The sequence below is a fragment of the Chlamydotis macqueenii genome, chromosome W (genome assembly GCF_036417535.1).
Source record: "Chlamydotis macqueenii isolate bChlMac1 chromosome W, bChlMac1.mat, whole genome shotgun sequence".
In the NCBI taxonomy this organism is placed as follows: Eukaryota; Metazoa; Chordata; class Aves; order Otidiformes; family Otididae; genus Chlamydotis; species Chlamydotis macqueenii.
Genome location: NC_141592.1, coordinates 15,764,350 through 15,901,168, shown reverse-complemented (window position 1 = coordinate 15,901,168; position 136,819 = coordinate 15,764,350).

The following is a 136,819-nucleotide window of genomic DNA, read 5'->3' as shown; positions in this document are numbered from 1 at the left end:
GTGAGGAGCAGCAAGAGCTTGACTGGCTGGCACTTTCGGTGTGGGAGCAATCGTCCGACGTCAGTGATTTTTCGGAGATTTTTTTTAAGTGGGCGCCCAGGTGCAGCTGGTGGTAAACGTCTAAGCCCTGTTGGTCAGGGAAAGCCCGGAGCCCCGATGTCTGTGGTGCTGTAGATGCGCTGCCAATGGCCGCTGAGGAGCAGCAAGAGCTTGACTGGCTGGCACTTTCGGTGTGGGAGCAATCGTCCGACGTTGGTGATTTTTCAGGGTTTTTTTTCAGTGGGCGCCCAGGTGCAGCTGGTGGTAAACGTTGAAGCCCTGTTGGTCAGGGAAAGCCCGGAGCCCCGATGTCTGTGGTGCTGTACATGCGCTGCCAATGGCCGCTGAGAAGCAGCAAGAGCTTGACTGGCCTGCACTTTCGGTGTGGGAGTAATCGTCCGACGTCCGTGATTTTTCAAGGTTTTTCTTCAGTGGGCGCTCAGGTGCAGCTGGTGGTAAACGTCGAAGCCCTGTTGGTCAGGGAAAGCCCGGAGCCCCGATGTCTGTGGTGCTGTACATGCGCTGCCAATGGCTGCTGAGGAGCAGCAAGAGCTTGACTGGCCTGCACTTTCGGTGTCGGAGTAATCGTCCGACGTCCGTAATTTTTCGAGGTTTTTTTCCAGTGGGCTCCCAGGTGCAGCTGGTGGTAAACGTCGAAGCCCTATTGGTCAGGGAAAGCCCGGAGCCCCAATGTCTGTGGTGCTGTAGATGCGCTGCCAATGGCCGCTGAGGAGCAGCAAGAGCTTGACTGGCTGGCACTTTCGCTGTGGGAGCAATCGTCCGACGTTCGTCATTTTTCAGGTTTTTTTTTTTCAGTAGGCACCCAGGTGCAGCTGGTGGTAAACGTCTAAGCCCTGTTGGTCAGGGAAAGCCCGGAGCCCCGTTGTCTGTGGTGCTGTAGATGCGCTGCCAGTGGACGCTGAGGAGCAGCAAGAGCTTGACTGGCTGGCACTTTCGGTGTGGGAGCAATCGTCCAACGTTCGTGATTTTTCGGGGTTTTTTTTCAGTTGGCGCCCAGGTGCAGCTGGTTGTAAACGTCGAAGCCCTGTTGGTCAGGGAAAGCCCGGAGCCCCGATGTCTGTGGTGCTGTACATGCGCTGCCAATGGCCGCTGAGGAGCAGCAAGAGCTTGACTGGCCTGCACTTTCGGTGTGGGAGTAATCGTCCGACGTCCGTGATTTTTCAAGGTTTTTCTTCAGTGGGCGCTCAGGTGCAGCTGGTGGTAAATGTCGAAGCCCTGTTCGTCAGGGAAAGCCCGGAGCCCCAATGTCTGTGGTGCTGTAGATGCGCTGCCAATGGCCGCTGAGGAGCAGCCAGAGCTTGACTGGCTGGCAATTTCGGTGTGGGAGCAATCATCCGACGTTCGTGATTTTTCGGGGTTTTTTTTCAGTGGGCGTCCAGGTGCAGCTGGTGGTAAACGTCGAAGCCCTGTTGGTCAGGGAAAGCCCGGAGCCCCGATGTCTGTGGTGCTGTAGATGCGCTGCCAATGGCCGCTGAGGAGCAGCAAGATCTTGACTGGCTGGCACTTTCGGTGTGGGAGCAATCGTACGATATTCGTGATTTTTCGTTTTTTTTTTCAGTGGGCGCCCAGGTTCAGCAGGTGGTAAACGTCGAAGCCCTGTTCGTCAGGGAAAGCCCGGAGCCCCGATGTCTGTGGTGCTGTAGATGCGCTGCCAATGGCCGGTGAGGAGCAGCAAGAGCTTGACTGGCTGGCACATTCGGTGTAGGAGCAATTGTCCGACGTTCGTGATTTCTCAGGTTTTTTTTTTCAGTAGGCACCCAGGTGCAGCTGGTGGTAACCGTCGAAGCCCTGTTGGTCAGGGAAAGCCCGGAGCCCCGATGTCTGTGGTGCTGTAGATGCGCTGCCAATGGACGCTGAGGAGCAGCCAGAGCTTGACTGGCTGGCACTTTCGGTGTGGGAGCAATCATCCGACGTTCGTGATTTTTCGGGGTTTTTTTTCAGTGGGCGTCCAGGTGCAGCTGGTGGTAAACGTCGAAGCCCTGTTGGTCAGGGAAAGCCCGGAGCCCCGATGTCTGTGGTGCTGTAGATGCGCTGCCAATGGCCGCTGAGGAGCAGCAAGATCTTGACTGGCTGGCACTTTCGGTGTGGGAGCAATCGTACGATATTCGTGATTTTTCGTTTTTTTTTCCAGTGGGCGCCCAGGTGCAGCTGGTGATAAACGTCGAGACCCTGTTGGTCAGGGAAAGCCCGGAGCCCCGATGTCTGTGGTGCTGTAGATGCGCTGCCAATGGCCGCTGAGGAGCAGCAAGAGCTTGACTGGCTGGCACTTTCGGTGTTGGAGCAATCGTCTGACATTCGTGATTTTTCAGGGTTTTTTTTTAGTAGGCACCCAGGTGCAGCTGGTGGTAAATGTTGAAGCCCTGTTGGTCAGGGAAAGCCCGGAGCCCCGATGTCTGTGGTGCTGTAGATGCGCTGCCAATGGCCGCTGAGGAGCAGCAAGAGCTTGACAGGCTGGCACTTTTGGTGTGGGAGCAATCGTCCGACGTTCGTCATTTTTCAGGTTTTTTTTTTTCAGTAGGCACCCAGGTGCAGCTGGTGGTAACCGTCGAAGCCCTGTTGGTCAGGGAAAGCCCGGAGCCCCGATGTCTGTGGTGCTGTAGATGCGCTGCCAATGGACGCTGAGGAGCAGCCAGAGCTTGACTGGCTGGCACTTTCGGTGTGGGAGCAATCATCCGACGTTCGTGATTTTTCGGGGTTTTTTTTCAGTGGGCGTCCAGGTGCAGCTGGTGGTAAACGTCGAAGCCCTGTTGGTCAGGGAAAGCCCGGAGCCCCGATGTCTGTGGTGCTGTAGATGCGCTGCCAATGGCCGCTGAGGAGCAGCAAGATCTTGACTGGCTGGCACTTTCGGTGTGGGAGCAATCTTACGATATTCGTGATTTTTCGTTTTTTTTTTCAGTGGGCGCCCAGGTTCAGCAGGTGGTAAACGTCGAAGCCCTGTTCGTCAGGGAAAGCCCGGAGCCCCGATGTCTGTGGTGCTGTAGATGCGCTGCCAATGGCCGGTGAGGAGCAGCAAGAGCTTGACTGGCTGGCACATTCGGTGTAGGAGCAATTGTCCGACGTTCGTGATTTCTCAGGTTTTTTTTTTCAGTAGGCACCCAGGTGCAGCTGGTGGTAACCGTCGAAGCCCTGTTGGTCAGGGAAAGCCCGGAGCCCCGATGTCTGTGGTGCTGTAGATGCGCTGCCAATGGACGCTGAGGAGCAGCCAGAGCTTGACTGGCTGGCACTTTCGGTGTGGGAGCAATCATCCGACGTTCGTGATTTTTCGGGGTTTTTTTTCAGTGGGCGTCCAGGTGCAGCTGGTGGTAAACGTCGAAGCCCTGTTGGTCAGGGAAAGCCCGGAGCCCCGATGTCTGTGGTGCTGTAGATGCGCTGCCAATGGCCGCTGAGGAGCAGCAAGATCTTGACTGGCTGGCACTTTCGGTGTGGGAGCAATCGTACGATATTCGTGATTTTTCGTTTTTTTTTTCAGTGGGCGCCCAGGTTCAGCAGGTGGTAAACGTCGAAGCCCTGTTCGTCAGGGAAAGCCCGGAGCCCCGATGTCTGTGGTGCTGTAGATGCGCTGCCAATGGCCGGTGAGGAGCAGCAAGAGCTTGACTGGCTGGCACATTCGGTGTAGGAGCAATTGTCCGACGTTCGTGATTTCTCAGGTTTTTTTTTTCAGTAGGCACCCAGGTGCAGCTGGTGGTAACCGTCGAAGCCCTGTTGGTCAGGGAAAGCCCGGAGCCCCGATGTCTGTGGTGCTGTAGATGCGCTGCCAATGGACGCTGAGGAGCAGCCAGAGCTTGACTGGCTGGCACTTTCGGTGTGGGAGCAATCATCCGACGTTCGTGATTTTTCGGGGTTTTTTTTCAGTGGGCGTCCAGGTGCAGCTGGTGGTAAACGTCGAAGCCCTGTTGGTCAGGGAAAGCCCGGAGCCCCGATGTCTGTGGTGCTGTAGATGCGCTGCCAATGGCCGCTGAGGAGCAGCAAGATCTTGACTGGCTGGCACTTTCGGTGTGGGAGCAATCGTACGATATTCGTGATTTTTCGTTTTTTTTCCAGTGGGCGCCCAGGTGCAGCTGGTGATAAACGTCGAGACCCTGTTGGTCAGGGAAAGCCCGGAGCCCCGATGTCTGTGGTGCTGTAGATGCGCTGCCAATGGCCGCTGAGGAGCAGCAAGAGCTTGACTGGCTGGCACTTTCGGTGTTGGAGCAATCGTCTGACATTCGTGATTTTTCAGGGTTTTTTTTTAGTAGGCACCCAGGTGCAGCTGGTGGTAAATGTTGAAGCCCTGTTCGTCAGGGAAAGCCCGGAGCCCCGATGTCTGTGGTGCTGTAGATGCGCTGCCAATGGCCGCTGAGGAGCAGCAAGAGCTTGACAGGCTGGCACTTTTGGTGTGGGAGCAATCGTCCGACGTTCGTCATTTTTCAGGTTTTTTTTTTTCAGTAGACACCCAGGTGCAGCTGGTGGTAAACGTCTAAGCCCTGTTGGTCAGGGAAAGCCCGGAGCCCCGATGTCTGTGGTGCTGTAGATGCGCTGCCAGTGGACGCTGAGGAGCAGCAAGAGCTTGACTGGCTGGCACTTTCGGTGTGGGAGCAATCGTCCGACGTTCGTGATTTTTCGGGGGTTTTTTTCAGTGGGCGCCCAGGTGCAGCTGGTGGTAAACGTCGAAGCCCTGTTGGTCAGGGAAAGCCCGGAGCCCCGATGTCTGTGGTGCTGTACATGCGCTGCCAATGGCCGCTGAGAAGCAGCAAGAGCTTGACTGGCCTGCACTTTCGGTGTGGGAGTAATCGTCCGACGTCCGTGATTTTTCAAGGTTTTTCTTCAGTGGGCGCTCAGATGCAGCTGGTGGTAAACGTCGAAGCCCTGTTGGTCAGGGAAAGCCCGGAGCCCCGATGTCTGTGGTGCTGTACATGCGCTGCCAATGGCCGCTGAGGAGCAGCAAGAGCTTGACTGGCTGGCACTTTCGCTGTGGGAGCAATCGTCCGACGTTCGTGATTTTTCGGGGTTTTTTTTTCAGTGGGCGCCCAGGTGCAGCTGGTGGTAAACGTCGAAACCCTGTTGGTCAGGGAAAGCCCGGAGCCCCGATGTCTGTGGTGCTGTAGATGCGCTCCCAATGGACACTGAGGAGCAGCAAGAGCTTGACTGGCTGGCACTTTCGGTGTGGGAGCAATCGTCCGACGTTCGAGATTTCTCAGGTTTTTTTTTTCAGTAGGCACCCAGGTGCAGCTGGTGGTAAACGTCGAAGCCCTGTTGGTCAGGGAAAGCCCGGAGCCCCGATGTCTGTGGTGCTGTAGATGCGCTGCCAATGGCCGCTGAGGAGCAGCAGGAGCTTGACTGGCTGGCACTTTCGGTGTGGGAGCAATCATCCGACGTTCGTGATTTTTCGGGGTTTTTTTTCAGTGGGCGCCCAGGTGCAGCTGGTGGTAAACGTTGAAGCCCTGTTGGTCAGGGAATGCCCGGAGCCCCGATGTCTGTGGTGCTGTAGATGCGCTGCCAATGGCCGCTGAGGAGCAGCAAGAGCTTGACTGGCTGGCACTTTCGGTGTGGGAGCAATCATCCGACATCCGTGATTTTTCGGGTTTTTTTTTTTCAGTAGGCACCCAGGTGCAGCTGGTGGTAAACGTCGAAGCCCTGTTGGTCAGGGAAAGCCCGGAGCCCCGATGTCTCTGGTGCTGTACATGCGCTGCCAATGGCCGCTGAGGAGCCGCAAGAGCTTGACTGGCTGGCACTTTCGGTGTGGGAGCAATCGTCCGACGTGCGTGATTTTTCGAGGTTTTTTTTCAGTGGGCGCCCAGGTGCAGCTGGTGGTAAACGTTGAAGCCCTGTTCGTCAGGGAAAGCCCGGAGCCCTGATGTCTGTGGTGCTGTAGATGCGCTGCCAATGGCCGCTGAGGAGCAGCAAGAGCTTGACTGGCTGGCACTTTCGGTGTGGGAGCAATCGTCCGACGTCAGTGATTTTTCGGAGATTTTTTTTAAGTGGGCGCCCAGGTGCAGCTGGTGGTAAACGTCTAAGCCCTGTTGGTCAGGGAAAGCCCGGAGCCCCGATGTCTGTGGTGCTGTAGATGCGCTGCCAATGGCCGCTGAGGAGCAGCAAGAGCTTGACTGGCTGGCACTTTCGGTGTGGGAGCAATCGTCCGACGTTGGTGATTTTTCAGGGTTTTTTTTCAGTGGGCGCCCAGGTGCAGCTGGTGGTAAACGTTGAAGCCCTGTTGGTCAGGGAAAGCCCGGAGCCCCGATGTCTGTGGTGCTGTACATGCGCTGCCAATGGCCGCTGAGAAGCAGCAAGAGCTTGACTGGCCTGCACTTTCGGTGTGGGAGTAATCGTCCGACGTCCGTGATTTTTCAAGGTTTTTCTTCAGTGGGCGCTCAGGTGCAGCTGGTGGTAAACGTCGAAGCCCTGTTGGTCAGGGAAAGCCCGGAGCCCCGATGTCTGTGGTGCTGTACATGCGCTGCCAATGGCCGCTGAGGAGCAGCAAGAGCTTGACTGGCCTGCACTTTCGGTGTCGGAGTAATCGTCCGACGTCCGTAATTTTTCGAGGTTTTTTTCCAGTGGGCTCCCAGGTGCAGCTGGTGGTAAACGTTGAAGCCCTATTGGTCAGGGAAAGCCCGGAGCCCCGTTGTCTGTGGTGCTGTAGATGCGCTGCCAATGGCCGCTGAGGAGCAGCAAGAGCTTGACTGGCTGGCACTTTCGCTGTGGGAGCAATCGTCCGACGTTCGTCATTTTTCAGGTTTTTTTTTTTCAGTAGGCACCCAGGTGCAGCTGGTGGTAAACGTCTAAGCCCTGTTGGTCAGGGAAAGCCCGGAGCCCCGTTGTCTGTGGTGCTGTAGATGCGCTGCCAGTGGACGCTGAGGAGCAGCAAGAGCTTGACTGGCTGGCACTTTCGGTGTGGGAGCAATCGTCCAACGTTCGTGATTTTTCGGGGTTTTTTTTCAGTTGGCGCCCAGGTGCAGCTGGTTGTAAACGTCGAAGCCCTGTTGGTCAGGGAAAGCCCGGAGCCCCGATGTCTGTGGTGCTGTACATGCGCTGCCAATGGCCGCTGAGGAGCAGCAAGAGCTTGACTGGCCTGCACTTTCGGTGTGGGAGTAATCGTCCGACGTCCGTGATTTTTCAAGGTTTTTCTTCAGTGGGCGCTCAGGTGCAGCTGGTGGTAAATGTCGAAGCCCTGTTGGTCAGGGAAAGCCCGGAGCCCCAATGTCTGTGGTGCCGTAGATGCGCTGCCAATGGCCGCTGAGGAGCAGCAAGAGCTTGACTGTCCTGCACTTTCGGTGTGGATGCAATCGTCCGACGTTCGTGATTTTTCGGGGTTTATTTTCAGTGGGCGCCCAGGTGCAGCTGGTGGTAAACGTCGAAGCCCTGTTGGTCAGGGAAAGCCCGGAGCCCCGATGTCTGTGGTGCTGTAGATGCGCTGCCAATGGCCGCTGAGGAGCAGCAAGAGCTTGACTGTCCTGCACTTTCGGTGTGGATGCAATCGTCCGACGTTCGTGATTTTTCAGGGTTTTTCTTGAGTGGACGCCCAGGTGCAGCTGGTGGTAAACGTCGAATCCCTGTTGGTCAGGGAAAGCCCGGAGCCCTGATGTCTGTGGTGCTGTAGATGCGCTGCCAATGGCCGGTGAGGAGCAGCAAGATCTTGACTGGCTGGCACTTTTGGTGTGGGCGCAATCGTCTGACATTCGTTTTTTTTCCTTTTTTTTTTTCAGTGGGCGCCCAGGTTCAGCTGGTGGTAACCGTCGAAGCCCTGTTCGTCAGGGAAAGCCCGGAGCCCCGATGTCTGTGGTGCTGTAGATGCGCTGCCAATGGCCGGTGAGGAGCAGCAAGAGCTTGACTGGCTGGCACATTCGGTGTAGGAGCAATTGTCCGACGTTCGTGATTTCTCAGGTTTTTTTTTTCAGTAGGCACCCAGGTGCAGCTGGTGGTAACCGTCGAAGCCCTGTTGGTCAGGGAAAGCCCGGAGCCCCGATGTCTGTGGTGCTGTAGATGCGCTGCCAATGGACGCTGAGGAGCAGCCAGAGCTTGACTGGCTGGCACTTTCGGTGTGGGAGCAATCATCCGACGTTCGTGATTTTTCGGGTTTTTTTTTCAGTGGGCGTCCAGGTGCAGCTGGTGGTAAACGTCGAAGCCCTGTTGGTCAGGGAAAGCCCGGAGCCCCGATGTCTGTGGTGCTGTAGATGCGCTGCCAATGGCCGCTGAGGAGCAGCAAGATCTTGACTGGCTGGCACTTTCGGTGTGGGAGCAATCGTACGATATTCGTGATTTTTCGTTTTTTTTTTCAGTGGGCGCCCAGGTTCAGCAGGTGGTAAACGTCGAAGCCCTGTTCGTCAGGGAAAGCCCAGAGCCCCGATGTCTGTGGTGCTGTAGATGCGCTGCCAATGGCCGCTGAGGAGCAGCAAGAGCTTGACTGGCTGGCACTTTCGGTGTGGGAGCAATCGTCCGACGTTCGTGATTTTTCAGGTTTTTTTTTTCAGTAGGCACCCAGGTGCAGCTGGTGGTAAACTTCGAAGCCCTGTTCGTCAGGGAAAGCCCGGAGCCCCGATGTCTGTGGTGCTGTAGATGCGCTGCCAATGGCCGCTGAGGAGCAGCAAGAGCTTGACTGGCTAGCACTTTCGGTGTGGGAGTAATCGTCCGACGTTCGTGATTTTTCAGGGTTTTTCTTGAGTGGACGCCCAGGTGCAGCTGGTGGTAAACGTCGAAGCCCTGTTGGTCAGGGAAAGCCCGGAGCCCCGATGTCTGTGGTGCTGTACATGCGCTGCCAATGGCCGCTGAGGAGCAGCAAGATCTTGACTGGCTGGCACTTTCGGTGTGGGAGCAATCATCCGACATTCGTGATTTTTCAGGGTTTTTCTTGAGTGGACGCCCAGGTGCAGCTGGTGGTAAACGTCGAAGCCCTGTTGGTCAGGGAAAGCCCAGAGCCCCGATGTCTGTGGTGCTGTAGATGCGCTGCCAATGGCCGCTGAGGAGCAGCAAGAGCTTGACTGGCTGGCACTTTCGGTGTGGGAGCAATCGTCCGACGTTTGTGATTTTTCAGGTTTTTTTTTTCCAGTGGGCGCCCAGGTGCAGCTGGTGATAAACGTCGAGACCCTGTTGGTCAGGGAAAGCCCGGAGCCCCGATGTCTGTGGTGCTGTAGATGCGCTGCCAATGGCCGCTGAGGAGCAGCAAGAGCTTGACTGGCTGGCACTTTTGGTGTGGGAGCAATCATCCGACGTCCATGATTTTTCGGGTTTTTTTTTTTCAGTAGGCACCCAGGTGCAGCTGGTGGTAAACGTCGAAGCCCTGTTGGTCAGGGAAAGCCCGGAGCCCCGATGTCTCTGGTGCTGTACATGCGCTGCCAATGGCCGCTGAGGAGCCGCAAGAGCTTGACTGGCTGGCACTTTCGGTGTGGGAGCAATCATCCGACGTTCGTGATTTTTCGGGGTTTGTTTGCAGTGGGGGCCCAGGTGCAGCTGGTGGTAACCGTCGAAGCCCTGTTCGTCAGGGAAAGCCCGGAGCCCCGATGTCTGTGGTGCTGTAGATGCGCTGCCAATGGCCGCTGAGGAGCAGCCAGAGCTTGACTGTCCTGCACTTTCGGTGTAGAAGCAATCGTCCGACGTTCGTGATTTTTCAGGGTTTTTCTTGAATGGACGCCCAGGTGCAGCTGGTAGTAAACGTCGAAGCCCTGTTCGTCAGGGAAAGCCTGGAGCCCCGATGTCTGTGGTGCTGTATATGCGCTGCCAATGGCCGCTGAGGAGCCGCAAGAGCTTGACTGGCTGGCACTTTCGGTGTGGGAGCAATCGTCTGACATGCGTGATTTTTCAGGGTTTTTTTTCAGTGGGCTACCAGGTTCAGCTGGTAGTAACCGTCGAAGCCCTGTTGGTCAGGGAATGCCCGGAGCCCCGATGTCTGTGGTGCTGTAGATGCGCTGCCAATGGCCGCTGAGCAGCAGCAAGAGCTTGACTGTCTGGCACTTTCGGTGTGGGAGCAATCGTCCGACGTTCGTGATTTTTCGGGGTTTTTTTTTAGTGGGCGCCCAGGTGCAGCTGGTGGTAAACGTCGAAACCCTGTTGGTCAGGGAAAGCCCGGAGCCCCGATGTCTGTGGTGCTGTAGATGCGCTGCCAATGGCCGCTGAGGAGCAGCAAGAGCTTGACTGGCTGGCACTTACGGTGTGGGAGCAACCGTCCGACGTTCGTGATTTTTCAGGTTTTTTTTTTTCAGTAGGCACCCATGTGCAGCTGGTGGTAAATGTTGAAGCCCTGTTCATCAGGGAAAGCCCGGAGCCCCGATGTCTGTGGTGCTGTACATGCGCTGCCAATGGCCGCTGAGGAGCAGCAAGAGCTTGACTGTCCTGCACTTTCGGTGTGGGAGCAATCGTCCAACGTTAGTGAATTTTCAGGGTTTTTTTTCAGTGGGCGCCCATGTGCAGCTGGTGGTAAACGTCGAAGCCCTGTTCGTCAGGGAAAGCCCAGAGCCACAATGTCTGTGGTGCTGTAGATGCGCTGCCAATGGCCGCTGAGGAGCCGCAAGAGCTTGACTGGCTGGCACTTACGGTGTGGGAGCAACCGTCCGACGTTCGTGATTTTTCAGGTTTTTTTTTTTCAGTAGGCACCCATGTACAGCTGGTGGTAAATGTTGAAGCCCTGTTCGTCAGGGAAAGCCCGGAGCCCCGATGTCTGTTGTGCTGTAGATGCGTTGCCAATGGAGGCTGAGGAGCAGCAAGGGCTTGACTGGCTGGCACTTTCGGTGTGGGAGCAATCGTCCGACGTTGGTGATTTTTCGGGGTTTTTTTTCAGTGGGCGCCCAGGTGCAGCTGGTGGTAAACGTCGAAGCCCTGTTGGTCAGGGAAACCCCGGAGCCCCGATGTCTGTGGTGCTGTAGATGCGCTGCTAATGGCCGCTGAGGAGCAGCAAGAGCTTGACTGGCTAGAACTTTCGGTGTGGGAGTAATCGTCCGACGTCCGTGATTTTTCGAGGTTTTTCTTCAGTGGGCGCCGAGGTGCAGCTGGTGATAAACGTCAAAGCCCTGTTGGTTAGGGAAAGCCCGGAGCCCTGATGTCTGTGGTGCTGTAGATGCGCTGCCAATGGCTGCCTAGGAGCAGCAAGAGCTTGACTGGCTGGCACTTTCAGTGTGGGAGCAATCGTCCGACGTTCATGATTTTTCGGGGTTTTTTTTCAGTGGGCGCCCAGGTGCAGCTGGTGGTAAACGTCGAAGCCCTGTTCGTCAGGGAAAGCCCGGAGCCACAATGTCTGTGGTGCTGTACATGCGCTGCCAATGGCCACTGAGGAGCAGCAAGAGCTTGACTGTCCTGCAATTTCGGTGCGGGAGCAATCGTCCGACGTTCGTGATTTTTCAGGGTTTTTTTTGAGTGGACGCCCAGGTGCAGCTGGTGGTAAACGTCGAAGCCCTGTTGGTCAGGGAAAGCCCGGAGCCCCGATGTCTGTGGTGCTGTAGATGCGCTGACAATGGCCGCTGAGGAGCAGCAAGAGCTTCACTGGCTGGCACTTTCGGTGTGGGAGCAATCGTCCGACGTTCGTGATTTTTCGTTTTTTTTTTCAGTGGGCACCCAGGTTCAGCTGGTGGTAACCGTCGAAGCCCTGTTCGTCAGGGAAAGCCCAGAGCCACAATGTCTGTGGTGCTGTAGATGCGGTGCCAATGGCCGCTGAGGAGCCGCAAGAGCTTGACTGGCTGGCACATTTGGTGTGGGAGCAATCGTCCGACGTTCATGATTTTTCAGTTTTTTTTTTTCGGTAGGCACCCAGGTGCAGCTGGTGGTAAAGGTCGACGCCCTGTTGGTCAGAGAAAGCACGGAGCCCCGATGTCTGTGGTGCTGTAGATGCGCTGCCAATGGCCGCTGAGGAGCAGCAAGAGCTTGACTGGCTGGCACTTTCGGTGTGGGAGTAATCGTCCGACGTCCGTAATTATTCGAGGTGTTTTTCCAGTGGGCGCCCAGGTGCAGCTGGTGGTAAACGTCGAAGCCCTGTTGGTCAGGGAAAGCCCGGAGCCCCTATGTCTGTGGTGCTGTAGATGCGCTGCCAATGGCCGGTGAGGAGCAGCAAGAGCTTGACTGGCTGGCACTTTCGGTGTGGGAGCAATCGTCTGACGTTCCTCATTTTTCAGGTTTTTTTTTTTCAGTAGGTACCCAGGTGCAGGTGGTGGTAAACGTCAAAGCCCTGTTCGTCAGGGAAAGCCCGGAGCCCCGATGTCTGTGGTGCTGTAGATGCGCTGCCAGTGGACGCTGAGGAGCAGCAAGAGCTTGACTGGCTGGCACTTTCGGTGTGGGAGCAATCGTCCGACATTCGTGATTTTTCGGGTTTTTTTTTCAGTGGGCGCCCAGGTGCAGCTGGTGGTAAACGTCGAAGCCCTGTTGGTCAGGGAAAGCCCGGAGCCCTGATGTCTGTGGTGCTGTAGATGCGCTGCCAATGGCCGCTGAGGAGCAGCCAGAGCTTGACTGTCCTGCACTTTTGGTGTGGGAGCAATCGTCCGACGTTCGTGAATTTTCAGGGTTTTTCTTGAGTGGACGCCCAGGTACAGCTGGTGGTAAACGTTGAAGCCCTGTTGGTCAGGGAAAGCCCAGAGCCACAATGTCTGTGGTGCTGTAGATACGCTGCCAATGGCCGCTGAGGAGCAGCAAGAGCTTGACTGGCTGGCACTTTTGGTGTGGGAGCAATCGTCCGACGTTCGTGATTTTTCAGGTTATTTTTTTTACAGTAGGCGCCCAGGTGCAGCTGGTGGTAAACGTCGAAGCCCTGTTGGTCAGGGAAAGCCCGGAGCCCCGATGTCTGTGGTGCTGTAGATGCGCTGCCAATGGCCGCTGAGGAGCAGCAAGATCTTGACTGGCTGGCACTTTCGGTGTGGGAGCAATCGTCCGACGTTCGTGATTTTTCGGGGTTCTTTTTCAGTGGGCGCCCTGGTGCAGCTGGTGGTAAACGTCGAAGCCCTGCTGGTAAGGGAAAGCCCGGAGCCCCGATGTCTGTGGTGCTGTACATGCGCTGCCAATGGCCGCTGAGAAGCAGCAAGAGCTTGACTGGCTGGCACTTTCAGTGTGGGAGCAATCATCCGACGTTCGTGATTTTTCGGGGTTTTTTTTCAGTGGGCGCCCAGGTGCAGCTGGTGGTAAACGTCGAAGCCCTGTTGATCAGGGAAAGCCCGGAGCCTCGATGTCTGTGGTGCTGTACATGCGCTGCCAATGGACGCTGAGGAGCAGCAAGAGCTTGACTGGCTGGCAATTTCGGTGTGGGAGCAATCGTCCGACGTTCATCATTTTTCGGGGTTTTTTATCAGTGGGCGCCCAGATGCAGCTGGTGGTAAACTTTGAAGCCCTGTAGGTCAGGGAAAGCCCGGAGCCCCGATGTCTGTGGTGCTGTAGATGCACTGCCAATGGCCGCTGAGGAGCAGCAAGAGCTTGACTGGCTGGTACTTTCGGTGTGGGAGCAATCGTCCAACGTTCTTGATTTTTCGGGGTTTTTTTTCAGTGGGCGCCCAGGTGCAGCTGGTGGTAAACGTCGAAGCCCTGTTCGTCAGGGAAAGCCCGGAGCCCCGATGTCTGTGGTGCTGTAGATGTGCTGCCAATGGCCACTGAGGAGCAGCAAGAGCTTGAGTTGCTGGCAATGTCGGTGTGGGAGCAATCATCCGACGTTCGTGATTTTTCAGGGTTTTTTTTCAGTGGGCGCCCAGGTGCAGCTGGTGGTAAACGTCGAAGCCCTGTTGGTCAGGGAAAGCCCGGAGCCCCGATGTCTGTGGTGCTGTAGATGCGCTGCCAATGGCCGCTGAGGAGCAGCAAGATCTTGACTGGCTGGCACTTTCAGTGTGGGAGCAATCGTACGACATTCGTGATTTTTCGTTTTTTTTTTCAGTGGGCGCCCAGGTGCAGCTGGTGGTAAACGTCGAAGCCCTGTTCGTCAGGGAAAGCCCGGAGCCCCGATGTCTGTGGTGCTGTAGATGCGCTGGCAATGGCCGCTGAGGAGCAGCAAGAGCTTGACTGGCTGGCACTTTCGGTGTGGAAGCAATCGTCCGACGTTCGTGATTTTTCAGAGTTTTTTTTCAGTGGGCGCCCAGGTGCAGCTGGTGGTAAAGGTCGACGCCCTGTTAGTCAGGGAAAGCCCGGAGCCCCGATGTCTGTGGTGCTGTAGAAGCGCTGCCAATGGCCGCTGAGGAGCAGCAAGAGCTTGTCAGGCTGGCACGTTCGGTGTGGGAGCAATCGTCCGACGTTCGGGATTTCTCAGGTTTTTTTTTTCAGTGGACACCCAGGTGCAGCTGGTGGTAACCGTCGAAGCCCTGTTCGTCAGGGAAAGCCCGGAGCCCCTATGTCTGTGGTGCTGTAGATGCGCTGCCAGTGGACGCTGAGGAGCAGCAAGAGCTTGACTGGCTGGCACATTCGGTGTGGGAGCAATCGTCCGACGTTCGTGATTTTACGGGGTTTTTTTTCAGTGGGCGCCCAGGTGCAGCTGGTGGTAAACGTCGAAGCCCTGTTCGTCAGGGAAAGCCCAGAGCCCCGATGTCTGTCGTGCTGTAGATGCGCTGCCAATGGCCGCTGAGGAGCAGCCAGAGCTTGACTGTCCTGCACTTTCGGTGTGGGAGCAATCGTCCGACGTTCGTGAATTTTCAGGGTTTTTTTTCAGTGGGCGCCCATGTGCAGCTGGTGGTAAACGTCGAAGCCCTGTTCGTCAGGGAAAGCCCAGAGCCACAATGTCTGTGGTGCTGTAGATGCGCTGCCAATGGCCGCTGAGGAGCCGCAAGAGCTTGACTGGCTGGCACTTACGGTGTGGGAGCAACCGTCCGACGTGCGTGATTTTTCAGGTTTTTTTTTTTCAGTAGGCACCCAGGTGCAGCTGGTGGTAAATGTTGAAGCCCTGTTCGTCAGGGAAAGCTCGGAGCCCCGATGTCTGTGGTGCTGTAGATGCGTTGCCAATGGAGGCTGAGGAGCAGCAAGGGCTTGACTGGCTGGCACTTTCGGTGTGGGAGCAATCGTCCGACGTTGGTGATTTTTCGGGGTTTTTTTTCAGTGGGCGCCCATGTGCAGCTGGTGGTAAACGTCGAAGCCCTGTTGGTCAGGGAAAGCCCGGAGCCCCAATGTCTGTGGTGCTGTAGATGCGCTGCCAATGGCCGCTGAGGAGCAGCAAGAGCTTGACTGGCTGGCAATTTCGGTGTGGGAGCAATCGTCCGACGTTCATCATTTTTCGGGGTTTTTTATCAGTGGGCGCCCAGATGAAGCTGGTGGTAAACTTTGAAGCCCTGTTGGTCAGGGAAAGCCCGGAGCCCCGATGTCTGTGGTGCTGTAGATGCACTGCCAATGGCCGCTGAGGAGCAGCAAGAGCTTGACTGGCTGGTACTTTCGGTGTGGGAGCAATCGTCCAACGTTCTTGATTTTTCGGGGTTTTTTTTCAGTGGGCGCCCAGGTGCAGCTGGTGGTAAACGTCGAAGCCCTGTTCGTCAGGGAAAGCCCGGAGCCCCGATGTCTGTGGTGCTGTAGATGTGCTGCCAATGGCCACTGAGGAGCAGCAAGAGCTTGAGTTGCTGGCAATGTCGGTGTGGGAGCAATCATCCGACGTTCGTGATTTTTCAGGGTTTTTTTTCAGTGGGCGCCCAGGTGCAGCTGGTGGTAAACGTCGAAGCCCTGTTCGTCAGGGAAAGCCCGGAGCCCCGATGTCTGTGGTGCTGTAGATGCGCTGCCAATGGCCGCTGAGGAGCAGCAAGATCTTGACTGGCTGGCACTTTCGGTGTGGGAGCAATCGTACGACATTCGTGATTTTTCGTTTTTTTTTTCAGTGGGCGCCCAGGTGCAGCTGGTGGTAAACGTCGAAGCCCTGTTCGTCAGGGAAAGCCCGGAGCCCCGATGTCTGTGGTGCTGTAGATGCGCTGGCAATGGCCGCTGAGGAGCAGCAAGAGCTTGACTGGCTGGCACTTTCGGTGTGGGAGCAATCGTCCGACGTTCGTGATTTTTCAGAGTTTTTTTTCAGTGGGCGCCCAGGTGCAGCTGGTGGTAAAGGTCGACGCCCTGTTAGTCAGGGAAAGCCCGGAGCCCCGATGTCTGTGGTGCTGTAGAAGCGCTGCCAATGGCCGCTGAGGAGCAGCAAGAGCTTGACAGGCTGGCACGTTCGGTGTGGGAGCAATCGTCCGACGTTCGGGATTTCTCAGATTTTTTTTTTCAGTAGGCACCCAGGTGCAGCTGGTGGTAACCATCGAAGCCCTGTTCGTCAGGGAAAGCCCGGAGCCCCTATGTCTGTGGTGCTGTAGATGCGCTGCCAGTGGACGCTGAGGAGCAGCAAGAGCTTGACTGGCTGGCACATTCGGTGTGGGAGCAATCGTCCGACGTTCGTGATTTTACGTGGTTTTTTTTCAGTGGGCGCCCAGGTGCAGCTGGTGGTAAACGTCGAAGCCCTGTTCGTCAGGGAAAGCCCAGAGCCCCGATGTCTGTCGTGCTGTAGATGCGCTGCCAATGGCCGCTGAGGAGCAGCCAGAGCTTGACTGTCCTGCACTTTCGGTGTGGGAGCAATCGTCCGACGTTCGTGAATTTTCAGGGTTTTTTTTTCAGTAGACGCCCATGTGCAGCTGGTGGTAAACGTCGAAGCCCTGTTCGTCAGGGAAAGCCCAGAGCCACAATGTCTGTGGTGCTGTAGATGCGCTGCCAATGGCCGCTGAGGAGCCGCAAGAGCTTGACTGGCTGGCACTTACGGTGTGGGAGCAACCGTCCGACGTTCGTGATTTTTCAGGTTTTTTTTTTTTCAGTAGGCACCCAGGTGCAGCTGGTGGTAAATGTTGAAGCCCTGTTCGTCAGGGAAAGCTCGGAGCCCCGATGTCTGTGGTGCTGTAGATGCGTTGCCAATGGAGGCTGAGGAGCAGCAAGGGCTTGACTGGCTGGCACTTTCGGTGTGGGAGCAATCGTTCGACGTTGGTGATTTTTCGGGTTTTTTTTTCAGTGGGCGCCCAGGTTCAGCAGGTGGTAAACGTCGAAGCCCTGTTCGTCAGGGAAAGCCCAGAGCCCCGATGTCTGTGGTGCTGTAGATGCGCTGCCAATGGCCGCTGAGGAGCAGCAAGAGCTTGACTGTCTGGCACTTTCGGTGTGGGAGCAATCGTCCGACGTTCGTGATTTTTCGGGGTTTTTTTTTAGTGGGCGCCCAGGTGCAGCTGGTGGTAAACGTCGAAACCCTGTTGGTCAGGGAAAGCCCGGAGCCCCGATGTCTGTGGTGCTGTAGATGCGCTGCCAATGGCCGCTGAGGAGCAGTCGAGCTTGACTGGCTAGCACTTTCGGTGTGGGAGTAATCGTCCGACGTTCATGATTTTTCGGGGTTTTTTTTCAGTGGGCGCCCAGGTGCAGCTGGTGGTAAACGTCGAAGCCCTGTTGATCAGGGAAAGCTAGGAGCCCTGATGTCTGTGGTGCTGTAGATGCGCTGCCAATGGCCGCTGAGGAGCAGCCAGAGCTTGACTGTCCTGCACTTTTTGTGTGGGAGCAATCGTCCGACGTTCATGATTTTTCGGGGTTTTTCTTCAGTGGGCGCCCAGGTGCAGCTGGTGGTAAACGTCGAAGCCCTGTTCGTCAGGGAAAGCCCAGAGCCACAATGTCTGTGGTGCTGTAGATGCGCTACCAATGGCCGCTGAGGAGCAGCAAGAGCTTGACTGGCTGGCACTTACGGTGTGGGAGCAACCGTCCGACGTTCGTGATTTTTCAGGTTTTTTTTTTTCAGTAGGCACCCAGGTGCAGCTGGTGGTAAATGTTGAAGCCCTGTTCGTCAGGGAAAGCCCGGAGCCCCGATGTCTGTGGTGCTGTAGATGCGTTGCCAATGGAGGATGAGGAGCAGCAAGGGCTTGACTGGCTAGCACTTTCGGTGTGGGAGCAATCGTCCGACGTTCGTGATTTTTCGGGGTTTTTTTTCAGTGGGCGCCCAGGTGCAGCTGGTGGTAAACGTCAAAGGCCTGTTGGTCAGGGAAAGCCCGGAGCCCTGATGTCTGTGGTGCTGTAGATGCGCTGCCAATGGCTGCCTAGGAGCAGCAGGAGCTTGACTGGCTGGCACTTTCAGTGTGGGAGCAATCGTCCGACGTTCATGATTTTTCAGGGTTTTTTTTTTCAGTAGGCACCCAGGTGCAGCTGGTGGTAAACGTCGAAGCCCTGTTCGTCAGGGAAAGCCCGGAGCCCCGATGTCTGTGGTGCTGTAGATGCGCTGCCAATGGCCGCTGAGGAGCAGCCAGAGCTTGACTGTCCTGCACTTTCGGTGTGGGAGCAATCGTCCAACGTTAGTGAATTTTCAGGGTTTTTTTTCAGTCGGCGCCCATGTGCAGCTGGTGGTAAACGTCGAAGCCCTGTTCGTCAGGGAAAGCCCAGAGCCACAATGTCTGTGGTGCTGTAGATGCGCTGCCAATGGCCGCTGAGGAGCCGCAAGAGCTTGACTGGCTGGCACTTACGGTGTGGGAGCAACCGTCCGACGTTCGTGATTTTTCAGGTTTTTTTTTTTCAGTAGGCACCCAGGTGCAGCTGGTGGTAAATGTTGAAGCCCTGTTCGTCAGGGAAAGCCCGGAGCCCCGATGTCTGTGGTGCTGTACATGCGCTGCCAATGGCCGCTGAGGAGCAGCAAGAGCTTGACTGTCCTGCACTTTCGGTGTGGATGCAATCGTCCGACGTTCGTGATTTTTCGGGGTTTATTTTCAGTGGGCGCCCAGGTGCAGCTGGTGGTAAACGTCGAAGCCCTGTTGGTCAGGGAAAGCCCGGAGCCCCGATGTCTGTGGTGCTGTACATGCGCTGCCAATGGCCGCTGAGGAGCAGCAAGATCTTGACTGGCTGGCACTTTCGGTGTGGGAGCAATCATCCGACATTCGTGATTTTTCAGGGTTTTTCTTGAGTGGACGCCCAGGTGCAGCTGGTGGTAAACGTCGAAGCCCTGTTGGTCAGGGAAAGCCCAGAGCCCCGATGTCTGTGGTGCTGTAGATGCGCTGCCAATGGCCGCTGAGGAGCAGCAAGAGCTTGACTGGCTGGCACTTTCGGTGTGGGAGCAATCGTCCGACGTTTGTGATTTTTCAGGTTTTTTTTTTCCAGTGGGCGCCCAGGTGCAGCTGGTGATAAACGTCGAGACCCTGTTGGTCAGGGAAAGCCCGGAGCCCCGATGTCTGTGGTGCTGTAGATGCGCTGCCAATGGCCGCTGAGGAGCAGCAAGAGCTTGACTGGCTGGCACTTTCGGTGTGGGAGCAATCATCCGACGTCCATGATTTTTCGGGTTTTTTTTTTTCAGTAGGCACCCAGGTGCAGCTGGTGGTAAACGTCGAAGCCCTGTTGGTCAGGGAAAGCCCGGAGCCCCGATGTCTCTGGTGCTGTACATGCGCTGCCAATGGCCGCTGAGGAGCCGCAAGAGCTTGACTGGCTGGCACTTTCGGTGTGGGAGCAATCATCCGACGTTCGTGATTTTTCGGGGTTTGTTTGCAGTGGGGGCCCAGGTGCAGCTGGTGGTAAACGTCGAAGCCCTGTTCGTCAGGGAAAGCCCGGAGCCCCGATGTCTGTGGTGCTGTAGATGTGCTGCCAATGGCCGCTGAGGAGCAGCAAGAGCTTGACTGGCCTGCACTTTCGGTGTGGGAGCAATCGTCCGACGTTCGTGATTTTTCGAGGTTTTTTTGAGTGAGCACCCAGGTGCAGCTGGTGGTAAACGTCGAAGCCCTGTTCATCAGGGAAAGCCCGGAGCCCTGATGTCTTTGGTGCTGTAGATGCGCTGCCAATGGCCGCTGAGGAGCAGCAAGAGCTTGAGTTGCTGGCACTTTCGGTGTGGGAGCAATCGTCCGACGTTTGTGATTTCTCAGGTTTTTTTTTTCAGTAGGCACCCAGGTGCAGCTGGTGGTAACCGTCGAAGCCCTGTTCGTCAGGGAAAGCCCGGAGCCCCGATGTCTGTGGTGCTGTAGATGCGCTGCCAATGGCCGCTGAGGAGCAGCCAGAGCTTGACTGTCCTGCACTTTCGGTGTAGAAGCAATCGTCCGACGTTCGTGATTTTTCAGGGTTTTTCTTGAATGGACGCCCAGGTGCAGCTGGTAGTAAACGTCGAAGCCCTGTTCGTCAGGGAAAGCCTGGAGCCCCGATGTCTGTGGTGCTGTATATGCGCTGCCAATGGCCGCTGAGGAGCCGCAAGAGCTTGACTGGCTGGCACTTTCGGTGTGGGAGCAATCGTCTGACATGCGTGATTTTTCAGGGTTTTTTTTCAGTGGGCTACCAGGTTCAGCTGGTAGTAACCGTCGAAGCCCTGTTGGTCAGGGAATGCCCGGAGCCCCGATGTCTGTGGTGCTGTAGATGCGCTGCCAATGGCCGCTGAGCAGCAGCAAGAGCTTGACTGTCTGGCACTTTCGGTGTGGGAGCAATCGTCCGACGTTCGTGATTTTTCGGGGTTTTTTTTTAGTGGGCGCCCAGGTGCAGCTGGTGGTAAACGTCGAAACCCTGTTGGTCAGGGAAAGCCCGGAGCCCCGATGTCTGTGGTGCTGTAGATGCGCTGCCAATGGCCGCTGAGGAGCAGCAAGAGCTTGACTGGCTAGCACTTTCGGTGTGGGAGTAATCGTCCGACGTTCATGATTTTTCGGGGTTTTTTTTCAGTGGGCGCCCAGGTGCAGCTGGTGGTAAACGTCGAAGCCCTGTTGATCAGGGAAACCTAGGAGCCCTGATGTCTGTGGTGCTGTAGATGCGCTGCCAATGGCCGCTGAGGAGCAGCCAGAGCTTGACTGTCCTGCACTTTTTGTGTGGGAGCAATCGTCCGACGTTCATGATTTTTCGGGGTTTTTCTTCAGTGGGCGCCCAGGTGCAGCTGGTGGTAAACGTCGAAGCCCTGTTCGTCAGGGAAAGCCCAGAGCCACAATGTCTGTGGTGCTGTAGATGCGCTACCAATGGCCGCTGAGGAGCCGCAAGAGCTTGACTGGCTGGCACTTACGGTGTGGGAGCAACCGTCCGACGTTCGTGATTTTTCAGGTTTTTTTTTTTCAGTAGGCACCCATGTGCAGCTGGTGGTAAATGTTGAAGCCCTGTTCGTCAGGGAAAGCCCGGAGCCCCGATGTCTGTGGTGCTGTACATGCGCTGCCAATGGCCGCTGAGGAGCAGCCAGAGCTTGACTGTCCTGCACTTTCGGTGTGGGAGCAATCGTCCAACGTTAGTGAATTTTCAGGGTTTTTTTTCAGTGGGCGCCCATGTGCAGCTGGTGGTAAACGTCGAAGCCCTGTTCGTCAGGGAAAGCCCAGAGCCACAATGTCTGTGGTGCTGTAGATGCGCTGCCAATGGCCGCTGAGGAGCCGCAAGAGCTTGACTGGCTGGCACTTACGGTGTGGGAGCAACCGTCCGACGTTCGTGATTTTTCAGGTTTTTTTTTTTCAGTAGGCACCCATGTACAGCTGGTGGTAAATGTTGAAGCCCTGTTCGTCAGGGAAAGCCCGGAGCCCCGATGTCTGTGGTGCTGTAGATGCGTTGCCAATGGAGGCTGAGGAGCAGCAAGGGCTTGACTGGCTGGCACTTTCGGTGTGGGAGCAATCGTCCGACGTTGGTGATTTTTCGGGGTTTTTTTTCAGTGGGCGCCCAGGTGCAGCTGGTGGTAAACGTCGAAGCCCTGTTGGTCAGGGAAACCCCGGAGCCCCGATGTCTGTGGTGCTGTAGATGCGCTGCTAATGGCCGCTGAGGAGCAGCAAGAGCTTGACTGGCTAGAACTTTCGGTGTGGGAGTAATCGTCCGACGTCCGTGATTTTTCGAGGTTTTTCTTCAGTGGGCGCCGAGGTGCAGCTGGTGATAAACGTCAAAGCCCTGTTGGTTAGGGAAAGCCCGGAGCCCTGATGTCTGTGGTGCTGTAGATGCGCTGCCAATGGCTGCCTAGGAGCAGCAAGAGCTTGACTGGCTGGCACTTTCAGTGTGGGAGCAATCGTCCGACGTTCATGATTTTTCGGGGTTTTTTTTCAGTGGGCGCCCAGGTGCAGCTGGTGGTAAACGTCGAAGCCCTGTTCGTCAGGGAAAGCCCGGAGCCACAATGTCTGTGGTGCTGTACATGCGCTGCCAATGGCCACTGAGGAGCAGCAAGAGCTTGACTGTCCTGCAATTTCGGTGCGGGAGCAATCGTCCGACGTTCGTGATTTTTCAGGGTTTTTTTTGAGTGGACGCCCAGGTGCAGCTGGTGGTAAACGTCGAAGCCCTGTTGGTCAGGGAAAGCCCGGAGCCCCGATGTCTGTGGTGCTGTAGATGCGCTGACAATGGCCGCTGAGGAGCAGCAAGAGCTTCACTGGCTGGCACTTTCGGTGTGGGAGCAATCGTCCGACGTTCGTGATTTTTCGTTTTTTTTTTCAGTGGGCACCCAGGTTCAGCTGGTGGTAACCGTCGAAGCCCTGTTCGTCAGGGAAAGCCCAGAGCCACAATGTCTGTGGTGCTGTAGATGCGGTGCCAATGGCCGCTGAGGAGCCGCAAGAGCTTGACTGGCTGGCACATTTGGTGTGGGAGCAATCGTCCGACGTTCATGATTTTTCAGTTTTTTTTTTTCGGTAGGCACCCAGGTGCAGCTGGTGGTAAAGGTCGACGCCCTGTTGGTCAGAGAAAGCACGGAGCCCCGATGTCTGTGGTGCTGTAGATGCGCTGCCAATGGCCGCTGAGGAGCAGCAAGAGCTTGACTGGCTGGCACTTTCGGTGTGGGAGTAATCGTCCGACGTCCGTAATTATTCGAGGTGTTTTTCCAGTGGGCGCCCAGGTGCAGCTGGTGGTAAACGTCGAAGCCCTGTTGGTCAGGGAAAGCCCGGAGCCCCTATGTCTGTGGTGCTGTAGATGCGCTGCCAATGGCCGGTGAGGAGCAGCAAGAGCTTGACTGGCTGGCACTTTCGGTGTGGGAGCAATCGTCTGACGTTCGTCATTTTTCAGGTTTTTTTTTTTCAGTAGGTACCCAGGTGCAGGTGGTGGTAAACGTCAAAGCCCTGTTCGTCAGGGAAAGCCCGGAGCCCCGATGTCTGTGGTGCTGTAGATGCGCTGCCAGTGGACGCTGAGGAGCAGCAAGAGCTTGACTGGCTGGCACTTTCGGTGTGGGAGCAATCGTCCGACATTCGTGATTTTTCGGGTTTTTTTTTCAGTGGGCGCCCAGGTGCAGCTGGTGGTAAACGTCAAAGCCCTGTTGGTCAGGGAAAGCCCGGAGCCCTGATGTCTGTGGTGCTGTAGATGCGCTGCCAATGGCCGCTGAGGAGCAGCCAGAGCTTGACTGTCCTGCACTTTTGGTGTGGGAGCAATCGTCCGACGTTCGTGAATTTTCAGGGTTTTTCTTGAGTGGACGCCCAGGTACAGCTGGTGGTAAACGTTGAAGCCCTGTTGGTCAGGGAAAGCCCAGAGCCACAATGTCTGTGGTGCTGTAGATACGCTGCCAATGGCCGCTGAGGAGCAGCAAGAGCTTGACTGGCTGGCACTTTTGGTGTGGGAGCAATCGTCCGACGTTCGTGATTTTTCAGGTTATTTTTTTTACAGTAGGCGCCCAGGTGCAGCTGGTGGTAAACGTCGAAGCCCTGTTGGTCAGGGAAAGCCCGGAGCCCCGATGTCTGTGGTGCTGTAGATGCGCTGCCAATGGCCGCTGAGGAGCAGCAAGATCTTGACTGGCTGGCACTTTCGGTGTGGGAGCAATCGTCCGACGTTCGTGATTTTTCGGGGTTCTTTTTCAGTGGGCGCCCTGGTGCAGCTGGTGGTAAACGTTGAAGCCCTGCTGGTAAGGGAAAGCCCGGAGCCCCGATGTCTGTGGTGCTGTACATGCGCTGCCAATGGCCGCTGAGAAGCAGCAAGAGCTTGACTGGCTGGCACTTTCAGTGTGGGAGCAATCATCCGACGTTCGTGATTTTTCGGGGTTTTTTTTCAGTGGGCGCCCAGGTGCAGCTGGTGGTAAACGTCGAAGCCCTGTTGATCAGGGAAAGCCCGGAGCCTCGATGTCTGTGGTGCTGTACATGCGCTGCCAATGGACGCTGAGGAGCAGCAAGAGCTTGACTGGCTGGCACTTTCAGTATGGGAGCAATCATCCGACGTTCGTGATTTTTCGGGGTTTTTTTTCAGTGGGCGCCCAGGTGCAGCTGGTGGTAAACATCGAAGCCCTGTTGGTCAGGGAAAGCCCGGAGCCCTGATGTCTGTGGTGCTGTAGATGCGCTGCCAATGGCGGCCTAGGAGCAGCAAGAGCTTGACTGGCTGGCAATTTCGGTGTGGGAGCAATCGTCCGACGTTCATCATTTTTCGGGGTTTTTTATCAGTGGGCGCCCAGATGCAGCTGGTGGTAAACTTTGAAGCCCTGTAGGTCAGGGAAAGCCCGGAGCCCCGATGTCTGTGGTGCTGTAGATGCACTGCCAATGGCCGCTGAGGAGCAGCAAGAGCTTGACTGGCTGGTACTTTCGGTGTGGGAGCAATCGTCCAACGTTCTTGATTTTTCGGGGTTTTTTTTCAGTGGGCGCCCAGGTGCAGCTGGTGGTAAACGTCGAAGCCCTGTTGGTCAGGGAAAGCCCGGAGCCCCGATGTCTGTGGTGCTGTAGATGTGCTGCCAATGGCCACTGAGGAGCAGCAAGAGCTTGAGTTGCTGGCAATGTCGGTGTGGGAGCAATCATCCGACGTTCGTGATTTTTCAGGGTTTTTTTTCAGTGGGCGCCCAGGTGCAGCTGGTGGTAAACGTCGAAGCCCTGTTGGTCAGGGAAAGCCCGGAGCCCCGATGTCTGTGGTGCTGTAGATGCGCTGCCAATGGCCGCTGAGGAGCAGCAAGATCTTGACTGGCTGGCACTTTCAGTGTGGGAGCAATCGTACGACATTCGTGATTTTTCGTTTTTTTTTTCAGTGGGCGCCCAGGTGCAGCTGGTGGTAAACGTCGAAGCCCTGTTCGTCAGGGAAAGCCCGGAGCCCCGATGTCTGTGGTGCTGTAGATGCGCTGGCAATGGCCGCTGAGGAGCAGCAAGAGCTTGACTGGCTGGCACTTTCGGTGTGGAAGCAATCGTCCGACGTTCGTGATTTTTCAGAGTTTTTTTTCAGTGGGCGCCCAGGTGCAGCTGGTGGTAAAGGTCGACGCCCTGTTAGTCAGGGAAAGCCCGGAGCCCCGATGTCTGTGGTGCTGTAGAAGCGCTGCCAATGGCCGCTGAGGAGCAGCAAGAGCTTGTCAGGCTGGCACGTTCGGTGTGGGAGCAATCGTCCGACGTTCGGGATTTCTCAGGTTTTTTTTTTCAGTGGACACCCAGGTGCAGCTGGTGGTAACCGTCGAAGCCCTGTTCGTCAGGGAAAGCCCGGAGCCCCTATGTCTGTGGTGCTGTAGATGCGCTGCCAGTGGACGCTGAGGAGCAGCAAGAGCTTGACTGGCTGGCACATTCGGTGTGGGAGCAATCGTCCGACGTTCGTGATTTTACGGGGTTTTTTTTCAGTGGGCGCCCAGGTGCAGCTGGTGGTAAACGTCGAAGCCCTGTTCGTCAGGGAAAGCCCAGAGCCCCGATGTCTGTCGTGCTGTAGATGCGCTGCCAATGGCCGCTGAGGAGCAGCCAGAGCTTGACTGTCCTGCACTTTCGGTGTGGGAGCAATCGTCCGACGTTCGTGAATTTTCAGGGTTTTTTTTCAGTGGGCGCCCATGTGCAGCTGGTGGTAAACGTCGAAGCCCTGTTCGTCAGGGAAAGCCCAGAGCCACAATGTCTGTGGTGCTGTAGATGCGCTGCCAATGGCCGCTGAGGAGCCGCAAGAGCTTGACTGGCTGGCACTTACGGTGTGGGAGCAACCGTCCGACGTGCGTGATTTTTCAGGTTTTTTTTTTTCAGTAGGCACCCAGGTGCAGCTGGTGGTAAATGTTGAAGCCCTGTTCGTCAGGGAAAGCTCGGAGCCCCGATGTCTGTGGTGCTGTAGATGCGTTGCCAATGGAGGCTGAGGAGCAGCAAGGGCTTGACTGGCTGGCACTTTCGGTGTGGGAGCAATCGTCCGACGTTGGTGATTTTTCGGGGTTTTTTTTCAGTGGGCGCCCATGTGCAGCTGGTGGTAAACGTCGAAGCCCTGTTGGTCAGGGAAAGCCCGGAGCCCCAATGTCTGTGGTGCTGTAGATGCGCTGCCAATGGCGGCCTAGGAGCAGCAAGAGCTTGACTGGCTGGCAATTTCGGTGTGGGAGCAATCGTCCGACGTTCATCATTTTTCGGGGTTTTTTATCAGTGGGCGCCCAGATGAAGCTGGTGGTAAACTTTGAAGCCCTGTTGGTCAGGGAAAGCCCGGAGCCCCGATGTCTGTGGTGCTGTAGATGCACTGCCAATGGCCGCTGAGGAGCAGCAAGAGCTTGACTGGCTGGTACTTTCGGTGTGGGAGCAATCGTCCAACGTTCTTGATTTTTCGGGGTTTATTTTCAGTGGGCGCCAAGGTGCAGCTGGTGGTAAACGTCGAAGCCCTGTTCGTCAGGGAAAGCCCGGAGCCCCGATGTCTGTGGTGCTGTAGATGTGCTGCCAATGGCCACTGAGGAGCAGCAAGAGCTTGAGTTGCTGGCAATGTCGGTGTGGGAGCAATCATCCGACGTTCGTGATTTTTCAGGGTTTTTTTTCAGTGGGCGCCCAGGTGCAGCTGGTGGTAAACGTCGAAGCCCTGTTCGTCAGGGAAAGCCCGGAGCCCCGATGTCTGTGGTGCTGTAGATGCGCTGCCAATGGCCGCTGAGGAGCAGCAAGATCTTGACTGGCTGGCACTTTCGGTGTGGGAGCAATCGTACGACATTCGTGATTTTTCGTTTTTTTTTTCAGTGGGCGCCCAGGTGCAGCTGGTGGTAAACGTCGAAGCCCTGTTCGTCAGGGAAAGCCCGGAGCCCCGATGTCTGTGGTGCTGTAGATGCGCTGGCAATGGCCGCTGAGGAGCAGCAAGAGCTTGACTGGCTGGCACTTTCGGTGTGGGAGCAATCGTCCGACGTTCGTGATTTTTCAGAGTTTTTTTTCAGTGGGCGCCCAGGTGCAGCTGGTGGTAAAGGTCGACGCCCTGTTAGTCAGGGAAAGCCCGGAGCCCCGATGTCTGTGGTGCTGTAGAAGCGCTGCCAATGGCCGCTGAGGAGCAGCAAGAGCTTGACAGGCTGGCACGTTCGGTGTGGGAGCAATCGTCCGACGTTCGGGATTTCTCAGGTTTTTTTTTTCAGTAGGCACCCAGGTGCAGCTGGTGGTAACCATCGAAGCCCTGTTCGTCAGGGAAAGCCCGGAGCCCCTATGTCTGTGGTGCTGTAGATGCGCTGCCAGTGGACGCTGAGGAGCAGCAAGAGCTTGACTGGCTGGCACATTCGGTGTGGGAGCAATCGTCCGACGTTCGTGATTTTACGGGGTTTTTTTTCAGTGGGCGCCCAGGTGCAGCTGGTGGTAAACGTCGAAGCCCTGTTCGTCAGGGAAAGCCCAGAGCCCCGATGTCTGTCGTGCTGTAGATGCGCTGCCAATGGCCGCTGAGGAGCAGCCAGAGCTTGACTGTCCTGCACTTTCGGTGTGGGAGCAATCGTCCGACGTTCGTGAATTTTCAGGGTTTTTTTTTCAGTAGACGCCCATGTGCAGCTGGTGGTAAACGTCGAAGCCCTGTTCGTCAGGGAAAGCCCAGAGCCACAATGTCTGTGGTGCTGTAGATGCGCTGCCAATGGCCGCTGAGGAGCCGCAAGAGCTTGACTGGCTGGCACTTACGGTGTGGGAGCAACCGTCCGACGTTCGTGATTTTTCAGGTTTTTTTTTTTCAGTAGGCACCCAGGTGCAGCTGGTGGTAAATGTTGAAGCCCTGTTCGTCAGGGAAAGCTCGGAGCCCCGATGTCTGTGGTGCTGTAGATGCGTTGCCAATGGAGGCTGAGGAGCAGCAAGGGCTTGACTGGCTGGCACTTTCGGTGTGGGAGCAATCGTTCGACGTTGGTGATTTTTCGGGTTTTTTTTTCAGTGGGCGCCCAGGTTCAGCAGGTGGTAAACGTCGAAGCCCTGTTCGTCAGGGAAAGCCCAGAGCCCCGATGTCTGTGGTGCTGTAGATGCGCTGCCAATGGCCGCTGAGGAGCAGCAAGAGCTTGACTGTCTGGCACTTTCGGTGTGGGAGCAATCGTCCGACGTTCGTGATTTTTCGGGGTTTTTTTTTAGTGGGCGCCCAGGTGCAGCTGGTGGTAAACGTCGAAACCCTGTTGGTCAGGGAAAGCCCGGAGCCCCGATGTCTGTGGTGCTGTAGATGCGCTGCCAATGGCCGCTGAGGAGCAGTCGAGCTTGACTGGCTAGCACTTTCGGTGTGGGAGTAATCGTCCGACGTTCATGATTTTTCGGGGTTTTTTTTCAGTGGGCGCCCAGGTGCAGCTGGTGGTAAACGTCGAAGCCCTGTTGATCAGGGAAAGCTAGGAGCCCTGATGTCTGTGGTGCTGTAGATGCGCTGCCAATGGCCGCTGAGGAGCAGCCAGAGCTTGACTGTCCTGCACTTTTTGTGTGGGAGCAATCGTCCGACGTTCATGATTTTTCGGGGTTTTTCTTCAGTGGGCGCCCAGGTGCAGCTGGTGGTAAAGGTCGAAGCCCTGTTCGTCAGGGAAAGCCCAGAGCCACAATGTCTGTGGTGCTGTAGATGCGCTACCAATGGCCGCTGAGGAGCAGCAAGAGCTTGACTGGCTGGCACTTACGGTGTGGGAGCAACCGTCCGACGTTCGTGATTTTTCAGGTTTTTTTTTTTCAGTAGGCACCCAGGTGCAGCTGGTGGTAAATGTTGAAGCCCTGTTGGTCAGGGAAAGCCCGGAGCCCCGATGTCTGTGGTGCTGTAGATGCGTTGCCAATGGAGGATGAGGAGCAGCAAGGGCTTGACTGGCTAGCACTTTCGGTGTGGGAGCAATCGTCCGACGTTCGTGATTTTTCGGGGTTTTTTTTCAGTGGGCGCCCAGGTGCAGCTGGTGGTAAACGTCAAAGGCCTGTTGGTCAGGGAAAGCCCGGAGCCCTGATGTCTGTGGTGCTGTAGATGCGCTGCCAATGGCTGCCTAGGAGCAGCAGGAGCTTGACTGGCTGGCACTTTCAGTGTGGGAGCAATCGTCCGACGTTCATGATTTTTCAGGGTTTTTTTTTTCAGTAGGCACCCAGGTGCAGCTGGTGGTAAACGTCGAAGCCCTGTTCGTCAGGGAAAGCCCAGAGCCACAATGTCTGTGGTGCTGTAGATGCGCTGCCAATGGCCGCTGAGGAGCCGCAAGAGCTTGACTGGCTGGCACTTACGGTGTGGGAGCAACCGTCCGACGTTCGTGATTTTTCAGGTTTTTTTTTTTCAGTAGGCACCCAGGTGCAGCTGGTGGTAAATGTTGAAGCCCTGTTCGTCAGGGAAAGCCCGGAGCCCCGATGTCTGTGGTGCTGTAGATGCGTTGCCAATGGAGGCTGAGGAGCAGCAAGGGCTTGACTGGCTGGCACTTTCGGTGTGGGAGCAATCGTCCGACGTTCGTGATTTTTCGGGGTTTTTTTTCAGTGGGCGCCCAGGTGCAGCTGGTGGTAAACGTCGAAGCCCTGTTGGTCAGGGAAAGCCCGGAGCCCCGATGTCTGTGGTGCTGTAGATGCGCTGCTAATGGCCGCTGAGGAGCAGCAAGAGCTTGACTGGCTAGCACTTTCGGTGTGGGAGTAATCGTCCGACGTCCGTGATTTTTCGAGGTTTTTCTTCAGTGGGCGCCGAGGTGCAGCTGGTGATAAACGTCAAAGCCCTGTTGGTTAGGGAAAGCCCGGAGCCCTGATGTCTGTGGTGCTGTAGATGCGCTGCCAATGGCTGCCTAGGAGCAGCAAGAGCTTGACTGGCTGGCACTTTCAGTGTGGGAGCAATCGTCCGACGTTCATGATTTTTCGGGGTTTTTTTTCAGTGGGCGCCCAGGTGCAGCTGGTGGTAAACGTCGAAGCCCTGTTCGTCAGGGAAAGCCCGGAGCCACAATGTCTGTGGTGCTGTACATGCGCTGCCAATGGCCACTGAGGAGCAGCAAGAGCTTGACTGTCCTGCAATTTCGGTGCGGGAGCAATCGTCCGACGTTCGTGATTTTTCGGGGTTTTTTTTTCAGTGGGCGCCCAGGTGCAGCTGGTGGTAAACGTCGAAGCCCTGTTGGTCAGGGAAAGCCCGGAGCCCCGATGTCTGTGGTGCTGTAGATGCGCTGCCAATGGCCGCTGAGGAGCAGCAAGAGCTTCACTGGCTGGCACTTTCGGTGTGGGAGCAATCGTCCGACGTTCGTGATTTTTCGTTTTTTTTTTCAGTGGGCGCCCAGGTTCAGCTGGTGGTAACCGTCGAAGCCCTGTTCGTCAGGGAAAGCCCAGAGCCACAATGTCTGTGGTGCTGTAGATGCGGTGCCAATGGCCGCTGAGGAGCCGCAAGAGCTTGACTGGCTGGCACTTTTGGTGTGGGAGCAATCGTCCGACGTTCGTGATTTTTCAGTTTTTTTTTTTTCGGTAGGCACCCAGGTGCAGCTGGTGGTAAAGGTCGACGCCCTGTTGGTCAGAGAAAGCACGGAGCCCCGATGTCTCTGGTGCTGTAGATGCGCTGCCAATGGCCGCTGAGGAGCAGCAAGAGCTTGACTGGCTGGCACTTTCGGTGTGGGAGTAATCGTCCGACGTCCGTAATTTTTCGAGGTTTTTTTCCAGTGGGCGCCCAGGTGCAGCTGGTGGTAAACGTCGAAGCCCTGTTGGTCAGGGAAAGCCCGGAGCCCCAATGTCTGTGGTGCTGTAGATGCGCTGCCAATGGCCGGTGAGGAGCAGCAAGAGCTTGACTGGCTGGCACTTTCGGTGTGGGAGCAATCGTCTGACGTTCGTCATTTTTCAGGTTTTTTTTTTTCAGTAGGCACCCAGGTGCAGGTGGTGGTAAACGTCAAAGCCCTGTTCGTCAGGGAAAGCCCGGAGCCCCGATGTCTGTGGTGCTGTAGATGCGCTGCCAGTGGACGCTGAGGAGCAGCAAGAGCTTGACTGGCTGGCACTTTCGGTGTGGGAGCAATCGTCCGACATTCGTGATTTTTCGGGTTTTTTTTTCAGTGGGCGCCCAGGTGCAGATGGTGGTAAACGTCGAAGCCCTGTTGGTCAGGGAAAGCCCGGAGCCCCGATGTCTGTGGTGCTGTAGATGCACTGCCAATGGCCGCTGAGGAGCAGCCAGAGCTTGACTGTCCTGCACTTTTGGTGTGGGAGCAATCGTCCGACGTTCGTGAATTTTCAGGGTTTTTCTTGAGTGGACGCCCAGGTGCAGCTGGTGGTAAACGTTGAAGCCCTGTTCATCAGGGAAAGCCCAGAGCCACAATGTCTGTGGTGCTGTAGATACGCTGCCAATGGCCGCTGAGGAGCAGCAAGAGCTTGACTGGCTGGCACTTTTGGTGTGGGAGCAATCGTCCGACGTTCGCGATTTTTCAGGTTATTTTTTTTACAGTAGGCGCCCAGGTGCAGCTGGTGGTAAACGTCGAAGCCCTGTTGGTCAGGGAAAGCCCGGAGCCCCGATGTCTGTGGTGCTGTAGATGCGCTGCCAATGGCCGCTGAGGAGCAGCAAGATCTTGACTGGCTGGCACTTTCGGTGTGGGAGCAATCGTCCGACGTTCGTGATTTTTCGGGGTTCTTTTTCAGTGGGCGCCCTGGTGCAGCTGGTGGTAAATGTTGAAGCCCTGCTGGTCAGGGAAAGCCCGGAGCCCCGATGTCTGTGGTGCTGTACATGCGCTGCCAATGGCCGCTGAGAAGCAGCAAGAGCTTGACTGGCTGGCACTTTCCGTGTGGGAGCAATCATCCGACGTTCGTGATTTTTCGGGGTTTTTTTTCAGTGGGCGCCCAGGTGCAGCTGGTGGTAAACGTCGAAGCCCTGTTGGTCAGGGAAAGCCCGGAGCCCCGATGTCTGTGGTGCTGTACATGCGCTGCCAATGGACGCTGAGGAGCAGCAAGAGCTTGACTGGCTGGCACTTTCAGTATGGGAGCAATCATCCGACGTTCGTGATTTTTCGGGGTTTTTTTTCAGTGGGCGCCCAGGTGCAGCTGGTGGTAAACGTCGAAGCCCTGTTCGTCAGGGAAAGCCCGGAGCCACAATGTCTGTGGTGCTGTACATGCGCTGCCAATGGCCACTGAGGAGCAGCAAGAGCTTGACTGTCCTGCAATTTCGGTGCGGGAGCAATCGTCCGACGTCCGTGATTTTTCAGGGTTTTTTTTGAGTGGACGCCCAGGTGCAGCTGGTGGTAAACGTCGAAGCCCTGTTGGTCAGGGAAAGCCCGGAGCCCCGATGTCTGTGGTGCTGTAGATGCGCTGCCAATGGCCGCTGAGGAGCAGCAAGAGCTTCACTGGCTGGCACTTTCGGTGTGGGAGCAATCGTCCGACGTTCGTGATTTTTCGTTTTTTTTTTCAGTGGGCGCCCAGGTTCAGCTGGTGGTAACCGTCGAAGCCCTGTTCGTCAGGGAAAGCCCAGAGCCACAATGTCTGTGGTGCTGTAGATGCGGTGCCAATGGCCGCTGAGGAGCCGCAAGAGCTTGACTGGCTGGCACTTTTGGTGTGGGAGCAATCGTCCGACGTTCGTGATTTTTCAGTTTTTTTTTTTTCGGTAGGCACCCAGGTGCAGCTGGTGGTAAAGGTCGACGCCCTGTTGGTCAGAGAAAGCACGGAGCCCCGATGTCTCTGGTGCTGTAGATGCGCTGCCAATGGCCGCTGAGGAGCAGCAAGAGCTTGACTGGCTGGCACTTTCGGTGTGGGAGTAATCGTCCGACGTCCGTAATTTTTCGAGGTTTTTTTCCAGTGGGCGCCCAGGTGCAGCTGGTGGTAAACGTCGAAGCCCTGTTGGTCAGGGAAAGCCCGGAGCCCCAATGTCTGTGGTGCTGTAGATGCGCTGCCAATGGCCGGTGAGGAGCAGCAAGAGCTTGACTGGCTGGCACTTTCGGTGTGGGAGCAATCGTCTGACGTTCGTCATTTTTCAGGTTTTTTTTTTTCAGTAGGCACCCAGGTGCAGGTGGTGGTAAACGTCAAAGCCCTGTTCGTCAGGGAAAGCCCGGAGCCCCGATGTCTGTGGTGCTGTAGATGCGCTGCCAGTGGACGCTGAGGAGCAGCAAGAGCTTGACTGGCTGGCACTTTCGGTGTGGGAGCAATCGTCCGACATTCGTGATTTTTCAGGTTTTTTTTTCAGTGGGCGCCCAGGTGCAGCTGGTGGTAAACGTCGAAGCCCTGTTGGTCAGGGAAAGCCCGGAGCCCCGATGTCTGTGGTGCTGTAGATGCACTGCCAATGGCCACTGAGGAGCAGCCAGAGCTTGACTGTCCTGCACTTTCGGTGTGGGAGCAATCGTCCGACGTTCGCGATTTTTCAGGTTATTTTTTTTACAGTAGGCGCCCAGGTGCAGCTGGTGGTAAACGTCGAAGCCCTGTTGGTCAGGGAAAGCCCGGAGCCCCGATGTCTGTGGTGCTGTAGATGCGCTGCCAATGGCCGCTGAGGAGCAGCAAGATCTTGACTGGCTGGCACTTTCGGTGTGGGAGCAATCGTCCGACGTTCGTGATTTTTCGGGGTTCTTTTTCAGTGGGCGCCCTGGTGCAGCTGGTGGTAAACGTTGAAGCCCTGCTGGTCAGGGAAAGCCCGGAGCCCCGATGTCTGTGGTGCTGTACATGCGCTGCCAATGGCCGCTGAGAAGCAGCAAGAGCTTGACTGGCTGGCACTTTCAGTGTGGGAGCAATCATCCGACGTTCGTGATTTTTCGGGGTTTTTTTTCAGTGGGCGCCCAGGTGCAGCTGGTGGTAAACGTCGAAGCCCTGTTGGTCAGGGAAAGCCCGGAGCCCCGATGTCTGTGGTGCTGTACATGCGCTGCCAATGGCCGCTGAGGAGCAGCAAGACTTGACTGGCTGGCACTTTCAGTATGGGAGCAATCATCCGACGTTCGTGATTTTTCGGGGTTTTTTTTCAGTGGGCGCCCAGGTGCAGCTGGTGGTAAACATCGAAGCCCTGTTGGTCAGGGAAAGCCCGGAGCCCTGATGTCTGTGGTGCTGTAGATGCGCTGCCAATGGCCGCTGAGGAGCAGCAAGAGCTTGACTGGCTGGCACTTTTGGTGTGAAAGCAATCGTCCGACGTTCGTGATTTTTCAGGGTTTTTCTTGAGTGGACGCCCAGGTGCAGCTGGTGGTAAATGTCGAAGCCCTGTTGGTCAGGGAAAGCCCGGAGCCCCAATGTCTGTGGTGCTGTAGATGCGCTGCCAATGGCCGGTGAGGAGCAGCAAGAGCTTGACTGGCTGGCACTTTCGGTGTGGGAGCAATCGTCCGACATTCGTCATTTTTCAGGTTTTTTTTTTTCAGTAGGCACCCAGGTGCAGCTGGTGGTAAATGTTGAAGCCCTGTTCGTCAGGGAAAGCCCGGAGCCCCGATGTCTGTGGTGATGTAGATGCGTTGCCAATGGAGGCTGAGGAGCAGCAAGGGCTTGACTGTCTGGCACTTTCGGTGTGGGAGCAATCGTCCGACGTTCGTGATTTTTCGGGGTTTTTTTTCAGTGGGCGCCCAGGTGCAGCTGGTGGTAAACGTCGAAGCCCTGTTGGTCAGGGAAAGCCCGGAGCCCCGATGTCTGTGGTGCTGTAGATGCGCTGCCAGTGGACGCTGAGGAGCAGCAAGAGCTTGACTGGCTGGCACTTTCGGTGTGGGAGCAATCGTCTGACGTTCGTGATTTTTCGGGGTTTTTTTTCAGTGGGCGCCCAGGTGCAGCTGGTGGTAAACGTCGAAGCCCTGTTGGTCAGGGAAAGCCCGGAGCCCCGATGTCTGTGGTGCTGTAGATGCGCTGCCAATGGCCGCTGAGGAGCAGCAAGAGCTTGACTGGCCTGCACTTTCGGTGTGGGAGTAATCGTCCGACGTCCGTGATTTTTCAAGGTTTTTCCTCAGTGGGCGCCCAGGTGCAGCTGGTGGTAAATGTCGAAGCCCTGTTGGTCAGGGAAAGCCCGGAGCCCCAATGTCTGTGGTGCTGTAGATGCGCTGCCAATGGCGGCCTAGGAGCAGCAAGAGCTTGACTGGCTGGCAATTTCGGTGTGGGAGCAATCGTCCGACGTTCATCATTTTTCGGGGTTTTTTATCAGTGGGCGCCCAGATGAAGCTGGTGGTAAACTTTGAAGCCCTGTTGGTCAGGGAAAGCCCGGAGCCCCTATGTCTGTGGTGCTGTAGATGCACTGCCAATGGCCGCTGAGAAGCAGCAAGAGCTTGACTGGCTGGTACTTTCGGTGTGGGAGCAATCGTCCAACGTTCTTGATTTTTCGGGGTTTATTTTCAGTGGGCGCCAAGGTGCAGCTGGTGGTAAACGTCGAAGCCCTGTTCGTCAGGGAAAGCCCGGAGCCCCGATGTCTGTGGTGCTGTAGATGTGCTGCCAATGGCCACTGAGGAGCAGCAAGAGCTTGAGTTGCTGGCAATGTCGGTGTGGGAGCAATCATCCGACGTTCGTGATTTTTCAGGGTTTTTTTTCAGTGGGCGCCCAGGTGCAGGTGGTGGTAAACGTCGAAGCCCTGTTCGTCAGGGAAAGCCCGGAGCCCCGATGTCTGTGGTGCTGTAGATGCGCTGCCAATGGCCGCTGAGGAGCAGCAAGATCTTGACTGGCTGGCACTTTCGGTGTGGGAGCAATCGTACGACATTCGTGATTTTTCGTTTTTTTTTTCAGTGGGCGCCCAGGTGCAGCTGGTGGTAAACGTCGAAGCCCTGTTCGTCAGGGAAAGCCCGGAGCCCCGATGTCTGTGGTGCTGTAGATGCGCTGGCAATGGCCGCTGAGGAGCAGCAAGAGCTTGACTGGCTGGCACTTTCGGTGTGGGAGCAATCGTCCGACGTTCGTGATTTTTCAGAGTTTTTTTTCAGTGGGCGCCCAGGTGCAGCTGGTGGTAAAGGTCGACGCCCTGTTAGTCAGGGAAAGCCCGGAGCCCCGATGTCTGTGGTGCTGTAGAAGCGCTGCCAATGGCCGCTGAGGAGCAGCAAGAGCTTGACAGGCTGGCACGTTCGGTGTGGGAGCAATCGTCCGACGTTCGGGATTTCTCAGGTTTTTTTTTTCACTAGGCACCCAGGTGCAGCTGGTGGTAACCGTCGAAGCCCTGTTCGTCAGGGAAAGCCCGGAGCCCCTATGTCTGTGGTGCTGTAGATGCGCTGCCAGTGGACGCTGAGGAGCAGCAAGAGCTTGACTGGCTGGCACATTCGGTGTGGGAGCAATCGTCCGACGTTCGTGATTTTACGGGGTTTTTTTTCAGTGGGCGCCCAGGTGCAGCTGGTGGTAAACGTCGAAGCCCTGTTCGTCAGGGAAAGCCCAGAGCCCCGATGTCTGTCGTGCTGTAGATGCGCTGCCAATGGCCGCTGAGGAGCAGCCAGAGCTTGACTGTCCTGCACTTTCGGTGTGGGAGCAATCGTCCGACGTTCGTGAATTTTCAGGGTTTTTTTTCAGTAGATGCCCATGTGCAGCTGGTGGTAAACGTCGAAGCCCTGTTCGTCAGGGAAAGCCCAGAGCCACAATGTCTGTGGTGCTGTAGATGCGCTGCCAATGGCCGCTGAGGAGCCGCAAGAGCTTGACTGGCTGGCACTTACGGTGTGGGAGCAACCGTCCGACGTTCGTGATTTTTCAGGTTTTTTTTTTTCAGTAGGCACCCAGGTGCAGCTGGTGGTAAATGTTGAAGCCCTGTTCGTCAGGGAAAGCTCGGAGCCCCGATGTCTGTGGTGCTGTAGATGCGTTGCCAATGGAGGCTGAGGAGCAGCAAGGGCTTGACTGGCTGGCACTTTCGGTGTGGGAGCAATCGTCCGACGTTGGTGATTTTTCGGGTTTTTTTTTCAGTGGGCGCCAAGGTGCAGCTGGTGGTAAACGTCGAAGCCCTGTTCGTCAGGGAAAGCCCGGAGCCCCGATGTCTGTGGTGCTGTAGATGCGTTGCCAATGGAGGCTGAGTAGCAGCATGAGCTTGACTGGCTAGCACTTTCGGTGTGGGAGTAATCGTCCGACGTCCGTGATTTTTCGAGGTTTTTCTTCAGTGGGCGCCGAGGTGCAGCTGGTGATAAACGTCAAAGCCCTGTTGGTCAGGGAAAGCCCGGAGCCCTGATGTCTGTGGTGCTGTAGATGCGCTGCCAATGGCCGCTGAGGAGCAGCAAGAGCTTGACTGGCTGGTACTTTCGGTGTGGGAGCAATCGTCCGACGTTCATGATTTTTCAGGGTTTTTTTTCAGTGGGCGCCCAGGTGCAGCTGGTGGTAAACGTCGAAGCCCTGTTGGTCAGGGAAAGCCCGGAGCCCCGATGTCTGTGGTGCTGTAGATGCGCTGCCAATGGCCGCTGAGGAGCAGCAAGATCTTGACTGGCTGGCACTTTCGGTGTGGGAGCAATCGTACGATATTCGTGATTTTTCGTTTTTTTTTTCAGTGGGCGCCCACGTTCAGCAGGTGGTAAACGTCGAAGCCCTGTTCGTCAGGGAAAGCCCAGAGCCCCGATGTCTGTGGTGCTGTAGATGCGCTGCCAATGGCCGCTGAGGAGCAGCAAGAGCTTGACTGTCTGGCACTTTCGGTGTGGGAGCAATCGTCCGACGTTCGTGATTTTTCGGGGTTTTTTTTTAGTGGGCGCCCAGGTGCAGCTGGTGGTAAACGTCGAAACCCTGTTGGTCAGGGAAAGCCCGGAGCCCCGATGTCTGTGGTGCTGTAGATGCGCTGCCAATGGCCGCTGAGGAGCAGTCGAGCTTGACTGGCTAGCACTTTCGGTGTGGGAGTAATCGTCCGACGTTCATGATTTATCGGGGTTTTTTTTCAGTGGGCGCCCAGGTGCAGCTGGTGGTAAACGTCGAAGCCCTGTTGATCAGGGAAAGCTAGGAGCCCTGATGTCTGTGGTGCTGTAGATGCGCTGCCAATGGCCGCTGAGGAGCAGCCAGAGCTTGACTGTCCTGCACTTTTTGTGTGGGAGCAATCGTCCGACGTTCATGATTTTTCGGGGTTTTTCTTCAGTGGGCGCCCAGGTGCAGCTGGTGGTAAACGTCGAAGCCCTGTTCGTCAGGGAAAGCCCAGAGCCACAATGTCTGTGGTGCTGTAGATGCGCTACCAATGGCCGCTGAGGAGCAGCAAGAGCTTGACTGGCTGGCACTTACGGTGTGGGAGCAACCGTCCGACGTTCGTGATTTTTCAGGTTTTTTTTTTTCAGTAGGCACCCAGGTGCAGCTGGTGGTAAATGTTGAAGCCCTGTTCGTCAGGGAAAGCCCGGAGCCCCGATGTCTGTGGTGCTGTAGATGCGTTGCCAATGGAGGATGAGGAGCAGCAAGGGCTTGACTGGCTAGCACTTTCGGTGTGGGAGCAATCGTCCGACGTTCGTGATTTTTCGGGGTTTTTTTTCAGTGGGCGCCCAGGTGCAGCTGGTGGTAAACGTCGAAGCCCTGTTGGTCAGGGAAAGCCCGGAGCCCCGATGTCTGTGGTGCTGTAGATGCGCTGCCAATGGCCGGTGAGGAGCAGCAAGAGCTTGACTGGCTGGCACTTTCAGTGTGGGAGCAATCGTCTGACGTTCGTCATTTTTCAGGTTTTTTTTTTTCAGTAGGCACCCAGGTGCAGGTGGTGGTAAACGTCAAAGCCCTGTTCGTCAGGGAAAGCCCGGAGCCCCGATGTCTGTGGTGCTGTAGATGCGCTGCCAGTGGACGCTGAGGAGCAGCAAGAGCTTGACTGGCTGGCACTTTCGGTGTGGGAGCAATCGTCCGACATTCGTGATTTTTCGGGTTTTTTTTTCAGTGGGCGCCCAGGTGCAGCTGGTGGTAAACGTCGAAGCCCTGTTGGTCAGGGAAAGCCCGGAGCCCCGATGTCTGTGGTGCTGTAGATGCACTGCCAATGGCCGCTGAGGAGCAGCCAGAGCTTGACTGTCCTGCACTTTTGGTGTGGGAGCAATCGTCCGACGTTCGTGAATTTTCAGGGTTTTTCTTGAGTGGACGCCCAGGTACAGCTGGTGGTAAACGTTGAAGCCCTGTTCATCAGGGAAAGCCCAGAGCCACAATGTCTGTGGTGCTGTAGATACGCTGCCAATGGCCGCTGAGGAGCAGCAAGAGCTTGACTGGCTGGCACTTTTGGTGTGGGAGCAATCGTCCGACGTTCGCGATTTTTCAGGTTATTTTTTTTACAGTAGGCGCCCAGGTGCAGCTGGTGGTAAACGTCGAAGCCCTGTTCGTCAGGGAAAGCCCGGAGCCCCGATGTCTGTGGTGCTGTAGATGCGGTGCCAATGGCCGCTGAGGAGCAGCAAGATCTTGACTGGCTGGCACTTTCGGTGTGGGAGCAATCGGCCGACGTTCGTGATTTTTCGGGGTTCTTTTTCAGTGGGCGCCCTGGTGCAGCTGGTGGTAAACGTTGAAGCCCTGCTGGTCAGGGAAAGCCCGGAGCCCCGATGTCTGTGGTGCTGTACATGCGCTGCCAATGGCCGCTGAGAAGCAGCAAGAGCTTGACTGGCTGGCACTTTCAGTGTGGGAGCAATCATCCGACGTTCGTGATTTTTCGGGGTTTTTTTTCAGTGGGCGCCCAGGTGCAGCTGGTGGTAAACGTCGAAGCCCTGTTGGTCAGGGAAAGCCCGGAGCCCCGATGTCTGTGGTGCTGTACATGCGCTGCCAATGGACGCTGAGGAGCAGCAAGAGCTTGACTGGCTGGCACTTTCAGTATGGGAGCAATCATCCGACGTTCGTGATTTTTCGGGGTTTTTTTTCAGTGGGCGCCCAGGTGCAGCTGGTGGTAAACGTCGAAGCCCTGTTGGTCAGGGAAAGCCCGGAGCCACAATGTCTGTGGTGCTGTACATGCGCTGCCAATGGCCACTGAGGAGCAGCAAGAGCTTGACTGTCCTGCAATTTCGGTGCGGGAGCAATCGTCCGACGTTCGTGATTTTTCAGGGTTTTTTTTGAGTGGACGCCCAGGTGCAGCTGGTGGTAAACGTCGAAGCCCTGTTGGTCAGGGAAAGCCCAGAGCCACAATGTCTGTGGTGCTGTAGATGCGCTGCCAATGGCCGCTGAGGAGCAGCAAGAGCTTCACTGGCTGGCACTTTCGGTGTGGGAGCAATCGTCCGACGTTCGTGATTTTTCGTTTTTTTTTTCAGTGGGCGCCCAGGTTCAGCTGGTGGTAACCGTCGAAGCCCTGTTCGTCAGGGAATGCCCAGAGCCACAATGTCTGTGGTGCTGTAGATGCGGTGCCAATGGCCGCTGAGGAGCCGCAAGAGCTTGACTGGCTGGCACTTTTGGTGTGGGAGCAATCGTCCGACGTTCGTGATTTTTCAGTTTTTTTTTTTTCGGTAGGCACCCAGGTGCAGCTGGTGGTAAAGGTCGACGCCCTGTTGGTCAGAGAAAGCACGGAGCCCCGATGTCTCTGGTGCTGTAGATGCGCTGCCAATGGCCGCTGAGGAGCAGCAAGAGCTTGACTGGCTGGCACTTTCGGTGTGGGAGTAATCGTCTGACGTCCGTAATTTTTCGAGGTTTTTTTCCAGTGGGCGCCCAGGTGCAGCTGGTGGTAAACGTCGAAGCCCTGTTGGTCAGGGAAAGCCCGGAGCCCCAATGTCTGTGGTGCTGTAGATGCGCTGCCAATGGCCGGTGAGGAGCAGCAAGAGCTTGACTGGCTGGCACTTTCGGTGTGGGAGCAATCGTCTGACGTTCGTCATTTTTCAGGTTTTTTTTTTTCAGTAGGCACCCAGGTGCAGGTGGTGGTAAACGTCAAAGCCCTGTTGGTCAGGGAAAGCCCGGAGCCCCGATGTCTGTGGTGCTGTAGATGCGCTGCCAGTGGACGCTGAGGAGCAGCAAGAGCTTGACTGGCTGGCACTTTCGGTGTGGGAGCAATCGTCCGACATTCGTGATTTTTCGGGTTTTTTTTTCAGTGGGCGCCCAGGTGCAGCTGGTGGTAAACGTCGAAGCCCTGTTGGTCAGGGAAAGCCCGGAGCCCCGATGTCTGTGGTGCTGTAGATGCACTGCCAATGGCCACTGAGGAGCAGCCAGAGCTTGACTGTCCTGCACTTTTGGTGTGGGAGCAATCGTCCGACGTTCGTGAATTTTCAGGGTTTTTCTTGAGTGGACGCCCAGGTACAGCTGGTGGTAAACGTTGAAGCCCTGTTCATCAGGGAAAGCCCAGAGCCACAATGTCTGTGGTGCTGTAGATACGCTGCCAATGGCCGCTGAGGAGCAGCAAGAGCTTGACTGGCTGGCACTTTTGGTGTGGGAGCAATCGTCCGACGTTCGCGATTTTTCAGGTTATTTTTTTTACAGTAGGCGCCCAGGTGCAGCTGGTGGTAAACGTCGAAGCCCTGTTGGTCAGGGAAAGCCCGGAGCCCCGATGTCCGTGGTGCTGTAGATGCGCTGCCAATGGCCGCTGAGGAGCAGCAAGATCTTGACTGGCTGGCACTTTCGGTGTGGGAGCAATCGTCCGACGTTCGTGATTTTTCGGGGTTCTTTTTCAGTGGGCGCCCTGGTGCAGCTGGTGGTAAACGTTGAAGCCCTGCTGGTCAGGGAAAGCCCGGAGCCCCGATGTCTGTGGTGCTGTACATGCGCTGCCAATGGCCGCTGAGAAGCAGCAAGAGCTTGACTGGCTGGCACTTTCAGTGTGGGAGCAATCATCCGACGTTCGTGATTTTTCGGGGTTTTTTTTCAGTGGGCGCCCAGGTGCAGCTGGTGGTAAACGTCGAAGCCCTGTTGGTCAGGGAAAGCCCGGAGCCCCGATGTCTGTGGTGCTGTACATGCGCTGCCAATGGACGCTGAGGAGCAGCAAGAGCTTGACTGGCTGGCACTTTCAGTATGGGAGCAATCATCCGACGTTCGTGATTTTTCGGGGTTTTTTTTCAGTGGGCGCCCAGGTGCAGCTGGTGGTAAACATCGAAGCCCTGTTGGTCAGGGAAAGCCCGGAGCCCCGATGTCTGTGGTGCTGTAGATGCGCTGCCAATGGCCGCTGAGGAGCAGCAAGAGCTTGACTGGCTGGTACTTTCGGTGTGGGAGCAATCGTCCGACGTTCATGATTTTTCAGGGTTTTTTTTCAGTGGGCGCCCAGGTGCAGCTGGTGGTAAACGTCGAAGCCCTGTTGGTCAGGGAAAGCCCGGAGCCACAATGTCTGTGGTGCTGTACATGCGCTGCCAATGGCCACTGAGGAGCAGCAAGAGCTTGACTGTCCTGCAATTTCGGTGCGGGAGCAATCGTCCGACGTTCGTGATTTTTCAGGGTTTTTTTTGAGTGGACGCCCAGGTGCAGCTGGTGGTAAACGTCGAAGCCCTGTTGGTCAGGGAAAGCCCGGAGCCCCGATGTCTGTGGTGCTGTAGATGCGCTGCCAATGGCCGCTGAGGAGCAGCAAGATCTTGACTGGCTGGCACTTTCGGTGTGGGAGCAATCGTACGATATTCGTGATTTTTCGTTTTTTTTTTCAGTGGGCGCCCACGTTCAGCAGGTGGTAAACGTCGAAGCCCTGTTCGTCAGGGAAAGCCCAGAGCCCCGATGTCTGTGGTGCTGTAGATGCGCTGCCAATGGCCGCTGAGGAGCAGCAAGAGCTTGACTGTCTGGCACTTTCGGTGTGGGAGCAATCGTCCGACGTTCGTGATTTTTCGGGGTTTTTTTTTAGTGGGCGCCCAGGTGCAGCTGGTGGTAAACGTCGAAACCCTGTTGGTCAGGGAAAGCCCGGAGCCCCGATGTCTGTGGTGCTGTAGATGCGCTGCCAATGGCCGCTGAGGAGCAGTCGAGCTTGACTGGCTAGCACTTTCGGTGTGGGAGTAATCGTCCGACGTTCATGATTTATCGGGGTTTTTTTTCAGTGGGCGCCCAGGTGCAGCTGGTGGTAAACGTCGAAGCCCTGTTGATCAGGGAAAGCTAGGAGCCCTGATGTCTGTGGTGCTGTAGATGCGCTGCCAATGGCCGCTGAGGAGCAGCCAGAGCTTGACTGTCCTGCACTTTTTGTGTGGGAGCAATCGTCCGACGTTCATGATTTTTCGGGGTTTTTCTTCAGTGGGCGCCCAGGTGCAGCTGGTGGTAAACGTCGAAGCCCTGTTCGTCAGGGAAAGCCCAGAGCCACAATGTCTGTGGTGCTGTAGATGCGCTACCAATGGCCGCTGAGGAGCAGCAAGAGCTTGACTGGCTGGCACTTACGGTGTGGGAGCAACCGTCCGACGTTCGTGATTTTTCAGGTTTTTTTTTTTCAGTAGGCACCCAGGTGCAGCTGGTGGTAAATGTTGAAGCCCTGTTCGTCAGGGAAAGCCCGGAGCCCCGATGTCTGTGGTGCTGTAGATGCGTTGCCAATGGAGGATGAGGAGCAGCAAGGGCTTGACTGGCTAGCACTTTCGGTGTGGGAGCAATCGTCCGACGTTCGTGATTTTTCGGGGTTTTTTTTCAGTGGGCGCCCAGGTGCAGCTGGTGGTAAACGTCGAAGCCCTGTTGGTCAGGGAAAGCCCGGAGCCCCGATGTCTGTGGTGCTGTAGATGCGCTGCCAATGGCCGGTGAGGAGCAGCAAGAGCTTGACTGGCTGGCACTTTCGGTGTGGGAGCAATCGTCTGACGTTCGTCATTTTTCAGGTTTTTTTTTTTCAGTAGGCACCCAGGTGCAGGTGGTGGTAAACGTCAAAGCCCTGTTCGTCAGGGAAAGCCCGGAGCCCCGATGTCTGTGGTGCTGTAGATGCGCTGCCAGTGGACGCTGAGGAGCAGCAAGAGCTTGACTGGCTGGCACTTTCGGTGTGGGAGCAATCGTCCGACATTCGTGATTTTTCGGGTTTTTTTTTCAGTGGGCGCCCAGGTGCAGCTGGTGGTAAACGTCGAAGCCCTGTTGGTCAGGGAAAGCCCGGAGCCCCGATGTCTGTGGTGCTGTAGATGCACTGCCAATGGCCGCTGAGGAGCAGCCAGAGCTTGAATGTCCTGCACTTTTGGTGTGGGAGCAATCGTCCGACGTTCGTGAATTTTCAGGGTTTTTCTTGAGTGGACGCCCAGGTACAGCTGGTGGTAAACGTTGAAGCCCTGTTCATCAGGGAAAGCCCAGAGCCACAATGTCTGTGGTGCTGTAGATACGCTGCCAATGGCCGCTGAGGAGCAGCAAGAGCTTGACTGGCTGGCACTTTTGGTGTGGGAGCAATCGTCCGACGTTCGCGATTTTTCAGGTTATTTTTTTTACAGTAGGCGCCCAGGTGCAGCTGGTGGTAAACGTCGAAGCCCTGTTCGTCAGGGAAAGCCCGGAGCCCCGATGTCTGTGGTGCTGTAGATGCGCTGCCAATGGCCGCTGAGGAGCAGCAAGATCTTGACTGGCTGGCACTTTCGGTGTGGGAGCAATCGGCCGACGTTCGTGATTTTTCGGGGTTCTTTTTCAGTGGGCGCCCTGGTGCAGCTGGTGGTAAACGTTGAAGCCCTGCTGGTCAGGGAAAGCCCGGAGCCCCGATGTCTGTGGTGCTGTACATGCGCTGCCAATGGCCGCTGAGAAGCAGCAAGAGCTTGACTGGCTGGCACTTTCAGTGTGGGAGCAATCATCCGACGTTCGTGATTTTTCGGGGTTTTTTTTCAGTGGGCGCCCAGGTGCAGCTGGTGGTAAACGTCGAAGCCCTGTTGGTCAGGGAAAGCCCGGAGCCCCGATGTCTGTGGTGCTGTACATGCGCTGCCAATGGACGCTGAGGAGCAGCAAGAGCTTGACTGGCTGGCACTTTCAGTATGGGAGCAATCATCCGACGTTCGTGATTTTTCGGGGTTTTTTTTCAGTGGGCGCCCAGGTGCAGCTGGTGGTAAACGTCGAAGCCCTGTTCGTCAGGGAAAGCCCGGAGCCACAATGTCTGTGGTGCTGTACATGCGCTGCCAATGGCCACTGAGGAGCAGCAAGAGCTTGACTGTCCTGCAATTTCGGTGCGGGAGCAATCGTCCGACGTTCGTGATTTTTCAGGGTTTTTTTTGAGTGGACGCCCAGGTGCAGCTGGTGGTAAACGTCGAAGCCCTGTTGGTCAGGGAAAGCCCAGAGCCACAATGTCTGTGGTGCTGTAGATGCGCTGCCAATGGCCGCTGAGGAGCAGCAAGAGCTTCACTGGCTGGCACTTTCGGTGTGGGAGCAATCGTCCGACGTTCGTGATTTTTCGTTTTTTTTTTCAGTGGGCGCCCAGGTTCAGCTGGTGGTAACCGTCGAAGCCCTGTTCGTCAGGGAATGCCCAGAGCCACAATGTCTGTGGTGCTGTAGATGCGGTGCCAATGGCCGCTGAGGAGCCGCAAGAGCTTGACTGGCTGGCACTTTTGGTGTGGGAGCAATCGTCCGACGTTCGTGATTTTTCAGTTTTTTTTTTTTCGGTAGGCACCCAGGTGCAGCTGGTGGTAAAGGTCGACGCCCTGTTGGTCAGAGAAAGCACGGAGCCCCGATGTCTCTGGTGCTGTAGATGCGCTGCCAATGGCCGCTGAGGAGCAGCAAGAGCTTGACTGGCTGGCACTTTCGGTGTGGGAGTAATCGTCTGACGTCCGTAATTTTTCGAGGTTTTTTTCCAGTGGGCGCCCAGGTGCAGCTGGTGGTAAACGTCGAAGCCCTGTTGGTCAGGGAAAGCCCGGAGCCCCAATGTCTGTGGTGCTGTAGATGCGCTGCCAATGGCCGGTGAGGAGCAGCAAGAGCTTGACTGGCTGGCACTTTCGGTGTGGGAGCAATCGTCTGACGTTCGTCATTTTTCAGGTTTTTTTTTTTCAGTAGGCACCCAGGTGCAGGTGGTGGTAAACGTCAAAGCCCTGTTGGTCAGGGAAAGCCCGGAGCCCCGATGTCTGTGGTGCTGTAGATGCGCTGCCAGTGGACGCTGAGGAGCAGCAAGAGCTTGACTGGCTGGCACTTTCGGTGTGGGAGCAATCGTCCGACATTCGTGATTTTTCGGGTTTTTTTTTCAGTGGGCGCCCAGGTGCAGCTGGTGGTAAACGTCGAAGCCCTGTTGGTCAGGGAAAGCCCGGAGCCCCGATGTCTGTGGTGCTGTAGATGCGCTGCCAGTGGACGCTGAGGAGCAGCAAGAGCTTGACTGGCTGGCACTTTCGGTGTGGGAGCAATCGTCCGACGTTCGTGAATTTTCAGGGTTTTTCTTGAGTGGACGCCCAGGTACAGCTGGTGGTAAACGTTGAAGCCCTGTTCATCAGGGAAAGCCCAGAGCCACAATGTCTGTGGTGCTGTAGATACGCTGCCAATGGCCGCTGAGGAGCAGCAAGAGCTTGACTGGCTGGCACTTTTGGTGTGGGAGCAATCGTCCGACGTTCGCGATTTTTCAGGTTATTTTTTTTACAGTAGGCGCCCAGGTGCAGCTGGTGGTAAACGTCGAAGCCCTGTTGGTCAGGGAAAGCCCGGAGCCCCGATGTCTGTGGTGCTGTAGATGCGCTGCCAATGGCCGCTGAGGAGCAGCAAGATCTTGACTGGCTGGCACTTTCGGTGTGGGAGCAATCGTCCGACGTTCGTGATTTTTCGGGGTTCTTTTTCAGTGGGCGCCCTGGTGCAGCTGGTGGTAAACGTTGAAGCCCTGCTGGTCAGGGAAAGCCCGGAGCCCCGATGTCTGTGGTGCTGTACATGCGCTGCCAATGGCCGCTGAGAAGCAGCAAGAGCTTGACTGGCTGGCACTTTCAGTGTGGGAGCAATCATCCGACGTTCGTGATTTTTCGGGGTTTTTTTTCAGTGGGCGCCCAGGTGCAGCTGGTGGTAAACGTCGAAGCCCTGTTGGTCAGGGAAAGCCCGGAGCCCCGATGTCTGTGGTGCTGTACATGCGCTGCCAATGGACGCTGAGGAGCAGCAAGAGCTTGACTGGCTGGCACTTTCAGTATGGGAGCAATCATCCGACGTTCGTGATTTTTCGGGGTTTTTTTTCAGTGGGCGCCCAGGTGCAGCTGGTGGTAAACATCGAAGCCCTGTTGGTCAGGGAAAGCCCGGAGCCCTGATGTCTGTGGTGCTGTAGATGCGCTGCCAATGGCCGCTGAGGAGCAGGAAGAGCTTGACTGGCTGGCACTTCTGGTGTGAAAGCAATCGTCCGACGTTCGTGATTTTTCAGGGTTTTTCTTGAGTGGACGCCCAGGTGCAGCTGGTGGTAAATGTCGAAGCCCTGTTGGTCAGGGAAAGCCCAGAGCCCCAATGTCTGTGGTGCTGTAGATGCGCTGCCAATGGCCGGTGAGGAGCAGCCAGAGCTTGACTGGCTGGCACTTTCGGTGTGGGAGCAATCGTCCGACATTCGTCATTTTTCAGGTTTTTTTTTTTCAGTAGGCACCCAGGTGCAGCTGGTGGTAAATGTTGAAGCCCTGTTCGTCAGGGAAAGCCCGGAGCCCCGATGTCTGTGGTGATGTAGATGCGTTGCCAATGGAGGCTGAGGAGCAGCAAGGGCTTGACTGTCTGGCACTTTCGGTGTGGGAGCAATCGTCCGACGTTCGTGATTTTTCGGTGTTTTTTTTCAGTGGGCGCCAAGGTGCAGCTGGTGGTAAACGTCGAAGCCCTGTTGGTCAGGGAAAGCCCGGAGCCCCGATGTCTGTGGTGCTGTAGATGCGCTGCTAATGGCCGCTGAGGAGCAGCAAGAGCTTGACTGGCTAGCACTTTCGGTGTGGGAGTAATCGTCCAACGTCCGTGATTTTTCGAGGTTTTTCTTCAGTGGGCACCCAGGTGCAGCTGGTGATAAACGTCTAAGCCCTGTTGGTCAGGGAAAGCCCGGAGCCCCGATGTCTGTGGTGCTGTAGATGCGCTGCCAGTGGACGCTGAGGAGCAGCAAGAGCTTGACTGGCTGGCACTTTCGGTGTGGGAGCAATCGTCTGACGTTCGTGATTTTTCGGGGTTTTTTTCCAGTGGACGCCCAGGTGCAGCAGGTGGTAAACGTCGAAGCCCTGTTGGTCAGGGAAAGCCCGGAGCCCCGATGTCTGTGGTGCTGTAGATGCGCTGCCAATGGCCGCTGAGGAGCAGCAAGAGCTTGACTGGCCTGCACTTTCGGTGTGGGAGTAATCGTCCGACGTCCGTGATTTTTCAAGGTTTTTCCTCAGTGGGCGCCCAGGTGCAGCTGGTGGTAAATGTCGAAGCCCTGTTGGTCAGGGAAAGCCCGGAGCCCCGATGTCTGTGGTGCTGTAGATGCGCTGCCAATGGCGGCCTAGGAGCAGCAAGAGCTTGACTGGCTGGCAATTTCGGTGTGGGAGCAATCGTCCGACGTTCATCATTTTTCGGGGTTTTTTATCAGTGGGCGCCCAGATGCAGCTGGTGGTAAACTTTGAAGCCCTGTTGGTCAGGGAAAGCCCCGAGCCCCGATGTCTGTGGTGCTGTAGATGCACTGCCAATGGCCGCTGAGGAGCAGCAAGAGCTTGACTGGCTGGTACTTTCGGTGTGGGAGCAATCGTCCAACGTTCTTGATTTTTCGGGGTTTTTTTTCAGTGGGCGCCAAGGTGCAGCTGGTGGTAAACGTCGAAGCCCTGTTCGTCAGGGAAAGCCCGGAGCCCCGATGTCTGTGGTGCTGTAGATGTGCTGCCAATGGCCACTGAGGAGCAGCAAGAGCTTGAGTTGCTGGCAATGTCGGTGTGGGAGCAATCATCCGACGTTCGTGATTTTTCAGGGTTTTTTTTCAGTGGGCGCCCAGGTGCAGCTGGTGGTAAACGTCGAAGCCCTGTTCGTCAGGGAAAGCCCGGAGCCCCGATGTCTGTGGTGCTGTAGATGCGCTGCCAATGGCCGCTGAGGAGCAGCAAGATCTTGACTGGCTGGCACTTTCGGTGTGGGAGCAATCGTACGACATTCGTGATTTTTCGTTTTTTTTTTCAGTGGGCGCCCAGGTGCAGCTGGTGGTAAACGTCGAAGCCCTGTTCGTCAGGGAAAGCCCGGAGCCCCGATGTCTGTGGTGCTGTAGATGCGCTGCCAATGGCCGCTGAGGAGCAGCAAGAGCTTGACTGGCTGGCACTTTCGGTGTGGGAGCAATCGTCCGACGTTCGTGATTTTTCAGAGTTTTTTTTCAGTGGGCGCCCAGGTGCAGCTGGTGGTAAAGGTCGACGCCCTGTTAGTCAGGGAAAGCCCGGAGCCCCGATGTCTGTGGTGCTGTAGAAGCGCTGCCAATGGCCGGTGAGGAGCAGCAAGAGCTTGACAGGCTGGCACGTTCGGTGTGGGAGCAATCGTCCGACGTTCGGAATTTCTCAGGTTTTTTTTTTCAGTGGACACCCAGGTGCAGCTGGCGGTAACCGTCGAAGCCCTGTTCGTCAGGGAAAGCCCGGAGCCCCTATGTCTGTGGTGCTGTAGATGCGCTGCCAGTGGACGCTGAGGAGCAGCAAGAGCTTGACTGGCTGGCACTTTCGGTGTGGGAGCAATCGTCCGACGTTCGTGATTTTACGGGGTTTTTTTTCAGTGGGCGCCCAGGTGCAGCTGGTGGTAAACGTCGAAGCCCTGTTCGTCAGGGAAAGCCCAGAGCCCCGATGTCTGTGGTGCTGTAGATGCGCTGCCAATGGCCGCTGAGGAGCAGCCAGAGCTTGACTGTCCTGCACTTTCGGTGTGGGAGCAATCGTCCGACGTTCGTGAATTTTCAGGGTTTTTTTTCAGTGGGCGCCCATGTGCAGCTGGTGGTAAACGTCGAAGCCCTGTTCGTCAGGGAAAGCCCAGAGCCACAATGTCTGTGGTGCTGTAGATGCGCTGCCAATGGCCGCTGAGGAGCCGCAAGAGCTTGACTGGCTGGCACTTACGGTGTGGGAGCAACCGTCCGACGTTCGTGATTTTTCAGGTTTTTTTTTTTCAGTAGGCACCCAGGTGCAGCTGGTGGTAAATGCTGAAGCCCTGTTCGTCAGGGAAAGCTCGGAGCCCCGATGTCTGTGGTGCTGTAGATGCGTTGCCAATGGAGGCTGAGGAGCAGCAAGGGCTTGACTGGCTGGCACTTTCGGTGTGGGAGCAATCGTCCGACGTTGGTGATTTTTCGGGGTTTTTTTTCAGTGGGCGCCCAGGTGCAGCTGGTGGTAAACGTCGAAGCCCTGTTGGTCAGGGAAAGCCCGGAGCCCCAATGTCTGTGGTGCTGTAGATGCGCTGCCAATGGCGGCCAAGAGCAGCAAGAGCTTGACTGGCTGGCAATTTCGGTGTGGGAGTAATCGTCCGACGTTCATCATTTTTCGGGGTTTTTTATCAGTGGGCGCCCAGATGCAGCTGGTGGTAAACTTTGAAGCCCTGTTGGTCAGGGAAAGCCCGGAGCCCCGATGTCTGTGGTGCTGTAGATGCACTGCCAATGGCCGCTGAGGAGCAGCAAGAGCTTGACTGGCTGGTACTTTCGGTGTGGGAGCAATCGTCCAACATTCTTGATTTTTCGGGGTTTATTTTCAGTGGGCGCCAAGGTGCAGCTGGTGGTAAACGTCGAAGCCCTGTTCGTCAGGGAAAGCCCGGAGCCCCGATGTCTGTGGTGCTATAGATGTGCTGCCAATGGCCGCTGAGGAGCAGCAAGAGCTTGAGTTGCTGGCAATGTCGGTGTGGGAGCAATCATCCGACGTTCGTGATTTTTCAGGGTTTTTTTTTCAGTGGGCGCCCAGGTGCAGCTGGTGGTAAACGTCGAAGCCCTGTTGGTCAGGGAAAGCCCGGAGCCCCGATGTCTGTGGTGCTGTAGATGCGCTGCTAATGGCCGCTGAGGAGCCGCAAGAGCTTGACTGGCTAGCACTTTCGGTGTGGGAGCAATCGTACGACGTTCGTGATTTTTCGGGGTTTTTTTTCAGTGGGCGCCCAGGTGCAGCTGGTGGTAAACGTCGAAGCCCTGTTGGTCAGGGAAAGCCCGGAGCCCCGATGTCTGTGGTGCTGTAGATGCGCTGCTAATGGCCGCTGAGGAGCCGCAAGAGCTTGACTGGCTAGCACTTTCGGTGTGGGAGTAATCGTCCGACGTCCGTGATTTTTCGAGGTTTTTCTTCAGTGGGCGCCCAGGTGCAGCTGGTGATAAACGTCAAAGCCCTGTTGGTCAGGGAAAGCCCGGAGCCCTGATGTCTGTGGTGCTGTAGATGCGCTGCCAATGGCTGCCTAGGAGGAGCAAGAGCTTGACTGGCTGGCACATTTGGTGTGGGAGCAATCGTCCGACGTTCGTGATTTTTCAGGTTTTTTTTTTTCAGTAGGCACCCAGGTGCAGCTGGTGGTAAATGTTGAAGCCCTGTTCGTCAGGGAAAGCCCAGAGCCCCGATGTCTGTGGTGCTGTAGATGCGCTGCCAATGGCCGCTGAGGAGCAGCCAGAGCTTGACTGTCCTGCACTTTCGGTGTGGGAGCAATCGTCCAACGTTAGTGAATTTTCAGGGTTTTTTTTCAGTGGGCGCCCATGTGCAGCTGGTGGTAAACGTCGAAGCCCTGTTCGTCAGGGAAAGCCCAGAGCCACAATGTCTGTGGTGCTGTAGATGCGCTGCCAATGGCCGCTGAGGAGCCGCAAGAGCTTGACTGGCTGGCACTTACGGTGTGGGAGCAACCGTCCGACGTTCGTGATTTTTCAGGTTTTTTTTTTTCAGTAGGCACCCATGTGCAGCTGGTGGTAAATGTTGAAGCCCTGTTCGTCAGGGAAAGCCCGGAGCCCCGATGTCTGTGGTGCTGTAGATGCGCTGCCAATGGAGGCTGAGGAGCAGCAAGGGCTTGACTGGCTGGCACTTTCGGTGTGGGAGCAATCGTCCGACGTTGGTGATTTTTCGGGGTTTTTTTTCAGTGGGCACCCAGGTGCAGCTGGTGGTAAACGTCGAAGCCCTGTTGGTCAGGGAAAGCCCAGAGCCACAATGTCTGTGGTGCTGTAGATGCGGTGCCAATGGCCGCTGAGGAGCCGCAAGAGCTTGACTGGCTGGCACTTTTGGTGTGGGAGCAATCGTCCGACGTTCGTGATTTTTCAGTTTTTTTTTTTTCGGTAGGCACCCAGGTGCAGCTGGTGGTAAAGGTCGACGCCCTGTTGGTCAGAGAAAGCACGGAGCCCCGATGTCTCTGGTGCTGTAGATGCGCTGCCAATGGCCGCTGAGGAGCAGCAAGAGCTTGACTGGCTGGCACTTTCGGTGTGGGAGTAATCGTCCGACGTCCGTAATTTTTCGAGGTTTTTTTCCAGTGGGCGCCCAGGTGCAGCTGGTGGTAAACGTCGAAGCCCTGTTGGTCAGGGAAAGCCCGGAGCCCCAATGTCTGTGGTGCTGTAGATGCGCTGCCAATGGCCGGTGAGGAGCAGCAAGAGCTTGACTGGCTGGCACTTTCGGTGTGGGAGCAATCGTCTGACGTTCGTCATTTTTCAGGTTTTTTTTTTTCAGTAGGCACCCAGGTGCAGGTGGTGGTAAACGTCAAAGCCCTGTTCGTCAGGGAAAGCCCGGAGCCCCGATGTCTGTGGTGCTGTACATGCGCTGCCAGTGGACGCTGAGGAGCAGCAAGAGCTTGACTGGCTGGCACTTTCGGTGTGGGAGCAATCGTCCGACATTCGTGATTTTTCGGGTTTTTTTTTCAGTGGGCGCCCAGGTGCAGATGGTGGTAAACGTCGAAGCCCTGTTGGTCAGGGAAAGCCCGGAGCCCCGATGTCTGTGGTGCTGTAGATGCACTGCCAATGGCCGCTGAGGAGCAGCCAGAGCTTGACTGTCCTGCACTTTTGGTGTGGGAGCAATCGTCCGACGTTCGTGAATTTTCAGGGTTTTTCTTGAGTGGACGCCCAGGTACAGCTGGTGGTAAACGTTGAAGCCCTGTTCATCAGGGAAAGCCCAGAGCCACAATGTCTGTGGTGCTGTAGATACGCTGCCAATGGCCGCTGAGGAGCAGCAAGAGCTTGACTGGCTGGCACTTTTGGTGTGGGAGCAATCGTCCGACGTTCGTGATTTTTCAGGTTATTTTTTTTACAGTAGGCGCCCAGGTGCAGCTGGTGATAAACGTCTAAGCCCTGTTGGTCAGGGAAAGCCCGGAGCCCCGATGTCTGTGGTGCTGTAGATGCGCTGCCAGTGGACGCTGAGGAGCAGCAAGAGCTTGACTGGCTGGCACTTTCGGTGTGGGAGCAATCGTCTGACGTTCGTGATTTTTCGGGGTTTTTTTCCAGTGGACGCCCAGGTGCAGCAGGTGGTAAACGTCGAAGCCCTGTTGGTCAGGGAAAGCCCGGAGCCCCGATGTCTGTGGTGCTGTAGATGCGCTGCCAATGGCCGCTGAGGAGCAGCAAGAGCTTGACTGGCCTGCACTTTCGGTGTGGGAGTAATCGTCCGACGTCCGTGATTTTTCAAGGTTTTTCCTCAGTGGGCGCCCAGGTGCAGCTGGTGGTAAATGTCGAAGCCCTGTTGGTCAGGGAAAGCCCGGAGCCCCGATGTCTGTGGTGCTGTAGATGCGCTGCCAATGGCGGCCTAGGAGCAGCAAGAGCTTGACTGGCTGGCAATTTCGGTGTGGGAGCAATCGTCCGACGTTCATCATTTTTCGGGGTTTTTTATCAGTGGGCGCCCAGATGCAGCTGGTGGTAAACTTTGAAGCCCTGTTGGTCAGGGAAAGCCCGGAGCCCCGATGTCTGTGGTGCTGTAGATGCACTGCCAATGGCCGCTGAGGAGCAGCAAGAGCTTGACTGGCTGGTACTTTCGGTGTGGGAGCAATCGTCCAACGTTCTTGATTTTTCGGGGTTTTTTTTCAGTGGGCGCCAAGGTGCAGCTGGTGGTAAACATCGAAGCCCTGTTCGTCAGGGAAAGCCCGGAGCCCCGATGTCTGTGGTGCTGTAGATGTGCTGCCAATGGCCACTGAGGAGCAGCAAGAGCTTGAGTTGCTGGCAATGTCGGTGTGGGAGCAATCATCCGACGTTCGTGATTTTTCAGGGTTTTTTTTCAGTGGGCGCCCAGGTGCAGCTGGTGGTAAACGTCGAAGCCCTGTTCGTCAGGGAAAGCCCGGAGCCCCGATGTCTGTGGTGCTGTAGATGCGCTGCCAATGGCCGCTGAGGAGCAGCAAGATCTTGACTGGCTGGCACTTTCGGTGTGGGAGCAATCGTACGACATTCGTGATTTTTCGTTTTTTTTTTCAGTGGGCGCCCAGGTGCAGCTGGTGGTAAACGTCGAAGCCCTGTTCGTCAGGGAAAGCCCGGAGCCCCGATGTCTGTGGTGCTGTAGATGCGCTGCCAATGGCCGCTGAGGAGCAGCAAGAGCTTGACTGGCTGGCACTTTCGGTGTGGGAGCAATCGTCCGACGTTCGTGATTTTTCAGAGTTTTTTTTCAGTGGGCGCCCAGGTGCAGCTGGTGGTAAAGGTCGACGCCCTGTTAGTCAGGGAAAGCCCGGAGCCCCGATGTCTGTGGTGCTGTAGAAGCGCTGCCAATGGCCGGTGAGGAGCAGCAAGAGCTTGACAGGCTGGCACGTTCGGTGTGGGAGCAATCGTCCGACGTTCGGGATTTCTCAGGTTTTTTTTTTTCAGTAGGCACCCAGGTGCAGCTGGTGGTAAATGCTGAAGCCCTGTTCGTCAGGGAAAGCTCGGAGCCCCGATGTCTGTGGTGCTGTAGATGCGTTGCCAATGGAGGCTGAGGAGCAGCAAGGGCTTGACTGGCTGGCACTTTCGGTGTGGGAGCAATCGTCCGACGTTGGTGATTTTTCGGGGTTTTTTTTCAGTGGGCGCCCAGGTGCAGCTGGTGGTAAACGTCGAAGCCCTGTTGGTCAGGGAAAGCCCGGAGCCCCAATGTCTGTGGTGCTGTAGATGCGCTGCCAATGGCGGCCTAGGAGCAGCAAGAGCTTGACTGGCTGGCAATTTCGGTGTGGGAGTAATCGTCCGACGTTCATCATTTTTCGGGGTTTTTTATCAGTGGGCGCCCAGATGCAGCTGGTGGTAAACTTTGAAGCCCTGTTGGTCAGGGAAAGCCCGGAGCCCCGATGTCTGTGGTGCTGTAGATGCACTGCCAATGGCCGCTGAGGAGCAGCAAGAGCTTGACTGGCTGGTACTTTCGGTGTGGGAGCAATCGTCCAACATTCTTGATTTTTCGGGGTTTATTTTCAGTGGGCGCCAAGGTGCAGCTGGTGGTAAACGTCGAAGCCCTGTTCGTCAGGGAAAGCCCGGAGCCCCGATGTCTGTGGTGCTATAGATGTGCTGCCAATGGCCGCTGAGGAGCAGCAAGAGCTTGAGTTGCTGGCAATGTCGGTGTGGGAGCAATCATCCGACGTTCGTGATTTTTCAGGGTTTTTTTTCAGTGGGCGCCCAGGTGCAGCTGGTGGTAAACGTCGAAGCCCTGTTGGTCAGGGAAAGCCCGGAGCCCCGATGTCTGTGGTGCTGTAGATGCGCTGCTAATGGCCGCTGAGGAGCCGCAAGAGCTTGACTGGCTAGCACTTTCGGTGTGGGAGCAATCGTCCGACGTTCGTGATTTTTCGGGGTTTTTTTTCAGTGGGCGCCCAGGTGCAGCTGGTGGTAAACGTCGAAGCCCTGTTGGTCAGGGAAAGCCCGGAGCCCCGATGTCTGTGGTGCTGTAGATGCGCTGCTAATGGCCGCTGAGGAGCCGCAAGAGCTTGACTGGCTAGCACTTTCGGTGTGGGAGTAATCGTCCGACGTCCGTGATTTTTCGAGGTTTTTCTTCAGTGGGCGCCCAGGTGCAGCTGGTGATAAACGTCAAAGCCCTGTTGGTCAGGGAAAGCCCGGAGCCCTGATGTCTGTGGTGCTGTAGATGCGCTGCCAATGGCTGCCTAGGAGGAGCAAGAGCTTGACTGGCTGGCACATTTGGTGTGGGAGCAATCGTCCGACGTTCGTGATTTTTCAGGTTTTTTTTTTTCAGTAGGCACCCAGGTGCAGCTGGTGGTAAATGTTGAAGCCCTGTTCGTCAGGGAAAGCCCGGAGCCCCGATGTCTGTGGTGCTGTAGATGCGCTGCCAATGGCCGCTGAGGAGCAGCCAGAGCTTGACTGTCCTGCACTTTCGGTGTGGGAGCAATCGTCCAACGTTAGTGAATTTTCAGGGTTTTTTTTCAGTGGGCGCCCATGTGCAGCTGGTGGTAAACGTCGAAGCCCTGTTCGTCAGGGAAAGCCCAGAGCCACAATGTCTGTGGTGCTGTAGATGCGCTGCCAATGGCCGCTGAGGAGCCGCAAGAGCTTGACTGGCTGGCACTTACGGTGTGGGAGCAACCGTCCGACGTTCGTGATTTTTCAGGTTTTTTTTTTTCAGTAGGCACCCATGTGCAGCTGGTGGTAAATGTTGAAGCCCTGTTCGTCAGGGAAAGCCCGGAGCCCCGATGTCTGTGGTGCTGTAGATGCGCTGCCAATGGAGGCTGAGGAGCAGCAAGGGCTTGACTGGCTGGCACTTTCGGTGTGGGAGCAATCGTCCGACGTTGGTGATTTTTCGGGGTTTTTTTTCAGTGGGCACCCAGGTGCAGCTGGTGGTAAACGTCGAAGCCCTGTTGGTCAGGGAAAGCCCGGAGCCCTGATGTCTGTGGTGCTGTAGATGCGCTGCCAATGGCTGCCTAGGAGCAGCAAGAGCTTGACTGGCTGGCACTTTCAGTGTGGGAGCAATCGTCCGACGTTCATGATTTTTCGGGGTTTTTTTTCAGTGGGCGCCCAGGTGCAGCTGGTGGTAAACGTCGAAGCCCTGTTCGTCAGGGAAAGCCCGGAGCCACAATGTCTGTGGTGCTGTACGTGCGCTGCCAATGGCCACTGAGGAGCAGCAAGAGCTTGACTGTCCTGCAATTTCGGTGTGGGAGCAATCGTCCGACGTTCGTGATTTTTCGTTTTTTTTTTCAGTGGGCGCCCAGGTTCAGCTGGTGGTAACCGTCGAAGCCCTGTTCGTCAGGGAAAGCCCAGAGCCACAATGTCTGTGGTGCTGTAGATGCGGTGCCAATGGCCGCTGAGGAGCCGCAAGAGCTTGACTGGCTGGCACTTTTGGTGTGGGAGCAATCGTCCGACGTTCGTGATTTTTCAGTTTTTTTTTTTTCGGTAGGCACCCAGGTGCAGCTGGTGGTAAAGGTCGACGCCCTGTTGGTCAGAGAAAGCACGGAGCCCCGATGTCTCTGGTGCTGTAGATGCGCTGCCAATGGCCGCTGAGGAGCAGCAAGAGCTTGACTGGCTGGCACTTTCGGTGTGGGAGTAATCGTCCGACGTCCGTAATTTTTCGAGGTTTTTTTCCAGTGGGCGCCCAGGTGCAGCTGGTGGTAAACGTCGAAGCCCTGTTGGTCAGGGAAAGCCCGGAGCCCCAATGTCTGTGGTGCTGTAGATGCGCTGCCAATGGCCGGTGAGGAGCAGCAAGAGCTTGACTGGCTGGCACTTTCGGTGTGGGAGCAATCGTCTGACGTTCGTCATTTTTCAGGTTTTTTTTTTTCAGTAGGCACCCAGGTGCAGGTGGTGGTAAACGTCAAAGCCCTGTTCGTCAGGGAAAGCCCGGAGCCCCGATGTCTGTGGTGCTGTACATGCGCTGCCAGTGGACGCTGAGGAGCAGCAAGAGCTTGACTGGCTGGCACTTTCGGTGTGGGAGCAATCGTCCGACATTCGTGATTTTTCGGGTTTTTTTTTCAGTGGGCGCCCAGGTGCAGATGGTGGTAAACGTCGAAGCCCTGTTGGTCAGGGAAAGCCCGGAGCCCCGATGTCTGTGGTGCTGTAGATGCACTGCCAATGGCCGCTGAGGAGCAGCCAGAGCTTGACTGTCCTGCACTTTTGGTGTGGGAGCAATCGTCCGACGTTCGTGAATTTTCAGGGTTTTTCTTGAGTGGACGCCCAGGTACAGCTGGTGGTAAACGTTGAAGCCCTGTTCATCAGGGAAAGCCCAGAGCCACAATGTCTGTGGTGCTGTAGATACGCTGCCAATGGCCGCTGAGGAGCAGCAAGAGCTTGACTGGCTGGCACTTTTGGTGTGGGAGCAATCGTCCGACGTTCGTGATTTTTCAGGTTATTTTTTTTACAGTAGGCGCCCAGGTGCAGCTGGTGGTAAACGTCGAAGCCCTGTTGGTCAGGGAAAGCCCGGAGCCCCGATGTCTGTGGTGCTGTAGATGCGCTGCCAATGGCCGCTGAGGAGCAGCAAGATCTTGACTGGCTGGCACTTTCGGTGTGGGAGCAATCGTCCGACGTTCGTGATTTTTCGGGGTTCTTTTTCAGTGGGCGCCCTGGTGCAGCTGGTGGTAAACGTTGAAGCCCTGCTGGTCAGGGAAAGCCCGGAGCCCCGATGTCTGTGGTGCTGTACATGCGCTGCCAATGGCCGCTGAGAAGCAGCAAGAGCTTGACTGGCTGGCACTTTCAGTGTGGGAGCAATCATCCGACGTTCGTGATTTTTCGGGGTTTTTTTTCAGTGGGCGCCCAGGTTCAGCTGGTGGTAAACGTCGAAGCCCTGTTGGTCAGGGAAAGCCCGGAGCCCCGATGTCTGTGGTGCTGTACATGCGCTGCCAATGGACGCTGAGGAGCAGCAAGAGCTTGACTGGCTGGCACTTTCAGTATGGGAGCAATCATCCGACGTTCGTGATTTTTCGGGGTTTTTTTTCAGTGGGCGCCCAGGTGCAGCTGGTGGTAAACGTCGAAGCCCTGTTGGTCAGGGAAAGCCCGGAGCCCCAATGTCTATGGTGCTGTAGATGCGCTGCCAATGGCCGCTGAGGAGCAGCAAGAGCTTGACTGGCTGGCACTTTTGGTGTGAAAGCAATCGTCCGACGTTCGTGATTTTTCAGGGTTTTTCTTGAGTGGACGCCCAGGTGCAGCTGGTGGTAAATGTCGAAGCCCTGTTGGTCAGGGAAAGCCCGGAGCCCCAATGTCTGTGGTGCTGTAGATGCGCTGCCAATGGCCGGTGAGGAGCAGCAAGAGCTTGACTGGCTGGCACTTTCGGTGTGGGAGCAATCGTCCGACATTCGTCATTTTTCAGGTTTTTTTTTTTCAGTAGGCACCCAGGTGCAGCTGGTGGTAAATGTTGAAGCCCTGTTCGTCAGGGAAAGCCCGGAGCCCCGATGTCTGTGGTGATGTAGATGCGTTGCCAATGGAGGCTGAGGAGCAGCAAGGGCTTGACTGTCTGGCACTTTTGGTGTGGGAGCAATCGTCCGACGTTCGTGATTTTTCGGGGTTTTTTTTCAGTGGGCGCCCAGGTGCAGCTGGTGGTAAACGTCGAAGCCCTGTTGGTCAGGGAAAGCCCGGAGCCCCGATGTCTGTGGTGCTGTAGATGCGCTGCTAATGGCCGCTGAGGAGCAGCAAGAGCTTGACTGGCTAGCACTTTCGGTGTGGGAGTAATCGTCCGACGTCCGTGATTTTTCGAGGTTTTTCTTCAGTGGGCGCCCAGGTGCAGCTGGTGATAAACGTCAAAGCCCTGTTGGTCAGGGAAAGCCCGGAGCCCTGATGTCTGTGGTGCTGTAGATGCGCTGCCAATGGCCGCTGAGGAGCAGCAAGAGCTTGACTGGCTGGCACTTTTGGTGTGGGAGCAATCGTCCGACGTTCGTGATTTTTCAGGTTTTTTTTTTTCAGTAGGCACCCAGGTGCAGCTGGTGGTAAACGTCTAATCCCTGTTGGTCAGGGAAAGCCCGGACCCCTATGTCTGTGGTGCTGTAGATGCGCTCCCAATGGACGCTGAGGAGCAGCAAGAGCTTGACTGGCCTGCACTTTCGGTGTGGGAGTAATCGTCCGACGTCCGTAATTTTTCGAGGTTTTTTTTCCAGTGGGCGCCCAGGTGCAGCTGGTGGTAAACGTCGAAGCCCTGTTGGCCAGGGAAAGCCCGGAGCCCCAATGTCTGTGGTGCTGTAGATGCGCTGCCAATGGCCGCTGAGGAGCAGCAAGAGCTTGACTGGCTGGCACTTTCGGTGTGGGAGCAATCGTCCGACGTTCGTCATTTTTCAGGTTTTTTTTTTCAGTGGGCGCCCAGGTGCAGCTGGTGGTAAACGTCGAAGCCCTGTTGGTCAGGGAAAGCCCGGAGCCCCGATGTCTGTGGTGCTGTAGATGCGCTGCCAATGGCCGCTGAGGAGCAGCAAGAGCTTGACTGGCCTGCACTTTCGGTGTGGGAGTAATCGTCCGACGTCCGTGATTTTTCAAGGTTTTTCCTCAGTGGGCGCCCAGGTGCAGCTGGTGGTAAATGTCGAAGCCCTGTTGGTCAGGGAAAGCACGGAGCCCCAATGTCTGTGGTGCTGTAGATGCGCTGCCAATGGCGGCCTAGGAGCAGCATGAGCTTGACTGGCTGGCAATTTCGGTGTGGGAGCAATCGTCCGACGTTCATCATTTTTCGGGGTTTTTTATCAGTGGGCGCCCAGATGCAGCTGGTGGTAAACTTTGAAGCCCTGTTGGTCAGGGAAAGCCCGGAGCCCCGATGTCTGTGGTGCTGTAGATGCACTGCCAATGGCCGCTGAGGAGCAGCAAGAGCTTGACTGGCTGGTACTTTCGGTGTGGGAGCAATCGTCCAACGTTCTTGATTTTTCGGGGTTTTTTTTCAGTGGGCGCCAAGGTGCAGCTGGTGGTAAACATCGAAGCCCTGTTAGTCAGGGAAAGCCCGGAGCCCCGATGTCTGTGGTGCTGTAGATGTGCTGCCAATGGCCACTGAGGAGCAGCAAGAGCTTGAGTTGCTGGCAATGTCGGTGTGGGAGCAATCATCCGACGTTCGTGATTTTTCAGGGTTTTTTTTCAGTGGGCGCCCAGGTGCAGCTGGTGGTAAACGTCGAAGCCCTGTTCGTCAGGGAAAGCCCGGAGCCCCGATGTCTGTGGTGCTGTAGATGCGCTGCCAATGGCCGCTGAGGAGCAGCAAGATCTTGACTGGCTGGCACTTTCGGTGTGGGAGCAATCGTACGACATTCGTGATTTTTCGTTTTTTTTTTCAATGGGCGCCCAGGTGCAGCTGGTGGTAAACGTCGAAGCCCTGTTCGTCAGGGAAAGCCCGGAGCCCCGATGTCTGTGGTACTGTAGATGCGCTGGCAATGGCCGCTGAGGAGCAGCAAGAGCTTGACTGGCTGGCACTTTCGGTGTGGGAGCAATCGTCCGACGTTCGTGATTTTTCAGAGTTTTTTTTCAGTGGGCGCCCAGGTGCAGCTGGTGGTAAAGGTCGACGCCCTGTTAGTCAGGGAAAGCCCGGAGCCCCGATGTCTGTGGTGCTGTAGAAGCGCTGCCAATGGCCGCTGAGGAGCAGCAAGAGCTTGACAGGCTGGCACGTTCGGTGTGGGAGCAATCGTCCGACGTTCGGGATTTCTCAGGTTTTTTTTTCAGTAGGCACCCAGGTGCAGCTGGTGGTAACCGTCGAAGCCCTGTTCGTCAGGGAAAGCCCGGAGCCCCTATGTCTGTGGTGCTGTAGATGCGCTGCCAGTGGACGCTGAGGAGCAGCAAGAGCTTGACTGGCTGGCACATTCGGTGTGGGAGCAATGTTCCGACGTTCGTGATTTTACGGGGTTTTTTTTCAGTGGGCGCCCAGGTGCAGCTGGTGGTAAACGTCGAAGCCCTGTTTGTCAGGGAAAGCCCAGAGCCCCGATGTCTGTCGTGCTGTAGATGCGCTGCCAATGGCCGCTGAGGAGCAGCCAGAGCTTGACTGTCCTGCACTTTCGGTGTGGGAGCAATCGTCCGACGTTCGTGAATTTTCAGGGTTTTTTTTCAGTAGACGCCCATGTGCAGCTGGTGGTAAACGTCGAAGCCCTGTTCGTCAGGGAAAGCCCAGAGCCCCGATGTCTGTGGTGCTGTAGATGCGCTGCCAATGGCCGCTGAGGAGCAGCAAGAGCTTGACTGGCTGGCACTTTCGGTGCGGGAGCAATCGTCCGACGTTCATGATTTTTCAGGGTTTTTTTTCAGTGGGCGCCCAGGTGCAGCTGGTGGTAAACGTCGAAGCCCTGTTCGTCAGGGAAAGCCCGGAGCCCCAATGTCTGTGGTGCTGTAGATGCGTTGCCAATGGAGGCTGAGGAGCAGCAAGGGCTTGACTGGCTGGCACTTTCGGTGCGGGAGCAATCGTCCGACGTTCGTGATTTTTCAGGGTTTTTTTTGAGTGGACGCCCAGGTGCAGCTGGTGGTAAACGTCGAAGCCCTGTTGGTCAGGGAAAGCCCGGAGCCCCGATGTCTGTGGTGCTGTAGATGCGCTGCCAATGGCCGCTGAGGAGCAGCAAGAGCTTGACTGGCCTGCACGTTCGGTGTGGGAGTAATCGTCCGACGTTCATGATTTTTCGAGCTTTTTCTTCAGTGGGCGCACTGGTGCAGCTGCTGGTAAACGTCGAAGCCCTGTTGGTCAGGGAAAACCCGGAGCCCCGATGTCTGTGGTGCTGTAGATGCGCTGCCAATGGCCACTGAGGAGCAGCAAGAGCTTGACTGGCTGGCACTTTTGGTGTGGGAGCAATCATCCGACGTTCGTGATTTTTCGGGGTTTTTTTTCAGTGGGCGCCCAGGTGCAGCTGGTGGTAAACGTCGAAGCCCTGTTGGTCAGGGAAAGCCCGGAGCCCCGATGTCTGTGATGCTGTAGATGCGCTGCCAATGGCCGCTGAGGAGCAGCAAGAGCTTGACTGGCTAGCACTTTCGGTGTGGGAGTAATCGTCCGACGTTCGTGATTTTTCAGGCTTTTTCTTGAGTGGACGCGCAGGTGCAGCTGGTGGTAAACGTCGAAGCCCTGTTGGTCAGGGAAAGCCCGGAGCCCCGATGTCTGTGGTGCTGTACATGCGCTGCCAATGGCCGCTGAGGAGCAGCAAGATCTTGACTGGCTGGCACTTTCGGTGTGGGAGCAATCATCCGACATTCGTGATTTTTCAGGTTTTTTCTTGAGTGGACGCCCAGGTTCAGCTGGTGGTAACTGCCGAAGCCCTATTCGTCAGGGAAAGCCCAGAGCCACAATGTCTGTGGTGCTGCATATGCGCTGCCAATGGCCGCTGAGGAGCCGCAAGAGCTTGACTGGCTGGCACTTTTGGTGTGGGAGCAATCGTCCGACGTTCGTGATTTTTCAGATTTTTTTTTTCCAGTGGGCGCCCAGGTGCAGCTGGTGATAAACGTCGAGACCCTGTTGGTCAGGGAAAGCCCGGAGCCCCGATGTCTGTGGTGCTGTAGATGCGCTGCCAATGGCCGCTGAGGAGCAGCAAGAGCTTGACTGGCTGGCACTTTCGGTGTGGGAGCAATCATCCGACGTCCATGATTTTTCGGGTTTTTTTTTTTCAGTAGGCACCCAGGTGCAGCTGGTGGTAAACGTCGAAGCCCTGTTGGTCAGGGAAAGCCCGGAGCCCCGATGTCTCTGGTGCTGTACATGCGCTGCCAATGGCCGCTGAGGAGCCGCAAGAGCTTGACTGGCTGGCACTTTCGGTGTGGGAGCAATCATCCGACGTTCTTGATTTTTCGGGGTTTGTTTCCAGTGGGGGCCCAGGTGCAGCTGGTGGTAAACGTCGAAGCCCTGTTGGTCAGGGAAAGCCCGGAGCCCCAATGTCTGTGGTGCTGTAGATGTGCTGCCAATGGCGGCCTAGGAGCAGCAAGAGCTTGACTGGCTGGCAATTTCGGTGTGGGAGCAATCGTCCGACGTTCATCATTTTTCGGGGTTTTTTTATCAGTGGGCGCCCAGATGCAGCTGGTGGTAAACTTTGAAGCCCTGTTGGTCAGGGAAAGCCCGGAGCCCCGATGTCTGTGGTGCTGTAGATGCGCTGGCAATGGCCGCTGAGGAGCAGCAAGAGCTTGACTGGCTGGCAATTTCGGTGTGGGAGCAATCGTCCGACGTTCGTGATTTTTCAGAGTTTTTTTTCAGTGGGCGCCCAGGTGCAGCTGGTGGTAAAGGTCGACGCCCTGTTAGTCAGGGAAAGCCCGGAGCCCCGATGTCTGTGGTGCTGTAGAAGCGCTGCCAATGGCTGCTGAGGAGCAGCAAGAGCTTGACAGGCTGGCACGTTCGGTGTGGGAGCAATCGTCCGACGTTCGGGATTTCTCAGGTTTTTTTTTTCAGTAGGCACCCAGGTGCAGCTGGTGGTAAATGTTGAAGCCCTGTTCGTCAGGGAAAGCTCGGAGCCCCGATGTCTGTGGTGCTGTAGATGCGTTGCCAATGGAGGCTGAGGAGCAGCAAGGGCTTGACTGGCTGGCACTTTCGGTGTGGGAGCAATCGTCCGACGTTGGTGATTTTTCGGGGTTTTTTTTCAGTGGGCGCCCAGGTGCAGCTGGTGGTAAACGTCGAAGCCCTGTTGGTCAGGGAAAGCCCGGAGCCCCGATGTCTGTGGTGCTGTAGATGCGCTGCCAATGGCCGCTGAGGAGCAGCAAGAGCTTGACTGGCCTGCACGTTCGGTGTGGGAGTAATCGTCCGACGTTCATGATTTTTCGAGCTTTTTCTTCAGTGGGCGCACTGGTGCAGCTGCTGGTAAACGTCGAAGCCCTGTTGGTCAGGGAAAACCCGGAGCCCCGATGTCTGTGGTGCTGTAGATGCGCTGCCAATGGCCACTGAGGAGCAGCAAGAGCTTGACTGGCTGGCACTTTTGGTGTGGGAGCAATCATCCGACGTTCGTGATTTTTCGGGGTTTTTTTTCAGTGGGCGCCCAGGTGCAGCTGGTGGTAAACGTCGAAGCCCTGTTGGTCAGGGAAAGCCCGGAGCCCCGATGTCTGTGATGCTGTAGATGCGCTGCCAATGGCCGCTGAGGAGCAGCAAGAGCTTGACTGGCTAGCACTTTCGGTGTGGGAGTAATCGTCCGACGTTCGTGATTTTTCAGGCTTTTTCTTGAGTGGGCGCCCAGGTGCAGCTGGTGGTAAACGTCGAAGCCCTGTTGGTCAGGGAAAGCCCGGAGCCCCGATGTCTGTGGTGCTGTACATGCGCTGCCAATGGCCGCTGAGGAGCAGCAAGATCTTGACTGGCTGGCACTTTTGGTGTGGGAGCAATCATCCGACATTCGTGATTTTTCAGGTTTTTTCTTGAGTGGACGCCCAGGTTCAGCTGGTGGTAACTGCCGAAGCCCTATTCGTCAGGGAAAGCCCAGAGCCACAATGTCTGTGGTGCTGCATATGCGCTGCCAATGGCCGCTGAGGAGCCGCAAGAGCTTGACTGGCTGGCACTTTTGGTGTGGGAGCAATCGTCCGACGTTCGTGATTTTTCAGATTTTTTTTTTCCAGTGGGCGCCCAGGTGCAGCTGGTGATAAACGTCGAGACCCTGTTGGTCAGGGAAATCCCGGAGCCCCGATGTCTGTGGTGCTGTAGATGCGCTGCCAATGGCCGCTGAGGAGCAGCAAGAGCTTGACTGGCTGGCACTTTCGGTGTGGGAGCAATCATCCGACGTCCATGATTTTTCGGGTTTTTTTTTTTCAGTAGGCACCCAGGTGCAGCTGGTGGTAAACGTCGAAGCCCTGTTGGTCAGGGAAAGCCCGGAGCCCCGATGTCTCTGGTGCTGTACATGCGCTGCCAATGGCCGCTGAGGAGCCGCAAGAGCTTGACTGGCTGGCACTTTCGGTGTGGGAGCAATCGTCCGACGTTCTTGATTTTTCGGGTTTTGTTTCCAGTGGGGGCCCAGGTGCAGCTGGTGGTAAACGTCGAAGCCCTGTTGGTCAGGGAAAGCCCGGAGCCCCAATGTCTGTGGTGCTGTAGATGTGCTGCCAATGGCGGCCTAGGAGCAGCAAGAGCTTGACTGGCTGGCAATTTCGGTGTGGGAGCAATCGTCCGACGTTCATCATTTTTCGGGGTTTTTTTATCAGTGGGCACCCAGATGCAGCTGGTGGTAAACTTTGAAGCCCATTGGTCAGGGAAAGCCCGGAGCCCCGATGTCTGTGGTGCTGTAGATGCACTGCCAATGGCCGCTGAGGAGCAGCAAGAGCTTGACTGGCTGGTACTTTCGGTGTGGGAGCAATCGTCCAACGTTCTTGATTTTTCGGGGTTTATTTTCAGTGGACGCGCAGGTGCAGCTGGTGGTAAACGTCGAAGCCCTGTTGGTCAGGGAAAGCCCGGAGCCCCGATGTCTGTGGTGCTGTAGATGCGCTGCCAATGGCCGCTGAGGAGCAGCAAGATCTTGACTGGCTGGCACTTTCGGTGTGGGAGCAATCGTACGACATTCGTGATTTTTCGTTTTTTTTTCAGTGGGCGCCCAGGTGCAGCTGGTGGTAAACGTCGAAGCCCTGTTCGTCAGGGAAAGCCCGGAGCCCCGATGTCTGTGGTGCTGTAGATGCGCTGGCAATGGCCGCTGAGGAGCAGCAAGAGCTTGACTGGCTGGCAATTTCGGTGTGGGAGCAATCGTCCGACGTTCGTGATTTTTCAGAGTTTTTTTTCAGTGGGCGCCCAGGTGCAGCTGGTGGTAAAGGTCGACGCCCTGTTAGTCAGGGAAAGCCCGGAGCCCCGATGTCTGTGGTGCTGTAGAAGCGCTGCCAATGGCCGCTGAGGAGCAGCAAGAGCTTGACAGGCTGGCACGTTCGGTGTGGGAGCAATCGTCCGACGTTCGGGATTTCTCAGGTTTTTTTTTTCAGTAGGCACCCAGGTGCAGCTGGTGGTAACCGTCGAAGCCCTGTTCGTCAGGGAAAGCCCGGAGCCCCTATGTCTGTGGTGCTGTAGATGCGCTGCCAGTGGACGCTGAGGAGCCGCAAGAGCTTGACTGGCTGGCACATTCGGTGTGGGAGCAATCGTCCGACGTTCGTGATTTTACGGGGTTTTTTTTCAGTGGGCGCCCAGGTGCAGCTGGTGGTAAACGTCGAAGCCCTGTTCGTCAGGGAAAGCCCGGAGCCACAATGTCTGTGGTGCTGTAGATGCGCTGCCAATGGCCGCTGAGGAGCCGCAAGAGCTTGACTGGCTGGCACTTACGGTGTGGGAGCAACCGTCCAATGTTCGTGATTTTTCAGGTTTTTTTTTTTCAGTAGGCACCCAGGTGCAGCTGGTGGTAAATGTTGAAGCCCTGTTCGTCAGGGAAAGCTCGGAGCCCCGATGTCTGTGGTGCTGTAGATGCGTTGCCAATGGAGGCTGAGGAGCAGCAAGGGCTTGACTGGCTGGCACTTTCGGTGTGGGAGCAATCGTCCGACGTTGGTGATTTTTCGGGGTTTTTTTTCAGTGGGCGCCCAGGTGCAGCTGGTGGTAAACGTCGAAGCCCTGTTGGTCAGGGAAAGCCCGGAGCCCCGATGTCTGTGGTGCTGTAGATGCGTTGCCAATGGCCGCTGAGGAGCAGCATGAGCTTGACTGGCTAGCACTTTCGGTGTGGGAGTAATCGTCCGACGTCCGTGATTTTTCGAGGTTTTTCTTCAGTGGGCGCCGAGGTGCAGCTGGTGATAAACGTCAAAGCCCTGTTGGTCAGGGAAAGCCCGGAGCCCTGATGTCTGTGGTGCTGTAGATGCGCTGCCAATGGCTGCCTAGGAGCAGCAAGAGCTTGACTGGCTGGCACTTTCAGTGTGGGAGCAATCGTCCGCCGTTCATGATTTTTCAGGGTTTTTTTTCAGTGGGCGCCCAGGTGCAGCTGGTGGTAAACGTCGAAGCCCTGTTCGTCAGGGAAAGCCCGGAGCCCCGATGTCTGTGGTGCTGTAGATGCGTTGCCAATGGAGGCTGAGGAGCAGCAAGGGCTTGACTGGCTGGCACTTTCGGTGTGGGAGCAATCGTCCGACGTTCGTGATTTTTCGGGTTTTGTTTCCAGTGGGGGCCCAGGTGCAGCTGGTGGTAAACGTCGAAGCCCTGTTGGTCAGGGAAAGCCCGGAGCCCCGATGTCTGTGGTGCTGTAGATGCGCTGCCAATGGCCGCTGAGGAGCAGCAAGAGCTTGACTGGCCTGCACGTTCGGTGTGGGAGTAATCGTCCGACGTTCATGATTTTTCGAGCTTTTTCTTCAGTGGGCGCACTGGTGCAGCTGCTGGTAAACGTCGAAGCCCTGTTGGTCAGGGAAAACCCGGAGCCCCGATGTCTGTGGTGCTGTAGATGCGCTGCCAATGGCCACTGAGGAGCAGCAAGAGCTTGACTGGCTGGCACTTTTGGTGTGGGAGCAATCATCCGACGTTCGTGATTTTTCGGGGTTTTTTTTCAGTGGGCGCCCAGGTGCAGCTGGTGGTAAACGTCGAAGCCCTGTTGGTCAGGGAAAGCCCGGAGCCCCGATGTCTGTGATGCTGTAGATGCGCTGCCAATGGCCGCTGAGGAGCAGCAAGAGCTTGACTGGCTAGCACTTTCGGTGTGGGAGTAATCGTCCGACGTTCGTGATTTTTCAGGGTTTTTCTTGAGTGGACGCGCAGGTGCAGCTGGTGGTAAACGTCGAAGCCCTGTTGGTCAGGGAAAGCCCGGAGCCCCGATGTCTGTGGTGCTGTACATGCGCTGCCAATGGCCGCTGAGGAGCCGCAAGAGCTTGACTGGCTGGCACTTTCGGTGTGGGAGCAATCGTCTGACATTCGTGATTTTTCAGGGTTTTTTTTTAGTGGGCTACCAGGTTCAGCTGGTGGTAAACATCGAAGCCCTGTTCGTCAGGGAAAGCCCGGAGCCACAATGTCTGTGGTGCTGTAGGTGCGCTGCCAATAGCCGCTGAGGAGCCGCAAGAGCTTGACTGGCTGGCACTTTTGGTGTGGGAGCAATCGTCCGACGTTCGTGATTTTTCAGGTTTTTTTTTTTCAGTAGGCACCCAGGTGCAGCTGGTGGTAAATGTTGAATCCCTGTTCGTCAGGGAAAGCCCGGAGCCCCGATGTCTGTGGTGCTGTAGATATGCTGCCAATGGCCGCTGAGCAGCAGCAAGAGCTTGACTGGCTAGCACTTTCGGTGTGGGAGTAATCGTCCGACGTCCGTGATTTTTCGAGGTTTTTCTTCAGTGGGCGCCCAGGTGCAGCTGGTGGTAAACGTCGAAGCCCTGTTGGTCAGGGAAAGCCCGGAGCCCCGATGTCTGTGGTGCTGTAGATGAGCTGCCAATGGCCGCTGAGGAGCAGCAAGATCTTGACTGGCTGGCACTTTCGGTGTAGGAGCAATCGTACGATATTCGTGATTTTTCGTTTTTTTTTTCAGTGGGCGCCCAGGTTCAGCAGGTGGTAAACGTCGAAGCCCTGTTCGTCAGGGAAAGCCCAGAGCCCCGATGTCTGTGGTGCTGTAGATGCGCAGCCAATGGCCGCTGAGGAGCAGCAAGAGCTTGACTGGCTGGCACTTTCGGTGTGGGAGCAATCGTCCGACGTTCGTGATTTTTCAGGTTTTTTTTTTCAGTAGGCACCCAGGTGCAGCTGGTGGTAAACTTCGAAGCCCTGTTCGTCAGGGAAAGCCCGGAGCCCCGATGTCTGTGGTGCTGTACATGCGCTGCCAATGGCCTCTGAGGAGCAGCAAGATCTTGACTGGCTGGCACTTTCGGTGTGGGAGCAATCATCCGACATTCGTGATTTTTCAGGTTTTTTCTTGAGTGGACGCCCAGGTTCAGCTGGTGGTAAATGTTGAAGCCCTGTTCGTCAGGGAAAGCCCGGAGCCCCGATGTCTGTGGTGCTGTAGATGCGTTGCCAATGGAGGCTGAGGAGCAGCAAGATCTTGACTGGCTAGCACTTACGGTGTGGGAGCAACCGTCCGACGTTCGTGATTTTTCAGGTTTTTTTTTTTCAGTAGGCACCCAGGTGCAGCTGGTGGTAAATGTTGAAGCCCTGTTCGTCAGGGAAAGCCCGGAGCCCCGATGTCTGTGGTGCTGTAGATGCGTTGCCAATGGAGGCTGAGGAGCAGCAAGATCTTGACTGGCTAGCACTTTCGGTGTGGGAGTAATCGTCCGACGTCCGTGATTTTTCGAGGTTTTTTTTCAGTGGGCGCCCAGGTGCAGCTGGTGGTAAACGTCGAAGCCCTGTTGGTCAGGGAAAGCCCGGAGCCCTGATGTCTGTGGTGCTGTAGATGCGCTGCCAATGGCCGCTGAGGAGCAACAAGAGCTTGACTGGCTGGCACTTTCGGTGTGGGAGCAATCATCCGACGTTCGTGATTTTTCAGGTTTTTTTTTTTCAGTAGGCACCCAGGTGCAGCTGGTGGGAAATGTTGAAGCCCTGTTCGTCAGGGAAAGCCCGGAGCCCCGATGTCTGTGGTGCTGTAGATGCGTTGCCAATGGAGGCTGAGGAGCAGCAAGGGCTTGACTGTCTGGCACTTTCGGTGTGGGAGCAATCGTCCGACGTTCGTGATTTTTCGGGGTTTTTTTTCAGTGGGTGCCCAGGTGCAGCTGGTGGTAAACGTCGAAGCCCTGTTGGTCAGGGAAAGCCCGGAGCCCCGATGTCTGTGGTGCTGTAGATGCGCTGCTAATGGCCGCTGAGGAGCCGCAAGAGCTTGACTGGCTAGCACTTTCGGTGTGGGAGTAATCGTCCGACGTCCGTGATTTTTCGAGGTTTTTCTTCAGTGGGCGCCCAGGTGCAGCTGGTGATAAACGTCAAAGGCCTGTTGGTCAGGGAAAGCCCGGAGCCCTGATGTCTGTGGTGCTGTAGATGCGCTGCCAATGGCTGCCTAGGAGGAGCAAGAGCTTGACTGGCTGGCACTTTTGGTGTGGGAGCAATCGTCCGATGTTCGTGATTTTTCAGGTTTTTTTTTTTCAGTAGGCACCCAGGTGCAGCTCGTGGTAAATGTTGAAGCCCTGTTCGTCAGGGAAAGCCCGGAGCCCCGATGTCTGTGGTGCTGTAGATGCGTTGCCAATGGAGGCTGAGGAGCAGCAAGGGCTTGACTGTCTGGCACTTCCGGTGTGGGAGCAATCGTCCGACGTTCGTGATTTTTCGGGGTTTTTTTTCAGTGGGTGCCCAGGTGCAGCTGGTGGTAAACGTCGAAGCCCTGTTCGTCAGGGAAAGCCCGGAGCCCCGATGTCTGTGGTGCTGTAGATGCGCTGCCAATGGCCGCTGAGGAGCAGCAAGATCTTGACTGGCTGGCACTTTCGGTGTGGGAGCAATCATCCGACGTTCGTGATTTTTCGGGGTTTTTTTTCAGTGGGCGCCCAGGTGCAGCTGGTGGTAACCGTCGAAGCCCTGTTCGTCAGGGAAAGCCCAGAGCCCCGATGTCTGTGGTGCTGTAGATGCACTGCCAATGGCCGCTGAGGAGCAGCCAGAGCTTGACTGTCCTGCAATTTTGGTGTGGGAGCAATCGTCCGACGTTCGTGAATTTTCAGGGTTTTTCTTGAGTGGACGCCCAGGTACAGCTGGTGGTAAACGTTGAAGCCCTGTTCATCAGGGAAAGCCCAGAGCCACAATGTCTGTGGTGCTGTAGATACGCTGCCAATGGCCGCTGAGGAGCCGCAAGAGCTTGACTGGCTGGCACTTTTGGTGTGGGAGCAATCGTCCGACGTTCGTGATTTTTCAGGTTATATTTTTACAGTAGGCACCCAGGTGCAGCTGGTGGTAAACGTCGAAGCCCTGTTGGTCAGGGAAAGCCCGGAGCCCCGATGTCTGTGGTGCTGTAGATGCGCTGCCAATGGACGCTGAGGAGCAGCAAGAGCTTGACTGGCTGGCACATTCGGTGTGGGAGCAATCGTCCGACGTTCGTGATTTTTCGGGGTTCTTTTTCAGTGGGCGCCCAGGTGCAGCTGGTGGTAAACGTCGAAGCCCTGTTGGTCAGGGAAAGCCCGGAGCCCCGATGTCTGTGGTGCTGTAGATGCGCTCCCAATGGCCGCTGAGGAGCAGCAAGATCTTGACTGGCTGGCACTTTCGGTGTGGGAGCAATCGTCCGACGTTCGTGATTTTTCGGGGTTCTTTTTCAGTGGGCGCCCTGGTGCAGCTGGTGGTAAACGTTGAAGCCCTGCTGGTCAGGGAAAGCCCGGAGCCCCGATGTCTGTGGTGCTGTAGATGCGCTGCCAATGGCCGCTGAGGAGCAGCAAGAGCTTGACTGGCTGGCACTTTCAGTGTGGGAGCAATCATCCGACGTTCGTGATTTTTCGGGGTTTTTTTTCAGTGGGCGCCCAGGTGCAGCTGGTTGTAAACGTCGAAGCCCTGTTGGTCAGGGAAAGCCCGGAGCCCCGATGTCTGTGGTGCTGTACATGCGCTGCCAATGGCCGCTGAGGAGCAGCAAGAGCTTGACTGGCTGGCACTTTCAGTATGGGAGGAATCATCCGACGTTCGTGATTTTTCGGGGTTTTTTTTCAGTGGGCGCCCAGGTGCAGCTGGTGGTAAACATCGAAGCCCTGTTGGTCAGGGAAAGCCCGGAGCCCTGATGTCTGTGGTGCTGTAGATGCGCTGCCAATGGCCGCTGAGGAGCAGCAAGAGCTTGACTGTCCTGCAATTTCGGTGTGGGAGCAATCGTCCGACGTTCGTGATTTTTCAGGGTTTTTCTTGAGTGGACGCCCAGGTGCAGCTGGTGGTAAATGTCGAAGCCCTGTTGGTCAGGGAAAGCCCGGAGCCCCAATGTCTGTGGTGCTGTAGATGCGCTGCCAATGGCCGGTGAGGAGCAGCAAGAGCTTGACTGGCTGGCAATTTCGGTGTGGGAGCAATCGTCCGACATTCGTCATTTTTCAGGTTTTTTTTTTTCAGTAGGCACCCATGTGCAGCTGGTGGTAAACGTCGAAGCCCTGTTCGTCAGGGAAAGCCCGGAGCCCCGATGTCTGTGGTGCTGTAGATGCGCTGCCAGTGGCCGCTGAGGAGCAGCAAGAGCTTGACTGGCTGGCACTTTTGGTGTGGGAGCAATCGTCCGACATTCGTGATTTTTCGGGGTTTTTTTTCAGTGGGCGCCCAAGTGCAGCTGGTGGTAAACGTCGAAGCCCTGTTCGTCAGGGAAAGCCCGGAGCCCTGATGTCTGTGGTGCTGTAGATGCGCTGCCAATGGCCGCTGAGGAGTAGCAAGAGCTTGACTGGCTGGCACTTTCGGTGTGGGAGCAATCGTCCGACATTCGTGATTTTTCAGGTTTTTTTTTTTCAGTAGGCACCCAGGTGCAGCTGGTGGTAAATGTTGAAGCCCTGTTCGTCAGGGAAAGCCCGGAGCCCCGATGTCTGTGGTGATGTAGATGCGTTGCCAATGGAGGCTGAGGAGCAGCAAGGGCTTGACTGTCTGGCACTTTCGGTGTGGGAGCAATCGTCCGACGTTCGTGATTTTTCGGGGTTTTTTTTCAGTGGGCGCCCAGGTGCAGCTGGTGGTAAACGTCGAAGCCCTGTTGGTCAGGGAAAGCCCGGAGCCCCGATGTCTGTGGTGCTGTAGATGCGCTGCTAATGGCCGCTGAGGAGCAGCAAGAGCTTGACTGGCTAGCACTTTCGGTGTGGGAGTAATCGTCCGACGTCCGTGATTTTTCGAGGTTTTTCTTCAGTGGGCGCCCAGGTGCAGGTGGTGATAAACGTCAAAGCCCTGTTGGTCAGGGAAAGCCCGGAGCCCTGATGTCTGTGGTGCTGTAGATGCGCTGCCAATGGCTGCCTAGGAGCAGCAAGAGCTTGACTGGCTGGCACTTTCAGTGTGGGAGCAATCGTCCGACGTTCATGATTTTTCAGGGTTTTTTTTCAGTGGGCGCCCAGGTGCAGCTGGTGGTAAACGTCGAAGCCCTGTTCGTCAGGGAAAGCCCGGAGCCCCGATGTCTGTGGTGCTGTAGATGCGTTGCCAATGGAGGCTGAGGAGCAGCAAGGGCTTGACTGGCTGGCACTTTCGGTGCGGGAGCAATCGTCCGACGTTCGTGATTTTTCAGGGTTTTTTTTGAGTGGACGCCCAGGTGCAGCTGGTGGTAAACGTCGAAGCCCTGTTGGTCAGGGAAAGCCCGGAGCCCCGATGTCTGTGGTGCTGTAGATGCGCTGCCAATGGCCGCTGAGGAGCAGCAAGAGCTTGACTGGCCTGCACGTTCGGTGTGGGAGTAATCGTCCGACGTTCATGATTTTTCGAGCTTTTTCTTCAGTGGGCGCACTGGTGCAGCTGCTGGTAAACGTCGAAGCCCTGTTGGTCAGGGAAAACCCGGAGCCCCGATGTCTGTGGTGCTGTAGATGCGCTGCCAATGGCCACTGAGGAGCAGCAAGAGCTTGACTGGCTGGCACTTTTGGTGTGGGAGCAATCATCCGACGTTCGTGATTTTTCGGGGTTTTTTTTCAGTGGGCGCCCAGGTGCAGCTGGTGGTAAACGTCGAAGCCCTGTTGGTCAGGGAAAGCCCGGAGCCCCGATGTCTGTGATGCTGTAGATGCGCTGCCAATGGCCGCTGAGGAGCAGCAAGAGCTTGACTGGCTAGCACTTTCGGTGTGGGAGCAATCATCCGACATTCGTGATTTTTCAGGTTTTTTCTTGAGTGGACGCCCAGTTTCAGCTGGTGGTAACTGCCGAAGCCCTATTCGTCAGGGAAAGCCCAGAGCCACAATGTCTGTGGTGCTGCATATGCGCTGCCAATGGCCGCTGAGGAGCCGCAAGAGCTTGACTGGCTGGCACTTTTGGTGTGGGAGCAATCGTCCGACGTTCGTGATTTTTCGGGGTTTGTTTCCAGTGGGGGCCCAGGTGCAGCTGGTGGTAAACGTCGAAGCCCTGTTCGTCAGGGAAAGCCCGGAGCCCCGATGTCTGTGGTGCTGTAGATGCGCTGCCAATGGCCGCTGAGGAGCAGCAAGAGCTTGACTGGCCTGCACTTTCGGTGTGGGAGCAATCGTCCGACGTTCATGATTTTTCGAGGTTTTTTTGAGTGGGCACCCAGGTGCAGCTGGTGGTAAACGTCGAAGCCCTGTTCGTCAGGGAAAGCCCGGAGCCCCGATGTCTGTGGTGCTGTAGATGCGCTGCCAATGGCCGCTGAGGAGCAGCCAGAGCTTGACTGTCCTGCACTTTCGGTGTAGAAGCAATCGTCCGACGTTCGTGATTTTTCAGGGTTTTTCTTGAATGGACGCCCAGGTGCAGCTGGTAGTAAACGTCGAAGCCCTGTTCGTCAGGGAAAGCCTGGAGCCCCGATGTCTGTGGTGCTGTAGATGCGCTGCCAATGGCCGCTGAGGAGCCGCAAGAGCTTGACTGGCTGGCACTTTCGGTGTGGGAGCAATCGTCTGACATTCGTGATTTTTCAGGGTTTTTTTTTAGTGGGCTACCAGGTTCAGCTGGTGGTAAACATCGAAGCCCTGTTCGTCAGGGAAAGCCCGGAGCCACAATGTCTGTGGTGCTGTAGGTGCGCTGCCAATAGCCGCTGAGGAGCCGCAAGAGCTTGACTGGCTGGCACTTTCGGTGTGGGAGCAATCGTCCGACGTTCGTGATTTTTCAGGTTTTTTTTTTTCAGTAGGCACCCAGGTGCAGCTGGTGGTAAATGTTGAATCCCTGTTCGTCAGGGAAAGCCCGGAGCCCCGATGTCTGTGGTGCTGTAGATATGCTGCCAATGGCCGCTGAGCAGCAGCAAGAGCTTGACTGGCTAGCACTTTCGGTGTGGGAGTAATCGTCCGACGTCCGTGATTTTTCGAGGTTTTTCTTCAGTGGGCGCCCAGGTGCAGCTGGTGGTAAACGTCGAAGCCCTGTTGGTCAGGGAAAGCCCGGAGCCCCGATGTCTGTGGTGCTGTAGATGCGCTGCCAATGGCCGCTGAGGAGCAGCAAGATCTTGACTGGCTGGCACTTTCGGTGTGGGAGCAATCGTCCGACGTTCGTGATTTTTCAGGTTTTTTTTTTCAGTAGGCACCCAGGTGCAGCTGGTGGTAAACTTCGAAGCCCTGTTCGTCAGGGAAAGCCCGGAGCCCCGATGTCTGTGGTGCTGTACATGCGCTGCCAATGGCCTCTGAGGAGCAGCAAGATCTTGACTGGCTGGCACTTTCGGTGTGGGAGCAATCATCCGACATTCGTGATTTTTCAGGTTTTTTCTTGAGTGGACGCCCAGGTTCAGCTGGTGGTAAATGTTGAAGCCCTGTTCGTCAGGGAAAGCCCGGAGCCCCGATGTCTGTGGTGCTGTAGATGCGTTGCCAATGGAGGCTGAGGAGCAGCAAGATCTTGACTGGCTAGCACTTACGGTGTGGGAGCAACCGTCCGACGTTCGTGATTTTTCAGGTTTTTTTTTTTCAGTAGGCACCCAGGTGCAGCTGGTGGTAAATGTTGAAGCCCTGTTCGTCAGGGAAAGCCCGGAGCCCCGATGTCTGTGGTGCTGTAGATGCGTTGCCAATGGAGGCTGAGGAGCAGCAAGATCTTGACTGGCTAGCACTTTCGGTGTGGGAGTAATCGTCCGACGTCCGTGATTTTTCGAGGTTTTTTTTCAGTGGGCGCCCAGGTGCAGCTGGTGGTAAACGTCGAAGCCCTGTTGGTCAGGGAAAGCCCGGAGCCCTGATGTCTGTGGTGCTGTAGATGCGCTGCCAATGGCCGCTGAGGAGCAGCAAGAGCTTGACTGGCTGGCACTTTCGGTGTGGGAGCAATCATCCGACGTCCGTGATTTTTCGAGGTTTTTTTTTTTCAGTAGGCACCCAGGTGCAGCTGGTGGTAAATGTTGAAGCCCTGTTCGTCAGGGAAAGCCCGGAGCCCCGATGTCTGTGGTGCTGTAGATGCGTTGCCAATGGAGGCTGAGGAGCAGCAAGATCTTGACTGGCTAGCACTTTCGGTGTGGGAGTAATCGTCCGACGTCCGTGATTTTTCGAGGTTTTTCTTCAGTGGGCGCCCAGGTGCAGCTGGTGATAAACGTCAAAGGCCTGTTGGTCAGGGAAAGCCCGGAGCCTTGATGTCTGTGGTGCTGTAGATGCGCTGCCAATGGCTGCCTAGGAGGAGCAAGAGCTTGACTGGCTGGCACTTTTGGTGTGGGAGCAATCGTCCGATGTTCGTGATTTTTCAGGTTTTTTTTTTTCAGTAGGCACCCAGGTGCAGCTGGTGGTAAATGTTGAAGCCCTGTTCGTCAGGGAAAGCCCGGAGCCCCGATGTCTGTGGTGCTGTAGATGCGTTGCCAATGGCCGCTGAGGAGCAGCAAGGGCTTGACTGTCTGGCACTTCCGGTGTGGGAGCAATCGTCCGACGTTCGTGATTTTTCGGGGTTTTTTTTCAGTGGGTGCCCAGGTGCAGCTGGTGGTAAACGTCGAAGCCCTGTTCGTCAGGGAAAGCCCGGAGCCCCGATGTCTGTGGTGCTGTAGATGCGCTGCCAATGGCCGCTGAGGAGCAGCAAGATCTTGACTGGCTGGCACTTTCGGTGTGGGAGCAATCATCCGACGTTCGTGATTTTTCGGGGTTTTTTTTCAGTGGGCGCCCAGGTGCAGCTGGTGGTAACCGTCGAAGCCCTGTTCGTCAGGGAAAGCCCAGAGCCCCGATGTCTGTGGTGCTGTAGATGCACTGCCAATGGCCGCTGAGGAGCAGCCAGAGCTTGACTGTCCTGCAATTTTGGTGTGGGAGCAATCGTCCGACGTTCGTGAATTTTCAGGGTTTTTCTTGAGTGGACGCCCAGGTACAGCTGGTGGTAAACGTTGAAGCCCTGTTCATCAGGGAAAGCCCAGAGCCACAATGTCTGTGGTGCTGTAGATACGCTGCCAATGGCCGCTGAGGAGCCGCAAGAGCTTGACTGGCTGGCACTTTTGGTGTGGGAGCAATCGTCCGACGTTCGTGATTTTTCAGGTTATATTTTTACAGTAGGCACCCAGGTGCAGCTGGTGGTAAACGTCGAAGCCCTGTTGGTCAGGGAAAGCCTGGAGCCCCGATGTCTGTGGTGCTGTAGATGCGCTGCCAATGGACGCTGAGGAGCAGCAAGAGCTTGACTGGCTGGCACATTCGGTGTGGGAGCAATCGTCCGACGTTCGTGATTTTTCGGGGTTCTTTTTCAGTGGGCGCCCAGGTGCAGCTGGTGGTAAACGTCGAAGCCCTGTTGGTCAGGGAAAGCCCGGAGCCCCGATGTCTGTGGTGCTGTAGATGCGCTCCCAATGGCCGCTGAGGAGCAGCAAGATCTTGACTGGCTGGCACTTTCGGTGTGGGAGCAATCGTCCGACGTTCGTGATTTTTCGGGGTTCTTTTTCAGTGGGCGCCCTGGTGCAGCTGGTGGTAAACGTTGAAGCCCTGCTGGTCAGGGAAAGCCCGGAGCCCCGATGTCTGTGGTGCTGTAGATGCGCTGCCAATGGCCGCTGAGGAGCAGCAAGAGCTTGACTGGCTGGCACTTTCAGTGTGGGAGCAATCATCCGACGTTCGTGATTTTTCGGGGTTTTTTTTCAGTGGGCGCCCAGGTGCAGCTGGTTGTAAACGTCGAAGCCCTGTTGGTCAGGGAAAGCCCGGAGCCCCGATGTCTGTGGTGCTGTACATGCGCTGCCAATGGCCGCTGAGGAGCAGCAAGAGCTTGACTGGCTGGCACTTTCAGTATGGGAGGAATCATCCGACGTTCGTGATATTTCGGGGTTTTTTTTCAGTGGGCGCCCAGGTGCAGCTGGTGGTAAACATCGAAGCCCTGTTGGTCAGGGAAAGCCCGGAGCCCTGATGTCTGTGGTGCTGTAGATGCGCTGCCAATGGCCGCTGAGGAGCAGCAAGAGCTTGACTGTCCTGCAATTTCGGTGTGGGAGCAATCGTCCGACGTTCGTGATTTTTCAGGGTTTTTCTTGAGTGGACGCCCAGGTGCAGCTGGTGGTAAATGTCGAAGCCCTGTTGGTCAGGGAAAGCCCGGAGCCCCAATGTCTGTGGTGCTGTAGATGCGCTGCCAATGGCCGGTGAGGAGCAGCAAGAGCTTGACTGGCTGGCAATTTCGGTGTGGGAGCAATCGTCCGACATTCGTCATTTTTCAGGTTTTTTTTTTTCAGTAGGCACCCATGTGCAGCTGGTGGTAAACGTCGAAGCCCTGTTCGTCAGGGAAAGCCCGGAGCCCCGATGTCTGTGGTGATGTAGATGCGTTGCCAATGGAGGCTGAGGAGCAGCAAGGGCTTGACTGTCTGGCACTTTCGGTGTGGGAGCAATCGTCCGACGTTCGTGATTTTTCGGGGTTTTTTTTCAGTGGGCGCCCAGGTGCAGCTGGTGGTAAACGTCGAAGCCCTGTTGGTCAGGGAAAGCCCGGAGCCCCGATGTCTGTGGTGCTGTAGATGCGCTGCTAATGGCCGCTGAGGAGCAGCAAGAGCTTGACTGGCTAGCACTTTCGGTGTGGGAGTAATCGTCCGACGTCCGTGATTTTTCGAGGTTTTTCTTCAGTGGGCGCCCAGGTGCAGGTGGTGATAAACGTCAAAGCCCTGTTGGTCAGGGAAAGCCCGGAGCCCTGATGTCTGTGGTGCTGTAGATGCGCTGCCAATGGCTGCCTAGGAGCAGCAAGAGCTTGACTGGCTGGCACTTTTGGTGTGGGAGCAATTGTCCGACGTTCGTGATTTTTCAGGTTTTTTTTTTTCAGTAGGCACCCAGGTGCAGCTGGTGGTAAACGTCTAATACCTGTTGGTCAGGGAAAGCCCGGAGACCCAATGTCTGTGGTGCTGTAGATGCGCTGCCAATGGCCGGTGAGGAGCAGCAAGAGCTTGACTGGCTGGCACTTTCGGTGTGGGAGCAATCGTCCGACGTTCGTCATTTTTCAGGTTTTTTTTTTCAGTGGGCGCCCAGGTGCAGCTGGTGGTAAACGTCTAAGCCCTGTTGGTCAGGGAAAGCCCGGAGCCCCGATGTCTGTGGTGCTGTAGATGCGCTGCCAGTGGACGCTGAGGAGCAGCAAGAGCTTGACTGGCTGGCACTTTCGGTGTGGGAGCAATCGTCCGACGTTTGTCATTTTTCAGGTTTTTTTTTTTCAGTAGGCACCCAGGTGCAGCTGGTGGTAAACGTCGAAGCCCTGTTGGTCAGGGAAAGCCCGGAGCCCCGATGTCTGTGGTGCTGTAGATGCGCTGCCAATGGCCGCTGAGGAGCAGCAAGAGCTTGACTGGCCTGCACTTTCGGTGTGGGAGTAATCGTCCGACGTCCGTGATTTTTCAAGGTTTTTCCTCAGTGGGCGCCCAGGTGCAGCTGGTGGTAAATGTCGAAGCCCTGTTGGTCAGGGAAAGCCCGGAGCCCCAATGTCTGTGGTGCTGTAGATGCGCTGCCAATGGCGGCCTAGGAGCAGCAGGAGCTTGACTGGCTGGCAATTTCGGTGTGGGAGCAATCGTCCGACGTTCATCATTTTTCGGGGTTTTTTATCAGTGGGCGCCCAGATGCAGCTGGTGGTAAACTTTGAAGCCCTGTTGGTCAGGGAAAGCCCGGAGCCCCGATGTCTGTGGTGCTGTAGATGCACTGCCAATGGCCGCTGAGGAGCAGCAAGAGCTTGACTGGCTGGTACTTTCGGTGTGGGAGCAATCGTCCGACGTTCTTGATTTTTCGGGGTTTTTTTTCAGTGGGCGCCAAGGTGCAGCTGGTGGTAAACGTCGAAGCCCTGTTCGTAAGGGAAAGCCCGGAGCCCCGATGTCTGTGGTGCTGTAGATGTGCTGCCAATGGCCACTGAGGAGCAGCAAGAGCTTGACTGGCTGGCAATGTCGGTGTGGGAGCAATCATCCGACATTCGTGATTTTTCAGGGTTTTTTTTCAGTGGGCGCCCAGGTGCAGCTGGTGGTAAACGTCGAAGCCCTGTTCGTCAGGGAAAGCCCGGAGCCCCGATGTCTGTGGTGCTGTAGATGCGCTGCCAATGGCCGCTGAGGAGCAGCAAGATCTTGACTGGCTGGCACTTTCGGTGTGGGAGCAATCGTACGACATTCGTGATTTTTCGTTTTTTTTTTCAGTGGGCGCCCAGGTGCAGCTGGTGGTAAACGTCGAAGCCCTGTTGGTCAGGGAAAGCCCGGAGCCCCGATGTCTGTGGTGCTGTAGATGCGCTGCCAATGGCCACTGAGGAGCAGCAAGAGCTTGACTGGCTGGCACTTTCGGTGTGGGAGCAATCGTCCGACGTTCGTGATTTTTCAGGGTTTTTTTTCAGTGGGCACCCAGGTGCAGCTGGTGGTAAAGGTCGACGCCCTGTTAGTCAGGGAAAGCCCGGAGCCCCGATGTCTGTGGTGCTGTAGATGCGCTGCCAATGGCCGCTGAGGAGCAGCAAGAGCTTGACAGGCTGGCACGTTCGGTGTGGGAGCAATCGTCCGACGTTCGTGATTTTACGGGGTTTTTTTTCAGTGGGCGCCCAGGTGCAGCTGGTGGTAAACGTCGAAGCCCTGTTCGTCAGGGAAAGCCCAGAGCCCCAATGTCTGTCGTGCTGTAGATGCGCTGCCAATGGCCGCTGAGGAGCAGCCAGAGCTTGACTGTCCTGCACTTTTGGTGTGGGAGCAATCGTCCGACGTTCGTGAATTTTCAGGGTTTTTCTTGAGTGGACGCCCAGGTACAGCTGGTGGTAAACGTTGAAGCCCTGTTCATCAGGGAAAGCCCAGAGCCACAATGTCTGTGGTGCTGTAGATGCGCTGCCAATGGCGGCCTAGGAGCAGCAAGAGCTTGACTGGCTGGCAATTTCGGTGTGGGAGCAATCGTCCGACGTTCATCATTTTTCGGGGTTTTTTATCAGTGGGCGCCCAGGTGCAGCTGGTGGTAAACTTTGAAGCCCTGTTGGTCAGGGAAAGCCCGGAGCCCCGATGTCTGTGGTGCTGTAGATGCGCTGCCAATGGCCGCTGAGGAGCAGCAAGAGCTTGACTGGCTGGTACTTTCGGTGTGGGAGCAATCGTCCAACGTTCTTGATTTTTCGGGGTTTTTTTTCAGTGGGCGCCAAGGTGCAGCTGGTGGTAAACGTCGAAGCCCTGTTCGTCAGGGAAAGCCCGGAGCCCCGATGTCTGTGGTGCTGTAGATGCGCTGCCAGTGGACGCTGAGGAGCAGCAAGAGCTTGACTGGCTGGCACATTCGGTGTGGGAGCAATCGTCCGACGTTCGTGATTTTACGGGGTTTTTTTTCAGTGGGCGCCCAGGTGCAGCTGGTGGTAAACGTCGAAGCCCTGTTCGTCAGGGAAAGCCCAGAGCCCCGATGACTGTCGTGCTGTAGATGCGCTGCCAATGGCCGCTGAGGAGCAGCCAGATCTTGACTGTCCTGCACTTTCGGTGTGGGAGCAATCGTCCGACGTCCGTGATTTTTCAGGTTTTTTTTTTTCAGTAGGCACCCAGGTGCAGCTGGTGGTAAATGTTGAAGCCCTGTTCGTCAGGGAAAGCCCGGAGCCCCGATGTCTGTGGTGCTGTAGATGCGTTGCCAATGGAGGCTGAGGAGCAGCAAGGGCTTGACTTGCTGGCACTTTCGGTGTGGGAGCAATCGTCCGACGCTCGTGATTTTTCGGGGTTTTTTTTCAGTGGGCGCCCAGGTGCAGCTGGTGGTAAACGTCGAAGCCCTGTTGGTCAGGGAAAGCCCGGAGCCCCGATGTCTGTGGTGCTGTAGATGCGCTGCTAATGGCCGCTGAGGAGCAGCAAGAGCTTGACTGGCTAGCACTTTCGGTGTGGGAGCAATCGTCCGAAGTCCTTGATTTTACAAGGTGTTTCTTGAGTGGGCGCCCAGGTGCAGCTGGTGGTAAACGTCGAAGCCCTGTTCGTCAGGGAAAGCCCGGAGCCCTGATGTCTGTGGTGCTGTAGATGCACTGCCACTGGCCACTGAGGAGCAGCAAGAGCTTGACTGGCTGGCACTTTCGGTGTGGGAGCAATCATCCGACGTTCGTGATTTTTCGGGGTTTTTTTTCAGTGGGCGCCCAGGTGCAGCTGGTGGTAAACGTCGAAGCCCTGTTCGTCAGGGAAAGCCCGGAGCCCCGATGTCTGTGGTGCTGTAGATGCGCTGCCAATGGCTGCTGAGGAGCAGCAAGATCTTGACTGGCTGGCACTTTCGGTGTGGGAGCAATCGTACGACATTCGTGATTTTTCGGTTTTTTTTTCAGTGGGCGCCCAGGTGCAGCTGGTGGTAAATGTCGAAGCCCTGTTCATCAGGGAAAGCCCGGAGCCCCTATGCCTGTGGTGCTGTAGATGTGCTGCCAATGGCCGCTGAGGAGCAGCAAGAGCTTGAGAGGCTGGCACTTTCGGTGTGGGAGCAATCGTCCGACGTTCGTGATTTTTCGTTTTTTTTTTCAGTGGGCGCCCAGGTGCAGCTGGTGGTAAACGTCGAAGCCCTGTTCGTCAGGGAAAGCCCAGAGCCCCGATGTCTGTGGTGCTGTAGATGCGCTGCCAGTGGCCGCTGAGGAGCAGCCAGAGCTTGACTGTCCTGCACTTTTGGTGTGGGAGCAATCGTCCGACGTTCGTGAATTTTCAGGGTTTTTCTTGAGTGGACGCCCAGGTACAGCTGGTGGTAAACGTTGAAGCCCTGTTTATCAGGCAAAGCCCAGAGCCACAATGTCTGTGGTGCTGTATATACGCTGCCAATGGCCGCTGAGGAGCCGCAAGAGCTTGACTGCCTGGCACTTTTGGTGTGGGAGCAATCGTCCGACGTTCGTGATTTTTCAGGTTATTTTTTTTCAGTAGGCACCCAGGTGCAGCTGGTGGTAAACGTCGAAGCCCTGTTCGTCAGGGAAAGCCCGGAGCCCCGATGTCTGTGGTGCTGTAGATGCGCTGCCAATGGCCGCTGAGGAGCAGCAAGATCTTGACTGGCTGGCACTTTCGGTGTGGGAGCAATCGTCCGACGTTCGTGATTTTTCGGGGTTCTTTTTCAGTGGGCGCCCTGGTGCAGCTGGTGGTAAACGTTGAAGCCCTGCTGGTCAGGGAAAGCCCGGAGCCCCGATGTCTGTGGTGCTGTAGATGCGCTGCCAATGGCCGCTGAGAAGCAGCAAGAGCTTGACTGGCTGGCACTTTCGCTGTGGGAGCAATCATCCGACGTTCGTGATTTTTCGGGGTTTGTTTTCAGTGGGCGCCCAGGTGCAGCTGGTGGTAAACGTCGAAGCCCTGTTGGTCAGGGAAAGCCCGAAGCCCCGATGTCTGTGGTGCTGTACATGCGCTGCCAATGGCCGCTGAGGAGCAGCAAGAGCTTGACTGGCTGGCACTTTCGGTATGGGAGCAATCATCCGACGTTCGTGATTTTTCGGGGTTTTTTTTCAGTGGGCGCCCAGGTGCAGCTGGTGGTAAACGTCGAGGCCCTGTTGGTCAGGGAAAGCCCGGAGCCCTGATGTCTGTGGTGCTGTAGATGCGCTGCCAATGGCCGCTGAGGAGCAGCAAGAGCTTGACTGTCCTGCAATTTCGGTGTGGGAGCAATCGTCCGACGTTCCTGATTTTTCAGGGTTTTTCTTGAGTGGACGCCCAGGTGCAGCTGGTGGTAAATGTCGAAGCCCTGTTGGTCAGGGAAAGCCCGGAGCCCCAATGTCTGTGGTGCTGTAGATGCGCTGCCAATGGCCGCTGAGGAGCAGCAAGAGCTTGACTGGCTGGCACTTTCGGTGTGGGAGCAATCGTCCGACATTCGTCATTTTTCAGGATTTTTTTTTTTCAGTAGGCACCCATGTGCAGCTGGTGGTAAACGTCGAAGCCCTGTTCGTCAGGGAAAGCCCGGAGCCTCGATGTCTGTGGTGCTGTAGATGCGCTGCCAGTGGAGGCTGAGGAGCAGCAAGAGCTTGACTGGCTGGCACTTTTGGTGTGGGAGCAATCGTCCGACATTCGTGATTTTTCGGGGTTTTTTTTCAGTGGGCGCCCAGGTGCAGCTGGTGGTAAACGTCGAAGCCCTGTTGGTCAGGGAAAGCCCGGAGCCCTGATGTCTGTGGTTCTGTAGATGCGCTGCCAATGGACGCTGAGGAGCAGCAAGAGCTTGACTGGCTGGCACTTTTGGTGTGGCAGCAATCGTCCGACGTTCATCATTTTTCGGGGTTTTTTTTCAGTGGGCGCCCAGGTGCAGCTGGGGGTAAACTTTGAAGCCCTGTTGGTCAGGGAAAGCCCAGAGCCCCGATGTCTGTGGTGCTGTAGATGCGCTGCCAATGGCCGGTGAGGAGCAGCAAGAGCTTGACTGGCTGGCACTTTCGGTGTGGGAGCAATCGTCCGGCGTTCGTGATTTTTCGAGGTTTTTTTCAGTGGGCGCCCAGGTGCAGCTGGTGGTAAACGTCGAAGCCCTGTTCGTCAGGGTAAGACCGGAGCCCTGATGTCTGTGGTGCTGTAGATGCGCTGCCAATGGCCGCTGAGGAGCAGCAAGAGCTTGACTGGCTGGAACTTTGGCTGTGGGAGCAATTGTCCGACGTTCGTGATTTTTCAGGTTTTTTTTTTCAGTAGGCACCCAGGTGCAGCTGGTGATTAACTTCGAAGCCCTGTTGGTCAGGGAAAGCGCGGAGCCCCGATGTCTGTGGTGCTGTAGATGCGCTGCCAATGGCCGCTGGGGAGCAGCAAGAGCTTGACTGGCTGGCACTTTCGGTGTGGGAGTAATCGTCCGACGTCCGTAATTTTTCGAGGTTTTTTTCCAGTGGGCGCCCAGGTGCAGCTGGTGGTAAACGTCGAAGCCCTGTTGGTCCGGGAAAGCCCAGAGCCCTGATGTCTGTGGTGCTGTAGATGCGCTGCCAATGGCCACTGAGGAGCAGCAAGAGCTTGACTGGCTGGCACTTTCGGTGTGGGAGCAATCATCCGACGTTCGTGATTTTTCAAGGTTTTTTTTCAGTGGGCGCCCAGGTGCAGCTGGTGGTAAACGTCGAAGCCCTGTTCATCAGGGAAAGCCCGGAGCCCCGATGTCTCTGGTGCTGTAGATGCGCTGCCAATGGCCGCTGAGGAGCAGCAAGATCTTGACTGGCTGGCACTTTCGGTGTGGGAGCAATCGTACGACATTCGTGATTTTTCGTTTTTTTTTTTCAGTGGGCGCCCAGGTGCAGCTGGTGGTAAATGTCGAAGCCCTGTTCGTCAGGGAAAGCCCGGAGCCCCGATGTCTGTGGTGCTGTAGATGCGCTGCCAATGGCCGCTGAGGAGCAGCAAGAGCTTGACTGGCTGGCACTTTTGGTGTGGGAGCAATCGTCCGACGTCAGTGATTTTTCGGAGATTTTTTCAGTGGGCGCCCAGGTGCAGCTGGTGGTAAACGTCGAAGCCCTGTTCGTCAGGGAAAGCCCAGAGCCCCGATGTCTGTGGTGCTGTAGATGCGCTGCCAATGGCCGCTGAGGAGCAGCAAGAGCTTGACTGGCCTGCACTTTCGGTGTGGGAGCAATCATCCGACATTCGTGATTTTTCGGGGTTTTTTTTCAGTGGGCGCCCAGGTGCAGCTGGTGGTAAACGTCGAAGCCCTGTTCGTCAGGGAAAGCCCGGACCCCTGATGTCTGTGGTGCTGTAGATGCGCTGCCAATGGCCGCCTAGGAGCAGCAAGAGCTTGACTGGCTGGCACTTTTGGTGTGGGAGCAATCGTCCGACGTTCATCATTTTTCGGGGTTTTTTTTCAGTGGGCGCCCAGGTGCAGCTGGTGGTAAACTTTGAAGCCCTGTTGGTCAGGGAAAGCCCGGAGCCCCGATGTCTGTGGTGCTGTAGATGCGCTGCCAATGGCCGCTGATGAGCAGCAAGAGCTTGACTGGCTGGCACTTTTGGTGTGGGAGCAATCGTCCGACGTTCGTGAATTTTCAGGGTTTTTCTTGAGTGGACGCCCAGGTACAGCTGGTGGTAAACGTCGAAGCCCTGTTCATCAGGGAAAGCCCAGAGCCACAATGTCTGTGGTGCTGTAGATACGCTGCCAATGGCCGCTGAGGAGCCGCAAGAGCTTGACTGGCTGGCACTTTTGGTGTGGGAGCAATCGTCCGACGTTCATGATTTTTCAGGATATTTTTTTTCAGTAGGCACCCAGGTGCAGCTGGTGGTAAACGTCGAAGCCCTGTTGGTCAGGGAAAGCCCGGAGCCCCGATGTCTGTGGTGCTGTAGATGCGCTGCCAATGGACGCTGAGGAGCAGCAAGAGCTTGACTGGCTGGCACATTCGGTGTGGGAGCAATCGTCCGACGTTCGTGATTTTTCGGGGTTCTTTTTCAGTGGGCGTCCAGGTGCAGCTGGTGGTAAACGTCGAAGCCCTGTTCGTCAGGGAAAGCCCGGAGCCCCGATGTCTGTGGTGCTGTAGATGCGCTGCCAATGGCCGCTGAGGAGCAGCAAGATCTTGACTGGCTGGCACTTTTGGTGTGGGAGCAATCGTCCAACATTCATCATTTTTCGGGGTTTTTTTTCAGTGGGCACCCAGGTGCAGCTGGTGGTAAACGTTGAAGCCCTGTTGGTCAGGGAAAGCCCGGAGCCCCGATGTCTGTGGTGCTGTAGATGCGCTGCCAATGGCCGCCTAGGAGCAGCAAGAGCTTGACTGGCTGGCACTTTCGGTGTGGGAGCAATCATCCGACGTTCGTGATTTTTCGGGGTTTTTTTTCAGTGGGCGCCCAGGTGCAGCTGGTGGTAAACGTCGAAGCCCTGTTCGTCAGGGAAAGCCCTGAGCCCCGATGTCTGTGGTGCTGTACATGCGCTGCCAGTGGACGCTGAGGAGCAGCCAGAGCTTGACTGTCCTGCACTTTTGGTGTGGGAGCAATCGTCCGACGTTCGTGATTTTTCGGGGTTTTTTTTCAGTGGGCGCCCAGGTGCAGCTGGAGGTAAACGTCGAAGCCTTGTTGGTCAGGGAAAGCCCGGAGCCCTGATGTCTGTGGTGCTGTAGATGCGCTGCCAATGGCCGCCTAGGAGCAGCAAGAGCTTGACTGGCTGGCACTTTTGGTGTGGGAGCAATCGTCCGACGTTCATCATTTTTCGGGGTTTTTTTTCAGTGGGCGCCCAGGTGCAGCTGGTGGTAAACTTTGAAGCCCTGTTGGTCAGGGAAAGCCCGGAGCCCCGATGTCTGTGGTGCTGTAGATGCGCTGCCAATGGAGGATGAGGAGCAGCAAGAGCTTGACTGGCTGGTACTTTCGGTGTGGGAGCAATCGTCCGACGTTCTTGATTTTTCGGGGTTCTTTTTCAGTGGGCGCCAAGGTGCAGCTGGTGGTAAACGTCGAAGCCCTGTTCGTCAGGGAAAGCCCTGAGCCCCGATGTCTGTGGTGGTGTAGATGCGCTGCCAGTGGACGCTGAGGAGCAGCAAGAGCTTGACTGGCTGGCACTTTCGGTGTGGGAGCAATCGTCCGACGTTCGTGATTTTTCGGGGTTTTTTTTCAGTAGGCGCCCAGGTGCAGCTGGTGGTAAACGTCGAAGCCCTGTTGGTCAGGGAAAGCCCGGAGCCCCAATGTCTGTGGTGCTGTAGATGCGCTGCCAATGGCCGCTGAGGAGCAGCAAGAGCTTGACTGGCTGGCACATTCGGTGTGGGAGCAATCATCCGACAATCGTGATTTTTCGGGGTTTTTTTTCAGTGGGCGCCCAGGTGCAGCTGGTGGTAAACGTCGAAGCCCTGTTCGTCAGGGAAAGCCCGGAGCCCTGATGTCTGTGGTGCTGTAGATGCGCTGCCAATGGCCGCCTAGGAGCAGCAAGAGCTTGACTGGCTGGCACTTTTGGTGTGGGAGCAATCGTCCGACGTTCGTGATTTTTCAGGTTTTTTTTTTCAGTAGGCACCGAGGTGCAGCTGGTGGTTAACTTCGAAGCCCTGTTCGTCAGGGAAAGCCCGGAGCCCCGATGTCTGTGGTGCTGTACATGCGCTGCCAATGGACGCTGAGGAGCAGCAAGAGCTTGACTGGCTGGCACTTTCGGTGTGGGAGCAATCATCCGACGTTCGTGATTTTTCGGGGTTTTTTTTCACTGGGCGCCCAGGTGCAGCTGGTGGTAAACGTCGAGGCCCTGTTGGTCAGGGAAAGCCCGGAGCCCCTATGTCTGTGGTGCTGTAGATGCGCTCCCAATGGACGCTGAGGAGCAGCAAGATCTTGACTGGCTGGCACTTTCGGTGTGGGAGCAATCGTCCGACGTTCGTCATTTTTCAGGTTTTTTTTTTTCAGTAGGCACCCAGGTGCAGCTGGTGGTAAAGGTCGACGCCCTGTTGGTCAGAGAAAGCACGGAGCCCCGATGTCTGTGGTGCTGTAGATGCGCTGCCAATGGCCACTGAAGAGCAGCAAGAGCTTGACTGGCTGGCACTTTCGGTGTGGGAGCAATCGTCCGGCGTTCGTGATTTTTCGAGGTTTTTTTCAGTGGGCGCCCAGGTGCAGCTGGTGGTAAACGTCGAAGCCCTGTTGGTCAGGGAAAGACCGGAGCCCTGATGTCTGTGGTGCTGTAGATGCGCTGCCAATGGCCGCTGAGGAGCAGCAAGAGCTTGACTGGCTGGAACTTTGGCTGTGGGAGCAATCGTCCGACGTTCGTGATTTTTCAGGTTTTTTTTTTCAGTAGGCACCCAGGTGCAGCTGGTGATTAACTTCGAAGCCCTGTTGGTCAGGGAAAGCGCGGAGCCCCGATGTCTCTGGTGCTGTAGATGCGCTGCCAATGGCTGCTGAGGAGCAGCAAGATCTTGACTGGCTGGCACTTTCGGTGTGGGAGCAATCGTACGACATTCGTGATTTTTCGTTTTTTTTTTTCAGTGGGCGCCCAGGTGCAGCTGGTGGTAAATGTGGAAGCCCTGTTCGTCAGGGAAAGCCCGGAGCCCCGATGTCTGTGGTGCTGTAGATGCGCTGCCAATGGCCGCTGAGGAGCAGCAAGAGCTTGACTGGCTGGCACTTTTGGTGTGGGAGCAATCGTCCGACGTCAGTGATTTTTCGGAGATTTTTTCAGTGGGCGCCCAGGTGCAGCTGGTGGTAAACGTCGAAGCCCTGTTCGTCAGGGAAAGCCCAGAGCCCCGATGTCTGTGGTGCTGTAGATGCGCTGCCAATGGCCGCTGAGGAGCAGCCAGAGCTTGACTGGCTGGCACTTTTGGTGTGGGAGCAATCGTCCGACGTTCGTGATTTTTCAGGTTATTTTTTTTCAGTAGGCACCCAGGTGCAGCTGGTGGTAAACGTCGAAGCCCTGTTGGTCAGGGAAAGCCCGGATCCCCGATGTCTGTGGTGCTGTAGATGCGCTGCCAATGGACGCTGAGGAGCAGCAAGAGCTTGACTGGCTGGCACTTTCGGTGTGGGAGCAATCGTCCGACGTTCGTCATTTTTCAGGTTTTTTTTTTTCAGTAGGCACCCAGGTGCAGCTGGTGGTAAAGGTCGACGCCCTGTTGGTCAGAGAAAGCACGGAGCCCCGATGTCTGTGGTGCTGTAGATGCGCTGCCAATGGCCACTGAAGAGCAGCAAGAGCTTGACTGGCTGGCACTTTCGGTGTGGGAGCAATCGTCCGGCGTTCGTGATTTTTCGAGGTTTTTTTCAGTGGGCGCCCAGGTGCAGCTGGTGGTAAACGTCGAAGCCCTGTTCGTCAGGGAAAGACCGGAGCCCTGATGTCTGTGGTGCTGTAGATGCGCTGCCAATGGCCGCTGAGGAGCAGCAAGAGCTTGACTGGCTGGAACTTTGGCTGTGGGAGCAATCGTCCGACGTTCGTGATTTTTCAGGTTTTTTTTTTCAGTAGGCACCCAGGTGCAGCTGGTGATTAACTTCGAAGCCCTGTTGGTCAGGGAAAGCGCGGAGCCCCGATGTCTGTGGTGCTGTAGATGCGCTGCCAATGGCCGCTGAGGAGCAGCAAGAGCTTGACTGGCTGGCACTTTCGGTGTGGGAGCAATCGTCCGACGTCCGTAATTTTTCGAGGTTTTTTTCCAGTGGGCGCCCAGGTGCAGCTGGTGGTAAACGTCGAAGCCCTGTTCGTCAGGGAAAGCCCAGAGCCCTGATGTCTGTGGTGCTGTAGATGCGCTGCCAATGGCCACTGAGGAGCAGCAAGAGCTTGACTGGCTGGCACTTTCGGTGTGGGAGCAATCATCCGACGTTCGTGATTTTTCGGGGTTTTTTTTCAGTGGGCGCCCAGGTGCAGCTGGTGGTAAACGTCGAAGCCCTGTTCATCAGGGAAAGCCCGGAGCCCCGATGTCTCTGGTGCTGTAGATGCGCTGCCAATGGCTGCTGAGGAGCAGCAAGAGCTTGACTGGCTGGCACTTTCGGTGTGGGAGCAATCGTACGACATTCGTGATTTTTCGTTTTTTTTTTTCAGTGGGCGCCCAGGTGCAGCTGGTGGTAAATGTCGAAGCCCTGTTCGTCAGGGAAAGCCCGGAGCCCCGATGTCTGTGGTGCTGTAGATGCGCTGCCAATGGCCGCTGAGGAGCAGCAAGAGCTTGACTGGCTGGCACTTTTGGTGTGGGAGCAATCGTCCGACGTCAGTGATTTTTCGGAGATTTTTTCAGTGGGCGCCCAGGTGCAGCTGGTGGTAAACGTCGAAGCCCTGTTCGTCAGGGAAAGCCCAGAGCCCCGATGTCTGTGGTGCTGTAGATGCGCTGCCAATGGCCGCTGAGGAGCAGCCAGAGCTTGACTGGCTGGCACTTTTGGTGTGGGAGCAATCGTCCAACGTTCGTGATTTTTCAGGTTATTTTTTTTCAGTAGGCACCCAGGTGCAGCTGGTGGTAAACGTCGAAGCCCTGTTGGTCAGGGAAAGCCCGGATCCCCGATGTCTGTGGTGCTGTAGATGCGCTGCCAATGGACGCTGAGGAGCAGCAAGATCTTGACTGGATGGCACATTCGGTGTGGGAGCAATCGTCCGATGTTCGTGGTTTTTCGGGGTTCTTTTTCAGTGGGCGCCCAGGTGCAGCTGGTGGTAAACGTCGAAGCCCTGTTCGTCAGGGAAAGCCCGGAGCCCCGATGTCTGTGGTGCTGTAGATGCGCTGCCAATGGCCGCTGAGGAGCAGCAAGATCTTGACTGGCTGGCACTTTTGGTGTGGGAGCAATCGTCCGACGTTCATCATTTTTCGGGGTTTTTTTTCAGTGGGCGCCCAGGTGCAGCTGGTGGTAAACGTTGAAGCCCTGCTGGTCAGGGAAAGCCCAGAGCCCCGATGTCTGTGGTGCTGTAGATGCGCTGCCAATGGCCGCTGAGGAGCAGCAAGAGCTTGACTGGCTGGCACTTTCGGTGTGGGAGCAATCATCCGACATTCGTGATTTTTCGGGGTTTTTTTTCAGTGGGCGCCCAGGTGCAGCTGGTGGTAAACTTTGAAGCCCTGTTGGTCAGGGAAAGCCCGGAGCCCCGATGTCTGTGGTGCTGTAGATGCGCTGCCAATGGCCGCTGAGGAGCAGCAAGAGCTTGACTGGCTGGCACTTTTGGTGTGGGAGCAATCGTCCGACGTTCGTGAATTTTCAGGGTTTTTCTTGAGTGGACGCCCAGGTACAGCTGGTGGTAAACGTCGAAGCCCTGTTCATCAGGGAAAGCCCAGAGCCACAATGTCTGTGGTGCTGTAGATACGCTGCCAATGGCCGCTGAGGAGCCGCAAGAGCTTGACTGGCTGGCACTTTTGGTGTGGGAGCAATTGTCCGACGTTCATGATTTTTCAGGTTATTTTTTTTCAGTAGGCACCCAGGTGCAGCTGGTGGTAAACGTCGAAGCCCTGTTCGTCAGGGAAAGCCCGGAGCCCCGATGTCTGTGGTGCTGTAGATGCGCTGCCAATGGCCGCTGAGGAGCAGCAATATCTTGACTGGCTGGCACTTTTGGTGTGGGAGCAATCGTCCAACATTCATCATTTTTCGGGGTTTTTTTTCAGTGGGCGCCCAGGTGCAGCTGGTGGTAAACGTTGAAGCCCTGTTGGTCAGGGAAAGCCCGGAGCCCTGATGTCTGTGGTGCTGTAGATGCGCTGCCAATGGCCGCCTAGGAGCAGCAAGAGCTTGACTGGCTGGCACTTTCGGTGTGGGAGCAATCATCCGACGTTCGTGATTTTTCGGGGTTTTTTTTCAGTGGGCGCCCAGGTGCAGCTGGTGGTAAACGTCGAAGCCCTGTTCGTCAGGGAAAGCCCTGAGCCCCGATGTCTGTGGTGCTGTACATGCGCTGCCAGTGGCCGCTGAGGAGCAGCCAGAGCTTGACTGTCCTGCACTTTTGGTGTGGGAGCAATCGTCCGACGTTCGTGATTTTTCGGGGTTTTTTTTCAGTGGGCGCCCAGGTGCAGCTGGAGGTAAACGTCGAAGCCTTGTTGGTCAGGGAAAGCCCGGAGCCCTGATGTCTGTGGTGCTGTAGATGCGCTGCCAATGGCCGCCTAGGAGCAGCAAGAGCTTGACTGGCTGGCACTTTTGGTGTGGGAGCAATCGTCCGACGTTCATCATTTTTCGGGGTTTTTTTTCAGTGGGCGCCCAGGTGCAGCTGGTGGTAAACTTTGAAGCCCTGTTGGTCAGGGAAAGCCCAGAGCCCCGATGTCTGTGGTGCTGTAGATGCGCTGCCAATGGCTGCTGAGGAGCAGCAAGAGCTTGACTGGCTGGTATTTCGGTGTGGGAGCAATCGTCCGACGTTCTTGATTTTTCGGGGTTCTTTTTCAGTGGGCGCCCAGGTGCAGCTGGTGGTAAACGTCGAAGCCCTGTTCGTCAGGGAAAGCCCTGAGCCCCGATGTCTGTGGTGGTGTAGATGCGCTGCCAGTGGACGCTGAGGAGCAGCAAGAGCTTGACTGGCTGGCACTTTCGGTGTGGGAGCAATCGTCCGACGTTCGTGATTTTTCGGGGTTTTTTTTCAGTGGGCGCCCAGGTGCAGCTGGTGGTAAACGTCGAAGCCCTGTTGGTCAGGGAAAGCCCGGAGCCCCAATGTCTGTGGTGCTGTAGATGCGCTGCCAATGGACGCTGAGGAGCAGCAAGAGCTTGACTGGCTGGCACATTCGGTGTGGGAGCAATCATCCGACAATCATGATTTTTCGGGGTTTTTTTTCAGTGGGCGCCCAGGTGCAGCTGGTGGTAAACGTCGAAGCCCTGTTCGTCAGGGAAAGCCCGGAGCCCTGATGTCTGTGGTGCTGTAGATGCGCTGCCAATGGCCGCCTAGGAGCAGCAAGAGCTTGACTGGCTGGCACTTTTGGTGTGGGAGCAATCGTCCGACGTTCGTGATTTTTCAGGTTTTTTTTTTCAGTAGGCACCGAGGTGCAGCTGGTGGTTAACTTCGAAGCCCTGTTCGTCAGGGAAAGCCCGGAGCCCCGATGTCTGTGGTGCTGTACATGCGCTGCCAATGGACGCTGAGGAGCAGCAAGAGCTTGACTGGCTGGCACTTTCGGTGTGGGAGCAATCATCCGACGTTCGTGATTTTTCGGGGTTTTTTTTCACTGGGCGCCCAGGTGCAGCTGGTGGTAAACGTCGAGGCCCTGTTGGTCAGGGAAAGCCCGGAGCCCCTATGTCTGTGGTGCTGTAGATGCGCTCCCAATGGACGCTGAGGAGCAGCAAGATCTTGACTGGCTGGCACTTTCGGTGTGGGAGCAATCGTCCGACGTTCGTCATTTTTCAGGTTTTTTTTTTTCAGTAGGCACCCAGGTGCAGCTGGTGGTAAAGGTCGACGCCCTGTTGGTCAGAGAAAGCACGGAGCCCCGATGTCTGTGGTGCTGTAGATGCGCTGCCAATGGCCACTGAAGAGCAGCAAGAGCTTGACTGGCTGGCACTTTCGGTGTGGGAGCAATCGTCCGGCGTTCGTGATTTTTCGAGGTTTTTTTCAGTGGGCGCCCAGGTGCAGCTGGTGGTAAACGTCGAAGCCCTGTTGGTCAGGGAAAGACCGGAGCCCTGATGTCTGTGGTGCTGTAGATGCGCTGCCAATGGCCGCTGAGGAGCAGCAAGAGCTTGACTGGCTGGAACTTTGGCTGTGGGAGCAATCGTCCGACGTTCGTGATTTTTCAGGTTTTTTTTTTCAGTAGGCACCCAGGTGCAGCTGGTGATTAACTTCGAAGCCCTGTTGGTCAGGGAAAGCGCGGAGCCCCGATGTCTCTGGTGCTGTAGATGCGCTGCCAATGGCTGCTGAGGAGCAGCAAGATCTTGACTGGCTGGCACTTTCGGTGTGGGAGCAATCGTACGACATTCGTGATTTTTCGTTTTTTTTTTTCAGTGGGCGCCCAGGTGCAGCTGGTGGTAAATGTGGAAGCCCTGTTCGTCAGGGAAAGCCCGGAGCCCCGATGTCTGTGGTGCTGTAGATGCGCTGCCAATGGCCGCTGAGGAGCAGCAAGAGCTTGACTGGCTGGCACTTTTGGTGTGGGAGCAATCGTCCGACGTCAGTGATTTTTCGGAGATTTTTTCAGTGGGCGCCCAGGTGCAGCTGGTGGTAAACGTCGAAGCCCTGTTCGTCAGGGAAAGCCCAGAGCCCCGATGTCTGTGGTGCTGTAGATGCGCTGCCAATGGCCGCTGAGGAGCAGCCAGAGCTTGACTGGCTGGCACTTTTGGTGTGGGAGCAATCGTCCGACGTTCGTGATTTTTCAGGTTATTTTTTTTCAGTAGGCACCCAGGTGCAGCTGGTGGTAAACGTCGAAGCCCTGTTGGTCAGGGAAAGCCCGGATCCCCGATGTCTGTGGTGCTGTAGATGCGCTGCCAATGGACGCTGAGGAGCAGCAAGAGCTTGACTGGCTGGCACTTTCGGTGTGGGAGCAATCGTCCGACGTTCGTCATTTTTCAGGTTTTTTTTTTTCAGTAGGCACCCAGGTGCAGCTGGTGGTAAAGGTCGACGCCCTGTTGGTCAGAGAAAGCACGGAGCCCCGATGTCTGTGGTGCTGTAGATGCGCTGCCAATGGCCACTGAAGAGCAGCAAGAGCTTGACTGGCTGGCACTTTCGGTGTGGGAGCAATCGTCCGGCGTTCGTGATTTTTCGAGGTTTTTTTCAGTGGGCGCCCAGGTGCAGCTGGTGGTAAACGTCGAAGCCCTGTTCGTCAGGGAAAGACCGGAGCCCTGATGTCTGTGGTGCTGTAGATGCGCTGCCAATGGCCGCTGAGGAGCAGCAAGAGCTTGACTGGCTGGAACTTTGGCTGTGGGAGCAATCGTCCGACGTTCGTGATTTTTCAGGTTTTTTTTTTCAGTAGGCACCCAGGTGCAGCTGGTGATTAACTTCGAAGCCCTGTTGGTCAGGGAAAGCGCGGAGCCCCGATGTCTGTGGTGCTGTAGATGCGCTGCCAATGGCCGCTGAGGAGCAGCAAGAGCTTGACTGGCTGGCACTTTCGGTGTGGGAGCAATCGTCCGACGTCCGTAATTTTTCGAGGTTTTTTTCCAGTGGGCGCCCAGGTGCAGCTGGTGGTAAACGTCGAAGCCCTGTTCGTCAGGGAAAGCCCAGAGCCCTGATGTCTGTGGTGCTGTAGATGCGCTGCCAATGGCCACTGAGGAGCAGCAAGAGCTTGACTGGCTGGCACTTTCGGTGTGGGAGCAATCATCCGACGTTCGTGATTTTTCGGGGTTTTTTTTCAGTGGGCGCCCAGGTGCAGCTGGTGGTAAACGTCGAAGCCCTGTTCATCAGGGAAAGCCCGGAGCCCCGATGTCTCTGGTGCTGTAGATGCGCTGCCAATGGCTGCTGAGGAGCAGCAAGAGCTTGACTGGCTGGCACTTTCGGTGTGGGAGCAATCGTACGACATTCGTGATTTTTCGTTTTTTTTTTTCAGTGGGCGCCCAGGTGCAGCTGGTGGTAAATGTCGAAGCCCTGTTCGTCAGGGAAAGCCCGGAGCCCCGATGTCTGTGGTGCTGTAGATGCGCTGCCAATGGCCGCTGAGGAGCAGCAAGAGCTTGACTGGCTGGCACTTTTGGTGTGGGAGCAATCGTCCGACGTCAGTGATTTTTCGGAGATTTTTTCAGTGGGCGCCCAGGTGCAGCTGGTGGTAAACGTCGAAGCCCTGTTCGTCAGGGAAAGCCCAGAGCCCCGATGTCTGTGGTGCTGTAGATGCGCTGCCAATGGCCGCTGAGGAGCAGCCAGAGCTTGACTGGCTGGCACTTTTGGTGTGGGAGCAATCGTCCAACGTTCGTGATTTTTCAGGTTATTTTTTTTCAGTAGGCACCCAGGTGCAGCTGGTGGTAAACGTCGAAGCCCTGTTGGTCAGGGAAAGCCCGGATCCCCGATGTCTGTGGTGCTGTAGATGCGCTGCCAATGGACGCTGAGGAGCAGCAAGATCTTGACTGGATGGCACATTCGGTGTGGGAGCAATCGTCCGATGTTCGTGGTTTTTCGGGGTTCTTTTTCAGTGGGCGCCCAGGTGCAGCTGGTGGTAAACGTCGAAGCCCTGTTCGTCAGGGAAAGCCCGGAGCCCCGATGTCTGTGGTGCTGTAGATGCGCTGCCAATGGCCGCTGAGGAGCAGCAAGATCTTGACTGGCTGGCACTTTTGGTGTGGGAGCAATCGTCCGACGTTCATCATTTTTCGGGGTTTTTTTTCAGTGGGCGCCCAGGTGCAGCTGGTGGTAAACGTTGAAGCCCTGCTGGTCAGGGAAAGCCCAGAGCCCCGATGTCTGTGGTGCTGTAGATGCGCTGCCAATGGCCGCTGAGGAGCAGCAAGAGCTTGACTGGCTGGCACTTTCGGTGTGGGAGCAATCATCCGACATTCGTGATTTTTCGGGGTTTTTTTTCAGTGGGCGCCCAGGTGCAGCTGGTGGTAAACTTTGAAGCCCTGTTGGTCAGGGAAAGCCCGGAGCCCCGATGTCTGTGGTGCTGTAGATGCGCTGCCAATGGCCGCTGAGGAGCAGCAAGAGCTTGACTGGCTGGCACTTTTGGTGTGGGAGCAATCGTCCGACGTTCGTGAATTTTCAGGGTTTTTCTTGAGTGGACGCCCAGGTACAGCTGGTGGTAAACGTCGAAGCCCTGTTCATCAGGGAAAGCCCAGAGCCACAATGTCTGTGGTGCTGTAGATACGCTGCCAATGGCCGCTGAGGAGCCGCAAGAGCTTGACTGGCTGGCACTTTTGGTGTGGGAGCAATTGTCCGACGTTCATGATTTTTCAGGTTATTTTTTTTCAGTAGGCACCCAGGTGCAGCTGGTGGTAAACGTCGAAGCCCTGTTCGTCAGGGAAAGCCCGGAGCCCCGATGTCTGTGGTGCTGTAGATGCGCTGCCAATGGCCGCTGAGGAGCAGCAATATCTTGACTGGCTGGCACTTTTGGTGTGGGAGCAATCGTCCAACATTCATCATTTTTCGGGGTTTTTTTTCAGTGGGCGCCCAGGTGCAGCTGGTGGTAAACGTTGAAGCCCTGTTGGTCAGGGAAAGCCCGGAGCCCTGATGTCTGTGGTGCTGTAGATGCGCTGCCAATGGCCGCCTAGGAGCAGCAAGAGCTTGACTGGCTGGCACTTTCGGTGTGGGAGCAATCATCCGACGTTCGTGATTTTTCGGGGTTTTTTTTCAGTGGGCGCCCAGGTGCAGCTGGTGGTAAACGTCGAAGCCCTGTTCGTCAGGGAAAGCCCTGAGCCCCGATGTCTGTGGTGCTGTACATGCGCTGCCAGTGGCCGCTGAGGAGCAGCCAGAGCTTGACTGTCCTGCACTTTTGGTGTGGGAGCAATCGTCCGACGTTCGTGATTTTTCGGGGTTTTTTTTCAGTGGGCGCCCAGGTGCAGCTGGAGGTAAACGTCGAAGCCTTGTTGGTCAGGGAAAGCCCGGAGCCCTGATGTCTGTGGTGCTGTAGATGCGCTGCCAATGGCCGCCTAGGAGCAGCAAGAGCTTGACTGGCTGGCACTTTTGGTGTGGGAGCAATCGTCCGACGTTCATCATTTTTCGGGGTTTTTTTTCAGTGGGCGCCCAGGTGCAGCTGGTGGTAAACTTTGAAGCCCTGTTGGTCAGGGAAAGCCCAGAGCCCCGATGTCTGTGGTGCTGTAGATGCGCTGCCAATGGCTGCTGAGGAGCAGCAAGAGCTTGACTGGCTGGTATTTCGGTGTGGGAGCAATCGTCCGACGTTCTTGATTTTTCGGGGTTCTTTTTCAGTGGGCGCCCAGGTGCAGCTGGTGGTAAACGTCGAAGCCCTGTTCGTCAGGGAAAGCCCTGAGCCCCGATGTCTGTGGTGGTGTAGATGCGCTGCCAGTGGACGCTGAGGAGCAGCAAGAGCTTGACTGGCTGGCACTTTCGGTGTGGGAGCAATCGTCCGACGTTCGTGATTTTTCGGGGTTTTTTTTCAGTGGGCGCCCAGGTGCAGCTGGTGGTAAACGTCGAAGCCCTGTTGGTCAGGGAAAGCCCGGAGCCCCAATGTCTGTGGTGCTGTAGATGCGCTGCCAATGGACGCTGAGGAGCAGCAAGAGCTTGACTGGCTGGCACATTCGGTGTGGGAGCAATCATCCGACAATCATGATTTTTCGGGGTTTTTTTTCAGTGGGCGCCCAGGTGCAGCTGGTGGTAAACGTCGAAGCCCTGTTCGTCAGGGAAAGCCCGGAGCCCTGATGTCTGTGGTGCTGTAGATGCGCTGCCAATGGCCGCCTAGGAGCAGCAAGAGCTTGACTGGCTGGCACTTTTGGTGTGGGAGCAATCGTCCGACGTTCGTGATTTTTCAGGTTTTTTTTTTCAGTAGGCACCGAGGTGCAGCTGGTGGTTAACTTCGAAGCCCTGTTCGTCAGGGAAAGCCCGGAGCCCCGATGTCTGTGGTGCTGTACATGCGCTGCCAATGGACGCTGAGGAGCAGCAAGAGCTTGACTGGCTGGCACTTTCGGTGTGGGAGCAATCATCCGACGTTCGTGATTTTTCGGGGTTTTTTTTCACTGGGCGCCCAGGTGCAGCTGGTGGTAAACGTCGAGGCCCTGTTGGTCAGGGAAAGCCCGGAGCCCCTATGTCTGTGGTGCTGTAGATGCGCTCCCAATGGACGCTGAGGAGCAGCAAGATCTTGACTGGCTGGCACTTTCGGTGTGGGAGCAATCGTCCGACGTTCGTCATTTTTCAGGTTTTTTTTTTTCAGTAGGCACCCAGGTGCAGCTGGTGGTAAACTTTGAAGCCCTGTTGGTCAGGGAAAGCCCAGAGCCCCGATGTCTGTGGTGCTGTAGATGCGCTGCCAATGGCTGCTGAGGAGCAGCAAGAGCTTGACTGGCTGGCAGTTTCGGTGTGGGAGCAATCGTCCGACGTTCTTGATTTTTCGGGGTTTTTTTTTTCAGTGGGCGCCCAGGTGCAGCTGGTGGTAAATGTCGAAGCCCTGTTCGTCAGAGAAAGCCCTGAGCCCCGATGTCTGTGGTGCTGTAGATGCGCTGCCAATGGCCGCTGAGGAGCAGCCAGAGCTTGACTGTCCTGCACTTTTGGTGTGGGAGCAATCGTCCGACGTTCGTGAATTTTCAGGGTTTTTCTTGAGTGGACGCCCAGGTACAGCTGGTGGTAAACGTTGAAGCCCTGTTTATCAGGCAAAGCCCAGAGCCACAATGTCTGTGGTGCTGTATATACGCTGCCAATGGCCGCTGAGGAGCCGCAAGAGCTTGACTGGCTGGCACTTTCGGTGTGGGAGCAATCGTCCGACGTTCGTGATTTTTCGGGGTTCTTTTTCAGTGGGCGCCCAGGTGCAGCTGGTGGTAAACGTCGAAGCCCTGTTGGTCAGGGAAAGCCCGGAGCCCCGATGTCTGTGGTGCTGTAGATGCGCTGCCAATGGCCGCTGAGGAGCAGCAAGATCTTGACTGGCTGGCACTTTCGGTGTGGGAGCAATCGTCCGACGTTCGTGATTTTTCGGGGTTCTTTTTCAGTGGGCGCCCTGGTGCAGCTGGTGGTAAACGTTGAAGCCCTGCTGGTCAGGGAAAGCCCGGAGCCCCGATGTCTGTGGTGCTGTAGATGCGCTGCCAATGGCCGCTGAGAAGCAGCAAGAGCTTAACTGGCTGGCACTTTCGCTGTGGGAGCAATCATCCGACGTTCGTGATTTTTCGGGGTTTGTTTTCAGTGGGCGCCCAGGTGCAGCTGGTGGTAAACGTCGAAGCCCTGTTGGTCAGGGAAAGCCCAGAGCCACAATGTCTGTGGTGCTGTACATGCGCTGCCAATGGCCGCTGAGGAGCAGCAAGGGCTTGACTGGCTGGCACTTTCGGTATGGGAGCAATCATCCGACGTTCGTGATTTTTCGGGGTTTTTTTTCAGTGGGCGCCCAGGTGCAGCTGGTGGTAAACGTCGAGGCCCTGTTGGTCAGGGAAAGCCCGGAGCCCTGATGTCTGTGGTGCTGTAGATGCGCTGCCAATGGCCGCTGAGGAGTAGCAAGAGCTTGACTGTCCTGTAATTTCGGTGTGGGAGCAATCGTCCGACGTTCCTGATTTTTCAGGGTTTTTCTTGAGTGGACGCCCAGGTGCAGCTGGTGGTAAATGTCGAAGCCCTGTTGGTCAAGGAAAGCCCGGAGCCCCAATGTCTGTTGTGCTGTAGATGCGCTGCCAATGGCCGCTGAGGAGCAGCAAGAGCTTGACTGGCTGGCACTTTCGGTGTGGGAGCAATCGTCCGACATTCGTCATTTTTCAGGTTTTTTTTTTTCAGTAGGCACCCATGTGCAGCTGGTGGTAAACGTCGAAGCCCTGTTCGTCAGGGAAAGCCCGGAGCCTCGATGTCTGTGGTGCTGTAGATGCGCTGCCAGTGGAGGCTGAGGAGCAGCAAGAGCTTGACTGGCTGGCACTTTTGGTGTGGGAGCAATCGTCCGACATTCGTGATTTTTCGGGGTTTTTTTTCAGTGGGCGCCCAGGTGCAGCTGGTGGTAAACGTCGAAGCCCTGTTGGTCAGGGAAAGCCCGGAGCCCTGATGTCTGTGGTTCTGTAGATGCGCTGCCAATGGACGCTGAGGAGCAGCAAGAGCTTGACTGGCTGGCACATTCGGTGTGGGAGCAATCGTCCGACGTTCGTGATTTTTCGGGGTTTTTTTTCAGTGGGCGCCCAGGTGCAGCTGGTGGTAAACGTCGAAGCCCTGTTCATCAGGGAAAGCCCAGAGCCCCGATGTCTCTGGTGCTGTAGATGCGCTGCCAATGGCTGCTGAGGAGCAGCAAGATCTTGACTGGCTGGCACTTTCGGTGTGGGAGCAATCGTACGACATTCGTGATTTTTCGTTTTTTTTTTTCAGTGGGCGCCCAGGTGCAGCTGGTGGTAAATGTCGAAGCCCTGTTCGTCAGGGAAAGCCCGGAGCCCCGATGTCTGTGGTGCTGTAGATGCGCTGCCAATGGCCGCTGAGGAGCAGCAAGAGCTTGACTGGCTGGCACTTTTGGTGTGGGAGCAATCGTCCGACGTCAGTGATTTTTCGGAGATATTTTCAGTGGGCGCCCAGGTGCAGCTGGTGGTAAACGTCGAAGCCCTGTTCGTCAGGGAAAGCCCAGAGCCCCGATGTCTGTGGTGCTGTAGATGCGCTGCCAATGGCCGCTGAGGAGCAGCCAGAGCTTGACTGGCTGGCACTTTTGGTGTGGGAGCAATCGTCCGACGTTCGTGATTTTTCAGGTTATTTTTTTTCAGTAGGCACCCAGGTGCAGCTGGTGGTAAACGTCGAAGCCCTGTTGGTCAGGGAAAGCCCGGATCCCCGATGTCTGTGGTGCTGTAGATGCGCTGCCAATGGACGCTGAGGAGCAGCAAGAGCTTGACTGGATGGCACATTCGGTGTGGGAGCAATCGTCCGACGTTCGTGGTTTTTCGGGGTTTTTTTTCAGTGGGCGCCCAGGTGCAGCTGGTGGTAAACGTCGAAGCCCTGTTCGTCAGGGAAAGCCCGGAGCCCTGATGTCTGTGGTGCTGTAGATGCGCTGCCAATGGCCGCTGAGGAGCAGCAAGATCTTGACTGGCTGGCACTTTTGGTGTGGGAGCAATCGTCCGATGTTCATCATTTTTCGGGGTTTTTTTTCAGTGGGCGCCCAGGTGCAGCTGGTGGTAAACGTTGAAGCCCTGCTGGTCAGGGAAAGCCCAGAGCCCCGATGTCTGTGGTGCTGTAGATGCGCTGCCAATGGCCGCTGAGGAGCAGCAAGAGCTTGACTGGCTGGCACTTTCGGTGTGGGAGCAATCATCCGACATTCGTGATTTTTCGGGGTTTTTTTTCAGTGGGCGCCCAGGTGCAGCTGGTGGTAAACGTCGAAGCCCTGTTCGTCAGGGAAAGCCCGGACCCCTGATGTCTGTGGTGCTGTAGATGCGCTGCCAATGGCCGCCTAGGAACAGCAAGAGCTTGACTGGCTGGCACTTTTGGTGTGGGAGCAATCGTCCGACGTTCATCATTTTTCGGGGTTTTTTTTCAGTGGGCGCCCAGGTGCAGCTGGTGGTAAACTTTGAAGCCCTGTTGGTCAGGGAAAGCCCAGAGCCCCGATGTCTGTGGTGCTGTAGATGCGCTGCCAATGGCCGCTGAGGAGCAGCAAGAGCTTGACTGGCTGGCACTTTCGGTGTGGGAGCAATCGTCCGACGTTCGTGATTTTTCGTTTTTTTTTTCAGTGGGCGCCCAGGTGCAGCTGGTGGTAAACGTCGAAGCCCTGTTCGTCAGGGAAAGCCCAGAGCCCCGATGTCTGTGGTGCTGTAGATGCGCTGCCAATGGCCGCTGAGGAGCAGCCAGAGCTTGAATGTCCTGCACTTTTGGTGTGGGAGCAATCGTCCGACGTTCGTGAATTTTCAGGGTTTTTCTTGAGTGGACGCCCAGGTACAGCTGGTGGTAAACGTCGAAGCCCTGTTCATCAGGGAAAGCCCAGAGCCACAATGTCTGTGGTGCTGTAGATACGCTGCCAATGGCCGCTGAGGAGCCGCAAGAGCTTGACTGGCTGGCACTTTTGGTGTGGGAGCAATCGTCCGACGTTCATGATTTTTCAGGTTATTTTTTTTCAGTAGGCACCCAGGTGCAGCTGGTGGTAAACGTCGAAGCCCTGTTGGTCAGGGAAAGCCCGGAGCCCCGATGTCTGTGGTGCTGTAGATGCGCTGCCAATGGCCGATGAGGAGCAGCAAGAGCTTGACTGGCTGGCACATTCGGTGTGGGAGCAATCGTCCGACGTTCGTGATTTTTCGGGGTTCTTTTTCAGTGGGCGTCCAGGTGCAGCTGGTGGTAAACGTCGAAGCCCTGTTCGTCAGGGAAAGCCCGGAGCCCCGATGTCTGTGGTGCTGTAGATGCGCTGCCAATGGCCGCTGAGGAGCAGCAAGATCTTGACTGGCTGGCACTTTTGGTGTGGGAGCAATCGTCCAACATTCATCATTTTTCGGGGTTTTTTTTCAGTGGGCGCCCAGGTGCAGCTGGTGGTAAACGTTGAAGCCCTGTTGGTCAGGGAAAGCCCGGAGCCCCGATGTCTGTGGTGCTGTAGATGCGCTGCCAATGGCCGCCTAGGAGCAGCAAGAGCTTGACTGGCTGGCACTTTCGGTGTGGGAGCAGTCATCCGACGTTCGTGATTTTTCGGGGTTTTTTTTCAGTGGGCGCCCAGGTGCAGCTGGTGGTAAACGTCGAAGCCCTGTTCGTCAGGGAAAGCCCTGAGCCCCGATGTCTGTGGTGCTGTACATGCGCTGCCAGTGGACGCTGAGGAGCAGCCAGAGCTTGACTGTCCTGCACATTTGGTGTGGGAGCAATCGTCCGACGTTCGTGATTTTTCGGGGTTTTTTTTCAGTGGGCGCCCAGGTGCAGCTGGAGGTAAACGTCGAAGCCTTGTTGGTCAGGGAAAGCCCGGAGCCCTGATGTCTGTGGTGCTGTAGATGCGCTGCCAATGGCCGCCTAGGAGCAGCAAGAGCTTGACTGGCTGGCACTTTTGGTGTGGGAGCAATCGTCCGACGTTCATCATTTTTCGGGGTTTTTTTTCAGTGGGCACCCAGGTGCAGCTGGTGGTAAACTTTGAAGCCCTGTTGGTCAGGGAAAGCCCAGAGCCCCGATGTCTGTGGTGCTGTAGATGCGCTGCCAATGGCTGCTGAGGAGCAGCAAGAGCTTGACTGGCTGGTACTTTCGGTGTGGGAGCAATCGTCCGACGTTCTTGATTTTTTGGGGTTCTTTTTCAGTGGGCGCCAAGGTGCAGCTGGTGGTAAACGTCGAAGCCCTGTTCGTCAGGGAAAGCCCTGAGCCCCGATGTCTGTGGTGGTGTAGATGCGCTGCCAGTGGACGCTGAGGAGCAGCAAGAGCTTGACTGGCTGGCACTTTCGGTGTGGGAGCAATCGTCCGACGTTCGTGATTTTTCGGGGTTTTTTTTCAGTGGGCGCCCAGGTGCAGCTGGTGGTAAACGTCGAAGCCCTGTTGGTCAGGGAAAGCCCGGAGCCCCAATGTCTGTGGTGCTGTAGATGCGCTGCCAATGGCCGCTGAGGAGCAGCAAGAGCTTGACTGGCTGGCACATTCGGTGTGGGAGCAGTCATCCGACAATCGTGATTTTTCGGGGTTTTTTTTCAGTGGGCGCCCAGGTGCAGCTGGTGGTAAACGTCGAAGCCCTGTTCGTCAGGGAAAGCCCGGAGCCCTGATGTCTGTGGTGCTGTAGATGCGCTGCCAATGGCCGCTGAGGAGCAGCAAGAGCTTGACTGGCTGGCACTTTTGGTGTGGGAGCAATCGTCCGACGTTCGTGATTTTTCAGGTTTTTTTTTTCAGTAGGCACCGAGGTGCAGCTGGTGGTTAACTTCGAAGCCCTGTTCGTCAGGGAAAGCCCGGAGCCCCGATGTCTGTGGTGCTGTACATGCGCTGCCAATGGACGCTGAGGAGCAGCAAGAGCTTGACTGGCTGGCACTTTCGGTGTGGGAGCAATCATCCGACGTTCGTGATTTTTCGGGGTTTTTTTTCACTGGGCGCCCAGGTGCAGCTGGTGGTAAACGTCGAGGCCCTGTTGGTCAGGGAAAGCCCGGAGCCCCTATGTCTGTGGTGCTGTAGATGCGCTCCCAATGGACGCTGAGGAGCAGCAAGATCTTGACTGGCTGGCACTTTCGGTGTGGGAGCAATCGTCCGACGTTCGTCATTTTTCAGGTTTTTTTTTTTCAGTAGGCACCCAGGTGCAGCTGGTGGTAAACTTTGAAGCCCTGTTGGTCAGGGAAAGCCCAGAGCCCCGATGTCTGTGGTGCTGTAGATGCGCTGCCAATGGCTGCTGAGGAGCAGCAAGAGCTTGACTGGCTGGCACTTTCGGTGTGGGAGCAATCGTCCGACGTTCTTGATTTTTCGGGGTTTTTTTTTTCAGTGGGCGCCAAGGTGCAGCTGGTGGTAAATGTCGAAGCCCTGTTCGTCAGAGAAAGCCCTGAGCCCCGATGTCTGTGGTGCTGTAGATGCGCTGCCAATGGCCACTGAGGAGCAGCAAGAGCTTGACTGGCTGGTACTTTCGGTGTGGGAGCAATCATCCGACGTTCGTAATTTTTCGGGGTTTATTTTCAGTGGGCGCCCAGGTGCAGCTGGTGGTAAAAGTCGAAGCCCTGTTGGTCAGGGAAAGCCCGGAGCCCCGATGTCTGTGGTGCTGTAGATGCGGTGCCAATGGCCGCTGAGGAGCAGCAAGAGCTTGACTGGCTGGCACTTTCGGTGTGGGAGCAATCGTACGACATTCGTGATTTTTCGTTTTTTTTTTCAGTGGGTGCCCAGGTGCAGCTGGTGGTAAACGTCGAAGCCCTGTTCGTCAGGGAAAGCCCGGAGCCACAATGTCTGTGGTGCTGTAGATGCGCTGCCAATGGCCGCTGAGGAGCAGCAAGAGCTTGACTGGCTGGCACTTTCGGTGTGGGAGCAATCGTCCGACGTTCGTGATTTTTCAGGGTTTTATTCAGTGGGTGCCCAGGTGCAGCTGGTGGTAAACGTCGAAGCCCTGTTCGTCAGGGAAAGCCCAGAGCCCCGATGTCTGTGGTGCTGTAGATGCGCTGCCAATGGCCACTGAGGAGCATCAAGAGCTTGACAGGCTGGCACTTTCGGTGTGGGAGCAATCGTCCGACGTTCGGGATTTCTCAGGTTTTTTTTTTCAGTAGGCACCCAGGTGCAGCTGGTGGTAACCGTCGAAGCCCTGTTCGTCAGGGAAAGCCCGGAGCCCCGATGTCTGTGGTGCTGTAGATGCGCTGCCAATGGCCGCTGAGGAGCAGCAAGAGCTTGACTGGCTGGCACTTTTGGTGTGGGAGCAATCGTCCGACGTCAGTGATTTTTCGGAGATATTTTCAGTGGGCGCCCAGGTGCAGCTGGTGGTAAACGTCGAAGCCCTGTTCGTCAGGGAAAGCCCAGAGCCCCGATGTCTGTGGTGCTGTAGATGCGCTGCCAATGGCCGCTGAGGAGCAGCCAGAGCTTGACTGGCTGGCACTTTTGGTGTGGGAGCAATCGTCCGACGTTCGTGATTTTTCAGGTTATTTTTTTTCAGTAGGCACCCAGGTGCAGCTGGTGGTAAACGTCGAAGCCCTGTTGGTCAGGGAAAGCCCGGATCCCCGATGTCTGTGGTGCTGTAGATGCGCTGCCAATGGACGCTGAGGAGCAGCAAGAGCTTGGCTGGATGGCACATTCGGTGTGGGAGCAATCGTCCGACGTTCGTGGTTTTTCGGGGTTTTTTTTCAGTGGGCGCCCAGGTGCAGCTGGTGGTAAACGTCGAAGCCCTGTTCGTCAGGGAAAGCCCGGAGCCCTGATGTCTGTGGTGCTGTAGATGCGCTGCCAATGGCCGCTGAGGAGCAGCAAGATCTTGACTGGCTGGCACTTTTGGTGTGGGAGCAATCGTCCGACGTTCATCATTTTTCGGGGTTTTTTTTCAGTGGGCGCCCAGGTGCAGCTGGTGGTAAACGTTGAAGCCCTGCTGGTCAGGGAAAGCCCAGAGCCCCGATGTCTGTGGTGCTGTAGATGCGCTGCCAATGGCCGCTGAGGAGCAGCAAGAGCTTGACTGGCTGGCACTTTCGGTGTGGGAGCAATCATCCGACATTCGTGATTTTTCGGGGTTTTTTTTCAGTGGGCGCCCAGGTGCAGCTGGTGGTAAACGTCGAAGCCCTGTTCGTCAGGGAAAGCCCGGACCCCTGATGTCTGTGGTGCTGTAGATGCGCTGCCAATGGCCGCCTAGGAACAGCAAGAGCTTGACTGGCTGGCACTTTTGGTGTGGGAGCAATCGTCCGACGTTCATCATTTTTCGGGGTTTTTTTTCAGTGGGCGCCCAGGTGCAGCTGGTGGTAAACTTTGAAGCCCTGTTGGTCAGGGAAAGCCCAGAGCCCCGATGTCTGTGGTGCTGTAGATGCGCTGCCAATGGCCGCTGAGGAGCAGCAAGAGCTTGACTGGCTGGCACTTTCGGTGTGGGAGCAATCGTCCGACGTTCGTGATTTTTCGTTTTTTTTTTCAGTGGGCGCCCAGGTGCAGCTGGTGGTAAACGTCGAAGCCCTGTTCGTCAGGGAAAGCCCAGAGCCCCGATGTCTGTGGTGCTGTAGATGCGCTGCCAATGGCCGCTGAGGAGCAGCCAGAGCTTGAATGTCCTGCACTTTTGGTGTGGGAGCAATCGTCCGACGTTCGTGAATTTTCAGGGTTTTTCTTGAGTGGACGCCCAGGTACAGCTGGTGGTAAACGTCGAAGCCCTGTTCATCAGGGAAAGCCCAGAGCCACAATGTCTGTGGTGCTGTAGATACGCTGCCAATGGCCGCTGAGGAGCCGCAAGAGCTTGACTGGCTGGCACTTTTGGTGTGGGAGCAATCGTCCGACGTTCATGATTTTTCAGGTTATTTTTTTTCAGTAGGCACCCAGGTGCAGCTGGTGGTAAACGTCGAAGCCCTGTTGGTCAGGGAAAGCCCGGAGCCCCGATGTCTGTGGTGCTGTAGATGCGCTGCCAATGGCCGCTGAGGAGCAGCAAGAGCTTGACTGGCTGGCACATTCGGTGTGGGAGCAATCGTCCGACGTTCGTGATTTTTCGGGGTTCTTTTTCAGTGGGCGTCCAGGTGCAGCTGGTGGTAAACGTCGAAGCCCTGTTCGTCAGGGAAAGCCCGGAGCCCCGATGTCTGTGGTGCTGTAGATGCGCTGCCAATGGCCGCTGAGGAGCAGCAAGATCTTGACTGGCTGGCACTTTTGGTGTGGGAGCAATCGTCCAACATTCATCATTTTTCGGGGTTTTTTTTCAGTGGGTGCCCAGGTGCAGCTGGTGGTAAACGTTGAAGCCCTGTTGGTCAGGGAAAGCCCGGAGCCCCGATGTCTGTGGTGCTGTAGATGCGCTGCCAATGGCCGCCTAGGAGCAGCAAGAGCTTGACTGGCTGGCACTTTCGGTGTGGGAGCAGTCATCCGACGTTCGTGATTTTTCGGGGTTTTTTTTCAGTGGGCGCCCAGGTGCAGCTGGTGGTAAACGTCGAAGCCCTGTTCGTCAGGGAAAGCCCTGAGCCCCGATGTCTGTGGTGCTGTACATGCGCTGCCAGTGGACGCTGAGGAGCAGCCAGAGCTTGACTGTCCTGCACATTTGGTGTGGGAGCAATCGTCCGACGTTCGTGATTTTTCGGGGTTTTTTTTCAGTGGGCGCCCAGGTGCAGCTGGAGGTAAACGTCGAAGCCTTGTTGGTCAGGGAAAGCCCGGAGCCCTGATGTCTGTGGTGCTGTAGATGCGCTGCCAATGGCCGCCTAGGAGCAGCAAGAGCTTGACTGGCTGGCACTTTTGGTGTGGGAGCAATCGTCCGACGTTCATCATTTTTCGGGGTTTTTTTTCAGTGGGCGCCCAGGTGCAGCTGGTGGTAAACTTTGAAGCCCTGTTGGTCAGGGAAAGCCCAGAGCCCCGATGTCTGTGGTGCTGTAGATGCGCTGCCAATGGCTGCTGAGGAGCAGCAAGAGCTTGACTGGCTGGTACTTTCGGTGTGGGAGCAATCGTCCGACGTTCTTGATTTTTCGGGGTTCTTTTTCAGTGGGCGCCAAGGTGCAGCTGGTGGTAAACGTCGAAGCCCTGTTCGTCAGGGAAAGCCCTGAGCCCCGATGTCTGTGGTGGTGTAGATGCGCTGCCAGTGGACGCTGAGGAGCAGCAAGAGCTTGACTGGCTGGCACTTTCGGTGTGGGAGCAATCGTCCGACGTTCGTGATTTTTCGGGGTTTTTTTTCAGTGGGCGCCCAGGTGCAGCTGGTGGTAAACGTCGAAGCCCTGTTGGTCAGGGAAAGCCCGGAGCCCCAATGTCTGTGGTGCTGTAGATGCGCTGCCAATGGCCGCTGAGGAGCAGCAAGAGCTTGACTGGCTGGCACATTCGGTGTGGGAGCAATCATCCGACAATCGTGATTTTTCGGGGTTTTTTTTCAGTGGGCGCCCAGGTGCAGCTGGTGGTAAACGTCGAAGCCCTGTTCGTCAGGGAAAGCCCGGAGCCCTGATGTCTGTGGTGCTGTAGATGCGCTGCCAATGGCCGCCTAGGAGCAGCAAGAGCTTGACTGGCTGGCACTTTTGGTGTGGGAGCAATCGTCCGACGTTCGTGATTTTTCAGGTTTTTTTTTTCAGTAGGCACCGAGGTGCAGCTGGTGGTTAACTTCGAAGCCCTGTTCGTCAGGGAAAGCCCGGAGCCCCGATGTCTGTGGTGCTGTAGATGCGCTGCCAATGGACGCTGAGGAGCAGCAAGAGCTTGACTGGCTGGCACTTTCGGTGTGGGAGCAATCATCCGACGTTCGTGATTTTTCGGGGTTTTTTTTCACTGGGCGCCCAGGTGCAGCTGGTGGTAAACGTCGAGGCCCTGTTGGTCAGGCAAAGCCCGGAGCCCCTATGTCTGTGGTGCTGTAGATGCGCTCCCAATGGATGCTGAGGAGCAGCAAGATCTTGACTGGCTGGCACTTTCGGTGTGGGAGCAATCGTCCGACGTTCGTCATTTTTCAGGTTTTTTTTTTTTCAGTAGGCACCCAGGTGCAGCTGGTGGTAAACTTTGAAGCCCTGTTGGTCAGGGAAAGCCCAGAGCCCCGATGTCTGTGGTGCTGTAGATGCGCTGCCAATGGCTGCTGAGGAGCAGCAAGAGCTTGACTGGCTGGCACTTTCGGTGTGGGAGCAATCGTCCGACGTTCTTGATTTTTCGGGGTTTTTTTTTTCAGTGGGCGCCAAGGTGCAGCTGGTGGTAAATGTCGAAGCCCTGTTCGTCAGAGAAAGCCCTGAGCCCCAATGTCTGTGGTGCTGTAGATGCGCTGCCAATGGCCACTGAGGAGCAGCAAGAGCTTGACTGGCTGGTACTTTCGGTGTGGGAGCAATCATCCGACGTTCGTAATTTTTCGGGGTTTATTTTCAGTGGGCGCCCAGGTGCAGCTGGTGGTAAAAGTCGAAGCCCTGTTGGTCAGGGAAAGCCCGGAGCCCCGATGTCTGTGGTGCTGTAGATGCGCTGCCAATGGCCGCTGAGGAGCAGCAAGATCTTGACTGGCTGGCACTTTCGGTGTGGGAGCAATCGTACGACATTCGTGATTTTTCGTTTTTTTTTTCAGTGGGTGCCCAGGTGCAGCTGGTGGTAAACGTCGAAGCCCTGTTCGTCAGGGAAAGCCCGGAGCCACAATGTCTGTGGTGCTGTAGATGCGCTCCCAATGGACGCTGAGGAGCAGCAAGAGCTTGACTGGCTGGCACTTTCGGTGTGGGAGCAATCGTCCGACGTTCGTGATTTTTCAGGGTTTTATTCAGTGGGTGCCCAGGTGCAGCTGGTGGTAAACGTCGAAGCCCTGTTCGTCAGGGAAAGCCCAGAGCCCCGATGTCTGTGGTGCTGTAGATGCGCTGCCAATGGCCACTGAGGAGCATCAAGAGCTTGACAGGCTGGCACTTTCGGTGTGGGAGCAATCGTCCGACGTTGGGATTTCTCAGGTTTTTTTTTTCAGTAGGCACCCAGGTGCAGCTGGTGGTAACCGTCGAAGCCCTGTTCGTCAGGGAATGCCCGGAGCCCCTATGTCTGTGGTGCTGTAGATGCGCTGCCAGTGGACGCTGAGGAGCAGCAAGAGCTTGACTGGCTGGCACTTTCGGTGTGGGAGCAATCGTCCGACGTTCGTGATTTTTCGGGGTTTTTTTTCAGTGGGCGCCCAGGTGCAGCTGGAGGTAAACGTCGAAGCCTTGTTGGTCAGGGAAAGCCCGGAGCCCTGATGTCTGTGGTGCTGTAGATGCGCTGCCAATGGCCGCCTAGGAGCAGCAAGAGCTTGACTGGCTGGCACTTTTGGTGTGGGAGCAATCGTCCGACGTTCATCATTTTTCGGGGTTTTTTTTCAGTGGGCACCCAGGTGCAGCTGGTGGTAAACGTCGAAGCCCTGTTCGTCAGGGAAAGCCCTGAGCCCCGATGTCTGTGGTGGTGTAGATGCGCTGCCAGTGGACGCTGAGGAGCAGCAAGAGCTTGACTGGCTGGCACTTTCGGTGTGGGAGCAATCGTCCGACGTTCGTGATTTTTCGGGGTTTTTTTTCAGTGGGCGCCCAGGTGCAGCTGGTGGTAAACGTCGAAGCCCTGTTGGTCAGGGAAAGCCCGGAGCCCCAATGTCTGTGGTGCTGTAGATGCGCTGCCAATGGCTGCTGAGGAGCAGCAAGAGCTTGACTGGCTGGCACATTCGGTGTGGGAGCAATCATCCGACAATCGTGATTTTTCGGGGTTTTTTTTCAGTGGGCGCCCAGGTGCAGCTGGTGGTAAACGTCGAAGCCCTGTTCGTCAGGGAAAGCCCGGAGCCCTGATGTCTGTGGTGCTGTAGATGCGCTGCCAATGGCCGCCTAGGAGCAGCAAGAGCTTGACTGGCTGGCACTTTTGGTGTGGGAGCAATCGTCCGACGTTCGTGATTTTTCAGGTTTTTTTTTTCAGTAGGCACCGAGGTGCAGCTGGTGGTTAACTTCGAAGCCCTGTTCGTCAGGGAAAGCCCGGAGCCCCGATGTCTGTGGTGCTGTACATGCGCTGCCAATGGACGCTGAGGAGCAGCAAGATCTTGACTGGCTGGCACTTTCGGTGTGGGAGCAATCATCCGACGTTCGTGATTTTTCGGGGTTTTTTTTCACTGGGCGCCCAGGTGCAGCTGGTGGTAAACGTCGAGGCCCTGTTGGTCAGGGAAAGCCCGGAGCCCCTATGTCTGTGGTGCTGTAGATGCGCTCCCAATGGACGCTGAGGAGCAGCAAGATCTTGACTGGCTGGCACTTTCGGTGTGGGAGCAATCGTCCGACGTTCGTCATTTTTCAGGTTTTTTTTTTTCAGTAGGCACCCAGGTGCAGCTGGTGGTAAACTTTGAAGCCCTGTTGGTCAGGGAAAGCCCAGAGCCCCGATGTCTGTGGTGCTGTAGATGCGCTGCCAATGGCTGCTGAGGAGCAGCAAGAGCTTGACTGGCTGGCACTTTCGGTGTGGGAGCAATCGTCCGACGTTCTTGATTTTTCGGGGTTTTTTTTTTCAGTGGGCGCCAAGGTGCAGCTGGTGGTAAATGTCGAAGCCCTGTTCGTCAGAGAAAGCCCTGAGCCCCGATGTCTGTGGTGCTGTAGATGCGCTGCCAATGGCCACTGAGGAGCAGCAAGAGCTTGACTGGCTGGTACTTTCGGTGTGGGAGCAATCATCCGACGTTCGTAATTTTTCGGGGTTTATTTTCAGTGGGCGCCCAGGTGCAGCTGGTGGTAAAAGTCGAAGCCCTGTTGGTCAGGGAAAGCCCGGAGCCCCGATGTCTGTGGTGCTGTAGATGCGCTGCCAATGGCCGGTGAGGAGCAGCAAGAGCTTGACTGGCTGGCACTTTCGGTGTGGGAGGAATCGTACGACATTCGTGATTTTTCGTTTTTTTTTTCAGTGGGTGCCCAGGTGCAGCTGGTGGTAAACGTCGAAGCCCTGTTCGTCAGGGAAAGCCCGGAGCCACAATGTCTGTGGTGCTGTAGATGCGCTGCCAATGGCCGCTGAGGAGCAGCAAGAGCTTGACTGGCTGGCACTTTCGGTGTGGGAGCAATCGTCCGACGTTCGTGATTTTTCAGGGTTTTATTCAGTGGGTGCCCAGGTGCAGCTGGTGGTAAACGTCGAAGCCCTGTTCGTCAGGGAAAGCCCAGAGCCCCGATGTCTGTGGTGCTGTACATGCGCTGCCAATGGCCACTGAGGAGCATCAAGAGCTTGACAGGCTGGCACTTTCGGTGTGGGAGCAATCGTCCGACGTTCGGGATTTCTCAGGTTTTTTTTTTCAGTAGGCACCCAGGTGCAGCTGGTGGTAACCGTCGAAGCCCTGTTCGTCAGGGAAAGCCCGGAGCCCCTATGTCTGTGGTGCTGTAGATGCGCTGCCAGTGGACGCTGAGGAGCAGCAAGAGCTTGACTGGCTGGCACTTTCGGTGTGGGAGCAATCGTCCGACGTTCGTGATTTTTCGGGGTTTTTTTTCAGTGGGCGCCCAGGTGCAGCTGGTGGTAAACGTCGAAGCCCTGTTGGTCAGGGAAAGCCCGGAGCCCCGATGTCTGTGGTGCTGTAGATGCGCTGCCAATGGACGCTGAGGAGCAGCAAGAGCTTGACTGGCTGGCACTTTCGGTGTGGGAGCAATCATCCGACGTTCTTGATTTTTCTTTTTTTTTTTCAGTGGGCGCCCAGGTGCAGCTGGTGGTAAACGTCGAAGCCCTGTTCGTCAGGGAAAGCCCGGAGCCCCGATGTCTGTGGTGCTGTAGATGCGCTGCCAATGGCCGCTGAGGAGCAGCAAGAGCTTGACTGGCTGGCACTTTCGGTGTGGGAGCAATCATCCGACGTTCGTGAATTTTCAGGGTTTTTCTTGAATGGGCGCCCAGGTGCAGCTGGTGGTAAACGTCGAAGCCCTGTTCGTCAGGGAAAGCCCGGAGCCACAATGTCTGTGGTGCTGTAGATGCGCTGCCAAAGGCTGCTGAGGAGCCGCAAGAGCTTGACTGGCTGGCACTTACGGTGCGGGAGCAACCGTCCGACGTTCGTTATTTTTCAGGTTTTTTTTTTTCAGTAGGCACCCAGGTGCAGCTGGTGGTAAATATTGAAGCCCTGTTCGTCAAGGAAAGCCCGGAGCCCCGATGTCTGTGGTGCTGTAGATGCGTTGCCAATGGAGGCTGAGGAGCAGCAAGGGCTTGACTGTCTGGCACTTTCCGTGTGGGAGCAATCGTCCGACGTTCGTGATTTTTCGGGGTTTTTTTTTCAGTGGGCGCCCAGGTGCAGCTGGTGGTAAACATCGAAGCCCTGTTCGTCAGGGAAAGCCCGGAGCCCCGATGTCTGTGGTGCTGTAGATGCGCTGCTAATGACCGCTGAGGAGCAGCAAGAGCTTGCCTGGCTAGCGCTTTCGGTGTGGGAGTAATCGTCCGACGTTCGTGATTTTTCGAGGTTTTTCTTCAGTGGGTGGCCAGGTGCAGCTGGTGGTAAACGTCGAAGCCCTGTTGGTCAGGGAAAGCCCGGAGCCCTGATGTCTGTGGTGCTGTAGATGTGCTGCCAATGGCTGCCTAGGAGCAGCAAGAGCTTGACTGGCTGGCACTTTTGGTGTGGGAGCAATCGTCCGACATTCATGATTATTCGGGGTTTTTTTTCAGTGGGCGCCCAGGTGCAGCTGGTGGTAAACGTCGAAGCCCTGTTCGTCAGGGAAAGCCCGGAGCCACAATGTCTGTGGTGCTGTACATGCGCTGCCAATGGCCACTGAGGAACAGCAAGAGCTTGACTGTCCTGCAATTTCGGTGCGGAAGCAATCGTCCGACGTTCGTGATTTTTCAGGGTTTTTCTTGAGTGGACGCCCAGGTGCAGCTGGTGGTAAACGTCGAAGCCCTGTTGGTCAGGGAAAGCCCGGAGCCCCGATGTCTGTGGTGCTGTAGATGCACTGCCAATGGCCGCTGAGGAGCAGCAAGATCTTGACTGGCTGGCACTTTCGGTGTGGGAGCAATCGTCCGATGTTCGTGATTTTTCGTTTTTTTTTTCAGTGGGCGCCCAGGTTCAGCTGGTGGTAACCGTCGAAGCCCTGTTCGTCAGGGAAAGCCCAGAGCCACAATGTCTGTGGTGCTGTAGATGCGCTGCCAATGGCCGCTGAGGAGCAGCAAGAGCTTGACTGGCTGGCACTTTCAGTGTGGGAGCAATCGTCCGACGTTCGTGATTTTTCAGGGTTTTTTTTTTCAGTAGGCACCCATGTGCAGCTGGTGGTAAAGGTCGACGCCCTGTTGGTCAGGGAAAGCACGGAGCCCCGATGTCTGTGGTTCTGTAGATGCGCTGCCAATGGCCACTGAAGAGCAGCAAGAGCTTGACTGGCTGGCACTTTCGGTGTGGGAGCAATCGTCCGACGTTCGTGATTTTTCCGGGTTTATTTCAGTGGGCGCCCAGGTGCAGCTGGTGGTATATGTCGACGCCCTGTTGGTCAGAGAAAGCACGGAGCCCCAATGTCTGTGGTGCTGTAGATGCGCTGCCAATGGCCACTGAAGAGCAGCAAGAGCTTGGCTGGCTGGCACTTTCGGTGTGGGAGCAATCGTCCGACGTTCTTGATTTTTCGGGGTTCTTTTTCAGTGGGCGCCAAGGTGCAGCTGGTGGTAAACGTCGAAGCCCTGTTCGTCAGGGAAAGCCCGGAGCCCCGATGTCTGTGGTGGTGTAGATGCGCTGCCAGTGGACGCTGAGGAGCAGCAAGAGCTTGACTGGCTGGCACTTTCGGTGTGGGAGCAATCGTCCGACGTTCGTGATTTTTCGGGGTTTTTTTTTTCAGTAGGCACCCAGGTGCAGCTGGTGGTAAAGGTCGACGCCCTGTTGGTCAGAGAAAGCACGGAGCCCCGATGTCTGTGGTGCTGTAGATGCGCTGCCAATGGCCACTGAAGAGCAGCAAGAGCTTGACTGGCTGGCACTTTCGGTGTGGGAGCAATCGTCCGACGTTCGTGATTTTTCGAGGTTTTTTTTCAGTGGGCGCCCAGGTGCAGCTGGTGGTAAACGTCTAAGCCCTGTTGGTCAGGGAAAGCCCGGAGCCCTGATGTCTGTGGTGCTGTAGATGCGCTGCCAATGGCCGCTGAGGAGCAGCAAGAGCTTGACTGGCTGGCACTTTCGGTGTGGGAGCAATCATCCGACGTTCGTGAATTTTCAGGGTTTTTCTTGAATGGGCGCCCAGGTGCAGCTGGTGGTAAACGTCGAAGCCCTGTTGGTCAGGGAAAGCCCAGAGCCACAATGTCTGTGGTGCTGTAGATGCGCTGCCAAAGGCTGCTGAGGAGCCGCAAGAGCTTGACTGGCTGGCACTTACGGTGCGGGAGCAACCGTCCGACGTTCGTGATTTTTCAGGTTTTTTTTTTTCAGTAGGCACCCAGGTGCAGCTGGTGGTAAATATTGAAGCCCTGTTCGTCAAGGAAAGCCCGGAGCCCCGATGTCTGTGGTGCTGTAGATGCGTTGCCAATGGAGGCTGAGGAGCAGCAAGGGCTTGACTGTCTGGCACTTTCCGTGTGGGAGCAATCGTTTGACGTTCGTGATTTTTCGGGGTTTTTTTTTCAGTGGGCGCCCAGGTGCAGCTGGTGGTAAACATCGAAGCCCTGTTCGTCAGGGAAAGCCCGGAGCCCCGATGTCTGTGGTGCTGTAGATGCGCTGCTAATGGCCGCTGAGGAGCAGCAAGAGCTTGCCTGGCTAGCGCTTTCGGTGTGGGAGTAATCGTCCGACGTTCGTGATTTTTCGAGGTTTTTCTTCAGTGGGTGGCCAGGTGCAGCTGGTGGTAAACGTCGAAGCCCTGTTCGTCAGGGAAAGCCCGGAGCCACAATGTCTGTGGTGCTGTACATGCGCTGCCAATGGCCACTGAGGAACAGCAAGAGCTTGACTGTCCTGCAATTTCGGTGCGGAAGCAATCGTCCGACGTTCGTGATTTTTCAGGGTTTTTCTTGAGTGGACGCCCAGGTGCAGCTGGTGGTAAACGTCGAAGCCCTGTTGGTCAGGGAAAGCCCGGAGCCCCGATGTCTGTGGTGCTGTAGATGCACTGCCAATGGCCGCTGAGGAGCAGCAAGATCTTGACTGGCTGGGACTTTCGGTGTGGGAGCAATCGTCCGATGTTCGTGATTTTTCGTTTTTTTTTTCAGTGGGCGCCCAGGTTCAGCTGGTGGTAACCGTCGAAGCCCTGTTCGTCAGGGAAAGCCCAGAGCCACAATGTCTGTGGTGCTGTAGATGCGCTGCCAATGGCCGCTGAGGAGCAGCAAGAGCTTGACTGGCTGGCACTTTCGGTGTGGGAGCAATCGTCCGACGTTCGTGATTTTTCAGGGTTTTTTTTTTCAGTAGGCACCCATGTGCAGCTGGTGGTAAAGGTCGACGCCCTGTTGGTCAGGGAAAGCACGGAGCCCCGATGTCTGTGGTTCTGTAGATGCGCTGCCAATGGCCGCTGAAGAGCAGCAAGAGCTTGACTGGCTGGCACTTTCAGTGTGGGAGCAATCGTCCGACGTTCGTGATTTTTCCGGGTTTATTTCAGTGGGCGCCCAGGTGCAGCTGGTGGTATATGTCGACGCCCTGTTGGTCAGGGAAAGCCCGGAGCCCCTATGTCTGTGGTGCTGTAGATGCGCTCCCAATGGACGCTGAGGAGCAGCAAGATCTTGACTGGCTGGCACTTTCGGTGTGGGAGCAATCGTCCGACGTTCGTCATTTTTCAGGTTTTTTTTTTTCAGTAGGCACCCAGGTGCAGCTGGTGGTAAACTCTGAAGCCCTGTTGGTCAGGGAAAGCCCAGAGCCCCGATGTCTGTGGTGCTGTAGATGCGCTGCCAATGGCTGCTGAGGAGCAGCAAGAGCTTGACTGGCTGGCACTTTTGGTGTGGGAGCAATCGTCCGACGTTCTTGATTTTTCGGGGTTTTTTTTTTCAGTGGGCGCCAAGGTGCAGCTGGTGGTAAACGTCGAAGCCCTGTTCGTCAGAGAAAGCCCTGAGCCCCGATGTCTGTGGTGCTGTAGATGCGCTGCCAGTGGACGCTGAGGAGCAGCAAGAGCTTGACTGGCTGGCACTTTCGGTGTGGGAGCAATCGTCCGACGTTCGTGATTTTTCGGGGTTTTTTTTCAGTGGGCGCCCAGGTGCAGCTGGTGGTAAACGTCGAAGCCCTTTTGCTCAGGGAAAGCCCGGAGCCCCGATGTCTGTGGTGCTGTAGATGCGCTGCCAATGGCCGCTGAGGAGCAGCAAGAGCTTGACTGGCTGGCACTTTCGGTGTGGGAGCAATCGTCCGACGTTCATGATTTTTCGGGGTTTTTTTTCAGTGGGCGCCCAGGTGCAGCTGGTGGTAAACGTCGAAGCCCTGTTGGTCAGGGAAAGCCCAGAGCCCCGATGTCTGTGGTGCTGTAGATGCGCTGCCAATGGCCGCTGAGGAGCAGCAAGAGCTTGACTGGCTGGCACTTTCGGTGTGGGAGCAATCATCCGACGTTCTTGATTTTTCTTTTTTTTTTTCAGTGGGCGCCCAGGTGCAGCTGGTGATAAACGTCGAAGCCCTGTTCGTCAGGGAAAGCCCGGAGCCCCGATGTCTGTGGTGCTGTAGATGCGCTGCCAATGGCCGCTGAGGAGCAGCAAGAGCTTGACTGGCTGGCACTTTCGGTGTGGGAGCAATCATCCGACGTTCGTGAATTTTCAGGGTTTTTCTTGAATGGGCGCCCAGGTGCAGCTGGTGGTAAACGTCGAAGCCCTGTTCGTCAGGGAAAGCCCAGAGCAACAATGTCTGTGGTGCTGTAGATGCGCTGCCAATGGCTGCTGAGGAGCCGCAAGAGCTTGACTGGCTGGCACTTACGGTGCGGGAGCAACCGTCCGACGTTCGTGATTTTTCAGGTTTTTTTTTTTCAGTAGGCACCCAGGTGCAGCTGGTGGTAAATATTGAAGCCCTGTTGGTCAGGGAAAGCCCGGAGCCCCGATGTCTGTGGTGCTGTAGATGCGCTGCTAATGGCCGCTGAGGAGCAGCAAGAGCTTGCCTGGCTAGCGCTTTCGGTGTGGGAGTAATCGTCCGACGTTCGTTATTTTTCGAGGATTTTCTTCAGTGGGCGCCCAGGTGCAGCTGGTGGTAAACGTCGAAGCCCTGTTGGTCAGGGAAAGCACGGAGCCCCGATGTCTGTGGTGCTGTAGATGCGCTGCCAATGGACGCTGAGGAGCAGCAAGAGCTTGACTGGCCTGCACTTTCGGTGTTGGAGTAATCGTCCGACGTTCGTGATTTTTCGAGTTTTTTTTCCAGTGGGCGCCCAGGTGCAGCTGGTGGTAAATGTCGAAGCCCTGTTGGTCAGGGTAAGCCCGGAGCCCTGATGTCTGTGGTGCTGTACATGCGCTGCCAATGGCCACTGAGGAGCAGCAAGAGCTTGACTGGCTGGCACTTTCGGTGTGGGAGCAATCGTCCGACGTTCGTGATTTTTCGGGGATTTTTTCAGTGGGCGCCCAGGTTCAGCTGGTGGTAAACGTCGAAGCCCTGTTCGTCAGGGAAAGCCCGGAGCCACAATGTCTGTGGTGCTGTAGATGCGCTGCCAATGGCCGCTGAGGAGCAGCAAGAGCTTGACTGGCTGGCACTTTCGGTGTGGGAGCAATCGTCCGACGTTCGTGATTTTTCGGGGATTTTTTCAGTGGGCGCCCAGGTTCAGCTGGTGGTAAACGTCGAAGCCCTGTTCGTCAGGGAAAGCCCGGAGCCCCGATGTCTGTGGTGGTGTAGATGCGCTGCCAGTGGACGCTGAGGAGCAGCAAGAGCTTGACTGGCTGGCACTTTCGGTGTGGGAGCAATCGTCCGACGTTCGTGATTTTTCGAGGTTTTTTTTCAGTGGGCGCCCAGGTGCAGCTGGTGGTAAACGTCTAAGCCCTGTTGGTCAGGGAAAGCCCGGAGCCCTGATGTCTGTGGTGCTGTAGATGCGCTGCCAATGGCCGCTGAGGAGCAGCAAGATCTTGACTGGCTGGCACTTTCGGTGTGGGAGCAATCATCCGACGTTCGTGAATTTTCAGGGTTTTTCTTGAATGGGCGCCCAGGTGCAGCTGGTGGTAAACGTCGAAGCCCTGTTCGTCAGGGAAAGCCCAGAGCCACAATGTCTGTGGTGCTGTAGATGCGCTGCCAAAGGCTGCTGAGGAGCCGCAAGAGCTTGACTGGCTGGCACTTACGGTGCGGGAGCAACCGTCCGACGTTCGTGATTTTTCAGGTTTTTTTTTTTCAGTAGGCACCCAGGTGCAGCTGGTGGTAAATATTGAAGCCCTGTTCGTCAAGGAAAGCCCGGAGCCCCGATGTCTGTGGTGCTGTAGATGCGTTGCCAATAGAGGCTGAGGAGCAGCAAGGGCTTGACTGTCTGGCACTTTCCGTGTGGGAGCAATCGTTTGACGTTCGTGATTTTTCGGGGTTTTTTTTTCAGTGGGCGCCCAGGTGCAGCTGGTGGTAAACATCGAAGCCCTGTTCGTCAGGGAAAGCCCGGAGCCCCGATGTCTGTGGTGCTGTAGATGCGCTGCTAATGGCCGCTGAGGAGCAGCAAGAGCTTGCCTGGCTAGCGCTTTCGGTGTGGGAGTAATCGTCCGACGTTCGTGATTTTTCGAGGTTTTTCTTCAGTGGGTGGCCAGGTGCAGCTGGTGGTAAACGTCGAAGCCCTGTTCGTCAGGGAAAGCCCGGAGCCACAATGTCTGTGGTGCTGTACATGCGCTGCCAATGGCCACTGAGGAACAGCAAGAGCTTGACTGTCCTGCAATTTCGGTGCGGAAGCAATCGTCCGACGTTCGTGATTTTTCAGGGTTTTTCTTGAGTGGACGCCCAGGTGCAGCTGGTGGTAAACGTCGAAGCCCTGTTGGTCAGGGAAAGCCCGGAGCCCCGATGTCTGTGGTGCTGTAGATGCACTGCCAATGGCCGCTGAGGAGCAGCAAGATCTTGACTGGCTGGCACTTTCGGTGTGGGAGCAATCGTCCGATGTTCGTGATTTTTCGTTTTTTTTTTCAGTGGGCGCCCAGGTTCAGCTGGTGGTAACCGTCGAAGCCCTGTTCATCAGGGAAAGCCCAGAGCCACAATGTCTGTGGTGCTGTAGATGCGCTGCCAATGGCCGCTGAGGAGCAGCAAGAGCTTGACTGGCTGGCACTTTCGGTGTGGGAGCAATCGTCCGACGTTCGTGATTTTTCAGGGTTTTTTTTTTCAGTAGGCACCCATGTGCAGCTGGTGGTAAAGGTCGACGCCCTGTTGGTCAGGGAAAGCACGGAGCCCCGATGTCTGTGGTTCTGTAGATGCGCTGCCAATGGCCACTGAAGAGCAGCAAGAGCTTGACTGGCTGGCACTTTCGGTGTGGGAGCAATCGTCCGACGTTCGTGATTTTTCCGGGTTTATTTCAGTGGGCGCCCAGGTGCAGCTGGTGGTATATGTCGACGCCCTGTTGGTCAGGGAAAGCCCGGAGCCCCTATGTCTGTGGTGCTGTAGATGCGCTCCCAATGGACGCTGAGGAGCAGCAAGATCTTGACTGGCTGGCACTTTCGGTGTGGGAGCAATCGTCCGACGTTCGTCATTTTTCAGGTTTTTTTTTTTCAGTAGGCACCCAGGTGCAGCTGGTGGTAAACTTTGAAGCCCTGTTGGTCAGGGAAAGCCCAGAGCCCCGATGTCTGTGGTGCTGTAGATGCGCTGCCAATGGCTGCTGAGGAGCAGCAAGAGCTTGACTGGCTGGCACTTTTGGTGTGGGAGCAATCGTCCGACGTTCTTGATTTTTCGGGGTTTTTTTTTTCAGTGGGCGCCAAGGTGCAGCTGGTGGTAAACGTCGAAGCCCTGTTCGTCAGAGAAAGCCCTGAGCCCCGATGTCTGTGGTGCTGTAGATGCGCTGCCAGTGGACGCTGAGGAGCAGCAAGAGCTTGACTGGCTGGCACTTTCGGTGTGGGAGCAATCGTCCGACGTTCATGATTTTTCGGGGTTTTTTTTCAGTGGGCGCCCAGGTGCAGCTGGTGGTAAACGTCGAAGCCCTTTTGGTCAGGGAAAGCCCGGAGCCCCGATGTCTGTGGTGCTGTAGATGCGCTGCCAATGGCCGCTGAGGAGCAGCAAGAGCTTGACTGGCTGGCACTTTCGGTGTGGGAGCAATCGTCCGACGTTCATGATTTTTCGGGGTTTTTTTTCAGTGGGCGCCCAGGTGCAGCTGGTGGTAAACGTCGAAGCCCTGTTGGTCAGGGAAAGCCCAGAGCCCCGATGTCTGTGGTGCTGTAGATGCGCTGCCAATGGACGCTGAGGAGCAGCAAGAGCTTGACTGGCTGGCACTTTCGGTGTGGGAGCAATCATCCGACGTTCTTGATTTTTCTTTTTTTTTTTCAGTGGGCGCCCAGGTGCAGCTGGTGATAAACGTCGAAGCCCTGTTCGTCAGGGAAAGCCCGGAGCCCCGATGTCTGTGGTGCTGTAGATGCGCTGCCAATGGCCGCTGAGGAGCAGCAAGAGCTTGACTGGCTGGCACTTTCGGTGTGGGAGCAATCATCCGACGTTCGTGAATTTTCAGGGTTTTTCTTGAATGGGCGCCCAGGTGCAGCTGGTGGTAAACGTCGAAGCCCTGTTCGTCAGGGAAAGCCCAGAGCAACAATGTCTGTGGTGCTGTAGATGCGCTGCCAATGGCTGCTGAGGAGCCGCAAGAGCTTGACTGGCTGGCACTTACGGTGCGGGAGCAACCGTCCGACGTTCGTGATTTTTCAGGTTTTTTTTTTTCAGTAGGCACCCAGGTGCAGCTGGTGGTAAATATTGAAGCCCTGTTGGTCAGGGAAAGCCCGGAGCCCCGATGTCTGTGGTGCTGTAGATGCGCTGCTAATGGCCGCTGAGGAGCAGCAAGATCTTGCCTGGCTAGCGCTTTCGGTGTGGGAGTAATCGTCCGACGTTCGTTATTTTTCGAGGTTTTTCTTCAGTGGGCGCCCAGGTGCAGCTGGTGGTAAACGTCGAAGCCCTGTTGGTCAGGGAAAGCCCGGAGCCCTGATGTCTGTGGTGCTGTAGATGTGCTGCCAATGGCTGCCTAGGAGCAGCAAGAGCTTGACTGGCTGGCACTTTTGGTGTGGGAGCAATCGTCCGACATTCATGATTTTTCGGGGTTTTTTTTCAGTGGGCGCCCAGGTGCAGCTGGTGGTAAACGTCGAAGCCCTGTTCGTCAGGGAAAGCCCGGAGCCACAATGTCTGTGGTGCTGTACATGCGCTGCCAATGGCCACTGAGGAGCAGCAAGAGCTTGACTGTCCTGCAATTTCGGTGCGGAAGCAATCGTCCGACGTTCGTGATTTTTCAGGGTTTTTCTTGAGTGGACGCCCAGGTGCAGCTGGTGGTAAACGTCGAAGCCCTGTTGGTCAGGGAAAGCCCGGAGCCCCGATGTCTGTGGTGCTGTAGATGCACTGCCAATGGCCGCTGAGGAGCAGCAAGATCTTGACTGGCTGGCACTTTCGGTGTGGGAGCAATCGTCCGATGTTCGTGATTTTTCGTTTTTTTTTTCAGTGGGCGCCCAGGTTCAGCTGGTGGTAAAGGTCGACGCCCTGTTGGTCAGGGAAAGCACGGAGCCCCGATGTCTGTGGTGCTGTAGATGCGCTGCCAATGGACGCTGAGGAGCAGCAAGAGCTTGACTGGCCTGCACTTTCGGTGTGGGAGTAATCGTCCGACGTTCGTGATTTTTCGAGTTTTTTTTCCAGTGGGCGCCCAGGTGCAGCTGGTGGTAAATGTCGAAGCCCTGTTGGTCAGGGTAAGCCCGGAGCCCTGATGTCTGTGGTGCTGTACATGCGCTGCCAATGGCCACTGAGGAGCAGCAAGAGCTTGACTGGCTGGCACTTTCGGTGTGGGAGCAATCGTCCGACGTTCGTGATTTTTAAGGGTTTTTTTTCAGTGGGCGCCCAGGTGCAGCTGGTGGTAAATGTCGAAGCCCTGTTGGTCAGGGAAAGCCCGGAGCCCCGATGTCTGTGGTGCTGTAGATGCGCTGCCAATGGCCGCAGAGGAGCAGCAAGAGCTTGACAGGCTGGCACTTTCGGTGTGGGAGCAATCGTCCGACGTTCTTGATTTTTCGGGGTTTTTTTTCAGTAGGCACCCAGGTGCAACTGGTGGTAACCGTCGAAGCCCTGTTCGTCAGGGAAAGCCCGGAGCCCCTATGTCTGTGGTGCTGTAGATGCGCTGCCAGTGGCCGCTGAGGAGCAGCAAGAGCTTGACTGGCTGGCCCTTTCGGTGTGGGAGCAATCGTCCGACGTTCGTGATTTTTCGTTTTTTTTTTTTCAGTGGGCGCCCAGGTGCAGCTGGTGGTAAACGTCGAAGCCCTGTTCGTCAGGGAAAGCCCGGAGCCCCGATGTCTGTGGTGCTGTAGATGCGCTGCCAATGGCTACTGAGGAGCAGCAAGAGCTTGACTGGCTGGCACTTTCGGTGTGGGAGCAATCGTCCGACGTTCGTGATTTTTCAGGTTTTTTTCTTGAGTGGACGCCCAGGTGCAGCTAGTGGTAAACGTCGAAGCCCTGTTGGTCAGGGAAAGCCCGGAGCCCCGATGTCTGTGGTGCTGTAGATGCGCTGCCAATGGCCGCTGAGGAGCAGGAAGAGCTTGACTGGCCTGCACTTTCGGTGTGGGAGCAATCGTCCGACGTCCGTGATTTTTCGAGGTTTTTCTTCAGTGGGCGCCCAGGTGCAGCTGGTGGTAAACGTCGAAGCCCTGTTGGTCAGGGAAAGCCCGGAGCCCCGATGTCTGTGGTGCTGTAGATGCGCTGCCAATGGCCGCTGAGGAGCAGCAAGAGCTTGACTGGCTGGCACTTTCGGTGTGGGAGCAATCGTCCGACGTTCTTGATTTTTCAGGTTTTTTTTTTCAGTGGGCGCCCAGGTGCAGCTGGTGGTAAACGTCGAAGCCCTGTTGGTCAGGGAAAGCCCGGAGCCCCGATGTCTGTGGTGCTGTAGATGCGCTGCCAATGGCCGCCTAGGAGCAGCAAGAGCTTGACTGGCTGGCACTTTCGGTGTGGGAGCAATCATCCGACGTTCGTGATTTTTCGGGGTTTTTTTTCAGTAGGCACCCAGGTGCAGCTGGTGGTAAACGTCGACGCGCTGTTCGTCAGGGAAAGCCCGGAGCCCCAGTGTCTGTGGTGCTGTAGATGCGCTGCCAATGGCCGCTGAGGAGCAGCAGGAGCTTGAGTTGCTGGCACTTTCGGTGTGGGAGCAATCGTTCGACGTTCATGATTTTTTGGGGTTTTTTTCCAGTGGGCGCCCAGGTGCAGCTGGTGCTAAACGTCAAAGCCCTGTTGGTCAGGGAAAGCCCTGAGCCCCGATGTCTGTGGTGCTGTAGATGCGCTGACAATGGCCGCTGAGGAGCCGCAAGAGCTTGACTGGCTGGCACTTTCGGTGTGGGAGCAATGGTCCGACGTTCTTGATTTTTCAGGGTTTTTTCCAGTGGGCGCTCAGGTGCAGCTGGTGGTAAACGTCGAAGCCCTGTTGGTCAGGGAAAGCCCAGAGCCCCGATGTCTGTGGTGCTGTACATGCGCTGCCAATGGCCGCTGAGGAGCAGCAAGATCTTGACTGGCTGGCACTTTCGGTGTGGGAGCAATCGTCCGACGTTCGTGATTTTTCGTTTTTTTTTTCAGTGGGCGCCCAGGTGCAGCTGGTGATAAACGTCGAAGCCCTGTTCGTCAGGGAAAGCCCGGAGCCCCGATGTCTGTGGTGCTGTACATGCGCTGCCAATGGCCGCTGAGGAGCAGCAAGAGCTTGACTGGCTGGCACTTTCGCTGTGGGAGCAATCGTCCGACGTTCATGATTTTTCGGGGTTTTTTTCAGTGGGCGCCCAGGTGCAGCTGGTGGTAAATGTCGAAGCCCTGTTGGTCAGAAAAAGCCCGGAGCCCCGATGTCTGTGGTCCTGTAGATGCGCTGCCAATGGCCACTGAGGAGCAGCAAGATCTTGAGTTGCTGGCACTTTCGGTGTGGGAGCAATCGTCCGACGTTCGTGATTTTTCAGGGTTTTTTTTCAGTGGGCGCCCAGGTGCAGCTGGTGGTAAACGTCGAAGCCCTGTGGGTCAGGGAAACCCCGGAGCCCTGATGTCTGTGGTGCTGTACATGCGCTGCAAAAGGCCGCTGAGGAGCAGCAAGAGCTTGACTGGCTGGCACTTTCGGTGTGGGAGCAATCGTCCGACGTTAGTGATTTTTCAGGGTTTTTTTCCAGTGGGCGCTCAGGTGCAGCTCGTGGTAAACATCGAAGCCCTGTTCATCAGGGAAAGCCCGGAGCCCCGATGTCTGTGGTGCTGTAGATGTGCTCCCAATGGCCGCTGAGGAGCTGCAAGAGCTTGACTGGCTGGCACTTTCGGTGTGGGAGCAATCGTCCGACGTTCTTGATTTTTCGGGGTTCTTTTTCAGTGGGCGTCCAGGTGCAGCTGGTGGTAAACGTCGAAGCCCTGTTCGTCAGGGAAAGCCCGGAGCCCCGATGTCTGTGGTGGTGTAGATGCGCTGCCAGTGGACGCTGAGGAGCAGCAAGAGCTTGACTGGCTGGCACTTTCGGTGTGGGAGCAATCGTCCGCCGTTCGTGATTTTTCGTTTTTTTTTTCAGTGGGTGCCCAGGTGCAGCTGGTGGTAAACGTCGAAGCCCTGTTCGTCAGGGAAAGCCCGGAGTCACAATGTCTGTGGTGCTGTAGATGCGCTGCCAATGGCCGCTGAGGAGCAGCAAGAGCTTGACTGGCTGGCACTTTCGGTGTGGGAGCAATCGTCCAACGTTCGTGATTTTTAAGGGTTTTTTTTCAGTGGGCGCCCAGGTGCAGCTGGTGGTAAATGTCGAAGCCCTGTTGGTCAGGGAAAGCCCGGAGCCCCGATGTCTGTGGTGCTGTAGATGCGCTGCCAATGGCCGCAGAGGAGCAGCAAGAGCTTGACAGGCTGGCACTTTCGGTGTGGGAGCAATCGTCCGACGTTCTTGATTTTTCGGGGTTTTTTTTTCAGTAGGCACCCAGGTGCAACTGGTGGTAACCGTCGAAGCCCTGTTCGTCAGGGAAAGCCCGGAGCCCCTATGTCTGTGGTGCTGTAGATGCGCTGCCAGTGGCCGCTGAGGAGCAGCAAGAGCTTGACTGGCTGGCCCTTTCGGTGTGGGAGCAATCGTCCGACGTTCGTGATTTTTCGTTTTTTTTTTTTCAGTGGGCGCCCAGGTGCAGCTGGTGGTAAACGTCGAAGCCCTGTTCGTCAGGGAAAGCCCGGAGCCCCGATGTCTGTGGTGCTGTAGATGCGCTGCCAATGGCCACTGAGGAGCAGCAAGAGCTTGACTGGCTGGCACTTTCGGTGTGGGAGCAATCGTCCGACGTTCGTGATTTTTCAGGTTTTTTTCTTGAGTGGACGCCCAGGTGCAGCTAGTGGTAAACGTCGAAGCCCTGTTGGTCAGGGAAAGCCCGGAGCCCCGATGTCTGTGGTGCTGTAGATGCGCTGCCAATGGCCGCTGAGGAGCAGGAAGAGCTTGACTGGCCTGCACTTTCGGTGTGGGAGCAATCGTCCGACGTCCGTGATTTTTCGAGGTTTTTCTTCAGTGGGCGCCCAGGTGCAGCTGGTGGTAAACGTCGAAGCCCTGTTGGTCAGGGAAAGCCCGGAGCCCCGATGTCTGTGGTGCTGTAGATGCGCTGCCAATGGCCGCTGAGGAGCAGCAAGAGCTTGACTGGCTGGCACTTTCGGTGTGGGAGCAATCGTCCGACGTTCTTGATTTTTCAGGTTTTTTTTTTCAGTGGGCGCCCAGGTGCAGCTGGTGGTAAACGTCGAAGCCCTGTTGGTCAGGGAAAGCCCGGAGCCCCGATGTCTGTGGTGCTGTAGATGCGCTGCCAATGGCCGCCTAGGAGCAGCAAGAGCTTGACTGGCTGGCACTTTCGGTGTGGGAGCAATCATCCGACGTTCGTGATTTTTCGGGGTTTTTTTTCAGTAGGCACCCAGGTGCAGCTGGTGGTAAACGTCGACGCGCTGTTCGTCAGGGAAAGCCCGGAGCCCCAGTGTCTGTGGTGCTGTAGATGCGCTGCCAATGGCCGCTGAGGAGCAGCAGGAGCTTGAGTTGCTGGCACTTTCGGTGTGGGAGCAATCGTTCGACGTTCATGATTTTTTGGGGTTTTTTTCCAGTGGGCGCCCAGGTGCAGCTGGTGCTAAACGTCAAAGCCCTGTTGGTCAGGGAAAGCCCTGAGCCCCGATGTCTGTGGTGCTGTAGATGCGCTGACAATGGCCGCTGAGGAGCCGCAAGAGCTTGACTGGCTGGCACTTTCGGTGTGGGAGCAATCGTCCGACGTTCTTGATTTTTCAGGGTTTTTTCCAGTGGGCGCTCAGGTGCAGCTGGTGGTAAACGTCGAAGCCCTGTTGGTCAGGGAAAGCCCAGAGCCCCGATGTCTGTGGTGCTGTACATGCGCTGCCAATGGCCGCTGAGGAGCAGCAAGATCTTGACTGGCTGGCACTTTCGGTGTGGGAGCAATCGTCCGACGTTCGTGATTTTTCGTTTTTTTTTTCAGTGGGGGCCCAGGTGCAGCTGGTGATAAACGTCGAAGCCCTGTTCGTCAGGGAAAGCCCGGAGCCCCGATGTCTGTGGTGCTGTACATGCGCTGCCAATGGCCGCTGAGGAGCAGCAAGAGCTTGACTGGCTGGCACTTTCGCTGTGGGAGCAATCGTCCGACGTTCATGATTTTTCGGGGTTTTTTTCAGTGGGCGCCCAGGTGCAGCTGGTGGTAAATGTCGAAGCCCTGTTGGTCAGAAAAAGCCCGGAGCCCCGATGTCTGTGGTCCTGTAGATGCGCTGCCAATGGCCACTGAGGAGCAGCAAGATCTTGAGTTGCTGGCACTTTCGGTGTGGGAGCAATCGTCCGACGTTCGTGATTTTTCAGGGTTTTTTTTCAGTGGGCGCCCAGGTGCAGCTGGTGGTAAACGTCGAAGCCCTGTGGGTCAGGGAAACCCCGGAGCCCTGATGTCTGTGGTGCTGTACATGCGCTGCAAAAGGCCGCTGAGGAGCAGCAAGAGCTTGACTGGCTGGCACTTTCGGTGTGGGAGCAATCGTCCGACGTTAGTGATTTTTCAGGGTTTTTTTCCAGTGGGCGCTCAGGTGCAGCTCGTGGTAAACATCGAAGCCCTGTTCATCAGGGAAAGCCCGGAGCCCCGATGTCTGTGGTGCTGTAGATGTGCTCCCAATGGCCGCTGAGGAGCTGCAAGAGCTTGACTGGCTGGCACTTTCGGTGTGGGAGCAATCGTCCGACGTTCTTGATTTTTCGGGGTTCTTTTTCAGTGGGCGTCCAGGTGCAGCTGGTGGTAAACGTCGAAGCCCTGTTCGTCAGGGAAAGCCCGGAGCCCCGATGTCTGTGGTGGTGTAGATGCGCTGCCAGTGGACGCTGAGGAGCAGCAAGAGCTTGACTGGCTGGCACTTTCGGTGTGGGAGCAATCGTACGACATTCGTGATTTTTCGTTTTTTTTTTCAGTGGGTGCCCAGGTGCAGCTGGTGGTAAACGTCGAAGCCCTGTTCGTCAGGGAAAGCCCGGAGTCACAATGTCTGTGGTGCTGTAGATGCGCTGCCAATGGCCGCTGAGGAGCAGCAAGAGCTTGACTGGCTGGCACTTTCGGTGTGGGAGCAATCGTCCAACGTTCGTGATTTTTCAGGGTTTTATTCAGTGGGTGCCCAGGTGCAGCTGGTGGTAAACTTCGAAGCCCTGTTCGTCAGGGAAAGCTTGGAGCCCCGATGTCTGTGGTGCTGTACATGCGCTGCCAATGGCCGCTGAGGAGCATCAAGAGCTTGACAGGCTGGCACTTTCGGTGTGGGAGCAATCATCCGACGTTCGTGAATTTTCAGGGTTTTTCTTGAATGGGCGCCCAGGTGCAGCTGGTGGTAAACGTCGAAGCCCTGTTCGTCAGGGAAAGCCCAGAGCAACAATGTCTGTGGTGCTGTAGATGCGCTGCCAATGGCTGCTGAGGAGCCGCAAGAGCTTGACTGGCTGGCACTTAGGTGCGGGAGCAACCGTCCGACGTTCGTGATTTTTCAGGTTTTTTTTTTTCAGTGGGCGCCCAGGTGCAGCTGGTGGTAAACATCGAAGCCCTGTTGGTCAGGGAAAGCCCGGAGCCCCGATGTCTGTGGTGCTGTAGATGCGCTGCTAATGGCCGCTGAGGAGCAGCAAGAGCTTGCCTGGCTAGCGCTTTCGGTGTGGGAGTAATCGTCCGACGTTCGTTATTTTTCGAGGTTTTTCTTCAGTGGGCGCCCAGGTGCAGCTGGTGGTAAACGTCGAAGCCCTGTTGGTCAGGGAAAGCCCGGAGCCCTGATGTCTGTGGTGCTGTAGATGTGCTGCCAATGGCTGCCTAGGAGCAGCAAGAGCTTGACTGGCTGGCACTTTTGGTGTGGGAGCAATCGTCCGACATTCATGATTTTTCGGGTTTTTTTTTCAGTGGGCGCCCAGGTGCAGCTGGTGGTAAACGTCGAAGCCCTGTTCGTCAGGGAAAGCCCGGAGCCACAATGTCTGTGGTGCTGTACATGCGCTGCCAATGGCCACTGAGGAGCAGCAAGAGCTTGACTGTCCTGCAATTTCGGTGCGGAAGCAATCGTCCGACGTTCGTGATTTTTCAGGGTTTTTCTTGAGTGGACGCCCAGGTGCAGCTGGTGGTAAACGTCGAAGCCCTGTTGGTCAGGGAAAGCCCGGAGCCCCAATGTCTGTGGTGCTGTAGATGCACTGCCAATGGCCGCTGAGGAGCAGCAAGATCTTGACTGGCTGGCACTTTCGGTGTGGGAGCAATCGTCCGATGTTCGTGATTTTTCGTTTTTTTTTTCAGTGGGCGCCCAGGTTCAGCTGGTGGTAAAGGTCGACGCCCTGTTGGTCAGGGAAAGCCCGGAGCCCCGATGTCTGTGGTGCTGTAGATGCGCTGCCAATGGCCACTGAAGAGCAGCAAGAGCTTGACTGGCTGGCACTTTCGGTGTGGGAGCAATCGTCCGACGTTCGTGATTTTTCCGGGTTTATTTCAGTGGGCGCCCAGGTGCAGCTGGTGGTATATGTCGACGCCCTGTTGGTCAGAGAAAGCACGGAGCCCCGATGTCTGTGGTGCTGTAGATGCGCTGCCAATGGCCACTGAAGAGCAGCAAGAGCTTGACTGGCTGGCACTTTCGGTGTGGGAGCAATCGTCCGACGTTCGGGATTTCTCAGGTTTTTTTTTTCAGTAGGCACCCAGGTGCAGCTGGTGGTAACCGTCGAAGCCCTGTTCGTCAGGGAAAGCCCGGAGCCCCTATGTCTGTGGTGCTGTAGATGCGCTGCCAGTGGACGCTGAGGAGCAGCAAGAGCTTGACTGGCTGGCACTTTCGGTGTGGGAGCAATCGTCCGACGTTCGTGATTTTTCGGGGTTTTTTTTCAGTGGGCGCCCAGGTGCAGCTGGTGGTAAACGTCGAAGCCCTGTTGGTCAGGGAAAGCCCGGAGCCCCGATGTCTGTGGTGCTGTAGATGCGCTGCCAATGGCCGCTGAGGAGCAGCAAGAGCTTGACTGGCTGGCACTTTCGGTGTGGGAGCAATCGTCCGACGTTCATGATTTTTCGGGGTTTTTTTTCAGTGGGCGCCCAGGTGCAGCTGGTGGTAAACGTCGAAGCCCTGTTGGTCAGGGAAAGCCCGGAGCCCCGATGTCTGTGGTGCTGTAGATGCGCTGCCAATGGCCGCTGAGGAGCAGCAAGAGCTTGACTGGCTGGCACTTTCGGTGTGGGAGCAATCATCCGACGTTCGTGAATTTTCAGGGTTTTTCTTGAATGGGCGCCCAGGTGCAGCTGGTGGTAAACGTCGAAGCCCTGTTCGTCAGGGAAAGCCCAGAGCAACAATGTCTGTGGTGCTGTAGATGCGCTGCCAATGGCTGCTGAGGAGCCGCAAGAGCTTGACTGGCTGGCACTTAGGTGCGGGAGCAACCGTCCGACGTTCGTGATTTTTCAGGTTTTTTTTTTTCAGTGGGCGCCCAGGTGCAGCTGGTGGTAAACATCGAAGCCCTGTTGGTCAGGGAAAGCCCGGAGCCCCGATGTCTGTGGTGCTGTAGATGCGCTGCTAATGGCCGCTGAGGAGCAGCAAGAGCTTGCCTGGCTAGCGCTTTCGGTGTGGGAGTAATCGTCCGACGTTCGTTATTTTTCGAGGTTTTTCTTCAGTGGGCGCCCAGGTGCAGCTGGTGGTAAACGTCGAAGCCCTGTTGGTCAGGGAAAGCCCGGAGCCCTGATGTCTGTGGTGCTGTAGATGTGCTGCCAATGGCTGCCTAGGAGCAGCAAGAGCTTGACTGGCTGGCACTTTTGGTGTGGGAGCAATCGTCCGACATTCATGATTTTTCGGGTTTTTTTTTCAGTGGGCGCCCAGGTGCAGCTGGTGGTAAACGTCGAAGCCCTGTTCGTCAGGGAAAGCCCGGAGCCACAATGTCTGTGGTGCTGTACATGCGCTGCCAATGGCCACTGAGGAGCAGCAAGAGCTTGACTGTCCTGCAATTTCGGTGCGGAAGCAATCGTCCGACGTTCGTGATTTTTCAAGGTTTTTCTTGAGTGGACGCCCAGGTGCAGCTGGTGGTAAACGTCGAAGCCCTGTTGGTCAGGGAAAGCCCGGAGCCCCAATGTCTGTGGTGCTGTAGATGCACTGCCAATGGCCGCTGAGGAGCAGCAAGATCTTGACTGGCTGGCACTTTCGGTGTGGGAGCAATCGTCCGATGTTCGTGATTTTTCGTTTTTTTTTTCAGTGGGCGCCCAGGTTCAGCTGGTGGTAAAGGTCGACGCCCTGTTGGTCAGGGAAAGCACGGAGCCCCGATGTCTGTGGTGCTGTAGATGCGCTGCCAATGGCCACTGAAGAGCAGCAAGAGCTTGACTGGCTGGCACTTTCGGTGTGGGAGCAATCGTCCGACGTTCGTGATTTTTCCGGGTTTATTTCAGTGGGCGCCCAGGTGCAGCTGGTGGTATATGTCGACGCCCTGTTGGTCAGAGAAAGCACGGAGCCCCGATGTCTGTGGTGCTGTAGATGCGCTGCCAATGGCCGCTGAGGAGCAGCCAGAGCTTGAATGTCCTGCACTTTTGGTGTGGGAGCAATCGTCCGACGTTCGTGAATTTTCAGGGTTTTTCTTGAGTGGACGCCCAGGTACAGCTGGTGGTAAACGTCGAAGCCCTGTTCATCAGGGAAAGCCCAGAGCCACAATGTCTGTGGTGCTGTAGATACGCTGCCAATGGCCGCTGAGGAGCCGCAAGAGCTTGACTGGCTGGCACTTTTGGTGTGGGAGCAATCGTCCGACGTTCATCATTTTTCGGGGTTTTTTTTCAGTGGGCGCTCAGGTGCAGCTGGTGGTAAACGTCGAAGCCCTGTTGGTCAGGGAAAGCCCAGAGCCCCGATGTCTGTGGTGCTGTAGATGCGCTGCCAATGGCTGCTGAGGAGCAGCAAGAGCTTGACTGGCTGGTACTTTCGGTGTGGGAGCAATCGTCCGACGTTCTTGATTTTTCGGGGTTCTTTTTCAGTGGGCGCCAAGGTGCAGCTGGTGGTAAACGTCGAAGCCCTGTTCGTCAGGGAAAGCCCTGAGCCCCGATGTCTGTGGTGGTGTAGATGCGCTGCCAGTGGACGCTGAGGAGCAGCAAGAGCTTGACTGGCTGGCACTTTCGGTGTGGGAGCAATCGTCCGACGTTCGTGATTTTTCGGGGTTTTTTTTCAGTGGGCGCCCAGGTGCAGCTGGTGGTAAACGTCGAAGCCCTGTTGGTCAGGGAAAGCCCGGAGCCCCAATGTCTGTGGTGCTGTAGATGCGCTGCCAATGGCCGCTGAGGAGCAGCAAGAGCTTGACTGGCTGGCACATTCGGTGTGGGAGCAATCATCCGACAATCGTGATTTTTCGGGGTTTTTTTTCAGTGGGCGCCCAGGTGCAGCTGGTGGTAAACGTCGAAGCCCTGTTCGTCAGGGAAAGCCCGGAGCCCTGATGTCTGTGGTGCTGTAGATGCGCTGCCAATGGCCGCCTAGGAGCAGCAAGAGCTTGACTGGCTGGCACTTTTGGTGTGGGAGCAATCGTCCGACGTTCGTGATTTTTCAGGTTTTTTTTTTCAGTAGGCACCGAGGTGCAGCTGGTGGTTAACTTCGAAGCCCTGTTCGTCAGGGAAAGCCCGGAGCCCCGATGTCTGTGGTGCTGTACATGCGCTGCCAATGGACGCTGAGGAGCAGCAAGAGCTTGACTGGCTGGCACTTTCGGTGTGGGAGCAATCATCCGACGTTCGTGATTTTTCGGGGTTTTTTTTCACTGGGCGCCCAGGTGCAGCTGGTGGTAAACGTCGAGGCCCTGTTGGTCAGGGAAAGCCCGGAGCCCCTATGTCTGTGGTGCTGTAGATGCGCTCCCAATGGATGCTGAGGAGCAGCAAGATCTTGACTGGCTGGCACTTTCGGTGTGGGAGCAATCGTCCGACGTTCGTCATTTTTCAGGTTTTTTTTTTTCAGTAGGCACCCAGGTGCAGCTGGTGGTAAACTTTGAAGCCCTGTTGGTCAGGGAAAGCCCAGAGCCCCGATGTCTGTGGTGCTGTAGATGCGCTGCCAATGGCTGCTGAGGAGCAGCAAGAGCTTGACTGGCTGGCACTTTCGGTGTGGGAGCAATCGTCCGACGTTCTTGATTTTTCGGGGTTTTTTTTTTCAGTGGGCGCCAAGGTGCAGCTGGTGGTAAATGTCGAAGCCCTGTTCGTCAGAGAAAGCCCTGAGCCCCGATGTCTGTGGTGCTGTAGATGCGCTGCCAATGGCCACTGAGGAGCAGCAAGAGCTTGACTGGCTGGTACTTTCGGTGTGGGAGCAATCATCCGACGTTCGTAATTTTTCGGGGTTTATTTTCAGTGGGCGCCCAGGTGCAGCTGGTGGTAAAAGTCGAAGCCCTGTTGGTCAGGGAAAGCCCGGAGCCCCGATGTCTGTGGTGCTGTAGATGCGCTGCCAATGGCCGCTGAGGAGCAGCAAGATCTTGACTGGCTGGCACTTTCGGTGTGGGAGCAATCGTACGACATTCGTGATTTTTCGTTTTTTTTTTCAGTGGGTGCCCAGGTGCAGCTGGTGGTAAACGTCGAAGCCCTGTTCGTCAGGGAAAGCCCGGAGCCACAATGTCTGTGGTGCTGTAGATGCGCTGCCAATGGACGCTGAGGAGCAGCAAGAGCTTGACTGGCTGGCACTTTCGGTGTGGGAGCAATCGTCCGACGTTCGTGATTTTTCAGGGTTTTATTCAGTGGGTGCCCAGGTGCAGCTGGTGGTAAACGTCGAAGCCCTGTTCGTCAGGGAAAGCCCAGAGCCCCGATGTCTGTGGTGCTGTACATGCGCTGCCAATGGCCACTGAGGAGCATCAAGAGCTTGACAGGCTGGCACTTTCGGTGTGGGAGCAATCGTCCGACGTTGGGATATCTCAGGTTTTTTTTTTCAGTAGGCACCCAGGTGCAGCTGGTGGTAACCGTCGAAGCCCTGTTCGTCAGGGAATGCCCGGAGCCCCTATGTCTGTGGTGCTGTAGATGCGCTGCCAGTGGACGCTGAGGAGCAGCAAGAGCTTGACTGGCTGGCACTTTCGGTGTGGGAGCAATCGTCCGACGTTCGTGATTTTTCGGGGTTTTTTTTCAGTGGGCGCCCAGGTGCAGCTGGAGGTAAACGTCGAAGCCTTGTTGGTCAGGGAAAGCCCGGAGCCCTGATGTCTGTGGTGCTGTAGATGCGCTGCCAATGGCCGCCTAGGAGCAGCAAGAGCTTGACTGGCTGGCACTTTTGGTGTGGGAGCAATCGTCCGACGTTCATCATTTTTCGGGGTTTTTTTTCAGTGGGCACCCAGGTGCAGCTGGTGGTAAACGTCGAAGCCCTGTTCGTCAGGGAAAGCCCTGAGCCCCGATGTCTGTGGTGGTTTGGATGCGCTGCCAGTGGACGCTGAGGAGCAGCAAGAGCTTGACTGGCTGGCACTTTCGGTGTGGGAGCAATCGTCCGACGTTCGTGATTTTTCGGGGTTTTTTTTCAGTGGGCGCCCAGGTGCAGCTGGTGGTAAACGTCGAAGCCCTGTTGGTCAGGGAAAGCCCGGAGCCCCAATGTCTGTGGTGCTGTAGATGCGCTGCCAATGGCCGCTGAGGAGCAGCAAGAGCTTGACTGGCTGGCACATTCGGTGTGGGAGCAATCATCCGACAATCGTGATTTTTCGGGGTTTTTTTTCAGTGGGCGCCCAGGTGCAGCTGGTGGTAAACGTCGAAGCCCTGTTCGTCAGGGAAAGCCCGGAGCCCTGATGTCTGTGGTGCTGTAGATGCGCTGCCAATGGCCGGTGAGGAGCAGCAAGAGCTTGACTGGCTGGCACTTTTGGTGTGGGAGCAATCGTCCGACGTTCGTGATTTTTCAGGTTTTTTTTTTCAGTAGACACCGAGGTGCAGCTGGTGGTTAACTTCGAAGCCCTGTTCGTCAGGGAAAGCCCGGAGCCCCGATGTCTGTGGTGCTGTACATGCGCTGCCAATGGACGCTGAGGAGCAGCAAGAGCTTGACTGGCTGGCACTTTCGGTGTGGGAGCAATCATCCGACGTTCGTGATTTTTCGGGGTTTTTTTTCACTGGGCGCCCAGGTGCAGCTGGTGGTAAACGTCGAGGCCCTGTTGGTCAGGGAAAGCCCGGAGCCCCTATGTCTGTGGTGCTGTAGATGCGCTCCCAATGGACGCTGAGGAGCAGCAAGATCTTGACTGGCTGGGACTTTCGGTGTGGGAGCAATCGTCCGACGTTCGTCATTTTTCAGGTTTTTTTTTTTCAGTAGGCACCCAGGTGCAGCTGGTGGTAAACTTTGAAGCCCTGTTGGTCAGGGAAAGCCCAGAGCCCCGATGTCTGTGGTGCTGTAGATGCGCTGCCAATGGCTGCTGAGGAGCAGCAAGAGCTTGACTGGCTGGCACTTTCGGTGTGGGAGCAATCGTCCGACGTTCTTGATTTTTCGGGGTTTTTTTTTTCAGTGGGCGCCAAGGTGCAGCTGGTGGTAAATGTCGAAGCCCTGTTCGTCAGAGAAAGCCCTGAGCCCCGATGTCTGTGGTGCTGTAGATGCGCTGCCAATGGCCACTGAGGAGCAGCAAGAGCTTGACTGGCTGGTACTTTCGGTGTGGGAGCAATCATCCGACGTTCGTAATTTTTCGGGGTTTATTTTCAGTGGGCGCCCAGGTGCAGCTGGTGGTAAAAGTCGAAGCCCTGTTGGTCAGGGAAAGCCCGGAGCCCCGATGTCTGTGGTGCTGTAGATGCGCTGCCAATGGCCGCTGAGGAGCAGCAAGAGCTTGACTGGCTGGCACTTTCGGTGTGGGAGCAATCGTACGACATTCGTGATTTTTCGTTTTTTTTTTCAGTGGGTGCCCAGGTGCAGCTGGTGGTAAACGTCGAAGCCCTGTTCGTCAGGGAAAGCCCGGAGCCACAATGTCTGTGGTGCTGTAGATGCGCTGCCAATGGCCGCTGAGGAGCAGCAAGAGCTTGACTGGCTGGCACTTTCGGTGTGGGAGCAATCGTCCGACGTTCGTGATTTTTCAGGGTTTTATTCAGTGGGTGCCCAGGTGCAGCTGGTGGTAAACGTCGAAGCCCTGTTCGTCAGGGAAAGCCCAGAGCCCCGATGTCTGTGGTGCTGTACATGCGCTGCCAATGGCCACTGAGGAGCATCAAGAGCTT